The sequence below is a fragment of the Tachysurus vachellii genome, chromosome 12 (genome assembly GCF_030014155.1).
Source record: "Tachysurus vachellii isolate PV-2020 chromosome 12, HZAU_Pvac_v1, whole genome shotgun sequence".
NCBI lineage: Eukaryota > Metazoa > Chordata > Actinopteri > Siluriformes > Bagridae > Tachysurus > Tachysurus vachellii.
Window position 1 is genome coordinate 24,087,962 of NC_083471.1, and position 121,004 is coordinate 24,208,965.

Below are 121,004 nucleotides of genomic sequence, written 5' to 3' on the forward strand. Positions count from 1 at the left end.
TAGGCATAAATTATGTATTGGGTTTAGCAGGAATCTGTTTAAATCTCAAGCCCTTAATCAGAGGATGAAAAACATCAGACCATAGCAGAAAAAAAGTGGTCACGGTGAATTGTCAAGTCTAGCTTCTCAACACGTTCACTCTTATATACAAAGAGAGAGAGAGAGAGAGAGAGAGAGAGAGAGAGAGAGAGAGAGAGAGAGAAACAGACAGACAGGTGGACAGAAGGACAGGCAGGAAGACAAAGACAGAGACACCGAAAGTGACACAAACGGACAGAGAGAAAAAAGATGATGCAGAGAGAGCAAGAGAGACAGAAAGACACAGCTACTGAGAGACTAACAGAGAGAGAGAGAGAGACAGAGAGAGAGAGCAAGTGAGACAGACAGAGCAAGTGAGACAGGCAGAGAGTGAGACAAACAGACAGGTGGACTAAAGGACAGGCAGAGAGAGAAGAGAAAGACAGAGACAGAGAGAAAGTGATACAGATAGACAGCGAGACAGACAGACGGACAGAGAAAGTGAGACAGACAGACAGACAGAGAAAGTGATACAGACAGACAGCGAGACAGACAGACAGAGAAAGTGATACAGAGACAGACAGAGAAAGTGATACAGACAGAGAGACAGAGAAATTGATACAGATAGAGTGAAAGAGAGATACAGAAAGATAATAGAAAAGGATGAAAGAAGTCTCTTTCCAAGCTGTTCAGCTCTCTAGCTTCTGCTGAATGTCCAGTACTGAGACAAAAGGTCTCATGATCACGTTCCACTTTCTTCCCACCTCACAGTGATGAATCCCCGGGGCACGATCAACATCTTCCTCTCCAGGGGAAGAGACCCCTCTTCCTAACAGTGGGGTCTGCTTTAGGCTGCTAACACATACTCTGACTACTGCACATGTACGTTTTACGTGAGGAAAATCTAGAAGTATCTGATATTTACAGTACATCTTTAGTTCTGGACTGGAGCTACAAATTTAATGTAGGTCAGAAGCATAATAACAGACACACTAATGTTATAGAGATTGGATTATAAAGCATGCATACTGTATTTGATTTTGATTTCAGTATATTTGACAAATATTACATTTCAACACAAATATCTATTTTCTTCCCCTTTACACACACACACACACACACACACACACACACACACACACACACACACACACACACACACACTGAAGTTACTTTAATTCCCAGACCAACCTTTATAGTCAGCGGTGGGTTGTTTTTTTTCTTTTTCTTTTTCTCTCCAACATCTTGAAGTAGCCATAATAGCTTTTTCAGACCTTATTATTGCACTATAATGCCTGTTATCTATAGCAAGCCACGAGGGGGCTAAATGGTCAGGGCTACCCAGGTAATTAGCCTTTCCCTTTTATAATCCATCTCAACATGAAGTGCGACCTCTTCACGTTTCTCGGCTTTCTATGAGACCCTTGTGTTGTTATGAAAATGCTGGGATTTCAGCTCAGCTTTGTTACAAGAACACAGTGTAGATGAGAGTGAAGCAGCTTGTTGAGTTCTCAGTAGGTGAAAAACAGCCCTAAAAGCATTCTCCCAAAGCTAACGGGCTCTTCAACCAGGCTAGCTTCAGAGACTTAGCATCAACCAAGGCTCACTGTTTACTCTGCCCTCTGTGGAAATGCCTGCCACGAGGAAAACGGCAATATCGCTGTGCTAAATATACATCAAATTAATTCACCACTTACTACCAGTATCTTTAGTGACGAATTATTTCATAGATGATCTTAACAGTGCAGTACAATTTAAGAAGGGTTTTGACACTGCAGAGCTTTTACTTTAGAAAACTCTGCCCTGTTTCCTTTGTACATTCCCAAATAGACTAGACTAGCTACCATTTTCATGGTTATCATGTTAAAAATTTTTCCCTAAAATGTTGGCATTTAGAAATCGACTCAGGGACATTTTCAGTCAGTATAAACGAATGAATTGTTTTCTGACTGTGAGTCTGACATAATATGAGCCTGTTGGCTTTCATTGTAAGACGTGTGTTTTTCCTTCTGTTGGGATAACCTTACACTGAATTTTACTGGTTGAAGTCAACATTTTCAATGGTTATGTACGGTGGCCGAGAAGTGCAAAACAAATTAACACATCCGAAAACAAATTAACAAATCCGAAAACAAATTAACACATCCGAAAACAAATTAACAAATCCGAAAACAAATTAACAAATCCAAAAACAAATTAACAAATCCGAAAACACTAACAAATCTGAAAACAAATTAACAAATCAGAAAACACATTAACAAATCCGAAAACACATTAACAAATCCGAAAACACATTAACAAATCAGAAAACACATTAACAAATCCGAAAACACATTAACAAATCAGAAAACACATTAACAAATCCGAAAACACATTAACAAATCTGAAAACACATTAACACTTAAGATTCCATACCTGTATATGTTGAGTGACAGATGTCTTGTCCAATGATCGGTAAGTTTCCATTCAAAAACGATACCTACCATTTCCGGGTTGTCTGACTTGCTAATGTGTTTTCGGATTTGTTAATGTGTTTTTGGATTTGTTAACTTGTTTTCGGATTTGTTAATTTGTTTTAAGATTTGTTAATGTGTTTTCGGATATGTTAATGTGTTTTCGGATTTGTTAATGTGTTTTCAAATTTGTTAATTTGTTTTCGGATTTGTTAATTTGTTTTGCACTTCTCGGCCACCGTACTTATGGCATCTCAGAGAGCAGAAATAGCATAATTTATAATTATGACATTTGGCAGTTGCACTAATCCAGAGCAGCTGAAATATTATCTAATTCTATACAACAGACCATTTGCAGGTTAAGGGCCTTGTTTAAGGGTCTAGCAGTGGCAGCTCGGTGGACTTGGGATTCGAACACACAACCTTCTGATTGATAGAAAAAGCCTTGATTGGTAGACTGACACCATAGCCACTAGACTACCACATCCTTTATTTTGAAGAGTGAAACATTTGTGTGGAAAAAAAAATAACTTGTTTGTAACTTTTCTATGAATATTTTAGCCTTAGTAGGGTAGGTAAAACAGATATATTTATAACACACTGATTTGCAAAGCTGAAGCACCACAACACCGTGGTTAAGGTGTTGGACTACTGCTTCTGACCTCAAATACTGCTGGGCCCTTGAGCAAGGCCCTTTATCCTCATTTGCTGAATGTATAAATCGTCGCTGTCGGGCGGAATCCTCATATCTCCAAAACCGTTATTTTTCAGGAAATGAAAAAAACGCCGTACCTTATCTGCAGTGCACAGGGTTTAGTCCGCGTTGCAGTGGATTGTCTTGCGCTAAACTCCTGTCCTCGGACGAGCACCAGAACTAGCGGGGGTCAAGATTTTTTTTTCTTTGAGCCCAGTGTTTTGAAGACATTTACCTCAGAAGACGTGATTCGTTGCGACTCTTATTAAGGAGAAAAATGCCGTGAAGCTCTCCCGCGGAGTGAGGAAGAGGTGGACAGTTGAAGTGTCCAATGGAGTTATGAGATTTGCGCTCAAGCTATTTTCAAGACTTTAGATTGGTTAATAACTTGTAAAAATAACAGACCCATGTGGTGACTGACCAATAGCATCGATATGTGAAAAAATATGAAATTGACCAAATTTGGACATACGAGGTTTCCGCCCGACAGCGACGAAATGTAAGTCACTCTAGAAAAGGGCCATAAATGTAAAACAGCGTAAGTTGGTTTTTAGCTACTAGGCTGCTAGCTGGTGAATAACTTTCAATAGATGTGCAAATCTTATTATGTTCACGCTTTACATTCATTCAAGCTATTTTTTGGTTGGCTCATTCAGACGACTATTATTTCTTGTGCGTAATCCCACCTCTTAAGTGGCAAGATGTTTCTTCTTTGGAGCTCTTGAGAAAGTTTTCCTGTTTGGATGCCAAGCTCTTGAATTTAATCCCAAACAACAAGGAAAAGAAAATTAGAAAAGTGCTAAAGCAGATCAGTGTTTCCCCATTGACTCCTATACAAACTAACATAAACACAAGAACAGGAAGTAGCCTATTCATATGTTCCAACAGCAGCAGCACTGAAATGACTATTTGAAATGATTTATATATTTTTTTGTGTGTGTACTGCTCAAGTAAATGGGCCATGAAATCAAACGTGTCCCGTTTAATGGATGGCTAGCTGACTAAGCACTTATTTTGATCAGACAAACTGATGGGGTTCATTTCATGATGTTAATTCACTATATATGTCAGAAATAGGGATTCAAATTCAAGGTCAAAATCATGCATCGCTAAGACACATCTGGTTCGGTTAAACTCTGCTTTTGGACACGTCTGCCACAAAACCATCAAAGTAGCACTGAGGTGTGTAATATTATCTGATAAATACTCTTATCTCACTGAATATACACATTTCTATAGTCATATCTCACTGTATATACACATATCTATAGTCATATCTCACTGTATATACACATATCTATAGTCATATCTCACTGTATATACACATATCTATAGTCATATCTCACTGTATATAGTCATATCTCACTGTATATACACATATCTATAGTCATATCTCACTGTATATACACATTTCTATACTCATATCTCACTGTATATACACATATCTATAGTCATATCTCACTGTATATACACATTTCTATACTCATATCTCACTGTATATACACATTTCTATAGTCATATCTCACTGTATATACACATATCTATAGTCATATCTCACTGTATATACACATATCTATAGTCATATCTCACTGTATATACATATATCTATAGTCATATCTCACTGTATATACACATATCTACACCTTCTTATCGCACTGTATTCACTTTTCTACTCAGTCTTAACTTACTGTATACACACATTGGTTGTGTATACATATGTTCTGCACTCAATGCTAGGACCTTGTAAGAAATTCACCAAATTGTCCAAACTAAAGTGTTATTTTTACTGTATGGGGTATTAACAGCCACAGCTGCCGCTAAATTACAATTAATCTAAGGCAGAAAAAGACAAAATACAAAATAATATTACTTTGCTGTAGTTTGTCATGTACAGGAAACATTTTGTTATACAGCACATTGAAATTCATAACCTGTGATTTCTACAGAAACCTATGACCAACCTCTAACCTCTAACCTCTGACCTCTGATCATTAAAACAAGACCTAAAAAAAATTGTGGAGGAGGGAGAAGGAGGGAGAAGGTGGGAGATTTTGGGCTACCGATTGGAAGGTTGCAAGCTTGAATCCCAAGTTCACCAATCTGCTGCTGCTGGGCTCCCAAGCAAAGCCCTCAACCTGCAATTGCTCAGCTGTATAAAATGAGATAAAAGGAAAGTCGCTCTGGATAAGAAGATAAGGCTTTCAGTTTTCAGTAGATGTGTAGATACCACAGCCTACACCAGAATGTAGCACAAACAAGTCATTATTCATTCATTCATTCATTTTCTACCGCTTATCCGAACTATCTCGGGTCACAGGGAGCCTGTGCCTATCTCGGGCGTCATCAGGCATCAAGGCAGGATACACCCTGGACGGAGTGCCAACCCATCGCAGGGCACACACACACTCATTCACTCACGCAATCACACACTACGGACAATTTTCCAGAGATGCCAATCAACCTACCATGCATGTCTTTGGACCGGGGGAGGAAACCCGGAGTCTCCCGGAGCGGGTACCCGGAGTACCCGGAGAACATGCAAACTCCACACACACAAGGTGGAGGCGGGAATCAAACCCCCAACCCTGGAGGTGTGAGGCAAACATGCTAACCACTAAGCCACGCACGGTCATTAAATAAAAGTAATTGATTTGTTTTAAGCTCAGGTTCTATTTTACAGACAACAGGATGCTCGTGATCATCCATGGTGTACGCTTTATGCGTTATTCTTTTCTGATCAATTTCTGACCATGAAATTAGTATTATTAAGCAAACATGTAACGGATATCAAGATCAAGGTCAAAGCTTTCTCTCCACTCACTCATAACTTTGTTTATCTATGAAGAGTTTGGGAAAAAAAATTGCACAGAAAATGGAAAGCAAAATTTCTCATCATCGTCATCGTATTTCCTGCATTATATTGCTGATATTCCTCCAGAGAGATTCAGCGGTGTTATATTTACCAATCAGCTGACTGCCTGAAGGGATTTGTGGGATGGAAATGGAGGTGTAATTTTGCTTCGATTCATTAAGTACACGCAGGAATATATTTACACGTGCTTATGAAGAAAAGCGTTGATAGATTTTAACATAAACTAGGATAAGGAAGACTAAGATTATAACCAGAACAAGAAAATACTTTGTAGATCACTTTTTTTTACCTCTTTATTTTATCCATGAGATAATTTTACTCTTCTCTGTGAAAGGTTGCTCCGCATCTACAATCCCTTTGAATTATTTTGAAGTTCAATGAATTAATTTCCAATTAATTATATTATTATATTAGATGTTCAGCAACAGTTGATAGTCAACCATATATATATACACATACACTCACCGGCCACTTTATTAGGTACACCTGTCCAACTGCTCGTTAATGCAAATTTCTAACCAGCCAATCACATGGCAGCAACTCAATGCATTTAGGCATGTAGACATGGTCAAGACGATCTGCTTCAGTTCAAACCGAGCGTCAGAATGGGGAAGAAAGGTGATTTAAGTGACTTTGAACGTGGCATGGTTTTGGTGCCAGACGGGCTGGTCTGAGTATTTTAGAAACTGCTGATCTACTGGGATTTTCACGCACAACCATCTCTAGGGTTTACAGAGAAAAAAGAGAAAATATCCAGTGAGCGGCAGTTCTGTGGGCGCAAATGCCTTGTTGATGCCAGAGGTCAGAGGAGAATGGCCAGACTGGTTCGAGCTGATAGAAAGGCAACAGTAACTCAAATAACCACTCGTTACAACCGAGGTATGCAGAAGAGCATCTCTGAACGCACAACACGTCGAACCTTGAGGCGGATGGGCTACAGCAGCAGAAGACCACACCGGTACTAGTAAGGTAACCTAATAAAGTGGCCGGTGAGTGTATATATATATATCAGGTCAGAGTTTTAAATATTAATTTTGATCTTAAAATGTAAAAATGTACATTAAAATGAAGTAATATTGCACAACAGTTCTATACAGAGGAACTTTTGTAAACATCATGTATTGAATCTAGACAGCAACTGAAAAAAGGTATGTGTGTGCATGAAAGGGTTAAGGTCACTAAACAGAAATAATATTACTTTCTCCTACTTATCCCCTCGCAATCTTAATATGATGGATGGTGATCATTAAACACGTACATTGTCTCATGACCCAAAGGCCCTTTTCTGTTTCTAAAGCTCAGTAATATTATCCAGTTTCTGTGGAAAAAAGCATTCAGTCTTCTCTATGCAATTTATCCAGAAATATATAACATGCTAAAGACACAAACACACACACACACACACACACACACACACACACACACACACACACACACCTCCCAATCTGACCATGCTTATTGTTTTAAAACTGTTTAACCATGACTGACATGGACAGTAAGGCTTATTGTACTGTACACATCACTGATCATTTCACCTTGGAGAAAAAAAAACAGTCTTGAATTTCAACTCTTTTTCCAAAAACTCCAAATATAAGAGAAGGTTAATGAATGTGACATAACCTTTTGGTCCATCCATCAATACACGTTCTCCTAAGGAACATGTTGAACTTTACAGGCCTTAGAAACGATAATGTGCTCCAGGCGCCGTAATGTGTAATGCCCTATTAAGCTCCATCTAATATGTTTTCATTAATCAGCGATCAAGACGCGAGGAGCACGCTTCGACACACGAGGTTGCAAATGCGATCATGGCTTTTTAATCTGGGCTGCAATCTGTTGACGGAGGCCACCTAAAGACGAGCGATACCTAGCAGAAATCAAATCCACATAATACATAATACTTTAATTCTCTCTCACACAGATGGTAAGGCCAAGGATTTTATGTAAACACACACATACACATACACACACACACACACACACTTGTGCTTGATTAATCTAGGGGTCACCCTATACACAGTGCTGTATCATCTGCTTTGCATACACTGAGGTTCATTAATTAAATCTTCAACAAGTTGAAAAAATATTCACTGAATTGTCTAAAGACTGAGCTTCTATTCTTAGCTCAACCAAAGGCCATGCATAAGCAATTAATTTTACACAGAATAAAGGCAAACGTTCTCTCAGTCGCCCAGTAAATTTAAACTTTAATGACTGTTCTGTAAAATTAATTTTTCATGTCGGTGTGACGTGAATGTAAGAATTAGAATTAGACGGAAGTACAAAAGTGTACATCCACATAACTACGTAAAATACTGCTTACATAATGAATGAAAAACGCTCACTGGAATGCTATTATAGGAAATAATGAAGTAATTGTTATCACCTAAAAATATAAAGCATGTTCCAAAGTGTGTATTACTATTATATTAGAATTTCTTAAGACAGGCTAAATGGTTTCACCGATTGACTTCAACTCTAATCACTAAGGGGCTTTTTACACCTGGTCACTTCATGCTTTTTCTGTGATCAGATAGCTATCCGATGGTAAAAAGACCAGGTCTAAATGCCCTCCGAAACGTTTTCGAGACGGATATAAATCCGATCGCTCAAACCACTTCAGGAGGTGGTCTGGGACGCGTTCCAGATGAAACTGGACAGGTGTAAATGAATGTGGTTGTTCAAGCCACATACGTCAGCGCTATACTCCTCCCAAACGGAAGTACGTCACTCGCAAGTAACTCACGAGTCGTGCATCGCGCCAGAAACAAATATGTTTTCCCACCAGTGCTGGCTCCGATTTTCACCCAGGTGTCACCCACTGCTGCCGCCAGCGAAATTGCAGCAAACAGTAAATGCTGTTTTTTGTAGCAACCGCATACACCAAAGCGTGTTCCATTTCAATTACCCCAGAAATGAGGTAAAATATATTTGCATTTTGGGCGGGAGTAGAAAGATCGGATCGATATCCGATTCGCCGAGACACATTTATGTGGCCTAATGTAAATGGAACAGTTTTAACAAATCAGATAGCTATCGGATCAGAGAAAACACATGAAGAGACCAGGTGTAAAAAGGCCCTAAAACTTAAAATAAACTGGTTCGTAGGTCAGTGAGTCCGGGTCAGCTATTCCGGGTTTGTCTTGACCAAACAGACATTTAATGTATTGTTTATTGATTATTCATGACATATATATCAATGATCCTATTAGAAATGTCAATAGTCATAGTGTGTAACATTTGCATTCCGAATACGTTAATAGCTGAAGAATGAAGGTAAACCGACATTTTTCCAATCTTCAGCTGTCATGTATCCAGTGTGGTCTCAGATTCCTGGCTGTCAGTTAGAGGAGCTTGATTTGCTGTTGTAGCTGAGGTCCTTCTCCTCAAGTTTTGGTGTGTTCTCTGTTCTGAGATGCTTTTCTGCTCACCACGGTTGTAAAGAATGATTATTCAAGTCACATTAAGATTCCTGTTTGCTCAAACAAGTCCATTCTTCTCTGAGCTTTCTCTTTAAGGTGTTTCCTCTTGGTTAGGACTGTTTTTGCAGAGTAATCTCTGTAAATTTTATAGACTGCTTTGTCAAAGGAAACCTACAGTTTCTGAAATACACTAAGATTAGAATCATGGTAGCTTGGATCTTCATGTTGATTTTTCCAAAAAAATACACCTCACCATTTTTCACTTGGCCTCATCTTCTCATTGGTAGTGGGGCAGTGATGGCTCAAGCAGTTAAGGCTCTGGGTTGTCGATCGAAGGATTGGGGTTCTGACCACAACCTCCAAAGTTGGGATGTTGTAGCCTAGTGGTTAAGGTGCTGGATTACCAATCGGAAGGTTGTGAGTTCGATTCCTACATCCACCAAACTGCCAATGCTGGGCCCCTGAGCAAGGCCCTTAACCCTCAATTGCTAAGTTGTATCAAAATGAGATAAAATGTAAGTCGCTCTGGATAAGGGCGTCTGCTAAATGCTGTAAATGTAAATGATATGTGAAGAAAGAATTTCACTGTGCTGTGATGTATATGTGACAAAAATAAAGGCTTTTACTCTATTCTTCTCTTTACAGTTCATTAAAATGGTCATGTACTCTTTTGCATATAGTCGCTGTGTGTTCAGTTGTATGGCAAATGGAAATTAGTCAAAGGAAACATTTGTAGTGGAAACAAAAAAGCTATAAGCACAAAAGCATATTGTGTTATTATATCCAGTTATGTGTTTTTTGTTTATTGTTTGCTATTAACATAATTTTCCCAATAGTTTTTCCAGATTGGTCTTTATTTCTGATTTGATTCTTGAAGAACAGAACCATCACCTTACAGAGAGAACCGATAATCATTCTGTCTGAATTACGATTTAAACACGGAGTTTACAGACTATCTTCGTAGGAGCTGCATCAATAACGTTGTAATGAAATGGATTTGAGCAAAGGCACAAAGAAAAGTAGAAACTCAGATTCTGGTTGGCTTTGACAAAGCTGATTATGGAGCACTGTGGTGTGGAGAAAAATTTCATTACTTTTAAAGACTCGATGGGTCTCGAATCAAACTTTAATGCCTCACTGTTATTATTGCTAATGCATGTTTGATGGCTTGTTTATGGTCTTTTCCAACAAGAAAATGAACTTTTGCCTGAATTATTACTTGCTAAGACAAGGCAATTACTTGCTACATCAAATCCATCCGTGTTGACACGGCTTAAAAAACGAATCTCGGATGCCAGTGATCTCTCCAGAAACTGGTAGCTCATTTGTTTGTTTGCGTATGCATTACGGTTTTATAAGCAAATACTATAACAGTGGTCTAATTGTTGCATAGTCTAACAGTTGTACTGGCATTTAATGGTGTCTAAGCCCCCTGTAGTGTGCAGAGGGATTACGCCCCGGCAAAAGAAGCCTTGCCGAGAGAGCGGTGATTAAGTTCCAGCACTCCATTGATCTTCTTCCCCTCTCCTCCTGCTCCTCACTAAATAAATAATGCTGATCCAGCAGGCTTCTCTTAATTGGACTATTCTTGTGAACATGCAGGGTATAGGCTGACCTTTTGGGGAGTGTGTATTCCTCGGCAGAGCTTCACTCCACGGAAAACTAATCAGGGAGGAAGTCTGACTCTGAGTCTATGAGGAGCAGAGCTGTTTCTAGCCATAAATGGAATTCTACTTGCTTAAGGACCCCCAAGCCTTCAGGGAGCCCCACAGGAATGCAGGAGTTATGTACATATTTATACCGTATACAGTATTTTATAACAATATCTGGCAAGCAGTAGGTAGTGTTGCTGCCCCACAGCTCCAGGTACCCTGGTTCAAATCCTGAGCTTGGCTTAGTGTCTGTATGACGTTTAACATATTCAGTTCCTGTGTCAGAGGACCTAGAGGAAACCCACAATGGTTTTCATCCCACCTGTTAGTAAGTTGAATGGCCACGCTTAATTAAATTGCCTGTAGGTGTGAATGAATGTGATTGATCAAATTATGGTCCCTGCAATGAACTGGTATCCTATCCAGAGTTTGTTCCCAGGATAGGTTCTGGATCTAGGATAAAATCATCATTAAAATAAACAAATCCGCCGCTGTGCCCATAGTTCGTGATTGATTATGGGTTTCACATAGACACTGGACAGTTTGGGCGCCATTAGGGATTCAGATCACAAGACATTCACGGGAGGTTTATTCAACCACCAGTGCATCGTTAGAGAGAACTGTCCTTGTGTCTTGAAGGAAGGTTAGTGAATTTGAGCTGCTCTTGTGGCACCAATCGTTTGAGTTACAGTATACGATTTGACCCTTGCCTTCAAGCTGGTCAATGTTTGGCTCTGTAGGCATGCATCAAGGCTTTATTTCTAATACAGGTGGCTCTGTGGAGGAACACAGCACTGCACTGAAGTGATTAAACCTTGGAAGGTTGAAAGAACTGAGATTGATGCAATCTGGATATCTCCTAATGATCTGCCCAGAAAGGTCAGCCAGGAAATTCATAGTAGTCAAGTCGGAAGAAGACAAGGGACTGGACAAGCAGCTGAGGGGATTCCTTCTAATGTGACTAAGGTTGATCGGTCATCCAAAATTGTCTTAGGTCTTCTACTTGCATTGACATTTTCATGTAAAGACAAAAAATTTTATTGTAATTTTAATCGAATTCATTGACTGCTAAAACATCCATGACCTCCATCCATGATATACCTTTGAGCAAGACCGGAACTTTACTCTGACCTCCATCCATGATATACCTTTGAGCAAGACCGGAACTTTACTCTGACCTCCATCCATGATATACCTTTGAGCACGACCGGAACTTTACTCTGACCTCCATCCATGATGTACCTTTGAGCAAGACCGGAACTTTACTCTGACCTCCATCCATGATGTACCTTTGAGCAAGACCGGAACTTTACTCTGACCTCCATCCATGATGTATCTTTGAGCAAGACCGGAACTTTACTCTGACCTCCATCCATGATGTACCTTTGAGCAAGACCGGAACTTTACTCTGACCTCCATCCCTGATATACCTTTGAGAAAAACCTTGAACCCTACTCTGACCTTAATCCAGGATGTCACTTAGAGCAAAACCATGAACTGCTGTGCTATATATTTGGATTGGATCCCGCTTCTGGAAATTTATGATAGAACCTGAAATGAAGGACAGGGCTGTCATGAGCTCTCTGTTACCATTGCTCACTGCCTGCTTAGAGACAAATGGAGGCGTATTAACGGACAGTTTTACGGCACAATCATCTGCAAGTCCTGTTCAAATCTTAGCTGAAAAAGCCATAATGGTGATTCTTAACCTTGCACCATGAGGATTTTTCTTATGCTGTGATCAAAAGGATTGTCCTGGCAAGTGCTTAAAGATTCCACGATTCGGGTGTCTTTTAATCCTTGTAAATTTTTTTAAATGATGCTGATATTAATCTAACCTCCATTTAACCATTCAAAAATATGTGTTAATCCATCTCAGGCGCCAATCTCTCACATTGAACAAGGTTTCTTTACTCACAGGTTGCATTTTGCTCTTAAATAAGTAACCTGTTTAATAAAGTTTCTAGCTTATAAAGAATTAACAAATGCACAAATGAAGATTAACTAGCATGGCTCTGGCATGTGGTCGTTAAGGACATTCGTATTGTTTACACATAACTTTTACGATGTATTGTATGAATTTAATCAATTATTTTCACTCTGTAATTACAGTAGCTGGGTTTTATTTTAAAGATGACCTCATCCTCTAATATTATTGAAAACATATTAGAAATGATGATGATGTTCTGAACATGTGAGTATTGAGTATAGAATTTTTAGAACCAAGACAAGTGTATTGTGTATTTGAATTTGATATCTATACAGTAAATATGGCATCATTAGGACACAATTTTATCACCCTATATGATGAATATATTAGAATATAAAGTCAGACACTAGAGATTTAGGTATTGAAATATTTATCAGAAATTTAATTGTCTAACTAAAGTATGTCATGATGCTTTCTATTTTCAAGTCGCATTTAAATTCACCGATTAAAAACATACTTTAACAGACAGAAACTGTATAGAATTTTCTTCCAATCATATTTTTAGTTCTTTTTTTGTAGGCTTTTTTTTTTTTTTTTTTTAATCAAAATCACATTTCTACCATGTGTACACTCGACCAGTATCAGGTTTTCCCAATTGCAAGCATAAAATGCTTAATCTTTGATATGTGACCTTGCAGCACATCATTATGCAAAGCTGAAAGAGAGAGAGAGAGAGAGAGAGAGAGAGAGAGAGAGGTTGAGATTTAGACCTGCACGTATTCAACACGCGAATCCTCTCACTCATTGATGATCACTGCCTGATTTTCATTAAATAAAATTTCTTTTGGAACACATTTTCTTAAACCTGTAAATGGTTATTTGTAAATACAAAGCTATAACGTTGTATGTAACTATAGCAAAGCAGCTCATGACCCCCAGAGTCATCTATCCGTTTTTCCTTTGCCTCACACTAAGAGGCTTTAGGCGGTGCAAAGCACTAGAGAGAGCGTATGAAAGGAGTTATGTAACTATTACTGATTACCATGCGCGTCTATGATCGGCCAAAAAAAAGAGAAAATGTCTGAAAGAGATCGGCGCTGCATCCAAATGTAAGAATTATCTCCCTAATAACCATCTCATAGTTTTATCGTAATTGTAATTCACAAATTCTGTTGAACTGAAATATATTTCTCCTATTTTCAGTGTTATTGAGAACTCAGCCCTGATTGGCCAAAAGGTGAAACAGTCCTGCTGATATAAAGTCTTATGTAATGACTAATATTTATGGAAGGAGTCTCCAGTGTCAGCTTTGCTGGTACAGATAACCAAATAGTTTCTACATGGATTTTAACTGCTATAGCACGGAACTCTTCCTTCAGGCAGGAAGTGACGAATCCTGGACAAGAACTAATGTTTAGGTTTTTTTTATTCTTTGTCTGTCTTAGAAAATCTTATGATATGTTTTAATTAGTAATGTTTTAATAATGTTTTGACTCTGCAACACTTTTAGTGATTTTTTTTTTCTTGATTTCTTTTTACTTTTCACAGTTTAAATAATTCCCCTTGTGATTGTAAACTCCATGTAAACACAATACTGGGTTATGTTGTTTGAGGTTTCACACTGTATAGACTTTACCCGGGGTTAACAGTAAATTCTGGCTCTAAATAATCTGACGTTTCACACTGTACATACATTCCGAAACTCTGCTTTAACCTCACTCTCACTCTCACTCTCAGGCGTCATCAGGCATCAAGGCAGGATACACCCTGGACGGAGTGCCAACACATCGCAGGGCATACACACACACACACTCTCATTCATTCACACACTCACACACTACGGGCAATTTTCCAGATATGCCAATCAACCTACCATGCATGTCTTTGGACCGGGGGAGGAAACCAGAGTACCCAGAGGAAACCCCCGAGGCACGGGGAGAACATGCAAACTCCTGTTTAACCTTATTAACTTTATTTGCATATTTTCGCTGCCAACAATCTTGACTGGATAAATCCTCCACGCGCCCGCTTAAATATTGGATTTGTCTCGTGATTTGCCATCAGTGAGGAAAAAACGGACAGATCTGCTTGCTTCTTTGCTCTCAAGCAGGTATTGTTATCTTTTACAGCTTTCTAATCTTTTTAGGTCTTTTTAAATTGATCAGGTGTTCGTAGCTATCCAACATCCGCTAATTATTCAGTGTAACCTACTGTATTTATCCTTCGTTACGGCGCTCACTTCCCCGGTGTTCAGTGTTTTAGCACCTGATGCTGACTTCCCGAGCCATTTTTGTTAAGTGTTGCTACGTCCCGGTTTTCACGTGATATGTGGTTTTCACGTGCTGATTGTGTGCTAGCATCTAGTCGTAACCCCACACTGTTTATACAGTAGATGTTTACGACGATGTGGAGTAACAATGCAAAAAAAATGCAGTGATTTTTGCAGTGCCGTGCTTCAGACCACAGTTTTATAACCCAGGTAAAAAAAAAAAAAAACACGATAACGCTGCTTCTAAATTACACGCAAGAAACGTTCCTCTAGCTGGAGTTATGAAAAGCATGAGAAAAATGAGAGAAACAGCAAAATAGAAAAGATTTATTTATGTAGTGGGTCAGAAAAAGCTTTTTTTTTCAGTTCTTGTGTGTCCATTGTAAACTTAGCTGCACTTGAGTCATAGCTAATATTTTTTTTTTACAATATTTAGAATAATCCCCCTCTCTAAAGGAGAAAATGAGTGGCTTTCACCTTACGCCTTGAACGTTACAGTGATACAGTGGACACAAATGGGAGTTAAATATATACGTGCTACGCAATCGCACACTCCTCTTATTTCATCTGACATTTTTTTCAATGGTTATGTAATTCAGCCTTTTATCTTGAAGAGCACTTTTCTTTCATTTCCTTTGAGTTTTTTCTCCTAAGCCCCCATCTTTAAATAAAAAAAAAAACAAAACAACAGCTCTCTTTTGTGCACGATGGACTTGTGTTTGCTTCGTGAGTCGTGTATGTAAGTGTGCTCTCATCTGCAGATGACGGATAATACCCATCATTTACATGTTTCGTGATAGTGTCTCGTTCGCGTGGCTGTAATTTCCCATCTGCCCCCGAATACACTCGCTGTCAAAATGGAGAAAGTTATGAAACACTCCGAGGGAAATGTGGTTTGTGATGAGCTGAGCAGAGCTTTAGTACCTTCTGAAAGATCAAGTGCTTTGAAAGCTGCTGTCAGAGATTAACTGTAACCGTAATCTGCTGTGACTGGAATATTAGGAATCTAGTAATCTTTTGAGACAGAGAGAGAGAGAGAGAGAGAGAGAGAGAGATTTGTGAAAAATAAACTAAGGATTCATGCACAGGTGGTGCTTCTTGCCTCTTGGAAACTTGTCCTCACTTAAATCCCTGTCACTGCATACAGCACGAGTGAAATATGGGCTTTGTGATGAAGAGGAGGAGGGGATGAAGAAATAGGCAAAGAAATGGGGAAAGAAAAAAAAGTGAAATGAATGTCTCATAGAATGAAAAAAGAATGAAAGAACTCATAAAAGAAAGTGAGAGAAAGATAAATGAAGAAATAAAAAAATAAAAATAAAATGAAAATAAAAAACAATGAATGAAGAAACCAAGAAAGAAAGTTGAAGTACTGTGAAGAAAGCGAAAAAGAAAGAAATAAAACTTGATAGAAAAGACAGAAAAATTAAGAGGCTGAGAAAAATATATAAAAATAAGAAAGAAAGCGAGAAATAATTTAAATGAGTAATAAAAAGTAACAGAAATAAAGTAGCAAAAGGAAGGTTAAAGAAAGAAAGAAAGAAAATAAATAAAAACAAAACTGGGAAATATTAAATTACGGACGAACAAGAAAGAAAGAAAGTAAGAAAGAAAGAAAGAAAGAAAGAAAGAAAGAAAGAAAGAAAGAAAGAAAGCCCTGTATTATACTTGTAATAAGAAGTGCAGTGAGGATGTTTTCAATGTTCTGTCCTTGTTGTTCAGTTTCAGATCTCAGTTCTGCATAACACACATTCAGCTCACAGGTTCGTGATGTTCATCAGCTGAAACCTAAACCAAAGTCCTGTTTATGATTCAGTGATTCTGCCGTCTGGAAGCTTCTGGCTAAATAATGATTTATGAATTCAACTTACACACACAAAGTGATTCACAGGAGAACTCTGAGTCAGTCAGTCAGTCTCAATGGTTTAAAGGCTCAGGCTACAGAAGTGTTTCTGAGTCACAAAGCGTCCACCATTTCTGCTCTAAAGAGAAGACACTGAGACTGAGATGCTGCTTTGGTTCGGATTTGGAAAACAGATAGAATCACATCAAACCAATCAGATCAATCAGATCAGGGGCGATTGGTTAAGGCTCTGGGTTGTTGATTGGAGGATCAGGGTTCAAGCCCCAGCACCTCCAGGCTGCCCTTGTTGGGCCCTTGTCTAAGGCACTTAACTCTCTTTGCTTCATTGGTGCCATATCATAGCTGCCTCTGTGCTCTGACCCCAACCTCCTCAATTGAGATATGCAAAGAAAAGAATTTTACTGTGCTGAAATGTGTATGTGGCGATAATAAAAGGCTTCCATACCCCAATTTTATATAAATTACTCAAATCTGTTTGAGATCAGATTGCATTTTCTGGATCAGGGGATCAGATATGTTCTGTAGGGGCTGTGGTAGCTTATTGGTTAAGGTGTTGGACAACTGATCAGAAATCTTGTGAGTTTGAAATCCAGGTCCACCAAGCTGCCAACACTGGGCCCCTAAGCAAGGCTCTTAATGCTCAGTTGCATAAAAATCAGATTAAATGTAAGGCCCTCTCGATAAGGGCGACTGCCGAATGCCATGAACGTAAATGTGTACAGGACACAGCAAAGTATTTCAGCTAGTTTTCAAAATGAAACCATTGTACCTTCTCGGGGCACATTGGCTTAGTGGTTAGCACGTTCGCCTCACACCTCCAGGGTTGGGGGTTCGATTCCCGCTTCCGCCTTGTGTGTGGTGTACATGTTCTCCCCGTGCCTCGGGGGTTTCCTCCGGGTACTCCGGTTTCCTCCCCCGGTCCAAAGACATGCATGGTAGGTTGATTGGCATCTCTGGAAAAATGTCCGCAGTGCGTGAGTGAAAGAGAGTGTGTTTGTGCCCTGTGATGGGTTGGCACTCCATCCAGGGTGTATCCTGCCTTGATGCCCGATGACGCCTGAGATCCCCGTGACCCGAGAATAGTTCGGATAAGCGGTAGAAAATGAATGAATGAATGTACCTTCTGGAACAGATCATGTGCCATGGTTTATCCAATCAGAGACATTTCTAGGAAATCTTTTTAAAGCAACAGGCAACTAATCAAAAATTTTCATAGGTTTAAAAAAAAAACTAAACAAATAAACTAAATAAATAAATGTTGTTTAGACAGAAGTGTGCAATTTGTCACAGATAGTCAGTTTATTAGGAACAACAGCTGATCCAAACCGCTAGGTAATGAACCGTGCAAATACTTTGAACAAAAGACACACAAGGGTTCAAATAGACAAAATTATCCCAAAATACAAGGGATGGACTCATTATTGAAACAACCAATGATAAGACAAGGGTGGAGACAAGACAAGAATCAAAACAATACACAGAGCAACGAGGAGGCGAGTGCCATGGTGATGCGGCCTGAACGGCGGATTCCTGACACATTTATTTTAGCAGAAACAGATGACTAATGTGTTCAGAGCCTGTGCCAGTAGTCAAAAGTGTGGTAGCATGAAATGTGGTTACAAAACAAAACATAAGCGCTTCAAAATGTCTAGATTTCTAAATAAAAAAGATTAATGATTCAATTCCCATGAAATGGCTTCAAAGATGTATTTTGATATTTTGGAGTGAACTGGAACGCCTACTTCACAGGCCTCCTCGCCTTACAGCAACTCTCTAACGTCTAGTGGAAAGCCTTTCCAGAAGAGTGCTGCTAACATGGCCACCATGGACTTCACTCCCCAGAACACTTCAATGTTCACAGCTATTAAGCTACTTATTAAACACACGTGTTCTCACACACTCTTTTACAGACTTTTAAAGACTCTCACATTCACAGTTCATGCTGAAGTACACACTCGGATTTATAGTTTTCTGCCTTTTACTCTGTTTCTCTGATTACGTGCTTTGACCTATTAAGTTTCACAAGTTCTTGACCTGCGTCTGCCTCTTGACCCTGACCTTGACTGTGTTGAGTGTTAAGGAGCTACTGGGACAGTTCCTTGCCAGACCACCAGAAGCAGGTGTTTCATCGTGTACTTATTTCCAGGGATTTCAGAACAGCGTAACAGATATTGCGTCATCGGGTAGGCGTGGCCTATTTGATAATCTAACCCTAAACCGTGAATAGCTTAACTGTAAGATAATAAAGCATAATAGATATAAAATATAAAATCTACCTGTATGACTGTTTTGTCCTTCATTATCCATCGTAGGTATGCTCTTTTTTTTTTTGAAAGAGAGCGTTTTTCCAAGGCCTCCAGAAACACGCCCACTTTACGTCGTGGTAAAGAAACCCCTGGAATTTAGTGAATGCCTTTCTTGTTTAGTTTGATGTATTGCCCTATTTATGCCTGTCTTGATGTCTCTGTCATTGTCACCATTTTTAGTTGCTTATCCATACCATTATAGTCCATATCTATGTATTTGAACCTTCTGAATACCACTGATATATTCATATTCAACCACACAACTACACATACACAACTTCATAAATCTTCATATTAATTTATCTTCGATTCCCGCCTCCTCCTTGTGTGTGTAGAGTTTGTATGTTCTCCCCGTGCCTCGGGGGTTTCCTCCGGGTACTCCGGTTTCCTCCCCCGGTCCAAAGACATGCATGGTAGGTTGATTGGCATCTCTGGAAAAATTGTCTGTAGTGTGTGATTGCGTGAGTGAATGAGAGTGTGTGTGTGTGTGCCCTGCGATGGGTTGGCACTCCGTCCAGGGTGTATCCTGCCTTGATGCCTGATGACGCCTGAGATAGGCACAGGCTCCCCGTGACCTGAGGTAGTTCGGATAAGCGGTAGAAAATAAATGAATGAATGAATTTATCTTAACCTCAATGATGTGACCAACGGTTTCCACTCCTCATTAACACTTACTGGTGCAATGCAAAGCAAGGAGAGGTGACTGAAATAGTCAAAGGGATTGTACTAGGCGAGATGTTAATTGCAGAGACATTAGAAAAAACTGCTAATTCCCTCTTTTAGACAGAAAGTGTTTGTTCAAATGAATTTCTGGTAATTACACACCATCCAGAAATAAAACCCTCCGCTGCTGATAGCTTTAGAAAGAGAAATTTATTTATTTGTTTGTTTGTTAAACAGAGGACAATACCTGTTAATCAGCATCAGTCGGGTACAACACACATTAATCAGCATCATTTTTTATGACATAAATCTGATGAATCTTGGATCATTTTTAATCCTTAGGCAGGCTGATTTTTGAGAAACAAAAATAACACATGCTAATAACTCCAAGACATGCTGATTATGATAGATACAGGGCTGTAAAGTGTCACGAATTGAGAGTGACAGTCACGCATTTGGGTCTTTTCTCACACTCTCCCGCCACACATCGTATTTCTCACACTGAAAAACTTTTTGACTATTTATCATATATTTAATATGCCGCAGTGTCCAAAATGTATCTGTCCGCACCGCTGTCTCTATGGAACCGGGCAGGAATCAAGCGCGTCTCCTCTGGAGTTCTTAGTCGAGCCTGACACTTATCAGCCAATCAAAAAAAAAAGAGGCTACACAAGAGCCAATCAGAAAATAGCACTATTGTATCTGGGTAAGATTTAACGCAACGACCAATGAAAAAAAAAATGTCACGCTTGCCTGTCTTCAAAACTTGAGAGCCCTGTCTTAGATAACATGGCCAAGTAAGACACGCAGACAAAAGTGCTATCTACCCCCTTCTGCATGCCAAATCCCATAATAGTGTCTTTGTGATTGACTTAAGAGAGAGAGAGATAGAGAGAGAGAGAGAGAGAGAGAGAGAGAGAGAGAGAGAGCAAACAAGCACTCTGCTCTCACCCAAAGCTGCAGGCCAATTTAGCTAAAGCCATCCAGCTGCGGCTGGCTAATTTACATGGAAATCATAAACTTAATTCAATTTATAAGTAAACTTTATTTCAGCTCTTTTGATTTTCCAGTGACCATCTTTTTTAAAAAAAAATGTAATCATAAAACTTAAACATATAAAAACTCTAAAATCAGCAGGAAGTTTATTCCAATCATGAGTTTTTCAATATATTTATTATAGAAACGTTATTTGCATTTTATGCTAAGCAGTAATGTGAAGCAGTGGAAGAAGTCTAGCCTTTTTTTCTTCAAGGCAGGTTAACTCATACTGCCATGTTCCAGACTCTAATTAACAAGACAAAATGGAAGTAGAGAAGGGGCGAACGAGGAGGCAAAAGCGAGACGATGAAAACGAGAGAGCGAGGCAGCGAGAGGGAATCAGATCTGTGTAATTACAACTTAATGTGAACGAGTCGACATTGTCTTTATTCCAATGAGTTAATGAGTTTTGGACAGAGCGCAAAAACAGCTCCATCATTGAAATTGCCTTCTCTGGCCTCGACGCTGAACGCGCCGCCACGACAGCAGTGTCACGACGCCGAGGGGAGCGTATCTGCCAGAATGAATGGAAATGTGCCAGTGTGTGAGTGCAGAACCAGTGGAGAAGTGGCAGAACGCTGTTTGTCACACCACAGAAACTTATCCCTGGATAATAGGCCTCCAGTGGATGTTGACACGACATGTAAATGAAAGTGGTCTCTCCTGATTATATGGCTGTTAAAGGATGTCAGATGAATACGATCCATTCCGGTGGCTCGTCACACGATTCCGAGTGTCACTTTTTAGTCATTTTAAAAGCTGCTTTTCTGCCGTACTTAAAATGTACGTGACATTTTAGACGTATGGAAGTGCTGCGCTAAATAAACAACAATAGCATGGCTATTACATGATAATAATAACATAATAATAATAATAACATGAACCACCAGGACAGGATATAACACAACCACTTTGTCACTGTGTCCCAGATAGAGCACCGTGACCTCAGAAGTTGTTGCAATATATACAGCCAGGGTTTATGACTTATGACTGCCATTCCAAGCACTGGGGTGAATTTCCCTAAAGTGCCATAATCTTATCTGAAAGGTTCCTTGATGTTTGTCCGTTGTCTGTATGGAGCTGTGTGGCCTGAAAACATCTGCCATTTCCAAGAAGGTCATTTATCGTTGACTTTTTAAAAAAAAAAAATATACACAACCATAAGCATCCTTCAGAGCTGGGAGAGGCTGGCATAATGGTGCCTCCCTTGTCTTGTCTTTTGAAGGAAAAATAATAAGAAGGGAGGCTAGATCTAAATTCTTTCTAGCACAGACTGTTGATTGATTCATGCAGCTAATCATCGACAGCTGTGTCAGGTGATTATACAAAGAGAAACACAACCTAAATTTGATCTCCAATTTTCTCCAAAATGCCTTTGGAGGAAAAGTAAATAGTCTGAAAACACATTGCTTAATGAAAGTATACAAAAGACAGACAACAGAACCATCCATCCATCCATTTACCTTGTGTACCAAAGGAGAACCTTAGATCTATCCAAGGAGACTCAGGGCACAAGGCAGGGGACACCATGGACACCCTGAACGTGGTGCCAAGTCATCACAAGGCACAATCACACACCATGGACAATTTAGAGCTTCACCAGTCAGCCTACCATATTTGTCTTTGGACTACAGGAGGAAACTGGTGAACCGAAGCCCTGGGAAAAGTCCACACATGGGTTGGAACCAGGAATCAAACACCCAACACCAGAGGCCTAGGTCACACTTGCTAACCACTACACCACTTTGTCAGTATTTATTCGAGTTTTCGGGTTCGAGTTACTACTTTTCTGTTTACCATATTTGATATCTTGAAAAAGATGCTGCATGAATCCAGTGGAGAATCAAAGACTTGAAACTTAAAGTTTTAAAGCATGAATTCTGCTTCCCAGCACAGCAGGGTAGAGTTCCCAGTGTTCCATGTGCTTTCCTTTATATTTGAAAGTGTTTTTGTTTTGGTCCTGTTTCTGCAGCGTCTCATCGTTGATGACCCGATTGTTTTCACCTGTTCTGTGTTCTTTTGCCTGTTTATTCCCAGTTGTTCCTACTCCTTCTTGTCGAGTGTTTTCATGCATCGCTGTCACTTATTTTCTATCATTGTTCCTTACCGTACTTGTCATTGTTTTGATTATGGATCATCACTATTTTCTGTTGGCTTTCTCTTTATTGATGCACACTTTAGACTCTGAGTTTGGGCTGAATAATACGCATGCTGAATTTATAACAATCGTGTCTTGTCTCTTTATTATTCTTATTACACCACTGATGAAACATTGAAGACTTGGGATATGATAAATTGCTCAACCCTAATAGTCACTGTCCCACTATCGATACTGTAAATATTAGATTTTAGACCTCCTACCTAATCCTCGTCACTTCCAAGAATTTATGCTTAAACACTGCAGGAAATACCAAGATTGATCTGAGATCAGGGTATAATGACAGCTCAGACTGCTGTTCCCTGTGGTTTCACAAAGAATGGATTATTTCGTGTGAGTTAGCAGCTTTGAAATCCAACAGCTTGTGCATTTCATTACACCAATTAAACAGAGATTTGTATCTGCCAAAATGGCTTCTGCCTTGGATGTTCCCCAGTAACTGCAGAGGGGTGAGAGATGAGCTGAATATTTAATTAACTTGGGAATTATGCCTGGTTCTATTCTCTAGACAAAACACATCACAAAACAGTTTTGTTTCAGAAAGAGGAAGTTTTGGAGGGGACACAGTGGTTTGGTGGTTAGCATGTTTGCATCGCACCTCTGGGGTTGAGATCAATTCCTGTGCTTTGGGGGTTTCCTTCAGGCATTCTGGATTCTTTCCCAGTACAAAAACATTGGCTGTAGGCTGACTGGCATTTTCAGTGTGTGTGCCGTTGTTCCCAGTGCCCACTTGTGCCCTGAGTCTCCTGGGATAGACCCCAGACTTCCTGTTACCCTATGTAGGATAAGCGGTACAGACAATGGATGACTGGCTGGCAGGCTGGAAGGATGGGTGGATGGATAGATGGATGGACAGAAGGATCCCCTCCACCCCATACCACCCCCACAGACACACACCTATCTTCGATTATATAAAAATGTCTTCATTTCATACCACAGCAATTAGCTATATTGCATGTATTGTCTTCTTTTTCTTACCAATGTTTCCCAGTGTAATAACATGTTGTGAAACAATGAACCTTTCTAAGATATGAGCATGATAAATAGGATTCTAGGAATTGTCCTTATATTTCACTGTCAAATGTTCATAGCAGAAATTGTGCAATTGGCAAACCACATTCCAGCAAACAAACGAAAAACAAAACAAAACTTTGTTGTTCTTCCCATGTGAATACTTTTTAGAATTGTGCCTGATCTACAGCAAGACAAAGAACATTAAAGTTGTAAAGCTTTTAAGTGGTTGAGATTCAGACCATTTAATGTTCCTTAGAGTGTTTCAACATTTGTCAACTTGTCATATAACGGTTCCAACTGAATCGTCTTCGGTTTCGACTGAGTTCTGACTCAATTTATGACTCTTTGAGGCTGCACGGCTGGCTTTTATGATTAGAGTTCCACTCGTGCACTTCAGAATAACAAAATGGCAGCTCAGGCACTGAATTTTTTGTCCAGAGAGAAAATGTTGAGGCTGTGTCCCTAAAAATTCTAGACAGACTGTAAACCAATGATAGGCGTAATGCAATGAAAAGGACGTGATGGATTTAAAGCGTGGTATCAAAACACTCAATGTGAGCATTAATTTAAAAAAAAAAAATTAATGATAATCCAGGCATAGTGTACAGATTAAAGTTGCACTGGATTCTAAGACTGCTTTATCAACCATTCAAGCATTCATACAGGGTGTAGGTTTGAAACATGAAAATGAGCAATGTTATACTTCAGGTTTCACTTATGCAACCAAATTCAGCACCAAATTCACTTATTTCTGCAGATTACTTATGGTGCCATTAAATGACAAACGAGAATTCTTTATTCTGTCTGGAATATTTCCTGTAGACTTAAAGGTGAGGTGTACGATGTTTGAAAGCCAATGTTGACATTTGAAATCACCAAAACAAACCTAACCCAAATGGGTGTTTTGATAGCTCCGCTCCACACATACATACGCAACCCTGGCAACTATTATGGCGAAACCTGTTGGGGCGGCTGGCTGAGGGGATATTTTTATCAATAAATGAACACAATGAGTAATACTATGGTAATACAAATGTGTATTTGTAGTACTGTGTGTTGTACAGTGAAAGGTTTAGCTCCATTTTACACGGAAGATGTTCAGTTCTCGCCATCTTATATTAACATGTGTCCTGCTTCTTGCCTTATCGTAAGCCTTTTTCCACTTTTTGTTTTTATTTGCCATCAATCGCTTTCTGTTAATGTCACACATGCGCACTAAACACTCTCTCCGCGGCATATTGACAAGACACGCCCCTTTCTGCTCATTGGCTACACGTTTGTTTTGTTTGTCGGCCCGACTCAGCTTTCTGAAGCGTTTCTCAAACATCGTGCACACCACCTTTAAATATGATGTTATCACAATGTCCCACTGTCACAACTTTTTGATTCTAAGTCTAGTTCTGATTCAAAAGAAGATAATTTCATGTAGTGGGATACGTGTTTTTCTTTTACCTTTAGAAATATGGCAGCAGTAATACAGCATATCGGCAACAGTTCCCAAAATTGCTTTACGTCTCTCAGCTGTGAATATTTTTTTGGGGAAAATTTTTTTTTAAATAAAATGCTCTGAATGCTAAGAGTCTCTTAGAAATAATTCCTGTTTGGTAGAAAAAGTAGGTCAGAACTAAGGGGCTTTTTACACCTGGTCACGTCATGCATTTTCTGTGATCAGATAGCTATCTGATGGTAAAAAGACCAGGTCTAAATGCCCTCGTAAACGTTTTGGAGACGGATATAAATCCGATGGTACAAACCACTTCAGGAGGTGGTCTGGGACGTGTTTCAGATGAAACTGGACAGGTGTAAATGAATGTGGTTGTTCAAGCCACATACGTCAGCGCTATACTCCTCCCAAACGGAAGTACGTGACTCGCAGGTGATCTTTCACTCAGGTGTCTCGTCGGGTCTTAAAATGTGCTGCTGCCGCCAGCGAAAACGCAGCAAACAGTAAATGCTGTTTTTTGTAGCATAACCGTCGTAACCAGTTTTTTCGTTTTCTTTTTGATCGCGTTCTGAAAACCACATACACCAAATCGTGTTCCGTTTCAATTACCCTGGAAATGAGGTCAAATATATTTGCATTTTGGGCTGGAGTAGAAAGATCGGATTGATATCTGATTCGCCAAGACGCATTTACTGTATGTGGCCTAACGTAAATGGAACAGTTTTAACAAATCAGATAGCTATCGGATCAGAGAAAACACATGAAGTGACCAGGTGTAAAAAGGTCCTAATAGTAATGGTGTAAGAATACAAAGTCCTCAGATAGGCTGCAGGAGTCTGGTGTTTGGCTCAAGTTCAAACTCGATATGTTATCTGCATTGATGTGGACTTGTCTTGGACATACAGACATTTGTAAATGGACTTGTACAGTCCTGGGTTTTGAGGTATCTTCATTAATGGATATGAATATGGATATTCACCTGAATATGGTCTTCATCAAGAGTATGGTCTTGATTGAAAGCTAATAACAATACTTGTGTTGTCTTTTCCAGAAAACAGCATAATCACTAGAATAATGTATAAATATAGATAATAGAAGTAAAGGCTTGGCCTTGCTTGGTTTTAATCTTGGCTCTGTCTCTTTCATTAGGACTTTGTCTTCACTTGGCCACAACTCGCTTAAGACTCAATGCTGACAACTCTTGGTCTTGGACTTAGTAACTATGGTCTTGAATACAGCTCTAGCAGTTAATTTCAGGACACCATGCACACACAGGGGCAATTGGTTTTTGGAAGCTGGGAGAAAACCAGAGATTCCAGAGAAATCCCTTGTGGACACAGGATCAAATAATGGACTGTAGAGTTATAATGAAGCAACACCACCCACTCTGTCACATACCACATCATTCTTTATTCATTAATCTTCACCCTGATTAGGTCGCATGCACCTGAAGCCTATGATTAGAATGAAGGTATACTTCCTGGACAGGACACCAGCTCTTCACACACAGACACAGAGAACACCCAATATCATATTGTTTACTGTCAGTGTTTTATACGTGATAACATTTCAAATGTTTTTAAAACAGATTATAAATATGAACCTATAAACTACCAACAGCCTGCTGTAAGCTGCCTATTAAGGGGTGTTGTAAAAGTTATTTAGCCTTATCACTGCCCTCAAAGGACAGAAGCATTCACATTCATCGCTTTCTTATTTAGTCTCAAACAAGCTTCCAGTAAGCAGTGTATTTGGCTTTGTGAGCAGCCTGACAGGCTGGAGTTTCCTCTACAAATTTACCTTTGCATCATACTCAGAAGAATCATGCACATCAATTTACAGTTCTCTTTATTTATTTAATTTTAAATAACTATTCGGTGCTGGTAAATAACCAAACTGGAACTAATTCTGGATTCAACGTTGTATATTAACATGTTTTACCCAATACTTATGGAAGAGAGTGAGGGAATGACTCCTTACAGCTCCTATTATGTAAATAACAACAGGAAGGAACTTATTTCTCAGGCATTTGACAACATTTTATGCACCTATAAATGGATAATACGTCGTGTTTTATTTCCTACTTTTTACATTTTCTAGTGGGGGGCACGGTGGCTTAGTGGTTAGCATGTTCGCCTCACACCTCCAGGGTTGGGGGTTCGATTCCCGCCTCCGCCTTGTGTGTGTGGAGTTTGCCTGTTCTCCCCATGCCTCGGGGGTTTCCTCCGGGTACTCCGGTTTCCTCGCCCGGTCCAAAGACATGCATGGTAGGTTGATTGGCATCTCTGGAAAATTGTCCGTAGTGTGTAATTGTGTGAGTGAATGAGAGCGTGTGTGTGTGCCCTGCGATGGATTGGCACTCCGTCCAGGGTGTATCCTGCCTTGATGCCCGATGACGCCTGAGATAGGCACAGGCTCCCCGTGACCCGAGGTAGTTCTGATAAGCGGTAGAAAATCAGTGAGTGAGAACATTTTCTAGTAGTTGATGAAGACTATTAACAATTTCACATACTAGCATTTAAGTTTTAAGATAATTCATGTACCCTGTTCTGCTTAAATAACATAACCTACAAGAACAGCTCATAGCCCTCACAGAAATACGGATGTTACAGAAGTACGGATCTGAATTCTTTAAAATTCTTAGCTCTGGCTTGAGTCTGCTCTTTTTACATAAAATAATCAAATCAGAAATCAATAAAAAAAAGCAAATCTATGAAAATTATTAGAAGCAATAATAAGAAGACTTCAAAAGACTACAAACGAGCGAGACTTTTCATTTATTTATTTAGAGCTTAATAATTGACTATTAATGTAGCTTAGATTGCTGAGTCAGTTACTTTAATATATCTCTCCAATCCAAGGGTTCGTGTCGGTAGATCCGTGGGGGAATCAAAAGCTATCTAAGCAGCTTTCCTGATGGTAGTGACATGAACAGATTAGTGTAATAGATAGGCGTAATATCTAAACACTAAAATAAGAAATCGTAACCAGCATATCGTCGCTGTCAGGCGGAATCCTCGTATCTCCAAAACCGTTATTTTCCAGGAAATGAAAAAACGCCGTACCTTATCTGTAGTGCACAGGGTTTAGTCCGCGTTGCAGTGGATTGTCTTGCGCTAAATTCCTGTCCTCAGACGAGCACCAGAACTAGCGGGGGTCAAGATTTGTTTTTTCTTTGAGCCCAGTGTTTTGAAGACATTTACCTCAGAAGACGTGTTGATTCGTTGCGACTCTTCTTGAGGAGAATTATGAGAATTATGAGAATTATGAGGAGAATATTGAGGAGAAGCTCTCCCGCGGAGTGAGGAAGAGGTGGACAGTTGAAGTGTCCAATGGAGTTATGAGATTTGCGCTCAAGCTATTTTCAAGACTTTAGATTGGTTAATAACTTAAATAACAGACCCACGTGGGGACTGACTAATAGCATCGATATGTGAAAAAATATGAAATTGACAAAATTTGGACATACGAGGTTTCCGCCCGACAGCGACGATATGGTTCACTTTTATAAAATGTATGGAGATGTGTTTTTTTTATATATATAGTTCGAATCACTTATCCATTTACTCAAATGAACAGCATATGTGCTTCCTCGATCGTTGTAATTTAGTCCGGTGAGTCACTCATCATGAGTATGTGTTAAAAAGCATCAGTAATAAGACTCTTTAAAAGCACTGGAATAGGAGATATTGACATCGTCTGTCATCCCAGACTTATTTTAAACAGATGTGCTGTTTACTGTAACTCTAAGACTTCACAGCATGGTTTGAACAATCTTCTGTTATCTAACTTATGGGTAGATTACCATGTAATTGCATGATTCATAGCAGTGACAAATTGTAGGAGTTCAGCAAATCATGATGATGTGGCAACATTGAAACCTCACAACGCAGTGATCCCAGATTCGATCATGAGCCTGGGCTCCTATTCGTCCACTTGCACAAGCCACAATGAACATTTATTTAAAAAGGCTTGGATTCTAGTACATCCACAATGAAAATAAATAATTGCACCTTAGCATGTACCATTGAAGACCTTAGAAAATGGCCCAAGTGGAAATGAATTAAACATCAAAATCTTTTTCTTCCTAGGAATCTATAGCTATAGCTCTGTAGTCTATAGATCCTGACCTCAGGCTACTGTCTGGGGTTTCATTTGTTCCCCCATTGTCTCCGTGGGTTTCCTCGCTTTTCTTTGCACATCCTCAAACCCCTGGGAAATTGGTGTGAATTTATGGTGCTGTGTGATAGACTGGTATCCCATCCAGGGTGAATTCGTCACACACAATGTTCTTGGGATAGGTTCTGGATCCACCATCACTCAGACCAGGATAAAGTGCTTACTAAAAGTGAATAAATAAAACAAATGTGTTGGCATTTCAACAGAATTACAGTAGTCTTATGGACATTAGCTATGTGTAGTGAGCGCTGGATTACTTTTCAGGACTGGAAGAATGCGGATCTTTTAAAGAGTCTATGGAGAAGTGGTGGCTCAAGCGGTTAAGACTCTGGATTGTTGATCGGGGGTTCAAGCCCCAGCACTGCCAAGCTGCCTCGGTTTGGCCCTTGAGCTTTGGGGCGCTGTATCATGACTGACCCTGTGCTCTGACCCCAACGTCCAAAATTGGGATATGTGAGGAAAGAATTTCACTGTGCTGTGATGTATATGTGACATAATAAAGTATTCCATTCTATTCTACTCTGTTTTAGACTTTATTATTTAAGGTTTTCCTATCAGACAGCATTCTCAATACAGAACCCCTTTAGGATGTGAAGAAACTTGGTGTTGCCTGTTATAACTGTTCTCTCCACACTTTGGTCTTCTTAAAGACCAAATGTCTACACCTACATTTTCTGGATGGTTCTTTAGTTTATTCATGTAAAAGAATCTACATAGAATCGTAGAAGAGAAGGTTTCTCTTACGTTAAAGGGTTTCCCAAGTGGTGTGGATGTTTAGGACTTTTTTAGGACTTTTAGCTTATGCAGTGAAGAATAAAACACAGAATGTGACATAAATACAGAATCTTTCATTCATTTTACATCTGATTTTAGTTACATTTAATGTTGTGCCATTTGCACAAAACCAGATAATTCCTGTGTAGGTTGTTACTATAAACGTTAACATATTAGACCAAGCACATTGTAAACCTGTGATATATATGACAGCCGAAACGACTGTCAGAGCTCCTAGACAATTAGTCAACACCTTCAAGCCAACTAGATCCCAGAATATTGATGCCGGATATCCAATATTCCAGTGATGGTTGATGGTTTTCCTTTATTCTCTGAGGGGGTTAATCATTTCCTGATCAATAGCCTCATCGTGGCATCTTGTTGGACATATAGTGCACTCCACAGGATGTAGGAGCCATTATTCTATAGTATATACAGTAAAAGGAAGCCATTTGGATATTTAGCCCATGTGTTAAATATTTCAATATCAGGCTCTTTTATTGTAAGTGCTGCAGCTGCCTTTCTCTTTCTCTCACTCACCTCACATCTCTCACTCCCCCTCTTCTCTCTCTCTCTCTCTCTCTCTCTCTCTCTCTCTCTCTCTCTCTCTTTCTGTCTTGTCGCTGGGGGGCGTATTGTGCTCAAGAATGAGTTCCAGATTTCCCAGGGATCCCTTCTATTTCCCTGGCTAATTTATTTCTTCCTCATCTCAGTTTGTGCTTTGGACATATTGCTGAAGATGCCAGCTATATTTTTTTTTCACTCAAAACAGAAAATTAAGCAATTAACCTGTGAGTCGCATGATTAAGTTAGAGGACTGTAAATGGACAATTTTCATTTCACCTGCTAGCACAGAAAATCCTGAAGCTAAGAACGGTTTTAAAATGCACGTAGCATCGTGATTGTGCAAATGCATACTGTACAAGAACTCATGAAGCTGATGCCAAATTAATTTATGCAACTTAAGTAGAAATGCAATCACTTAAGAGGCTTATTGAAGAGTAAATACGGTTCAGATTTAAAAAACAAACAAAAGTAAAACACATCCACAACGGCACTAAAACAAATCCTGCTTCAGGTTGTACAAGTTGTTTTAGAAGAAACCAAAAACCAGTAAAAATTCTGTCTAGCACCTTAGATGAAGTTATTTGAGGTTCTAAGTAGAGCCCTAAAACTGAGGGTTTCTTATTTTTAAAAAATGGCTCCAAGTGCAAAATAACCATTAAAAGAACCCATTAAATCTTTTTATAGTCTATAGTCTATAGTTAGTCCCAGTCAAAATAGCCAATGCAAGCAATACTACAATATTTATGTCCATTTGATCTATGGGGCTTTTTACACCTGGTCACTTCATGCATTTTCTGTGATCAGATACTGTAGCTATCCGATGGTAAAAAGTCCAGGTCTAAATGCCCTCCGAAACGTTTTCGAGACGGATATAAATCCGATGGTGCAAACCACTTCAGGAGGTGGTCTGGGACGCATTTCAGATGAAACTGGACAGGTGTAAATGAATGTGGTTGTTCATGCCACATACGTCAGCTCTATACTCCTCCCAAACGGAAGTACGTCACTCGCAGGTGATCTTTCACCCAGGTGTCTCGTCGGGTCTTAAAATGCGCTGCTGCCGCCAGCGAAAACGCAGCAAACAGTAAATGCCGTTTTTTTGTAGCATAACCGTCGTAACGAGTTTTTTCTTATTACTTTTGATTGCATTCTGAAAACCGCAAACACCAAAGCGTGTTCCATTTCAATGACCCCGGAAATTAGGTCAAATATATTTGTATTTTGGGTGGGAGTAGAAAGATCGGATCGATATCCGATTCGCCGAAACTTTATGTGGCCTAATGTACAGTAAATGGAACAGTTTTAACAAATCAGATAGCTATCGGATCAGAGAAAACACATGAAGTGACCAGGTGTAAAAAGGCCCTATGACATTCTGGAAATAAAAATGTCCTTGAGTATAAAAAACCCCAAAAACAGATTAGAAGTCAGGAGAACGACTCAATCCCAAACTTATAATGTGTTTTGCTTTACAATTTGCCAATGCTTGCATTATTTATGTATTTATTTTTACATAAAAACAGGGACATTGTCTTTTTTGTCTATTTATTGTTGTGGAACATCTGCAAAACAATTTGGCTAATTAATATTATTCCAAAGGCTTGGATTAGACTGAGCGATTAAAGGAGTCACAAAGGAATTAACACAATCTGATCTAGGGTGCAATGCATTAATCTACCAGATGGCCCAACATTACAGTCAACACCTTGTTGTTACACCTTGTGATTGGCTATTCAGTTCTTCATCAAATGTTATTCAGGCCCACATTGACCTGCAATATTGGAAACTCTTACCAAATCACTCTGGCTAAATTTAATTGAAGGAGACCACCAAGACCAGAGGGACCTCATGGCAATTGAGTGAGTGAAGGTGAATCGTTGCGGTTTCCAGCAATCAATATTTTGTGTGTTTTGTTTTTTTTCAGTCAATGATCTACCATCATAGTCTATTTTAGTCCATCATGAATCATCTATTAAATTATGAACAATTACCTGAAGCTCCTACAAAGAATGTTGGGCAGGTAGATTTTTTAAGCCAGTTATTTGCTGACCTTGTGTAGAGTATCAAAGATGGAAGAAATACACGAAGACACGGAGGGGTATGTTATGGAGGACTCTGAAGATATGTAGCATCACCAGTCTACCAGGATAACCGTCAAAATTGCTAGCGATCCATCGCAGATGTTATCGAGGGAGGGAAAATATTCTCTCTCTCTTTCTCCACTGTCTATTGAAACAACAATAGCCAATCATGGACATTTGTGAACTCAGCTACGCAGAAGAAGGTTGTAGGCGTGTAATGCTGCCCTTTGACAAAGGCACGAGTCGGATCTGTGGTTTGTCTTGGAGGAAGAAAGTGTCGGCCTTCAACTTTATTGAAAAAGAAAGCGAGAAACACCATTTTCTACAATGAATCATTAGCGCTTCAAAAGAACTGTAGGACTCGGTTAAATGAGTTCTCGCTCTCACTCACTCATTTTCTACCGCTTATCTGAACTACCTCGGGTCACGGGGAGCCTGTGCCTATCTCAGGCATCATCGGGCATCAAGGCAGGATACACCCTGGACAGAGTGCCAACCCATCGCAGGGCACACACACACACATACTCATGCAATCACACACTACGGACAATTTTCCAGAGATGCCAATCAACCTACCATGCATGACCGGGGGGAGGAAACCAGAGTACCCGAGGAAACCCCCGAGGCACGGGGAGAACATGCAAATTCCACACACACAAGGCAGAGGCGGGAATCGAACCCCCAACCCTGGAGGTGTGAGGCGAACGTGCTAACCACTAAGCCACCGTGCCCCCCCAAGCGAGTTCTCTATTTTTTTAAATATATAATCAAAACTCTTGTCTTTGCCATCTGTAATCTATGTGCAATTACCACAGGAATTTTAGCAGAAAAAAAAACTATTAAAATTCTCTCCTAATAAAAGCCTGGGGGCTGTTGTGGCCTGGTCAATAAACATATATCTGTGAACCTTTTTTTTTTTTACTATGAAAACGCTTTCAGAGTGGAATTGTTTAGTCAAAGGTGGTCGTATACGAACTTGGAACAATTCATCTTTCAGTTCCAGACATGGGACTACTTTTTATCACTGTAGTCAATTTGTGCCCGATTGCTCATGGATGCCACAAAACATTCACAACGCAAAATGAACCTCGATTGTATTGCGTCGAAATTGTAAGAACAACTCCAGTCAAGGATTTGGTGATAATTGGAATAGTGTAGGTGTTGTGTTGTAGCGTGTAGACGCTAATATCTCAGCGCTGTTGGATTCTCAGTTCCAATCTTTACAATATATATATATATATATATATATATATATATATATATATATATATATATATATATATATATATAATAGTCTATAGTAGTTTCTATAGTAACAGCTCATTTACAGGGACTTGAATGGTAGATAGTCTACAGGATGTTATTGGAGTTGTGCTGTTATTGGAAAATAATCAACTTTGTGGTGATAACACTAACTCCGCTTCACGTCAGGCTGCATGCACCACGCCACCCAGTCATTGATTATTTTTCTAATAATTTTCATTTTATTCTAGCAATAAACCGCTGCAGTATTCTTTTACCGCTTCGTTTTGACGATCCTGCTTATAAGCCTTATAAATTCCCGGTGCTGGTCCCTGGACTTTGACCCTGACAGCAGTGTCCATTACACACCTCTCTAAATCACAGCTTGGACATTTATAATAGTCTTTGTATACGAAGGTGAAGACGTTTTTGCTGCGCCGTTATTCAAATGGCCATCCAACTCAAAGCACATGAAATTCATGAAAGATTCATTAGCACTCAGTGGCTGGTGTAAAACATTCATCTTTTTATCTCTTCTCACCTTCTATTTCTCTCTATCCATTCCTCGCTTAACCACTATTTCAGTTCATCTCTCTCTTTCTCTCTCTCTTTCTCTCTCTCCTTCGATATATTCCTCTCTCAATCATCATCACCATCTCTCCTTTCTAACAGTTTTATTTGTGTCTCTTTCACTCTTTCACTAGGTATATACCTCTTATAACTACCCCACCTCTATTTGTATTCCTGTCCTAACCATCTCTCTTTCTCTCCCTATGTTTTTCTCTCTTTCCATCTCTCTCTATTTCTTTCTCTCTCTCTCTCTCTCCTTTCTCTCTCTCCCTCTCTCTCTCCCTCTGTCTCTCTCCCTCTCTCTCTCTCGCCCCCCTCACTCTCTCTCTCTCTCTCTCTCCCTCTCTCTCTCTCCCCTCCCTCTCCCTCCCTCCCTCCCCCCTCTCTCCCTTCCCCTGCCACACTTTAATCCCTTCCTCTCTCCCAGCAGCGCTGCTTGTCTCTTGTCCTCTATCACTCTTTACATGGACATTATTTTCTGGAATACTACATAAATCATTCACTTCTCACCAGTGGACCTTTGACCCGTTCAGGATTCCGTTCTCCACTACAAGACCGGACATTTATTATAATTATTATAATTATAATAATAATAATAATTATTATTATTATTATTATTATTATCCACCACCGCACCCGCTGCTCTTCCTCACTCACACACACACACAACAGCATATCGGGCTCGTAAGTGTTTGAACCTCCGCGTTTGTGTGTGCACGCGCGTGCGCGCGCGTGTGTGTGTGTGTGTGTGTGTGTGCGCGCGTCTCTGCATCTGGTCTTCGGTCCGGGATCCTAACCGCGCTCGCGTGCCCGATGCCCGATGAGTGAGCGCGGACCCGTCGGCGCGAGACTCCGCTCTCCGTCTCGCGCCTCCGTTGGCTGAATCCGCGAGCCGCGCGCTCCTTCCTTCCCCAAGCACGCGTGGGATCCAGGATTCACCGTCTTGTTGTTTTTGTTTGTTGTTTATCTCGAACAGGGTTTTCGGGACCGTTTAGCTGGAATAACTGGAATAAAAAGGGATTTATTCTCATCATCATGAAGTCTCTCCTGCGCGAGGGTAAGTGTCCGATTACACACGACCATTATTTTTAACTTTAATTGTCTTTCATTATTTTTGTAGTAGTCATAGGAATAAAAAAAGTACTGATACTGAATCAGTGATGCATAATAAAGCTGTCTCGTTTACATGCATGCAGTAGAAATGCGTGTATAAATAAATATGCGATAAAAAAAAAGAAGAAAAATAAGCATAAAGCTCTTTTTAATGAGTAATGCACGGAGAGCTCGCGCTCGGGCGCTTCGGAGCGCGTGCATTCGTGTTCCTGCAGATTTAGCGCCCATCTCGGCTCTAATTTACACTTGTCTGAACACGACATGAGTGCAAAAACGCCCCAGCGCACTGTTAATACAGTGCTCGTGCTCACATTGTTTAAATAACTCATGCAACATTGAATAACCGGTTAGAGACCTACATAAGTTCTAAACACAAATTGGGTGTTAATGCGACACTGTACGAATGAATCCGGTAACGCACGAGCTCAACGTTGCGTGTGAACGTTAAGACGTTAAGAGTTTACCGACACCTCAGGTGATCGTACAGCAATGCACGAGTTAATTCAACACTCTAAGAGTTAAAACGTTGCAGTGTCTCGCGTTGGGAAGAAATTGCACATATTTAGGTCTTGATTCTGATTATTCCTCAAATACAAACAAATCCTTATGTGTAGAAGAGTTACTGGGATGCATTTGCTTTCATATGCATATGTTTTAGCATAGAAGCATAGACGAAAGCTTGGGGTTGGAAAGGGGGGGGGGGGTGTTCTGTATGTGGACAGACATTCATCATTTATGATATCCAGTTCCAGCAAGAAGAGTGAGACATCAAACTGGGCATCCTGCCTGTTTTCATCTCCTGTCCTATTAAAGTGCTGCCCAAGAATCACGGCTCGTTTTTCATTTTCCCAGCTCGGCACAACACAAGGATGCAACATCTAATCCGTAACGTCTTATCACATGCTTTATGAGCACTGGCTTTTCTCACATGTACTCGAGGAAACGGGTCAGACAAGAGGACAACGTTAGCCTGATTTGCAGCGTTTACTGATACAGCATCCTCAATCAAGGCTGAAAGCAGCCATAGCTAGGATCTGTTGTATATCTGATGATTAGCTTATAAAAAAAAAAAATAAATAAAAAAAAGTTGCATAAAAATAGGAAGGAACCAGTGAGGGGAAAGCAGCAGAGCTCCACCCTGCTGTTATGTAACACAATGAAGAGGCGCTCCATCCCGAGTCTGTTTTTTTTCGATGGAGAAAAGAGTACAATAGAGTACAGTACTTGATTCCCCAACTCCTTTAACTAAATCCTTTTATATGATTAAGAGAACCAGTTGGTCTGGCTGTGTACTGTAGGTGAGTGAATATATTTGTGCACAGCACCTGAAGCAACTGATCTGCTTCTCAGGTGGAGGCTAGATGATGGATTATCCTAAAGACGGTTTCCAGTAGTCATGCAAATTTTTTAAGGTGCAGCATGAAATTTATAATTAGAATACTTTCGGTGAACTTCGTCTTTTACTCTGGTGGGTGTCCATAAAATTTTATACCGAGATGAATCGTCTGGTCTCATCCTCCCTCTGAGCCATACTTCTCTCTGGAAATGGTAGATTCTAGAAATGAGGACCATCACATCCTACCGTTCAGAACAAAGAGCTCTACTTCCTTATTATTTCTTGCTGCAGGGGTTAGGTATTCTAGCGTAGTCTCCAGTTTGCAAATAATCATGACTCAATTTGCAAAAAAAAAAAAAGTGTTATGCATTTTGAATGTCTTCTCGAGAATGAAACTGGATTAAATCTAACTGTCGTCATTTTTTTAGATTATGTTTACAGATTCTAGTGAGATTTAAAATGAATGGTGGTAATAGCACTGCCACAGTCTGTGTGGAATTAAGCATGTTTGCATATAGATTTCTTTCAGGGTCTCTTATTTGCTTCCAACTTCTTAAACCATGCCAGTAGGTGGATTGGCAAAACTAATGGCCGTATTTTATTTAAATACAGCCTGGAGGGGGTGGTCAGGTGTGAAGCTTGCAGGATAAATAACACACTGTTTGTTCATTCATCGTCGGTTGCCATTTTATCCTTCCGCGATTTCAAAGACTTTTTTTTTTTTTTTTTATAAATTGGGAAACAGAACCAAGCAAGTTTATTGAACAAGACTGGTTAAGAATTCTGTAAATGTTTATGGGATTGGTTGGGATTCCTTCAGAAAGTATGGGATTAGTCAAGAGTTTCTGCAGGAGTGGATGGAATTGGTCAAATTTCCATCAGGAACAAATAAAAATGTTTTTTTTTTACTTAATTCAAACAACACATCCGTTCCACACGATTAGTTTTCATACAGTACATACAACATGACTTGGGTGTGTATTTCCAAAACCCTGAATGTAATTAAACACCAAGCTCACACCTGAGCTGAGAATCAAACCCATGATGCCTGTGTATTCCAACAGACCCATTATCACTGCACTATTCTACCATGTATAGTTTAACTGGCTACATTCAATCCTAGAGTTAATCCAATAGATCTGATCAGTGGCAGGATTCTTATGAGATTTCACAACGGAACTTGTTTACGTTAATACTACATGAATTGATCAAGCTCACGTCGTTCGGAAATGAAGTTTTTAAGCTTATTAATGAAATCATGTTTCGTCGAGAAACTTTATATTTTTATGCAAAGAAGATGTGATGTAATATTTTTTCTGTAATCTGACTGAACACATATTTCTTTTTCCCCCACTGTGGGATTAGACAGTATTTTCAAAACATCCACCAAAATTGTTGACTTTAAGCAAAATGTTATGTCTGGGATGTTACACATGTAGTGATAGAAAGTTGAGAGGAAATAAAATGAGTGAAAGTAAGAGAGAAAAAAAGAAGAAAAAGAGGTTGACGACGTGCATTGTGCTGATCTCTGCTGGTGTGTTTTGGCCGTGAGAGCTGTAGAGAAAGGCAGCACCCGGTCTGTGAAAGCGCTGATTGGCGACAAGCCAGTGGACTTACTGTATGTGTGTCAGAATAATGTATGTGTGTGTGTCTCTCTGACTTCCTATCTCCTATTGTCTCCTAACAAGTCTGCTGTAAGCCCAACCTATTAAATCCATACAAACACAAATTCACGTGCAGTTTTCCTAAACTGTATTTTAATTGAGATTTGAGCTCACGGCTTGATGACTTTATATTAGTTTTCGTGTAAACAGGCCATTTTGGAGGTAAGCAAGAAAAACAGTATCCATCCTTCCTTTTATCTAATTATATTAATGGCTTCTAAATGCCATCTTCATTCTCTCATTTCCTCCTTTACAGCATGTTGTAATGAGCCTCTTTCAGCCCAGCCTGCTAACACACACTGACACTGGAATCTATGGAGTCACTACGATGGCTCATTTAGAGAAGCGTAGAAATGCATTCCTCATTATTTACCCGTCAAATTACGGGAGTGATACGAACGCATGTCGAAGACAGAGAGAGAGAAAGTAAGAGAGAGCAAGCTTGCTCAGACACCAGTAAGCTCCGTTCTGCACGTCTACGTGTGCGTGAATGAGTCACAAGGGAGTTAGAGTCATTTATCACAGCAGGTGTAAATCGGTTCATGTCACCTCTTATTTTGCTTGTGGAATATCAATGATTTAAATATGTTTTAAAACAACAAAGTATTTTCTCTTACATAGATAAACGTCATGTTTAGGGTTTCTTAGCTGCTCTCATACAGTAGAAACGTGAATTCATTTTAGGTTTAGATTTTGTACGTCAAGAAACGTTATACATCACAGGCTTTATTATTCAAGCACTACGTACACACGGCCCAAATTATAAACCAAAATCCTGTGGTACTTGGAGCTTCCTGTGAAATTGACTTGAACTTTAATTCAACCATTTGCTGAATCAAACCTAAAACTGTGACTGTAACCTTGAATTTTTTTTTCAAGTATCGTAATTGTTGTATTACTTTGTATTACTTTGCTTGAACTGTTTTAGCCCTACTAACAAATCCTCAGAATGAGCAAACAAGCACTGAATAGTCATTGTCAATGAGAGAAATATATATATTTCGTGGAACAACAAGAAAGGAATATGAAGAAAAGGAAACCTCAAGAAAAAAACAAATAGGGAACTTGATGAGAACTAGAAAACAGAATGGAGGATAAAATGCTAGCAAAGAAACAAAGTGGTAGAAATACTTGTAAATACTGACTTGTAACATGAAACGTAACATACAGGAAACTTTGTCCAAATAAGTAAAATGGGCACAAAGTGGTTCATGAATATGGAGCACGATATGGGTCAGAATTTGGGCAGATTTGACTGCATACACTTTAAATGGCACTTTAAAAGTTTCAGGTTTGTGCATTTGTGTAAGTTTGTTATTAATGTCCAACCTATATTTATTCTGAATGTGCTATATTAATCATTTACCTTCATGCTATATAAGACAGAACCTTTTTTGTGGTAATTTGTTCTTTCAAACAATGTGCCATTCAGTTTAATCTGCTAATCTTCTAAACAAATTACGTTTGTAGTAAAGTTTACAAGATTCGGTGGTCCCACTTGGTATTAATCATATACCCAATGTTGTGAACATTCTGTCCAATCGCATACAATAAACTTGTGTAACATTTCATGTTTAGTCACGTTTCTACTGTTGAGTACATGATCAAGTTGAATTGGATTCCATACTTGTACATATTCTTTAGTTATACAGGAAGTCAGGGGAGGATTCGGGGATGAGTTCGATGACGACTTTGACTGATTTCTACATCCAGTAGCCTTTGAAATCTAAACAAAAAGAAGATTTTGAACAGTGTTTCCATCAAATGCAGTATCCAAGAGCAGAGATTTTCCAACCACTGTATTGGATTGGTGGGTTATTTCTTACTTTCCCACAGCAAAGGATGTCATTCAACTCAATAGACTGAAAAAAAAACAATATTGAGAAATCAGGCTTCTGAACAAGTTGCACACACTAACACGGTTCGATATCTTGCTTGCTCTCAGTGTCTACACACATTAGGTGTAACTTAACTGTGCTTTGTACCTCATAGACCATTACAGTCAGTGCAGCCAACTTTTCAACACTCAAGGGATAGTTTGGAAGGGAAATTAACTACACAAATGACCCGTGTTTTCTGCTAATTAGCTGCTACTGAGAGCGATAGCCACAGTTTGTTTACGGGAGTGGGGTATACGGGCTCTAGAGAGTATTTGATTGGACATAGATTTGTGAGTACAGTCATGGAAACTTTTCCCCTCCAACAATTTTTTTGGATATACATTACTTACTAAAATACTTATACTTGTATTGTTTATGCAAAGCTCACATGTAGTGGTCCAAGACATGTTTATTTGTAGATTTTTTGCCGATTGTTAGTTATAACCCTTTCACTATAATTGGCCAGCTATTGCATTGTAGCGCTGAGGAAGAGAATGTGGATACTACAGTACATCATCGCTGATTTCCTCATCAATTCCAGACAACTTTAACTTCTCTGGCTGCTTTTAACAGAAACTATAAGTATATAAATGTTAAAGACATGCAGTTTGGATAATTCAGATAAATTTACTTCTGACCCTTATAAAGAATATACTCAACGAATGAATGAATGAAAGAGTGCAGACGTAGGCATGCAGACACACTGACAGGCATCAATTTGCAGTTTTCACTAAGATCAGACTCCTGTGGTGTTCCAGTAACAAGCCCATAGGGGTTTAACAAGTTCTCAGTAAGATTCCACTTACACTCTGCAATTGTCAGAGAGGAGACTGTCTGTTAAAACACTGCTGATAGACTGCGGTGAAACACCAGGTTTCTGTGGAGAATAAAAAAAATGTTGATTCAGAGACCGTGAAGGCTGTGGGGAGACAAAATGGCTGCTCTCAAAAATAAACCACAGGAAATAATGTGCCAAGCGCAGCAGACTGGGTACTCTTCTCTTCTGTATCGCAGAGCACTCTATCAAACACTGCTGACTGACAGACTATAAGCACAAAGATGCAGATACGTCTGTGGAGGCCTAGAGACGGCAAAACGGTGTCATGTATCAAGATGATGTTCAAGATATGTCCACATATATCCATGTGTACATATTCTCCAAAAGAGCGAATAAATATCGGAGCTGTCAGATAAACAAGGCACAAAATAAACCCCAACAGAATCTGCTAATCTTTTTACAAAAAAAGAAAAAGAAAAAAAAAAAAAAAACAAGCTTTACCCTAAAGGCAAAGGATTTTTGTTGTGGTGTTTAAAACCCGGCTCAGCTCAGACTGGATGGTAATCCATTAAAGGACAGCAGAGGCCATGTCGGACAGCAGCGAGCGTGAAATGCATGTTTAGAGAGGCTCATGGGCAAGCAAAGGGCAAAACACTCTAAACAGGATCTATTCTGCTCAACAATTTACACTACATGATCCAAAATCGAACCCGAAACTTTCAATGTTCCTTGATCCTTTTTATTAGTACACTGGGGTTTGAATGGAAATCAACCAATGGGACGTTTTCAATCAGTAGAAACAAATGAATGATTTTCTGGCTGTGAGTCTGATTTAGCTTAAAAATTTCTAACTATGAATTTTATCTTAAGAGTGATTCTGGACAAATCTCAGAGCAACTCTGAGCAAGGAAAATCCAACAACTTTTATCTTAGAGAGGAGGCGGGGCTTAACCCGTTACTAGGTACGATGCATTTTTGGAAGATTGTGATTGGTTGTAATAAAATGGTAATAAAATAAAATGTGATTTTGCATGTTTTAATGTGATTTTGACATACCACAGTATAAATTAATTTAGTTATTATTATTACTTAAAATAATGCTTTAAAAACTAAAAAAAAAAACACAATAATATTAACTGTCTTAGAAATGTATATAAATAAATATTAAATTCTCATAAAATGCTCATGCTAAGACATGCTTAAGCCAAGGGTGTTAAGATACCGATAAAATCAATGTAAATAAGACTCTTTTTTAAACTTGAATAGAAAACAACATTTAAAGTACCACAAAAAAGCTAGTGAGTGAAAATTCCAATCAAGCTAAGCTGCTAATGTATGCTAGCTGCAGCGCTGCATCGTTCTGGGAAGGTTTTAGCTTTAAAAATTTACTCCACATAAATCTTTAAGCTAATGACTGGATCCTTCTGCTCTTTTCAGGCTCCGGTGGCCTTGCTTTGTCCCTACAGAAGTTAATTGATGTTTGTTCAATGAGGCCAGTCTCGCTGTCACGGCACGTAGACAGGAATGCTACAGCTAACCAAGCTAACGACTGTTTGGAGCCAAACAGAGGCTATGAAACTTTTATCATTTAATCCGAGGCAGAAAAAAGGGGGAGTTGAAGAAAGTGTGGCTCATCAAAGAGGATCATCAGGGCCCACTAGCGCACATGACGGATGGTGTGGTAAATAGTTAATCAGACACAGCAGAGGAGGACCTAAAATTAGTCGCACAACTGGAATCTTTGTCAGGACAATAATTCAGTCTCTCCTAGTGGTTTTTTTTAGTGTCTATATTTCATCTTTGCCGCTGTATTCATCTGTCTCTTAATACCTTTGTCCATCTATATTCCCATCTCTCATTCACTCACTCACTCCCTCACTCACTCACTCACACACACACACACACACACACACACACACACGTTCTGATAGTAAAACCCACAAATCCATTAGTGCCTCCATGCCATCACTTAGAAAAATGAAGCCTATTAATCTTTAAAAGGAAGTAGGTACTGTATGAAAGATAATGGTCTGAGTCGTGCGATTCAGATGCTTTTTTGTTGTCGGTTTCTCTTTGTTTGAAGCTTTACCAGGTCAAACACATAAAAGATCATATTATACACCATGTTAACACCTATTCGAATCCGTTTTATTCGTAAGTCATTACAAAATATGTAATTGATCCCTAATAAGCCAGATGTGGTGGTGGGATGTGAAGATAATGGCACGAGGAAGAAATATTAAGAGGAATCAGGTTCACATCCTCATCTGGACCTGATAAGCTATTATCTATAGGTCTAAGTTTATATACCTAATAGATTATGATGACAAATACACACACACACACACACAAATGTAGTTTGTTCCTACGTGAAATATTTTCAAACTATCTTAGTTGGTTCTATTATCCAGAAGAAAATACTAGCCTAATTAAAGACACTGTAATCCTAATCAGACAGGTAATAAAGAGCCACTACTAGATAAATGCTTTAAACGGCACTGGTCTTTGTTCTACAAGCTTGAAAAAAACCTTATAATCACGTGATCATTTTCTTATGAATCCCGGTCCCAGATCCCTTTGACCTTTCATGCAATCTTTCTAAGAAAATGAAAACAATATCTGTTTAATCTGAATGATATATTTAGTTACACCCACAGTGTGTCGGACAGATGTTCAGTATGAGCACAATACGAGTCATGCGATGAACAAAGGACAGTTTTGATGATTACCGCAGCAGTCAGGGTTTTTTTGACATACAATATTTAGGGTGTTCATATGGGACCATTGAGATACATGTGCAAAAGTGGAGCATCAGGATGAATCAGACAGGTCTGAAAAGTGAGAGGAGCCAAAGTATAGTAGTGTAGAAGTGTAGAAGTGTATTAGGCAGCTGTAGTGCACACACTCGTACATCACAGACATAGATTTATTGGAAATCGGTGGCTTTTGGTGTAGCCTGTTTTGAAGGTGACTTTTTGACTTTTTATTAATCCCAGGGACCTCGATGACATTTACTCAATTACAACAATTGATTTGGATGACACCAGACATCAAATCCAGTATATTTTTTTTAATCTTAATTACTGCTCAAGTTATTAGAGAGGTTTTATCTTCTCACTACATACAGTAGCAAGCCAAAGGCAGATTTGTAAGACACATTACAACATAAGAGAGCCTATAAAAGCAGAGAACATTGATTTTCATTCATTTGTGATGCATGTTGTTTTATCAAGACCAATGCTTTTATAAAGTGCAGCTATCAGTTAAACCTCATATATTTTTTCTCCTGCTTCAGTCTTTAGCAATGTTTTTTTTTTTTTTTTTTTTTTTTTGTAAATTCCATTCCAATTCTTTAAGACCACTTTTTCCAATCTTGACAGCGTTCCTCTACCAGTGTTACCAGTTAAAAAAAAAAAAATTTTTTTTTTTATTATTATTCTGGATTTGTTTGCAATGCTATGCAATGATTTTTTATTCATTCATTCACTTATCCCTTTATCCTAGTCGTGGGTCAGGGATCCGGAGCCTATAAAACGTTTTAAACTTACAGTCTGTTCTCACAGTGCAACTTTATATAATACCCTGTTCATACCATGGAAGAGCTAGATGGTGATTAAAGCACAGTATGTGACTAAATGTACCGTCACACCGATACGAGTTTCTTACACAAAGCTGGAACAACACAAGTCTGTGTATCCTGTTGTATACAATTTCCCTTTAATGGAACTTGAACCTGTTCCAGGATGACAATGCATCTGTGCACAAAGCAAAGCGAGCTCCATGAAGACATAGTTTGTGCAGGTTGGAATGGAAGATCTCGAGTGTCCTGCACAGAGCCCCGACTCGGACTCAACCCCATCGAAATCCAACTGCACCCCAGACCTCCTTACCTGACATCAGTGCCTGACCTCACTAATGCTCTCGTGGCTCTTGAGCCTTCCTAGAATAGCAAAAGAGGACTGAAACTATTATGGTATGCTCAACAAGCACATGTGAATGTGGCAGTCAGATGTCCACATACATTATATCTGGCCATATAGTGTAATTAGAAATGGGATAAATTCTCCATGCTTGTTGTTTTAAGCTAATCTTTATGAACTTGGAGCTCGGAACCAACATTGGACAGTTTAATGGTTTAATTAAAGGTATTGAGCCAAGTTGATTTATTATAATTAGATCTGCATCCTTGCTCAATAAAGGTACCACTATTCTAAATCAAAAAGATGAACAAAGTTCCTCAACTTTGGCTTGTTCCAGAAGAAGAACAAAAAAAAAGCGGTTCATTCTATTTATTGTAAAACTTTAATGAAAGATATAATAAATAAATAAATATAATAAATGGACTTCTGTGTTATATTTAGAAAACGAAAGAGTTCTTTCCAGCAAGCTGAGGCCGTATAGTACTGAGTCCATTTAGACCGTCACCTCGCTTTGTGGGTGATACAGAGGTCGTTCTATGACTTGTAAACACATTAGACGTTATCTGGGAAGTGTATAAGCAACTGCATTTGCCCGTGCACCTTCAAATGATTGAATGATTTCAGCAATAACGTTTATTAAAGATACCTATGAGAGCATCTCAGCGCATGAGATTTCATATACGGAGTATCAACTGAGCAGGATGTAGCAGATAAAGCCAAACTCCCATTCTTGTGAGGAGCTATAAACTGGTTTAAGATTCTTACAATAAAAAAATATATTACAGTGTTGTTTGTTTTAAATGACTTTTTTTTGGTCAGTCATTTTTTTTTGTACAGCATTTGAACTGAAAACCTAATGGAACCTCAGATAGAGAGAATCTCATTTCAAATCCATTATCAGAACAGGATTATGGGATTGGATTTAAGGAGAAAGGCTCAAGTGATGCCGTGCACAAATTTGTCCAAGATAAGAAAGCTTAGAAAATAGATATATGAGGTGTTATAGGAATTTACCTTGGGTTTGCCAAAATTTCAACTACCTAGACAGATTATTCCTGAATGGAAGGCCTGCCATTTCTCATCGTAGTGTGAGACCGGCAATCAGATCGGGCCAGTGGTATATAGTGTTGTAGCTTCTGAACTGGTATGTGTTGGAGAAACAGGAGCTCGGTTTGCAGACAAATCTCTATGTTTACCGCCATCACTGTCCTTAGCTGTGGTCAGAAGCTGAACTGGAAAAAAAAATAAAAAAGTCATGAGTACAGGAGGGGCAAATAGTACTTCAGGAGCATCTCGGAGGGACGGATGGAAAACTGTCCAGAGAGAAAAACCAGTAGGAACGAGAGCCGCTTTGGCAAAGCCGGTCCTCAGCGTTAAGATTTCATCACCCCAGTCAGCTAAATCATTGATGCCCCTGACACAGAGAGGAAGAGAGAAGTGGAAGGATGGGCCAGAGTGTGATTAGATGAAAAGGAACCAAATTACAGTGTGTGAAAACACTGAATGACATGTTTTACCTCCTCATCTGCCCCCTGAACATACGCACAACACAACACACTGAAATTGCTCCAGCATTTCATGTAGTGCCTGTGACGGTCAAAAAAACGAATAGAAACATGAAGAACATGAAGATCCAAACGCTGTGGGACAGGAAAGGAGAAGACAGCATAACATCATGCTAGAACATTTGAGTTAGCTGAGGGATGAAGACTATAGACAGTCCATTTACTGGCATGTTTTTGGATGGTGAAGAAAACTGGAGAACCCAATAAAAACCCACATGGACATGAAGCTCAGAATCCAACCGGGAGAGCTGTAAGGCGGTCTACACAAAACCAACACCAAAATTGGCTCAGTCCAAATCAAGACAACAAGAACCCATGTACTTTATCGTTTAGTACAGCTAAGTACACAGGATACGCATAGGACATGCTAAGCGTTGCTCATTCTTGTAACTAGATTGTAACACAGGAAGCATTATAAAATTTCTGTACAAATTTCCAATAAAGAGCACATTCCCATTGATTTACTCACACAGCAGGTCAATTTGAAACACTTTACACACCAGAATTTGTTTTTAGAAAATAAACATAAAAGAAACAAACTCGATACCGTAACAGAATTTGTTCCTGGAATTTCAATTCAGTTCAATTTTATTTTTTTAGAACTTTTAACAACAGACAACAGTCTCAAAGCACTTGTGCTGGAATATACAGTACTGTGCAAATGTTTTAGGCAGGTGTGAAAAAATGCTGTAAACAAAGAATGCTTTCAAAAATGGAAGTGTTAAACATTTCTTTTCATTTTCATTTCATTTCTTTTCATTTTCTACCACTTATCCGAACTACCTCGAGTCACGGGGAGCCTGTGCCTATCTCAGGCGTCATCGGGCATCAAGGCAGGATACACCCTGGACGGAGTGCCAACCCATCGCAGGGCACACACACACTCATTCACTCACGCAATCACACACTACGGACAATTTTCCAGAGATGCAAATCAACCTACCATGCATGTCTTTGGACCGGGGGAGGAAACCGGAGTACCCGGAGGAAACCCCCGAGGCACGGGGAGAACATGCACACTCCACACACACAAGGCGGAGGCGGGAATTGAACCCCAACCCTGGAGGTGTGAGGTGAACGTGCTAACCACTAAGCCACCGTGCCCCCCCCCCCCCCCCATTTATTTTCATAAATGAACAAAATGCAGTGAATGAACAAAAGAGAAATCTAAATCTAATCAATATTTGGTGTGACCACCTTTTGCCTTTCTCACATTCTTCTGTCTCTTCATGTAATCCCAGACACACTGGATGATGTTGAGATCAGGGCTCTGTGGGGGTCGTGCCATCACTTCATGCTGGTTTGAAGGCAAAAGGTAGTAACACCAAATATTGATTGGATTTAGATTTTTCTTTTGTTTGCTCACCTTGCATTTTGTAAATTGACAGAAAAAAACACTCATTATTTATATTTATGAAAGCATTCTTTGTTCACAGCATTTTTTCACACCTGCCTAAAACTTTTGCACAGTACTGTACGTTCAGAAAAGTCTGCAAATAAACTCATTTTCGAGCCAGAAAAAAAATTCCCTGACACGATGTTACTGTAACTTATCAGATGGAGCTGAGAAAATATTTTGAGTCTTTGTAGGTCTTACTCTCGAGTAGCACAACACTACGGTTTAGTCCCTTTTCTGTTTCAGGATATAAAGCAAAATGGTCATGGAAGGGCAAAGAGAAGAGAGAGGACGTTCGAACAGGAGGCTGTCGAGCGTGAAGAGCATTATTGTTATTCAGCAATCATGAGTACACTCCAGCTGTGTTTTACCAATACCTCACCGTGTGTGCTTGTGGGCATGTGTGTGTCTGCAATTGATAATCCTAGACAGCATAGTCAACCATTGTTTAGTATAGATGTTATAAATGAAATGCCAAATTAAATGTGACCCTTATGCTAGAATGTCCATTATTATGCGATCAGGTCTTTTGCTGGAGAGGAGAGTGCATGAGAGGAAATGTGTGTTTATATGTGGTGGGAAGATAGAGACGGTTAGTCCGGGGCGAATATAGATCAGAGCTTGAAAAGTTGGCACCGGCCGAGCGTTATGAATCTTCCAAAGAAATATAGAAGATGCATAGGGCATAGAAGCCTTTATTATTGCCACATATACACTACAGCACAGTGGAATCCTTTTCTAAACATACCCCAACTGAGGAGGTTGGGGTCAGAGTGCAGCGGCAGCTATGATACAGCACCCCTGGAGCAGGGAGGGTTGAGGGTCTTGCTCAAGGGCCCAGCAGTGGCAGCTTGGCTGTGCTGGGCCTTGAACCCCAATCCTCCGATCAATAACCCAGAGCCTTATCCAGTTGAGCCACCACTGCCCCATATGTGAAATATGGGACTATTCGCTAAAGAGGAAATACTCTGTTAGCATTGAGCAGGTTCTGAATATACAATATGTCATCTACTGAGTGATTATAACAAAGCTTGGTTAGCGTTAGTCTTGATATATGGATCTTGATTATGTTGGAAAGCACAACTTTTTGACCACTTAGTCCAGAGTTTCACTTGGTGTGAACCCTAAGCTATGGTACTTTCAGGTGTTTGGACTAAATCTCAAACATTCTCTTAAAATGAATACACTATTACACTTATTTACCGTACAAAGAGGCAAACGGCCAAGTGAGTATAACACTGCACTGATCTTCTGCACAGTCTTAATGAATAAAGGTACAAACTTGTCAAGTTCCCCCAGAGCGATGTATCAGTTTGAACAACCGATTTTCAGCAATTTTATTGAAACTCAATAAGCCACACCTCCTAAACACACATGCAGTACACAAACGCATGGTCTCGTTTGCATGACTCGATTGGTATCAAAGGCTACGAATGTTAAGATGTTAGAGTTAGTGTGTAGTGAGTAGGGGTGGGCGATATGGCTGAAAACTGTATCACGATATCAGTGTTTCATATCGGTCGATATCGATAATTATTTATATTTTTTATGACCTATTTAAAATAAGGACCAGGAGTGAATAAAGTGTTTTAAAACATGTGCAGTGTTTTGTAAACATAAATAAAACTGAGGTAGACTGAAATACATCTGTAATATAAAAAACAAACCTGATACAGTACAGTAAGATTGTTTGAAATATAAAACCTGCAGAAATATGAAAAGGTAGCTGCATTTTCCTCTTTTATTTACAATTTCCTCGCTCGCTGCGGCTCATTTTCTGCTTATCAGTCGCCGGGTACTGAAGAGGAATCCAGCAGACCGGCACGAGACAACGATATGGCGCAACCAAACATGATACTGTTACATGATTGGCTGTTAGCGTGTCACTCCCTATGTTGCTAGGTTACCAGAGAGTGAGTGCCTTTGGTAATGCAACCAAACTTGCTTCGCAACCTCTGTTTTCTTCCGACGAAGAATAAAAAATATCGAATGTTTTATCGAACACATTTTTTATTGATATCAATCACTATCGTGATACATATTGTTATCGTTTTATCGCCCAGCCCTTGTAGTGAGTCTTTCTTACCTGATGTGATGTGGAATGGCACCAAATGCTGAGCGAGAGGTTTGTGTAGCAAGGCTCAAACTTTAAGTTAAAAACTTTTAATAGGCTATATACTAGATGCATATTGAATATCACTTGGTAATGTGTCAGAAATTACAACAAAATTTAGGTTGTGAAGTAGAGGTCTTCACGGGTCCACTTAGATCTGAAAACCCGAGGTCCAACCCGAGACCCGAGCGGGTTCGGGTCTAATAATAGCGGCATTGACCCGAGAAGACCCGAACTACTGTATCTCGCGTGTGTGCATTGACTCGAGTCCTTTTCCAACCTCTCCTCTGTTTGCCAAGACCGCTTGTGACATGTGGCTGGCGACGTGTGGCTGGCGGTAAGCTAATTTTCGTTGAAACAGACCTGTCAATCAATTTTGAATCCACGCTGTAGCGGTTACTTTAGTGTAGAGTTATGCAACATTCGGGTCCAGTCGGGTTAAAAAAAAATTGCCAACGGGTCGGGTCGGACTCGGGTCTAATTTCTTCGGGTTTGTCTCTGGTCGGGTCTTTCTTAAAAAAAAAAAATTATGCACGTCGGGTTCGGGTAAAAAGTGATTCGCGTCACTTCGGGTCAGGTAAATTTCTTTAGACCCGAGAAGACCTCTATTGTGAAGCATTATAACGTGTAAGTGTTTGTAACTTGTTAGGAGAGGGATTAATGCGATCAGCTTTTTGGAAGTTGCTAGTGTGCATCTGTGTTTTTTTTTTTCTGTGGGTTTTCTTCTAGCAAACCAGCACAAAATCGACCAGTAAATCGCTGCAGAAAACCATTATGATGAGTCAAGGTCATAGAAGGAAACGAGATTTCATTTTGCATTAGCATCCATTTTGTACGAGTTCCTATAAAAACCAGACCAGCCATCGACAGGCGAGGCAGTAGAACGAAAACGATTTGCAAAAGGGAAATCATTTCTCATGGTTTGATCATAATAGTCAAATCAAAGTCCATTCTTTGTAGCGAAGTGCCGCTTCCACGCATAAAAGAAGCTTTAAAAAAAAGCGTGTGATTGCGGGTAAAGCGAGAAGCCCATTAGTGTCGGACACAGTAGGTGTCTTTGTGGGCGAGGACACGTGATAGAGTGCTCGGCTTTGAATATAACAGATTCGATGTAAATAATACGAAGACTTTCGTGACTCCGATGGAAAATCGGTGTTGTCTCAGATTCAGGAGTTTCCGGTCAGATGGAAATTAAATTAATTCAGAAACCAGACGTACCAAAGAGGCAAAGAGTCGTGACTACAGCATCTCGATTTCTACTGACGGTAAGTAAAGTAGCAGAAAGATAGAGGAAGGAAATGAAAGGAGAAAAAAAATCAACTCTCATTCAGACAAAAATGTTGTGAAGATGAATCGATACATCATTAACCATCGAGTCGCATGTCATTCAGGATCGATTCCGACGTCTTTAACGAGATGAAATAAATACTGTACAAGATACCAGCCTTAAATAAAGTGACCGAAGTGGGGTTTAGTGTAAATTAAGTGTAAGCTAAAAATGGTGAAGGATTTTGTTGTCATCACGACATATTTCCAAGACAAAAGACATATATAAGCATTTCATAGATTTTTATTTGTTTCTTAACATACTGACTGCTTTCTTTACCTCTGAATCTTAACATAATTTATTTTGCATAATACTAGTGTCACAGTAGCGTATCATTTCATTCCTGTGCATTAATTTTATTCTCTGTGCATTTTTTATGAAAGTAATGTATAAATGAAATAGCAGGAATTAGTAAAAAGGAAATAAAAGGGAAAAAAAAACACCCAGTGACCAGTTCAGTCTACGATCGGATCCGAAATTAGCTGTGTTTATAAGTAAACAGCTCCGTGCTGGAGGTTTGAGGCTGGCGATATTGGCACAGCTCCTTTTCATGTGTCACTGATAACAGCATTAAAATTTGCCCTTGTTGTTTATTACTGCCTTGTAAAAAAAAAAGTGCTGAAAAACCGATGCCATGGCAGCTAATCAACAGTGTCCCTGTCCTCCTTCCTTCCAATGCGGTCTCAAATGGCTGAGATTTTTCAGAGAATTAAAAATTAGTGATCCACCATGCCTGGTCTCTTTTACTGTTTTTCTGTTTGCTGTGAGAAGAGTTTCAGTAAATTGGATTTAGTGCCTTAGAGCGGAGCTATTTCCACATTTGGAAAAATGCAGCGCTTGAATGAGCAGCATAGATACAGGAGCCAAGAGAGCACCAGGACTGTGAAATTCCTTCAATATTGCAATTTAATTAAAAATAAATAAATAAATAAAATATTTAACTGGAATGCATTCATACATTAATTGTCCTGTACTTTTATACTGAGAATTGTCTTAGACAGAGGAAGCAGATTTATTCAATTATTACATATCTTTCACATCTTTTAGATTTGATCTTTTTTTTTTAATTTGCCACAAAAAAAAAAACATGTTAATTTTTTTAAAAAGGGGGTATTTTTCTAGTCTTCTTGCGGGACCCAGTTAAAGTTTTTTTTAAAGCCTTCTAACATGAAGTGAAGCAGAATCCCAAATATTCACTATACACGATATGTACAGTATATTCACTACATTTCAACTCAATTCAATTCAACTTAATTTATGAGTACAGCACTTTTAACGATTGACATTGTCTTAAAGCAGCTTTAAGGAGAAAGTTAATCTGTCAATTTTAAAAATGAATGTATCCCTAACATCTATAACTAATGAGGAAGCCTGAGGTGACGTACATATTGTATAATGTTACGTAGACAAAACATCATCTGAAGGTCAGCTACAGAAAATAAGACGCCAGTAAGTCATTACTTTCCTCCGGGTACTCCAGTTTCCTCCCCCGGTCCAAAGACATGCATGGTAGGTTGATTGGCGTCTCTGGAAAATTGTCCGTAGTGTGTGATTGCGTGAGTGAATAAGAGTGTGTGTGTGTGTGTGTGCACTGCGATGGGTTGCCACTCCGTCCAGGGTGTACCTGCCTTGATGCCTGATGACGCCCGAGGTAGTTCGGATAAGCGGTAGAAAATGAGTGAGTGAGTAAACTACTGATCACTTTTAGAAAATATACTTTCAAAGATCTAGAATTTATGCTTTCATATGCATTTATGGTGTTTTTGTCCTCTTTGGTAAGGAAGATTAGATTAAAGAAGATTTCTCTACAACGTTAGAAGAATTCGTCCATTTCTGTCCACACAGGCTGCTCACGTACTTGTTAAGTCTCTTGTCATTTCAAGACTGGGTTACTGCAACGCACTGCTGGCAGGTCTACCTATGAACGCAATCCGTCCTCTGCAAATGATCCAATGTTTTCAACCTGCTTAAGATACAAATCAAAGTGAATTGAATTTTTTTTCTCCCAGCCTGCTATGATTTTTTATGATTCTAAGCAATGTTAGAACCTTTTGTTTATTTTTTTAATCTGTAATTTAAGAAACAATGCATAATACATTAAAAGACATGGCAGTACAATGTACCGCAAATTGCACAACTTTCTTCATCTATTTATTCTTCTATATTAACTGTTGAAAATAATCATAAGTCTGACATAGCTCGAAACATTGGAATATATACTGTAATATTAGAATATATCTATTTATGTAAACATTATTCTTAGCGCACTTGACTTACCTCTTGCATCACATTCGAGCATTTGTTCCAATTTACCGTAAACGTTAGCAAACAGCTCAAATTTGTCTGAATATGTAAGAGCATGCTCGTCTCCAGTATCGTCCCATACATTCGGATAGATTCTTTTCAATTTTAAAAAATAAAATAATAATAATAATCACATACCTGCAAACTGGAGCCCCTGCTGTTTTACATATGACAGACTCTATTAGTCATCATTGAGTTTTCCTTCTCAGTTTCCACGTCCTCCATGTCCTCCCTTCTCACTTTATTCTCTCTATCGCTACACTGGCCGATATCCCTCCCACAGAAACTCTATCACACTTTTAATATAAAGGATATTCCCTCTGGAACGCAGAGTATCTTCTGTTTCTTCCTTCGAAGCTGTTGCACACAATTACAGTACGGTTTATCTTTAACCACAACAACAAAAATCACAATGAACCCCTTTTTAACACAAAGGACCTCATAACCTTTTAACTGTTAACTAACTGTACTCTAAAAACCTTCGGGCAAAATGAAAACTTTTATTTCTACAGTGTAGAAATATAGTTATAGGGATTGTATATTAAACTCTAGACACTTAGGCCGCTTTCATTCAGACCTATTAGTCTGCTTGCTGAGTCAGAAGCAATTGATACGTTTGGTTTGTTTTCTGTTTGGTTTAGTTTCACACTGTTGGCTGAGGGTCGTGTACTCATTAAACATGTAATACAAAAAAACAAACCTTTGCAAAGTGCACAGAAATCATCACAGCTTGGAGAACACTGAGTCACTGCTAAATCATCAGACAGTTATAAAACTAATTAGCTTAAAACATTTTGTGTGGCGTAACCAGCATTTATTTTCTGCTTTTGTTTGTTTTGTTAGTCCGAAAGTCCAGAAACCTACAGCTTTGTCTGTTGGCTCACTTTAATATCAGGCATCTGTTATGAACACAGGGATCGATATATATGGAATTTTCTATTTTAAATTAATATTTTTAAATTAATTTTAAACTTTAATTGTACATATTAATTCATTTATTTTTATTCTTATTTTTTTTTCTTCTTGTTATTATTATATATATTTATTCAATTATTTTTTCTCTTTCTGTTTCTATACTTCTGCAAAGCTGCTTTGAGATAATGGTAATTGTTAAAAACGCTATACAAATAAATTGAATTTGAATCTGGAACCTGTAATGAACCTAACACTGAGCTACCACCACCCAAAGCTACCACCATCCTACGCTGAGCTACCACCACTCAGAGCTAACACCACCCTACACTAATGAGTTACCACCACCTAGAGCTACCACCACCCAGAGCAAACACCACCCTACACTAACGAGTGACCACCACCCAAAGCTACCACCACACTACACTACTGAGCTACCACCACCAAGAGCTACCACCACCCTACATAACTGAGCGGTGTCCAATCTTATCCACAAAGGGTCGGTGTGGATGCAGGTTTTCATTCCAACCAAGCAGAAGCCACACCAGAATCTACTAAAAGCAAAGAACAACTGATTAAATAGGTGGAATAAGGTGTGGTTTCTGCTTGGTTGGAATGAAAACCTGCATCCACACCGACCCTTTGTGGATAAGATTGGACACCGCTGACCTAGAGCTACCACCATTCAGAGCTAACACCACCCTACATTAACGAGTTACCACCGCCCAGAGCTAACACCACCCTACACTAATGAGCTACCACCGCCCAGAGCTAACACGTTTATTTAAAAAGCATAAATGTTCCTATTTTTCACTAAGTTACACTAATAACGTTGTGAAATCACTTATTCCAGAAGATCTAAAGAGCCCTCGACGAACCTGTTTTTTTTTCTTTTAGTGTCTACATATAGGTCACTTTGTAGGTCTACAGATACCTACAGGAGCCCATCTGTTTGATCTGTACACGAGATCATAGGGCATTTGAAGACATTTTAAAGTACAGATTAAGTTTACGAACCTAATCCTATTGTGTAAATATTAGTTTGATTATTTAAATGTAATACATTCTATCCTGGGGGGCACGGTGGCTTAGCGGTTAGCACGTTCGCCTCACACCTCCAGGGTTGGGGGTTCGATTCCCGCCTCCACCTTGTGTGTGTGGAGTTTGCATGTTCTCCCCGTGCCTCGGGGGTTTCCTCCGGGTACTCCAGTTTCCTCCCCCGGTCCAAAGACATGCATGGTAGGTTGATTGGCATCTCTGGAAAATTGTCCATAGTGTGTGATTGCGTGAGTGAATGAGAGTGTGTGTGTGTGCCCTGCGATGGGTTGGCACTCCGTCCAGGGTGTACCCTGCCTTGATGCCTGATGACGCCTACGATAGGCACAGGCTCCCCGTGACCCGAGGTAGTTCGGATAAACGGTAGAAAATGAATGAATGAAATTCTATCCTGGCTTCTTATTGGTTGTAAAGCTGTATAGACATTTTACACATTTGATTAAAATTGTCTTTTGATTCGAGTTGACTTTATTTACTCAATGACTGATGTTTCTGAGCCGTTGTTACTAAATTAAAAAATCGCTGATGCATTTGGACTGATAGTTTACAACTGAGTGAACAAAATAGGAAAAAAAATCCTCCTTTTGATTCATGTATTATCTGCATATCAGCCATTCTGTTTAGACTGCTCAAAATTTTCATTTTGACTAATTAAGGCAATCACGGAAAGCGTGAACTAATGCGTTTTACACAGATAGCGTCTCCGACTCATGCGGCGTGCACCGCGGGTCGAAAGTCATTAACCGGTGATTAAACCTTCACAATGCCATTTTTATTGCTTAAGAGGCCTTAGAAGAAACAAGGGCACAGGGAGAGAGCTGATAGGTGAAAAATCTCTGTGTTGTGCTCTGATATGGTGTTCAATTATAGGGTTTTTTCCTGTTGCGTTGCAATTTAAAGTGGCCCTGAAATTAAACCTGAGCTTTTTTAACCTTTCCATAAATGCTAATCAAAATCAAATTCAAATATTATTTGTCACATACACAACCACGCTGTGAAATGCTTTATTGACTGTCCTTGTCATAAAAATAGAATTAAAAAATGGACTAAGAATGGAATAAAAATAGAATTTCAACTATGCAACAAGGAAATATGGAAAAAATATACAAATATAATATAAAAATATTGATGTGTGGCAAAATCGTGACTACTATAAATTAGGGATGTGGTAGCCTAGTGGTTGAGAGTTTGAATCCAAGAACCACCAAGGTGCCACTGCTGGACCCTTGAGCAGGTCTTCAAAAGCCATTTTCAAAGTAAATGATGATATCAAGTCCGTTTCTGCTCTCTGAGATGATCCAAGTGCTTGTTCATCTAAAAAGCAGCTATAATTTAAAGGTGTTTATCTTCAATCACTAAAATTCAGGTCAAGGTTATCAAAAGCCATCTAAAAGCCATCACTCATCACGTCCTGACTCATTTTAGATCAGAATCACAGCCAGGAAATCATTCATTTGTTTATACTGATTAAAAACATCCCATAAATCAATTTCCATTTGAAAACAGATTCCTGATAAAAAGGGTTAAAGTAGGACTTTTGTCAAGACCAGGAGTAACCAAGATCGAGTCAAGAATGAGTCTTAAACGGGTCGAGGCCTTTTGAAGTCAACTAGTTGGTGTCATTTGTCAGTTGTGCCAGTGAACTTCTTGTTAATTGTTGTGTTTGCAGAAGATCCCAGAATAGACAACACAAACTCCCACAATGTCTTAATCAAGATAGTAAGTTTTTTTTAGCAAGACCAATACGCAAGTCCAAATGCATCTCCAGACCTATACACCAAATCCAAATGCATCTCCAGACCTATATACCAAATCCAAATCATCTCCAGACCTATACACCAAATCCAAATCATCTCCAGACCTATATACCTACAGTATGTGAAGACTAGAACATGTCTCCTCTTAAACACATAAAGCCAGCCATGGCGTCTTTTCACACGGTTGCTCGTGTGACATCACAGGGCAGCTTAACACACGAACTGACAACGATGAATGATTGACCTTTGTCACACTGATTGATTGACAGGAAAGAGATTAACACCATTCCTCCATCCCAAGATATTTGCGAGTTTATTTTAAATTCATCAAGCACTTCCTTCCACTTGCTTCTCTTTTTCTGTCCATACCGAGGCATCTAGAAATTGTGTCAAGATTTCAGACATTCAAAGTAAAGTTGCCGACCCCATGAGGACTTTGAGAACAACCTCTTAATCATTTTACAAAATAACATTCTACATGGGGGCACGGTGGCTTAGTGGTTAGCACGTTCGCCTCACACCTCCAGGGTTGGGGGTTCGAATCCCGCCTCTGCCTTGTGTGTGTGGAGTTTGCATGTTCTCCCCGTGCCTTGGGGGTTTCCTCCAGGTACTCCGGTTTCCTCCCCCGGTCCAAAGACATGCATGGTAGGTTGATTGGCATCTCTGGAAAATTGTCCGTAGTGTGTGATTGTGTGAGTTTATGAGAGTGTGTGTGTGTGTGTGCCCTGCGATGGGTTGGCACTCCGTCCAGGGTGTATCCTGCCTTGATGCCCGATGACGCCTGAGATAGGCACAGACTCCCCGTGACCCGAGATAGTTCGGAAAAGCGGTAGAAGATGAATGAATGAACATTCTACATATGCTCTATCTCCTTCGTTGAGTATTTGAAGGCTCCGGGATGGAGGAGTTGGTATTAAACCTACTAACTCAGATGAAGAGATAATTTATGTGTTGCTCAGGAGCTCCTGGTTACACAACTCCAAATTGACTGTGCATATAACTGTGGAAAGGACATTATTTATAATCTCATTCTCCAGTGTCTCACCTCAGGTTTGATCATTATGGATAAATACAAATACATTTAAATAAGTTTAGATAGACATTTTATGTTCTGTAAAGCTTCTTTGAGACAGTGTCCATTGTTAAAAGTGCTAGACGGATAAAATTGAATTGAATTCTTTTGTGTTCATCCAATTAAATGCTTACAAGTAGGTCTCAGTTCCGTGGGTGTCGTGGACGTCAAAAACATATGGCATCTCGTCGTCTTGGGGATCGCCATTGTTAGGTGAAGGCGGAGGATAGAAATCTTCACACGTTGCTGTTTTCCATTGTCTCTGTGGGGGTGTGGCCTGGTCTATCTTCAGTACTACTGGTTGTTCAAGCACTTCATCGCCGGCCAGTCACCAGTCAGTCCATAAGCATGTTCGGCTAGTCTTTTCCTTTTAGCACCAGAGAACCTCAAAAGTTTGCAGACAAGAACGGAAACGTACTTAGGTTTTGTTACGTTTTCCTTTTACTTTCTGGTTTTGTGAGTATATACAGTATATTATATTCAGATGAGGTGAAGATCAGTGTGATATCAAGAGCCCGATAACTGTTAGTGGTGCAATCAGCAACGATATCAGTTAGAAAATCTGGTAAGGAAGACTGGTAATAAAACTGATAGGGAAAGAAAGAGAGGGAAAGCGAGCGAAAGTGTCAGTGTTTGATCAAAGCCCTTGCTGTCTGAATATTCATGAGGCAGACATCACGTCTCGTTAATGTGCACAGGGCGTCCGTGATAGCGGCCTGTTTGCTACGCAGATCTGGAGGCCTTGCTCCTATTTTTGCTTTCTTGTCTGTCTTCAGTGTTGAATTGAGATGCTTATCACATCCGCGGAGAATAAACAGACTCTCAGCGTCGGCTTAAACACACTACATGGGAAAGAAAATGAAAGACAGACGGAGGAAGAGGCAGACAGACGTGCCTGTTGTACAGAGAGGAAATATATGAGGAAGGAGATTTCTCGAGCATGATTGATGGAGGATAAAGACGAGAGGAAACCGTGCCTGATCTGTCGTTCTTTCCGGAGCTGACGAAGCAAGATCGTCTCATCGCATATTCCTCAGGAGGAGGAGGAGGAGGAGGAGGAGGAGGAGGAGAAAAGCCGGGGATTCTTCGGCCAGCTCGACTACATCTTCAAAGAGGAATTAACACAGCTGTGGATCCCTTTTATCTCCACATTAGTTTCAAGGATAGCAGGTGAAATTTCCAATTCAGCACAAGAAAAAGACTAAAAATACACAACAGGGAGAGAAAGAAGGAAGCAGCCTTACTGTCAAGATCTCATAGTGTGAAGCAAACCAAAGAGATACCCAACGTATGCAGAATTAATAAGGCAGATTTTAGCTCATGTTTGACTCAGAAATATTCGAACATTAACTTCTTATCTTTCTTAAGAGGAATCAAGAGCATGAAGCACTTCCATGAAAATTAGCACTGAAATTACCAGCAGTAGATTGGATCAATTTCTAACAGATGTTAATGTTGCAGATGTTTTTTTCATAAAAAAAAAAAAAAAAAAAAAAAAAAAAAAAAAGGATGCAGTTAATATTTTGATTGATAAAACCGTGTAAGGGGGCACGGTGGCTTAGTGGTTAGCACGTTCGCCTCACACCTCCAGGGTTGGGGGTTCGATTCCCGCCTCCGTCTTGTGTGTGTGGAGTTTGCATGTTCTCCTCATGTCTCTGGGGTTTCCTCCGGGTACTCCGGTTTCCTCCCCCGGTCCAAAGACATGCATGATAGGTTGATTGGCATCTCTGGAAAATTGTCCGTAGTGTGTGAGTGAATGAGTGTGTGTGTGTGCCCTGTGATGGGTTGGCACTCCGTCCAGGGTGTATCCTGCCTTGATGCCCGATGACACCTGAGATAGTTCGGATAAGCGGTAGAAAATGAGTGAATGAATAAGCAAACAAACTAATGACTAAAGAATAAATCAATAAATAAATATGAACCGTAATATAACATATGTGAATGAATAAACAAATGAATGATTTGCATCTTTCTTACTTAAAGAATTGAGCTGAGAAGCTGGGGATCGTGTCCTGTGAGTGAGCTGCTGCTCTAATGGTGATTGGTGCTTCATTGATTCACTCACGAATCAAATCAATCGCAATAAAAGAAACTCCTCTTATCTCCGAGGGGTGAGAAATGAGACAGGGCTGCAGCTTGAACTCAATACAGCTCCATAATTACATTAACAAATAGGCAAAGACCTTCAAGCTCTTTATTTATTGCACTTGTTCGCTTAAAGAATAAACTGATTGATGAATAAATCTGGAAATTTTTCAAAATTTCATTATTTTTCCAACATCATCACCATGTTAGGGGATTGAACTGTTCGGCTAAACAGTACACAGTTATAGAAAGGAAATTATTTATAAGGATGAGGATGAGGTTCCATTTGAAGTCTGGTTCCTCTCAAGGTTTCCTAACCACCGACGCCTCTGGCTCGCTCAACAGAGATAGATTTCAAATATCTCATTTTTCTTTAATTTGTAGATTTCTGCAAAGCCGCTATGTGGCAATGTCCATTCAAAGAAATAATAAAAGTGCTGTAGAAATAAAATTTCATTAAATCCTAAAATGTTATAAATCATTCAGTTGCCCTAATTAAATTCTTCAGCTTAAAGGTGGGGTCTCCGATATTTGAGAAATGCTTCAGAAATCTGAGTCGGGCCACCAAACAAAACAAAAATCAAAACAAACGTGTAGCCAATGAGCAGTAAGGGGTGGGGCTTGTCAATATGTGTGGAGAGAGTGTTCAGTGCGCATGTGTGACATTAGCAGAAAGCGGTTTTAACATTGACATGGAGGATAAAAACAAAGAAATTAATTAATTAATTAATCTGCCTGGGATGTTTACAAGACTTTCGTTTGCCATGCAAATGTCTGAAAACTGCAAGTTACAGCTTTGACGATTACAAAACACTGACACTGGAGACTCCATCCTTAATGTGAATGAGCCGTTACAATAGAAACCTTAACAGGTAATAGGATGGATAATAAAGGACACAATCAAAGAGACAAACAAACCAACACATTTGTCTGAGGTTCCAGTTAGTATCTGAACCAAACATCCGGGTCTGTAATTGACCTAGTTGGAATTTATTTATTTATTTATTTATTTATTTATATTTTGTGTGTACAAATTTGGAAGAATTTGGAAAAATGGGACGCCTGACACATGCACGTGACCTTTGTGCACTTTCAAGAGCATTGTAGGTTCATTAGAGCACAAAAACAAGGCATGGAAAAGCAAACACATGCATTAGTGCCCAAAAAAAATACAAACAGAAAACACCAACATGGTCTTGCATGCAAATTCATATCGATTGCTCTACAGGTTTATTTTAGGATCAAGACCAGGGATATCGAAAGTTTTGTACCAAATTTACCCTAAATTCACTTCAGATCAGGTTGGGGAGCGCTGAATATAGAGCGATGCTCCTTGATATTGTTGCACTACTGGACCTCTAGCACACAATAAAGCCTCACAGGACCAAGACCAGAATAAAACTGCAAGCCTAATCAGAAACGAATTACAAACACACCTGGAGCGAATCCACACAACAAAAGCAAAGCGTGTCTTCTTAAAGGGACACGACCCTGTGGTTCACTAGCTGAGAAACTCAGCGCCGGTACAGACCATGTCTCAGGATAAATAGAGCTAGAACACTAGCTAGGTTTATGAGGGTTTTTAACACGGTGATAAAGCTTTGAAGGATTTGTTTGACATAATAAAGTCATATACATTACGTTCAATTTCAGTTCAGTTAACATCAGTTCAGAATTTCAGGAATGGAGAAAAAAATCACTCCAACAATCACTACATAAAATCCTGAAAGGACTGAGTTGAAGAATCAACTGGACACCTAGAGCTGTGCAAAGGACGATTAAGCGCCTATATTCTTTAAAATAAAGGTCCTGAAATGTTTTTTTGTCAGGATGTATGGTTCTGCGAGGAACCTTTTAGATCCATAGAACTTTTCCATTGAATAAAAGGTTCTTGGAAGTGGAATAAAGGTTCTTTATAGCACTTAGAGAGGTTTTTCGTTTAAAGAACCATTGACTGAATTGTTCTTTTGAGAACCCAAAATGGTTCTATGGCATCACTACCAAAACCAATTTTTGGTGTACTAGCAGGGGATGCAGACAGAGACGAGGAACAGAGTGTACGACATTCTACTAAATTCATTTTACAAATTCAATGAGAAATGAATGAATTGCAAGAGTTTTAATGCCAATTGCAATAACAGAAATAGAGAAAAAGTAATATTAGTAATAATAATAATAACAACAACACTGATGATAATAATAATAATAATAATAATAATAATAACATCGGATAAGCGGGAGAAGATGAATGAATAAATAATAATAACAACAACAACAATAACAGAAATAGAGAAAAAGTAATATTAGTAATAATAATAATAATAACACTGATGATGATGATGATAATAATAATAATAATAATAATAATAATAATAATAATACTGATAATAATAATAATAATAATAATAATAAAAAGAAGAAGAAGAAGAAGAAGAAGAAGAAGAAGAAGAAGAATAGGATTCAAATTCAGCTTCTTTTTTGTATCCAGTGACTCAAAAACATGTATTTCTTGTGATGAATTGCAAATGCTGAAGGGTTTGACTTTGAAAGTTAAAATATGATAGGGCAAGGGGAGAGAGAGGTAAGGAATGGAGAGAAAAAGGTAGAGAGCGAGGGGGAGAGAGAGATGGGAGAGGGGGGAAAGAGGGAGAGGGAAGGGGAGAGAAAGAGGGAGTGGGAGAGGAAGAGGGTGGGAGGGAGGGACGGAGGGAGGGAGGGAGGGGAAGAAAGAGAGGAAGGGAAGTGAGATGGTGGGAGTGAGAGAAGAAAAAGGGAGGGAAAGAGAGAGGGAAAGGGAAGTGAGAGGGAAGGGAAAGAGAGAGTGGGAGAGGAAGAGGGAGGGAGGAAGGGAAGTTGAGAGAAAGAGGTAGAGAGGTAGGGGAAGTGAGAGAAGGAAAAGGGAGGGAAAGAGAGAGAGAGAGAGAGAGAGAGAGAGAGAGAGAGAGCGAGAGAGGGAGGGGGAAGGGAGGGAGGGGAAGATAGAGAGAGGGAGGGAGTGAGAGAAGAAAAAGGGAGGGAAAGAGAGAGCGAGATGGAAAGGGAGAGAGAGAGAGAGAGAGAGAGAGAGAGAGAGAGAGAGAAAGGGAGGGAGGGAGTGGAAGAGAGAGAGGAAGGGAAGTGAGAGGGAAGGGAAAGAGAGAGTGGGAGAAGAAGAGGGAGGGAGGAAGGGAAGTTGAGAGAAAGAGGTAGAGAGGTAGGGGAAGTGAGAGAAGGAAAAGGGAGGGAAATAGAGAGAAAGGAGAAGGGAAAGAGAGGGAAAGGGAGGGAGGGAGAGAGAAGGGAAGACGTAGAGGTAGAGTGGAAGGGGTTGGGAGGGGAAGAGAGAGGTTCAAGGTTCAAGGTTGTTTATTGTCAATGCCACCATATGTGCAGACATACAGAGGAATAGAAATACTGTATATCTCTTTCTCAGATCAAGTGTTTATTCACACTGTTATGATAAGTTATAGAAACAGCATAGAAACAGATTTGTATGGATGTAACAGCAGCGTACTTGTAATAAATAGACATAAATAAACCCAGTGAATATATCTCGAAAAACTAAATGAGTAAATGTAAAGAGTTCATTGTAAGGTGCAAATATTCACCCAAATATATGTAAACCTATAGAGAGAGAAGGGAAGGTTGAGCGACAGAGCGAGAGAGAGAGAGAGAGAGCATAAAAAAATGTTAAAACTTATTCTCTTTGTGATCAAAGATTTTATTTTGGATAACAGTCAAGGTCACAGAGTCATTTCAGTTTATTCATTCATTCATTCATTCATTCATTCATTCATTCATTCATTCATCTTCTACCGCTTATCCGAACTATCTCAGGCGTCATCGGGCATCAAGGCAGGATACACCCTGGACGGAGTGCCAACCCATCGCAGGGCACACACACACACACTCTCATTCACTCACGCAATCACACACTAGGGACAATTTTTCCAGAGATGCCAATCAACCTACCATGCATGTCTTTGGACCGGGGGAGGAAACCGGAGTACCCGGAGGAAACCCCCGAGGCACGGGGAGAACATGCAAACTCCACACACACAAGGCGGAGGTGGGAATCGCACCCCGACCCTGGAGGTGTGAGGTGAACGTGCTAACCACTAAGCCACCATGCCCCCCATTTCAGTTTAGAGTTATTTAAATATCATCAAACATTTATTTACGAGATTTACGTAGATAAGGAAGGACACACATGGGATCATGCCGAACAACTCGATGTGCTTCTGTAGCAAACAAATCGACAAATAACGATGCGATGCCGCCTTGATAAACATCCCAAAAATAATCCGAACCTGTCATGACAAATTTTCACTACACGGATCTTTAACTACACAGACACGGTGGAAAACACAGTAGCCGTTACAAAGTGCTGACACTGGAGACCGATCGCACGAATGTTAAATAAATAAAGATTTCCTTACAGAAACGTTCACCATATTGACAACGAGACCCATTTTAATCCACCGCCTTTAGAACTGCTGTTACAGAATATGAATTGTCTTCAAAACACCTTCTGACCAATCAGATTTGAGAAACTCTACCATGAGCTGTAAATAAAGAATGGAGAGAGAGAGAGGGGGGAGAGAGAGAGGGAGAGGGGGATGAAAATAGAACAGGTGCTGTTGAGAGAGGAATGGAAGCTCTAGTTCTTGTTAATGAATCTCGCACTGAGAAACCTCCACGAGGTATTCACCTTTAGCCGTGTCGTGGTTTAGGGCAGACATTCACTCAGAGACTAGCATACAATCACTGCGTTAATGAGAGCACGAGTTAAACATGCTCCAGCTTCCTCTCTGTACGTGAGCTGAGACTCGTCCGGCTGTAACCTGGAGCGTAACTGCTCTCAGATCAGCAGGTTTAGTTTTTCTTGTTCTTGAGTTATTGCCCCTATAGTTCAAGTTCAAAATAAATACTCCTGACACACAAAAGGATATTAACATCGATTAGATACAAAATGCACAATCGGTTCTTTTTCAGATATAGGATATTGCATGTTCACACACACACACACACACACACACACACACACACAGAGGCAAGAACTGTACAGTATATAGTACTGTACAGTATATATACTGTATCTGACTGTAGAAAGGACATTATTTATAATAACACTCTCCAGTGTTTATAACAGCTTATAATCACACCCTCCAGTGTCACCCAAATGAGGATGAGGTTCACTTTTGTATCTGGTTCCTCTCAATGATTCTTCCTCTTCCATCTAAGGGAGTTTTTCCTCACCACAGTCACCTCAGGCTTGTTCATTAGGGATAAACACAAACACATTTAAATATAAGTCTAATATTAAACTTTTTGTATGATATTTTTAATGTTTTGTAAAGCTGCTTTGAAACAATTAAAAGAAAAATCACGTCCAATCAACAATATTAACTCCATAGTTGTAGAAAATGTTATTTTATTTGGTGTTTAAACTTAAAAAAAAAACACAAATTATTTTAATAGATAATTACTAAAAAAATATTATTATTATAGATATCTAGTAATGTAGATATCTAGTATCTATGTTAATAAAGAGGGAACTAAGTATGCGTTGATAAAAAAAATTAAGGCTATGATACAGTGTAATAAAATACTATTATACAGTAATACTATACTAAAACTGCAAACACATTACACACGTATGCACGTCATTCATAAACATACTATAGTCATATCACCATATATGTTTATTATTACCTTTTTTTATAGAATTTATAATTTTTTTTTTGTTCTGTACAGCAATTTAGTGGGGCACGGTGGCTTAGTGGTTAGCACGTTCGCCTCACACCTCCAGGGTCGGGGTTCGATTCCCGCCTCCGCCTTGTGTGTGTGGAGTTTGCATGTTCTCCCCGTGCCTCGGGGGTTTCCTTCGGGTACTCCGGTTTCCTCCCCCGGTCCAAAGACATGCATGGTAGGTTGATTGGCATCTCTGGAAAATTGTCTGTAGTGTGTGATTATGTCAGTGAATGAGATGGTGTGTGTGCCCTGTGATGGGTTGGCACTCCGTCCAGGGTGTAACCTGCCTTGATGCCCGATGATGCCTGAGATAGTCACAGGCTCCCCCGTGACCAGAGAATAGTTCGGATAAGCGAGGAAAATAAGTGAGTGAGTGTACAGCAATTTATTTTATTTTATTTTAGAATTTTTAAATTCCTTTTTTATTTTTATAATCCAGTCAGTCGTTAAAAAAGTATTTCACTGCATGTCGTTCGGTGTACGATTGTGTATGTGGATTTGAAATTTACTACTAAAGAGCCGCTGCTAGTTTGGATGAATATTATTATCTAATAACAACATCAAGTGTAAAATAAATAAAACTACTTAATATAAAGATTTGTTCAAGATTTGATTGGATTTGTTGAGCGTTTCAGTCAGTTTCGTCCCGAGTCGCTTCTTCATTTGTTGATCCTTTACATGATTGTTATATGAATAAACTGCATGGTGCCAGAATTTTATTACAGCTTACAATATTATTACATTGCATTATTAAAAACTGATATCACGTCAGTTACCGTGCAGTTTTGACTGAACAGCGTTTTATGGAAAAAAATTAATCTTGGAATTGTCACAGGATCGAGAACTCATTTGCATATTGCTGACTTATTTATTTTTGAAAAGCCTAATATTGAAGAAAGCTATTAAACAGATTATGCACAGGCAGTGTGCCCAGTTTAATGGAACATCTGGGAGATGTTCAGGATGGAATGGAGGGCTCTGTGGTTTCTCAATAACATGACAAGGGGTATTTCTTTCTTTCTTGTCGTCGCATTGCCTTCAAGAAAAGAAGAGTGAGAAAAGAAATATTGGTGAAGCTGCTATGACGAGAGTGGTCAGGTTCAAGACGAGTTCAGGCCATTTAATAGCAAATGTCACAAAATTAGGAACAGTTGAGAAAATAAGGAACAAGGATCAAAGGGAAGAGCATCATCAGCATCAGCATCAGGTATGAACAGGCACAGGTCTATAGGGATTAAAAAAAGTCCAAATTAAACACAGGTGAATACAATCAGAAGGCTGGTGACTGAGTGCTGGTGGTTGCTGGACGTTGTAGTTTGTGGCAGCCATGATTTTTTGCTGATGTTAAACAGAGTCTGTAACATCAGGTGACATGACCTCACTCTCACTCTCTCACTCATTTTCTACCGCTTATCCGAACTACCTCGGGTCACGGGGAGCCTGTGCCTATCTCAGGCGTCATCGGGCATCAAGGCAGGATACACCCTGGACGGAGTGCCAACCATCGCAGGGCACACACACACTCTCATTCACTCACACACTCACACACTACGGACAATTTTTCCAGAGATCCCAATCAACCTACCATGCATGTCTTTGGACCGGGGAGGAAACCGGAGTACCCGGAGGAAACCCCCGAGGCACGGCGGGAATCGAACCCCTAACCCTGGAGGTGTGAGTCAAACGTGCTAACCACTAAACCACCGTGCCCCCCTGACATCACCTTAATATTTAAAATATAAAATCGTAAACCAGGGCAGGTTGCTGTGGTATAAGTAGTAATATACTTTGGGATTTGCTGCTGTATTTAAATAATCAGCAGGTCAGTATTTTCTCTGTTTTATTCCTGGCTTATTTTTCTTGGCATAGCCGTACCCATATGACGTCTTCGAGTCGAGCAATTATAAATAAACCGGTGATAAAATGCAACGGTACACTGGACACGCTCAAGCCCGCTAAATTGGTCTGCTTAAATCTAAGGGTGATGGAGAGATTGAGAAAAGCCTGTATGTGTCACAGTGAATGGCGGCTTTATCGTGGGAGGGCGTTTCGTTCTCAATCACAAACAGCTTTACTAAGTCAAGGCCTATTCCCTGATCCATCACAGGAATCATCTATTTTTGCGAAGTCCACACCCCCGTTCTACATCCCTGGAACACACACTGCTCAAAAAACACCGCCTCCTCAGCTTGGACATCCATATTTCATAACCTGCATTCTCTGTTTGAAAGTTTGCCCAGCTTGGACTTTTATAGGCTTGCGTTGATGCTTTTTTCCATCCAGTTTTATCTCTGATAGCATTTCACACAAGTGACGATTTAAGCCAAGAAAAAATGTTTTCCTTTCCGATTGACCATGCAATGTATATCTCTCCTTCACTAAAAAAAAAAAAAAAAAAAATATATATATATATATATATATATATATATATATATGTATATATATATATATATATATATATATATATATATATATATATATATATATATATATACACACACCTGAAATGATGGATGGTGCTTGTTGATGTACTGTATATTTGCATGCTGCTGATATGCAAAAAGCAAGCTTTCAGAAGAGTTTTATCCAAAGCAGTGAGCACATTGAATATTGATGCTTTCCTTGTATATTCAGGGATCGCCTTTTATCTCTCCTTGTCCCCCTCTCAGGCTCTCTCTATAAGACACTGCCTTAAAATTTCCACAGCGTCCATCCATCCATCCATCCATCCATCCATCCATCCATCGTCTGCCATCTTAAATGCCCCAAGAGGCTCAGTCATAGAGCTCTACTTCCCATATAGATTAGAAAACAAGCGCAGGAGTATGCCAGGTTTTGTTACATTTAACAAGGAAGAACAGTATCCGTAGAGCCTATAGCTGAGCTCAGACATGAAACTGTCAACAGAAATAAGATGAAAGGACATCTGTATAATGTATACTAGACCATTTATAGCAATGGGAGACTATGTGTTTGTATAGTGCATTGTTACATGAAATATTGTATTTTTACAACATTGGGGCATTTGTGACTCAATGCTTAAGGCTCTAGGCTACAGATCAGAAGGAGCCACATTTATGCCCTTGAGCAAGACCCTTAGCCCTCTCTGCTCTAGGGGGCTGTATCATGGCTGACCCCTGCGCTCTGACCTCAGCTTCCTAACAAGCTGGGATATGTGAGAAAATAAAAGAAGAATTTCACTTTACTGAAATTTATATGTGACAAATAACAGAAGCTTCTTCTTCCAATTAGTCCCAGATGTAAAGGTCAGACTCATTCCTGCACAGCTTCAAGTCATTCGAAAGGGATCAAATCCGCAAAAAAAACAAACCTCACAGCTTATCACATGACGAACCATTGACTAGATGAGGCAGAGACGGTACAAGAGCCAAAACAAACACATGTTTAGACAAAAACAACAACGCTTTGCAAAAGAATGACAAATGCAAGTAGCGTTAGCTGTCTGAGGAACCGAGTCTGACACAGAGAGGAGTAATTTGTGACAGTTGGACCTTTGAACAAAGCACTTAACCCTCACTGTGGTAAAAAATATCACCCACAGAATTGTTTTGATTACTGTACTTTATCCTTGTGAGATGGCCTGGTAGATCTCTGTGCATTTAGTGGAAAACTGTTTCTTGTCAGGTGTTCAAAACAACATAAAAAAAAAAAAGATTTGTAGACAGTCAGGCAAGATGCACACGATGCGACTGTCACACAAACCCCATTCTGGTGGCTGATTATTAGTCAGAATCTTTATGGTGTTGTAATATCAGTGAGGAGAAACAGTGTTTTGTTTGAGCACATCCAAAAACTGTACCCAGAGGTCAAAAGAATCCAAGGTCAAAATAATAGAAAGAAGAAGTTAAACCAGGATTATCCAACCAATCAGAAACAAGGCAAACTATTGAAGGGGCTAAAACATATAATGTACCAGAATTTGGAACAGTACTCGGATTTGAAGTGTTATTAAGTGTTGTTAAAAGCGTTGGACTGCAGATCGGATGGTAAAGAGTTCAAGTCCCAGGTCCACTAAGCTGCCACTGCTGGGCCCCTAAGCAAGGCCCTTAACCAGTGTTGTAATGTAACGGAGTATAAATACTTCGTTACTGTACTTAAGTAGAAATTTCACGTACCTGTACTCTCACTCTCACTCATTTTCTACCGCTTATCCGAACTACCTCGGGTCACGGGGAGCCTGTGCGTCTCAGGCGTCATCGGGCATCAAGGCAGGATACACCCTGGACGGAGGAAACCCCCGAGGCACGGGGAGAACATGCAAACTCCACACACACAAGGCGGAGGCGGGAATCGAACCCCCAACCCTGGAGGTGCGAGGCGAACGTGCTAACCACTAAGCCACCGTGCCCCCCGTATCTGTACTTTACTTCGCTATTTAAATTTATGTCAACTTTCACTTTTATTCCACTACATTTCCTAGATAAAATGTATACTTTTACTCCGCTATTTTCCACTAAGCGTCTTCGTTACTCGTTACTACAAAATAAAATCAGAAGAAATGTGTGCGACTGCAATAAGGGAGGTCTGGCGAATCACTGCTCCTAGATTGCATTACACACGTCCGCACGCTCTATTTCAGCATAATGTTGCCAAAGGAGGAGGAAGCACAACTGAAACCGTCATGGAAGCACTTACTGGAGGACCTCCCGTTATCGTAGACGACCAAACCGACGATATTGGTGAACTCGGTGAACAGGATGAAGAAGATAACGTTATACACCCGAGGCCGTATTTGCAAGAAATGTTTCTGTACATTGGAATGAAAGATTCTTCCTACCGGATGAAGCGCCTCTTATGCCTACCGAAAATCAATTCAATTTTACTTTTTACTTTTACTTCAAATACTTAAGTACATTAAATATCAGAAAATGACTTTTGATACTTAAGTACAGTAAATATCAGATACTTTAAGACTTTTACTTGAGTAATATTCCAAAAGGTAACTTTCACTTCTACCAAAGTCTTTTTCTAGTACGATACTTGTACTTTTACTCAAGTATTGCTTTCAAGTACTTTATACAACACTGATCTTAACCCTCAGTTACTCAGTTAAAAATGATATAGATAAAAATGCATGTCACTCTGGATAAGGGTTTCTGCCAAATGCCGTGAATGTAATGATAAAATAATCATTAAACAGTGAGACACGGAATATAAAAATGATAAATACGATCTAATCCTGACACAAAACAGGTGACTGCAACAGGTTAGCAATGCAGTGGCACGTGAAGGGAAAAGACTGGACAAGAATGGGATCATAAACAAATAAAAGCACATGTTTGTGTGGATTGTCACAGATGGGTACTGGGTACTATTTCAATTTAAGCTTTTTATTGCAACTTGATCTCCCAGTTTTGTTTTTTCTACTTTTTTATTTATCATTACATTTTATACGTCCAGACTGTCCCTAAAGACATGAGGCGAGAGAGGCACAGTCATGGTTCTGCTATGATAGGCACTATTTCGCCAGAGCTTGCTTAAGTTGGAATCCTAGGGATCTCCAGCCATTTGTGTCTTGTAGTCCATGAGCGCATAACTGGCCTGCTCTCTGGGCAAGAAGCATGATCTTACTCTCTCCTGTCAGTCAGAGCAATGCTAGCCAATCACAGATGATGTATGAGCAACACTTTGACGGGATTTATTGGCTTTGTGTATTTTGTACGATGCAAATTTTAGCCTTCTACCACTCAGGTGGTAGCAAAATAGATCTAGCTACTAGTGACTGAATACTGAAATATATTAAGAGAGAAAATTGGCCATGAGTCTAGACACACAATAATTATATTGTACCACCAATTGTAGCACCAATCACCAGAAACAACTTTTAATATCTATTGCTGAGGACGGCTGGAATATAACACTATATTAATTACGAAAATAAAAACCTTAGTAATAAAACCTGACGGTACAATGAACACATAAACTCATTAACGACCTACTCAAATCACTGTAATCATGCTGAGCAGAAGCAAGACCAAGAGAGAGAGGCAAAAAAAAACCCACACTACTTGCCCTTGAGGGGAAACAATTCAGCCATCAGATTTCCACTTACTGAAGAGGGCAGAGTTGCAATGTGAGCTGTGTAGAATAAAATTTCATGGTACATTAGACTGTGTGAGGACTCGCAGCTGCCAGCAGGTCTTCTCACCTTTAGCTGACGTAGTGAATCTCTCGGCCTTTCTGTCGCTCACACACACTCATCCAGGACACACAGGCAACAGACGGAAAAAAATGTAACCATTAAATATCACAAGTCCTCAGCATGTGTACTGGATATGTTATCGCTTGTCATTCGTTCCTTATATTCCAGTAAGCCTTGGTTAATACATCTAGATGGCAGTAAGCAGTTGCTTGGGGCCCTTGAGCCTTTAAATAAAATACCCAACTAGGGTTAGGGTTATTTCAGTGTTATATATCAGTTTTAAGAGTTAAGAAAGTCCATGCTGTGTTTTAGGACAGAAGTCATGGGTAAAACAGTCCTTCCAACCAGAAGGTTCTTCACCCATGTTCAAGGCAAAGGCATATGCCAGCTTGCAATAAAGTTAGCTAGTATAGCTAGATAGGCTTGCAGAAAGTTACCAGTCTTGCACCATCTGCACTATTATTATCACTATACAATATCACTCTGGGTACTTTGGATAATTAAGTGTTATTAGCTTGTTGTCCAGCTTGGAACCTTTCTGATTAGGACACAATGTGTTATAAGGTTCCACACAGTACAGAGATTAAGAACACTTAGTGTTCAGTATAGCCTAATGTAGATTGACTTGACTCACTACTCCTCATTTGGGTTAACTGACAAGAAGATGTTTCATGAAAGACAACTGGCAAAGCATATCCTCTAGCCATGGCTCTCAAAGTAGGACCTTTATACCAAGGGTTCTCAAAGTAGATCCACTATATGTATCATTGTTAAAATAAAATATGTCAGTCATACCCATCGTTCTTAGAGTAGCCGAGTAGATCCTCTATCCACCGAGTAGATCCTCTATATCCATAATTAATGAAGTAGATCCTCCGAACTCACTGAAAATCTCAAAATACTGTCATATTTAAATCTCTACAGCCATGCTTCTTAAATGATATCCTCTAAACCCTTGGTTCATCAGATGAGCTATAACCATGGTACTCATAGTAGATTCACTATACCTGTGCTTTTCAGTAGATCCTCTACACCCATGGCTCTTGAAATAGCTCCTCTACATCCATGGTCCTCTAAGCAGAGGTGGGAGTAAGTCACACGTGCAAGTCACAAGTTCGTCTCAAGTCACGAATGTCAAGTCAAAGTCAAGTCGAGTCTTTTTTTAATATTTGTCAAGCAAGTCTCATGTCTCAAATTTGAGACTTAAGTCTGACTCGAGTCAAGTCGAGTCCCCCAACTCTGAGTCATTTAACTCAAGTCGCAAGTAAGTCTCAAGTCACGAATGTCAAGTCAAAGTCAAGTCGAGTCTTTTTTTAATATTTGTCAAGCAAGTCTCATGGCTCAAATTTGTGACAAGTCTGACTCGAGTCGTCATATGACTCGAGTCCCCCATTTCTGCCTCTAAGTAGATCTTCTACAGCTAAGGTTGTTATAGTAGCTTCTTCATACCCAATGATATCAAACTTCCTAGATCCTTCCTAGATCATCAAAGTAAACCCTTTATAGTCATGGTCCTCAATGTAGACCATCCAATTCAGGGTCTGCAGAATTTATATGGTCGACTTGATCCTCTATAGCTATGTGTCTTTACATTAAACTCTTTTTAAAATATTTTACTATATAATATATGTAAAATATACTATCAAATTGGGGGCACGTGGCTTAGTGGTTAGCACGTTCGCCTCACACCTCCAGGGTTGGGGGTTCGATTCCCGTCTCCGCCTTGTGTATGTGGAGTTTGTATGTTCTCCCCGTGCCTCAGGGGTTTTCTCCGGGTACTCCGGTTTCCTCCCCCAGTCCAAAGACATGCATGGTAGGTTGATTGGCATCTCTGGAAAATTGTCCGTAGTGTGTGATTGCATGAGAGTGTGTGTGTGCCCTGCGATAGGTTGGCACTCCGTCCAGGGTGTATCCTGCCTTGATGCCCGATGACGCCTGAGATAGGCACAGGCTCCCCGTGACCTGAGGTAGTTCGGATAAGCGGTAGAAGATGAGTGAGAGTGAGAGTAATTTCAAATTTATTTGGACTGAATAGACTTCTTTTACACCCGAAGATGTCATTGACTAGAAGACATTTCCCTACATTTGATACTAGCCGCTAGTCATTTGTACTAACTGTAGATTAACAAATCAAAAGGAGACGAGCGTTTCAAAGTCAGACATCGCATATCACGACGCAATTATGGCCCCTACTGCCTGCAATGATTTAGTTTATGTGTTGGAGATTATTTTGGATACTTGGGATTGTCATTCTCTATCTAGTACTTATTACCTAGCTACTATAATGCAGACAATAAGAAGATGACGAACGGATATGGAGAGACACGAATGAGGTAATGTAGGAAAATTTATCTACTGGATTTATTTTAAAAGAGACAGGCTCACAGTGGTGTAATGGCAAAGGATTTACAACAGATTTCCACGAGATATCACTTTCGTTCCCAGACACAGATGGTATATTTCTCTCACTTCAGATATGTGATGCCTCTTACGGTTATAAATTAAGAAGGAATTGCTCTTAACCCGGATGAGTGATGGATTAGCGAGTGTGAAGATCTGACAAATGAGCCGATGAACCGATCAAAGAGAGTTATCAGGAAACTCCATTTTGTTCTGTCAGCTGCTCTTTCCCACCACCGGGTGTCTTGCTTGTCAGTCAGCAGTTGACGGCAAATCTCCAAGCAACCTCGTTTCATGTGTTATCAGGCTTTCTGAGCTTAGACAAGGCTGCCGTCTGTCTTCTCTCTCTCTCTCTCTCTCTCTCTCTCTCTCTCTCTCTCTCTCTCTCTCTCTCTCTCTCTCTCTCTCTCTCTCTCTCTCTCTCTCTCTCTATCTCTCTCTCTCTCTCTCTCTCTCTCTCTCTCTCTCTCTCTCTCTCTCTCTCTCTCTCTCTCTCTCTCTCTCTCTCTCTCTGATGCCTTAGAATGTCCTGCTCCCAAAGGAAGGAATGTGTGTTTATGTATGCCAGACAGAGTGTGGGAGATGGCAGGTGACTGTTTATTCTAGAGTGAAAGCCATTGTTTATGTGGATGCAGATGTTATCAGTCCTCTGGAGCTGGAACTGCCACTGTGGTCTCCTCCAGGTGGCTTAGCCCAGAAACGAACAAGCAGCTCTTCTTTTTTAATCTCCTAAAGGCCAGTCTGGGCACTTAACACAAGAAGATAAGCAAGCTTTCACTCCTGATAACGTATTTCTCTCTCTCTCTCTCTCTCTCTCTCTCTCTCTCTCTCTCTCTCTCATCTTCCAAACATTATCAAATTGTCAGAATAAAAAAAAAAACATCACTTTGCTTGGCTTGAGCGAAAAGTATTAAGATTATGCTTTTGCACATAAGCTGCCGAAGCACCCTGTCTTTCCCCTCCATCTTTCCACCGGATGTCTTTATGGGAAAGATCTGTTGTAAAACCTCCAAATCCCTTGTCATAATGCACATGCAACAGCAGCAGTGCAAAACAAATAAAGCCTCTTTTATCTGTAGCCTGCACTTTAATGAAATGTGCTATGTGCCAGGATTACTTGGGATTCATTCTCTATTGCTGATGTCCATGTTTGCTCAGCAGCAGATCAGCCACAGTTGGATGTGAACTACAACTTGCCCTGGTTGCCTATTTACAATGCTTAAAATCTAGGAAATGGCAAGCACCCACACTATTTGGTTCTTTAGCTGATTTGATCCCTGTACAAACAGGCAGCTGGAGCTGCACGCAAATGACTTTGACCTTCGCATATGGGACTAATTAAAGGCTCCTGTCAGCCTCGACACGGCGAGGGCTTTTTGTTGATCAATGACAGCACTGAGCACAGCAGCATCCAAGGTCCATTTTGGACAAGTTTTAAAAGCAAAAGTTTCATTATAGGGTTCGATAATGGCACAATGTTAATAAAGCAAGCTCCAAATTCCGTGACTTAGTTATTCATGTGCTACAGGCTGCTGTTTACAGATCATTGCTCGGGCATACATCAACCATGCCAACATGTCCATTGTTAAGCTCCTTTCTATGGTCTAATATTCAGGGTTTTTTTTTTTTTTTGCAAAGCAGTACCGCACTGCTTAACTACACATTGTCCATCTGGATCATATTACTTTCTGCATTCTGGCTAGTGTTTCCATTCCACTTTAAGCCCACACCAATTTGTCACAGCATAAGAGCCAAAACTGCTGAGATAATAGGTTTAGGTATCACTGCAGGATCTCAGGCTTTGTTTGCTATGCCTTATTGAATCATAATGAGGAGACAGAGCAAAGCATGGCATGCTCAGTAGAAGAGGGAAACGGTGGCTGAGCTTCCATTAATTGCCATCGATCAAGGTGCACTCGCTCAGAGCCACGCCAGGGACTCTAAACACACTTTTCTGAAGTGTGCACTAAAACTCTCGTGAAGTCTTGGAATGCTAAATGTGAGAATGTTTAGCGATGTTCCCTTTAAACCGTTCATTCATTCTTTCAGAGCAGTGGTGGCTTAAGAGTTAAGGGTCTGGGATACTGATCAGAAAAAGAAGCCTTTATTCGTCACATACGCGGTGCACTGCGGCACAGGGAAATACTTTTCTTTGCATATCCCAGCTTAGGAAGTTTGGGTCAGAGCATAGGGTCAGCCATGATGTAGCAACCCTGAAGCATTAAGGGCCTTGATCAAAATGATGACTTGCCAATCATCAACCCAGAGTCTTATCCATTTAAAGTACCACTGATTGGAGGTTCAAGTCCCTGCATCACCTTTAACCATCTCTGTCCTTGGGAAGTCATGGCCTAATGGTCAGAGAGTTTGACTCCTAACCCTAAGGTTGTGGGTTCGAGTATCAGGCCGGCAATACCACGACTGAGGGGTGAGAATAATTCCACGACTGAGGGGTGAGAATATAATTCTTCTTCTTTTAATTCATATTCAGTAATATGTTTATCCTCAGGGTCATATTTGAGCCTATATTTTAAGAACACAAAGTGCAAGGCAGGAATACATCCTGGATGCTATGCCAGTCCATTGAGGTGCTAAAACTTTCTGAATCAAATATCAAAATTCCATGACAGGCCAAGCGATTATTAGCCATCAAAAAAGGAATTCAAAGCACTGCAGATTTCTCCATATTGCAGACATAAATACATGTTCAGTTATTGTCCGGAATACAGGGTAACTAACCAGCAAGCATTGATGTTTGTTACAGAAGATCGTTGGCTTGAATCACTTTTTTGGGTTCTTCATAGACTCCATAAAGAAAGTTCAAGATATTTAAGATAAACTTGTTTCTCAGAGCGTAGAGACAGAAGATCTAGCTTATTTATTGTTTGGAAGACTCTTCTACTAAGCTACTAAGAAGCAGATATAAAACTTGAGAAATCTCAGCAGGGATGCAAGACTAAAGAACCTTTAGTAATTAGAACATGTCAGAGTTATTGATGGGTTTGATTACTGCTCTATTATCTAATCTAGTTCACTCGCATGTTCTTATCATGTAAGGGAGATCGTGCCTAATGCAGATAAATGCCATTTAGCAATTAGGTATTGACAGCTGGAATTAAGGCTTCCAGACATAAATGACTCCCTGCTAGCCTCCTCTCTTCCCTCGCTGCCTCAGTCCAAGGGGAATCAATGACCTATAAGCTTAGTTAAAGATGTGGCTTCACTTCAATAAATAAACCTAAAGTACATGGACTCTATCAATGCCAATCTTAGCCAATGATCACTTGAGGCAAAGTGAGGGGGAGGAAAGAGGAAGGATCTGCTTCAGCCCTACTGAGGATGATGATGAATGGGATGAGGAAGGGGGCAAGAGTGGCGGATGCAGCTGGTGCTGTCCTCTTGGGCACAATGACACTGATCATCAGTCAAAGCCTATCAGAGAGAGCAGTGTGGGTTTATGAAGGATCACTCTCACTAAGGTTGTGTAGTCGATCAATATTCCACCACAGAACAACCACTGTAGAGATTAAACCACAGAAACTCTTTCCTAACAAGCTAACAAAACAACCAGAAGCCATGAAGTTGTTTATGTGGGTTCACAGGCTGGAAAGTCTTCATCTGGCCTTGATGTAGTATTCTGCAGTGTGCTTCATCTGTGCACAAACTCTTAGAGTAAGTGAATGTGACGTGACATACGGCTAAGTACGGTGACCCATACTCAGAATTCGTTCTCTGCGTTTAACCCATCCAAAGTGCACACACACAGCAGTGAACACACACACACTGTGAACACACACCCGGAGCAGTGGGCAGCCATTTATGCTGCGGCGCCCGGGGAGCAGTTGGGGGGTTCGGTGCCTTGCTCAATGGCACTTCAGTCTTGGCCCGAGACTCGAACCCACAACCATAGGGTTAGGAGTCAGACTCTCTAACCATTAGGCCACGACTTCCCTAAAGTATGAGTAGAGTAAGGTATCATGGACAACATGGGTATCTGATGCTTTTAAGGTGCACATGATCTTTTATCATAACCACCTCCAAGTCATTTCCTTATATGGAAAACATAGGTACTTTTTTGTGTGTGTGTGTGTGTTTTTTTAGTGTTTTGTGAACACTCTACGTTACCTGTAACAATAAATGGATAAAAAGTACAATTTTCTATTTTTTTATGGACAGAAAAAGAGGAACAAACTGTTTGAATATAATAAACTTTCACATTGAATCGGGTCACACCACATCACCCCGTTGTTGAGTAATTTCTTATCACAGCATGCCCTCAACATGTTTTACTCTTTACTTAAAGAGCCAATCTTCATTAGTCGTGGGAAATCTTTTTTTTTCGGACAAACCAGCTCTTAAGTGAACAATTCAATAATCCTTGTTGGTGGCCTCCTCTGGGGATGAGGGTAGATGTGGCCTATAAATGCAACCAAAGGCCTGCAGGCAGGGCTCTGATATTAAAACTGTAAGAGCCGTGATTCTCAGTCCTTTATCTAATCCAGGCAGGATGTAAGCATACGTGCCCAAAACAGGAGTGAGGCAGGATTTCACAAAGGAAAACGCTGGAGTAGTTAGAGCCATGTTGGTGGATGTAATCGGCTATATATATATATATATATATATATATATATATATATATATATATATATATATATATATATACACTCACCGGCCACTTTATTAGGTACACCTGTCCAACTGCTCGTTAACGCAAATTTCTAATCAGCCAATCACATGGCAGCAACTCAATGCATTTAAGCATGTAGACATGGTCAAGACGATCTGCTGCAGTTCAAACCGAGCGTCAGAATGGGGCAGAAAGGTGATTTAAGTGACTTTGAACGTGACATGGTTGTTGGTGCCAGACGGGCTGGTCTGAGTATTTCAGAAACTGCTGATCTACTGGGATTTTCACGCACAACCATCTCTAGGGTTTACAGAGAATGGTCCGAAAAAGAGAAAATATCCAGTGAGGGCTGTTCTGTGGGCGCAAATGCCTTGTTGATGACAGAGGTCAGAGGAGAATGGCCAGACTGGTTCGAGCTGATAGAAAGGCAACAGTAACTCAAATAACCACTCGTTACAACCGAGGTATGCAGAAGAGCATCTCTGAACGCACAACACGTCGAACCTTGAGGCGGATGGGCTACAGAAGTAGAAGACCACATCGGTACTAGTAAGGTGTACCTAATAAAGTGGCCGGTGAGTGTAAATATATATATTTTCTTTTACAGAAGAGAGCAAGAGAGAGACAGAACAGGAGAGGTGTGTGAGAGAAAAAGTGAGGAAGGCAACCTGCTGTTTCTCTCTCTGCCTTTCTAATGAGCTGTGGTCCATCCTGCTCCTGCTGCTCTCCTTTAGCCTGCTCCACCGAGATTAAAACACACAGATGGCTCACTCCTTAAAACGTCTGCATCAGCCCTTATCGTGCTTCTGAAATCCGTGGCAGCGTTTGTGAAGCTCTGTCTGGATTTTTGTAATAGAAACAAATTCTAGCCATACATTCTATCAAGAGATGCCCAGATTAACAGCAAATCATGGCTCTTTTTTTCATTTTTATTTATTTATTTATTTTTTTCCCCCCAGACATGACCGAGTACTTTTTTTAAAGTAGTTTCCTATGTATTCAGAAAGACTCCTGGCATTTATGTATTTCTGCTAAAACATAAAGGACGATCCTGACCGAGGAATGCTGCACCAAGAGCAGGAGTTGTAACAAAGATGTAAAATGATGAAAGATGTAAAATTTTAATCTTGAGCTTTGTCTATGTGTCCCTCAAAGGCTGATATGTGCTGCATCATTTACATCAGCGTGCAGCATTTGTATCATACATCGAGCTGCATAAGCTCACGTTGCTGGTAAAGGAGGTCATCTATTATTTGATTTGAAGTCCTTAGGGAATCTCAGAAACACTAGGGGGCAAGCTTGAGCTTTTCTTATCGACAGTATTGAGGCGAGAGGGAGAGGATCGGAGAAGCCTATTAATATACTCAACGTCTCTAGATCTTCTTTCAGAAGCCCTTCTTTCTCTTATTTCAGCCGATGCTTTAGCTACCTCGGTCTTGACACTCATCCATAGTGCTCTTCCATATGTCCAGTCTACATAACCAATCTCACCTGTCTCTCTAACTTTGTTTTAGAGACTTGGTTTTCTTTCTACAAAACTAAAAGAAATGCAGCTCGATGCAAAGCCGTGCATTCGCTGCCTACTTGCGTTACTATTTGAGTCGGCCTGATTCGATCAACCGGGCTAAGAGATAGCATCCCATCCTGAGGGATTCCTGACTTATTTTTTAGCCCGTGCCACCAAGCTCTCCAACACTCCCTTGCAGTGGAGCAAGGCTGGCGTTGAGGGACTTCCTGTCGAGTCCACAGAAACTGGCAAAGCAGATGGCAGGATGAAGAAGGAAAGAAAAAAACAGATCATCTCTTACATGGTTCTATTAGGAATCCATTTTGAATCTTCCAGCTCTACTGGGCTGAGGAATCATTTTCTTTGTATAGTCAGGCTTCTGATGATAGATAAGTCTATATTTTGTTTAAGATGGCTAATTTATAAAACCAGAGGGTGTTTCTGGGACCCATATTTTCAGCAGAAGCGTCATGTCAGATCCATTAGATTCATGCTATTATTGTTATGCAGAAAGGCATATTTTAGAGTAGCTACATGTACATATTAGAAATTGAAATCTACATGCTAACAAATTCCTATTTGATGCATTGTAGAATTATCATTTCTGTGACATCAGGAATCATTGGCTTTGAACTGGAGGCTCTAAGAAAACCACACCCCGAAGGCTCGGAAGGCACGATCATGTTTGGTTAAGATCAACACCAAAGATTACTGTGAAGAAGATGATTTATTGTGCTTTCACATTTAGTGTTTAGTCAGATTGAATCAAACCCTCGTGTGATTCCTCCACCGATGGAGTTCTTTTGTGAACCCCATAGTCTGAAGCCATACAACACCAAATAGGGATGCACTTATTTCCAGGGATTTCAGAACAGCATAACAGATATTGCGTCATCAAGAAGGCGTGGCCTATTTGATAATCTAACCCTAACCCTAACTGTAGTTTTTGGTTGTTTATTTGTTTTCGAAAATAGCTGAATTGTAAGATAATAAAGCATAATAGATATAAAATATAAAATCTACCTGTATGACTGTTTTGTCCTTCATTATCCATCGTAGGTACGCTCTTTTTTTTTTTGAAAGAGGGCGTTTTTCCAAGACCTCCAGAAACACGCCCACTTTACGTCATGGTAACGAAACCCCTGGAATTTAGTGAATGCCACACCAAATACCATAGAGCCAAAATTATCCCATTTTGCTCAGATCCAGACTCCAAACACAAGGATAGCGAAACATATCCTTTTTCAGGGGGCACAGTGGCTTAGTGGTTAGCACGTTCGCCTCACACCTCCAGGGTCGGGGTTTGATTCCCGCCTCCGCCTTGTGTGTGTGGAGTTTGCATGTTCTCCCCGTGCCTCGGGGGTTTCCTCCGGGTACTCCGGTTTCCTCCCCCGGTCCAAAGACATGCATGATAGGTTGATTGGCATCTCTGGAAAAATGTCCGTAGTGTATGAGTGCGTGAGTGAATGAGAGTGCGTGTGTGCCCTGCGATGGGTTGGCACTCCGTCCAGGGTGTATCCTGCCTTGATGCCCTATGACGCCTGAGATCCCCGTGACCCGAGGTAGTTCGGATAAGCGGTAGAAGATGAATGAATATCCTTTTTCATAAATTTTATCTTATTCATTTGTGTTAATGTAAATGTAAAGGAATTTTACCAAACCAAACTAGGACACATGGGAGTTTCTGTATTTCAAACACTATATGAAACTCAGACTTGAGAAGAGATGCTTAAGGAAGCTTATTTTAAGCAGCAGTGCAAGCAGTTTAGTCAACTCTCTTAAAAATGGCCACCCATGTGAGAGCATGACTTCGTACTGAACAGAGAACTTTAAAAGCACCCAAGCCTAATTAAGAAACACAGGAGAATGATCACAGGGCCATTAAACAAGCAGTGTTGGGAAGAGCTGATAGCAGGGGCAGAGCAATGACACAGGGCGTTTTTAATGACTCATATGCTGGCTGTTTTCAGACAGCTTCAGCATTACTCTAGCTTCGAGCGTCTCATATGCTGGAGGGCCCATTGGAAATGTGGGAAAATAAAATACGTTCATACATGCGTACATATATCACTGGAAGTGGTTGATGCACAAAGCTTTAAAGGTGCCCTGCCACATGTATTTCATTACTTTTGTGGTAATGTCTGAAGTTTACCATGGACTCTGAAACATTTTTTTGTGGAAAAAATGCCTTGGTTACCTTGTTTCAAGCCATTCTAGTGTGGTATAGAAAGCCTTCAGGAAGACTCAGCTCGATTTGCGCCAGTTCTCATGAATATTCAAATGAGCTATGCTGCTTGGCTCCGATTGGCTAACCGCTAGGATACGAGAGCATGACTATTCATTCACCCAGCGCAATAAGTAGCCTAGGCTAGAGGAAATTTGTTTACAATCACCTTGAATTGCGTCAGATCGGCTTCTTCACAAGCCCGTTGACGTTCAGCCATCCTTGCTGTATAGGAAACTCACTGAGCTACACGAATTCTGGGGGCGCGGTCTCAAGTGGGAGAGCTCATGAATAGTAATGAGCTCAGTCACTCTGACGTCAGAGTGACCAGCTTTTCCAACTGACCTGATTTCTCCCCTTATTTCTTTTAAGTGGCTAGAACTGACCGGGGAGGTAGCAGTTCGTTTTCACATTCACGACACAACACAAACACATATGGACCTAACACATATCAAAAAATACAAGTAAAAACAGTTTTGTGTGGAAGGGCACCTTTAATTTTCATGGTTTCCCAAACATCCAAGTTACAAATCATTACTGTATTAAAGAAATGCTAATGGACAAATAAATTCAAACCTCAAGAACGATTTGAGTTTTATTAGCTTCCAGACAGGCTGTACTGACACACTGAACACTGCACCGTCTCAAATTAGCCAGCCTGTCCCTGACGGTGCTAAGCAGTGTTCACGATTCAGCACTTTCTGGAAATGTCTTGTGTCAGGTGCGGCAGGCGGAGGTGATCACAGCTAATGGCTTCGTAAGCAAAAACCTGCCATGTCTTGTCTTTGCTTATGAATAGGTCTGCAAAGTGCTATTGTCGCTTTCGATGTGTCCTTTCTGAAGTTGCGAGGAAAAACAAAGAAAAAAGTAAACAGGAAATAAAATAGGCCTTTCCAACAGCATCGGGTGCAACAAAAGGTGTGTGAGAAAGAAAATAATATTGATTTAGGAACGAGTAGAAGATATGCCGAGAGATAGAGGAAAATCAATATTGTGAAGATAACTAGATGAAAAAAAAAGTACCCAAAGCAATATGAAGTGAATGAATCACCTTATCCACCTCAGCACTGTCCTGGTGTGTGTTCTCTGTGTTCTCTGTCCTAATGGTCTCTCCAGCACGCTAGTCATGCTTAGCGACACCTGAAGCCATGCTACACATAAAGCCACTTAGCTGAAGCGTGAAGGCTAATTAACGAAACTAGAGGTAATCCACGCTTCTCCTTCTTCTTTTTCATCTTCTACTTTACCTCTCTGCTTAATTCAATCATGCAGTATCTGTTGGTGCTGAAAATGGCTTTCCATAACCCACACTCATACGACACCTTTCTCCAAAGTCGATAATGGCTGTTTGGAACATGGAGGTCTGTTGCTGTGTGTCGAAAGCTCTCATTAGCACCACAATAAAGCAAAAACCCGAGTGAGCCAAGTCATTACATGTGTGTATATTGCAGATGTGCACAGCCAAGTGATTTCAAGAGAAAAAAACACTGATTCTTTTTGAGAAAAATCTTTGTACTTGCTAGGTAATTAGCGCTCACAGTCTAGCAACATGGATCAGTAAGTGCTACATAGATGAAAATGCTATTTTGCAGCATACTTAGTAGAAGAAATGTAGCATTAAGTAGGAAATGTTTTGCACTACTTCCCTTACTGCATGAATTTGAAACCTGATACTGAAAGAAATATGGATACTGAGTGAACGTGACAGTTTTTAGCATTAAAATAGCATTAGATTAAGTATACCATCTTATGGCTACCATCAGATTTAGCGTTAGCAGAACAGCACCCTGTTTGTATGTTAGAGCACAATGTATAACAGGATTAGGGTTAGACATGGTATACATTTGACTTGCTCTATCAGTTGTGGTTAAATTGTGTAACTTCTTCTTCTTATTATTATTCATTCGGCTTTTCCCTTCAGGGGTCGCTACAGAGAATCATCTCTCTCCACCTATCCCTATCTTCTGCATCCTCAACACTTGCACCCACTAGCTTCATATCCTCATTAATTACATCCATAAACCTCTTCTTTGGCCTTCCTCTTTGCCTCCTGCCTGGCAGCTCCATGTCCAACATTCTCCTACCAATATACTCACTCTCCATCCTCTGAACATGTCCAAACCATCTTAATCTGGCCTCCCTAACTTTGTCCCACAAAATGTCCAACATGAGCTGTCCCTCTGATGTACTCGTTCCTAATCCTGTCCTATCTTGTCACTCCCAAAGAGAACCTCAACATCTTCAGCGCAGCTACCTCTAGCTCTAGCTCCTGGTTAAATTGTGTAACTAGCAGCTTTTAAAGAAAATGAGATGTGGAAAAATCTAATTAGCTAAATAGCTTGAATTGTAAATGATACTAGAATATATGAAAGTAATCTGGTTGTTATTTTGTAGTTAATTTTGCTAGGTGGAAATACAAAAAAAGGTTTTTTTGCTAGTTGCTCACTGTAGCAAAGAACTATAAATTTGAGTTGACTATTGAATCATTGTGTTCCCTCCGATCTCTTATCACACCGCAAGGACTATGAGATTTTGTGTTATCTTTTTGGAAATAAATAGCAGTATGACTGCTACTTTACACCACTTTTACACCGCTTGACTTTGCTACGGATTTATACATTTGCCCATAATACCGCTGAGAATACAATACATTACATTGCAGATAAGCAATCAAACCCCAAATCATGCTTCTCACTGACATGGTTGTGTTCAGCCAGCAAATATTTCCTCTTATCTGAAGCCTAGGTCGCAGCACCCTCCACACTAAACCCTTCATCCTTTTAGCGCGGTGTGTGTACGGGAGTGTGGATCGACCTCCCTCTCTGTTTTACTGTCAGACAGGAGATAAAAGCTTGGCTGATAAGCTCTCTCTGCATCAGGAAGAGCGAAGAGCAGTGTTGTGACCTTTAAGAGAAAAGGGGAGTGATCCGTGGTGAGGGTACATATAGGACGAGCACTTATCAGGCATGGCAACAGAGACAGGGCGAGGCGATGAAAAACGAAGCGTGCAAAAAAAGCAAGAAGGTGAGATAGAGAAATTTGGTGTGGAAACACAGGGAGGACAGATGAGATACAGAGGAAAAGTAGCAAAGCGAGAGAGATAAGAATGGATGGAGAAAGATTTCACAAATTTCAAAGAGGATGGCCAAGGGGAATAGTATGAAAAGGTGGGGTGGAGGAGCTCAGAGTCTGTCTCCGTCCTCTGGTCGTCCATTCCTCCTTTCCCATTCATGCACTAAATCTGTCTCACTGCAGAGGAGAGAGCTTTATCTAAATGGCCCAGCATGGAGGAACACAGGCAGGTGCTAAATAATGCAGATGCTGTTATTAATTTTAGAAAGGACTGATTGGCTCTCCGTACTGGGAACGCAAGGAGCAGAGGTTTGACCTTTAAAAGAAAATGCCGCTCTGTATATCATATGCTTTAAGACCATTTACAGAGACCATAGAGATCTCTATTTTTGCCAGAACCCATAAGGCAATTGCTTTCATACTTAATACATAATTGCTGTTAACCTTACGTACGTATTTGAATTGCCAAGAACTGTCTTATGTGAGTAAGGCATGATGTCCCATGAACTAGAGGTCTTCACGGGTCCAGTTAGATTCGAAAACCCGAGGTCCGGCCCGAGACCCGAGCGGGTTCGGGTCTAAAAGTTTCACGTGTGCCTCGGACACGGGTCGGGGATAATAATAGCGGCACCGGGTCTCGGGTAATTTAAAATGAATGTGTTTTTACAGAACGGACCCGAGAAGACCCGAACTACCATATCCCGTGTGTGTGCATTGACTCGAGTCCTTTTCCAACCTCTAGTCTGTTTGCCAAGACCGCTTGTGACATCGTGTTGCTGGCGGTAAGTACCTGTCAATCAATTTTGAATCCACGCTGTAGCGGTTACTTTTCTGTCTGACTGGTGCATGCAGGGCTGCATCGGTGTGTGCAACATTCAGGTCCGGTCGGGTTAAAAAAAAAAAATTTGCCAATGGGTCAGGTCGGGTCGGACTCGGGTCTAATTTTTCGGGTTTGTCTTTCTTGGTCTTTCTATTGGTCTTTCTTAAAAAAAAAAAAAATTATGCACGTCGGGTTCGGGTAAAAAGTGATTCGGGTCACTTCGGGTCGGGTACATTTCTTTAGACCCGAGAAGACCTCTACCATGAGCTGCCCAAATGGCCCCTTAGATGGGCTAATTCCTACACCAAAATACACACGACGCCAAAACATAATTTGTACAGTAGATAAACCGTAAGCTACTGTCTACTCCCAATAGTTTGTATGATGAAATTAGCAAATCTGCTTAATAAGGATGTGGCCATATGAAATAAGCCTTACCAGACCTACAGTATTACCATTTTACTCATCAAAACTCTGACCCCAGAATCTTTGAAAGCAAGGGCTATATCTAGCTACATGCAGTCCGTTAGAACCCCTGAGCCACCAGGAGACTTGTAATAATGCCAGCTAAAGTAATAGCTCCTGACTAGGCCACTCCGAAGTGCAATTATTAGACACAGTCTTGCTTTAGGGGACCTTCACACCAATTAGACCAAATCAAGCAAGATTGATGCTTTTGGTTTGTTTACTATTTGGTTTGTTTTCATACACCATACAGGTGTGTAGAGGTGACAATACACTTGTAAAACACTTTTATTCATTGGGTAATAACATGTTGACCGGAAAAGGTCACAAACCTTTGTCAAGTGTGCATGCAAATCATGAGAATGCAGAATTTTTGGTTTACTTCGTGCAATTGAGTTAAATCAGATGCTAATCATGATCTTGTTGCAATTATCTTGCACTAGTTCATCCTCAGTTGCCTATGAAGCTACAGTATACCTGTGTCTCTGCTGGGTTTGGTGTGACGTTATGACTCTACAATGTTTCATTAAACAGTAAGAGGACATGGGGCTGGGGGATGAGTAGGGACGTCGGGATATCGTTCAGCCTGATTTGCCTTGTAATTGTCGGCTTACAGTGCGGACAGCAGTGAACTTCAAACAGACGGTCCCGCCTCTCATGTCCTTCTCTGGAAGGGATTGGAAACACTTGATTGAATTCAAGTTCAAGTGCTTTAAAGCCTCCTGCTGTCTCGCTGTCACTTCTTTAGTTTTTTTTTTTTTTTCAATCCTTTTGGCTCTTTCTATCTGTCGGTCTCTTTCTGTCTATATTTTGTCCCCTATTCTAGCTGCCATGCTTACATTTTCTTCTTCTGTCCTCTTTCTTATCTACAGTATCCTTTGCTCTCCTGCTGTGCTCTACAATCTCTCCTCTGCAGTCCTTAATTCTCTCTCATCTCTCCTCGGTGTGGTAATAGTGCAGAAAGGGCATCATTTTGATTTGTTCAACTCATTTTCTCTTCTCTATTTTCTCTGGAACTTTCTAGAACAGTGTTGGAAGCCAATTTAACCAGGGACTTTACTACTAAATCCCCAGATACTTTTTTGTCAAAAGGATGATTGTGGGAAAATGCAAATTCGTTAAAAAAAAATTAAATAAAAAGGGATTGTAAAGTTCCGAGTGTGATGCAATTGCATGATAGACCTTCTGCTCCCAGACGTGCTAACATGGCTATTTAGAAAACCCTAGCAGGCAGAGAGAGAAAAAAAACAGTGTCAGTATAATTTTTTTTTTAATGTGCGACAAGAAGCAGTAAGTTTGGTGTGAGCACTAATTAAGCAGTTAATAAGCAGCTCCTCTATTTTGTACCAATCAAAAAGTCTTGCAAAAAGTCTTGCAAAAAGACTTGATTTCTATTTGTGTGTGGACATACAGTAGACTTGTTAATCCACAGGTCAAACTTCATAGTAAAGCAAAAGTAATCAGGTCCTTTCTACTTCAGTGAATGAACATTTCTATTAGATCAGTTTTACTTGTGTTTGGTCAAGCTACTAATCTGAAAAGGCATATGTTTTACATTTAAACTTACATTTACAGCATTTGGCAGGTGCCCTTATCCATTATCTTACATTATCTAATTTTTTTATACAAATGAGCGCTAAGGGCCTTGCTCAGGGGCCCAACAGTGGCAGCTTGGTGGACCGGGGATTGAACTCACAAGCTTCCGAATGGTAACCCAACACCTTAACCACTAGGCAATCACATGCTCATTTTTTAAGGGTCTCCCATATTATATTATAGTAGCAATGGGTCAAAAAAAGTCATAAATCTTATGGACTGCAGATTAACTTGCATCAGTGCTTGTCTTATAAAACGATGCACTCTGTATCTTCTCTGCTAGTAAGAAATCTAAGCTCTCCAAGTGTTAACCACAGATGTGGAAAATAGTCTATCTTTCACTCTGGCCTTAATGTGTAGCCTGTTGAGAGAGCTGAAAAGAGATAAAAGGATTTTTTTTTTTTTCAGGTCAATTTATCTCTAGGGTATTTACACATGCTAAAGAGAAAAAGAGAAAAGAGAGAGATCAGTGAAAAGCTGGTGTGGAAGAACTGAGGTTGATGCACTGTGTGGGTTATATGTGCGTTTACTAAATCCTATGCAGATCCTCATCTGGGGAACCACTCAGGTACTGAGAAACACCATATTTCCAGTTAATTTTAATCCCTCCACTCATTTGGGAGATTAGTATTTGTGTAAGATCTGCTGATCCTATGTAGAGTCTAATTTGTGCTATAAGAAGGACACAGAACTAAGCATCGGTACATTCCTACGTCTCTCTTTTTCACTAGTACAAAGCAGAAGCTGCCTGGAACTTTTTTTTTAGAAGGTTTGATGTTTATAGGAAAACACACAATGGCATACAAACAGTGACTGTGACTGAATCCAGAAGCGGTAAGAATAACACTAGTGTTCTGGTGATAGTGACCTCTGGTGGTCTGGTGTGGAATTGTCAGTAAGCACATTCTTCTTCTACAATTGTATAGTCAACAATGTTCAGTATTACCAGTCCTGAGGGAGAGTGTGAGCATATGATATGACAAGTATATGAATATATCAGCAGTTCTTTGGAACAAATCATCTACATTATCTAAGTGAGGCCATACACTGAAGCATGAATGAGACTTAGAGGTGACCAGACACAATAAATAAACCTGCTCATTTCAGGTTTATTTTCTCTTTCTCTTCTAAACTTTAGAAATTCCGTAGTTTCTAATTTCAGTAATTGATTGTATGTCATGTACCATAATAACCAAATATTGATTAATGTAAATGTGGCATAAGGATAAACCATAGATACAAAAAACTTCACTAGAGATACTACAAATCATTACAGCTAGCATATCACATGGTGGTTTTGTTTCCCTTTAAGCCTTGACATTCAGATCTGAAATCAAATTCAATGCTGCAAGTGTAGTAGTGATGATAAGAACCTCAAAGCTAAGCTGATAATCTCTCAGTCCTAACACGAGAACTGACACCAACCTGATCCTTGCAGCAGCTCCAAATGTGTTTACTAGAGTTTCTCTGTAAGGCCGCGTTCACACTGCAAGTCTTAATGCTCAATTCGGATATTTTGCTCAGATCTGATTTTTTTGTTTGGCTGTTCACATTACCTTTTAAAATGTGGCCTATATCAGATACCAGTGTGAACTGTTTGCTGTTTCGAACTGACCTGCATGCGCAAACGAACAATAACAATGACGTCACACGCAGCACGCCGTTGCGCTAAAGTTGGCGAGGTTATGTAGGAAGTAAGCATTTTCGCTTTTCTATCTAAATGTTTGTGTAACGGCAGCACAGAGACGCAGTGTTTTGAAAATTTTCGGATGTCGAGGGCAACTTTTGATTATTTGATCCATTCTGTAGGCGTAGTCGTGTTTGTGTGCGTACTCGCTGGCGCATAATTGTGACGAATGTCGATGTAGATTGACGTAAAAGTCGCATCAAATCCGCCTCGGTTGTTCACACTGTGGCCACATTGGAAAAAATCAGATTTGGGTCTGATTCAGGACCACATATGGAAGTGGTCTGAATCCGATTTGAAAAAATCAGATCTGGGCTAGATTTGAGTGTTCACACTACTCCTGAAGAAGTCTGACCTGGTCACTTGACCCCAAAAAAATCAGATTTGGGCCACTTTTACCTGCAGTGTGAACGTGGCCTAAGAACCTTGAACTTGGAGCAGCATATGCGATATACCATATACAGTATCTGTTTATTTACATCTGTCCTTGAGTTAAGGTAACGAATACATCTATGAGGTAAAAGTTGGAATCTCAAAGGAACTGTGGGTGCTAATGTACACAGCAATCCAGCCAAGAAATTCTTCAATTCTTCAGGAGACTTATGTAAACATAAGGTTATCTATATTCAAAATGATAGTCTGGAACAGGGTAAGATTTTCAAGGAAAAATAAAACACACACTCACACACACACTCAAACAGAACTTTCATGGTATATAATTTGATGTCCATCATCTTCCCAATTTCACTTCAGTGTGAAGAAACTGTTAATGACAGACACAATTAGCAACATGCTATCCACTTATCTACCTTGTCAGCGTGTTTGAGAGAGCAGAACTGTTGAAGAAAAGGATTTTCCACGATCACCAACTAAAAGTGCTTGTCAATTCTGATTTTGTTTTCAAACCGTAGGATATTGGAAATTGAGCTGGTTTATAGCTGAGTTTAGGAGTGATTTGTCATTTCTTATTGAGGTAAACCAAAACCCCAAGTAACTTAGCCTACATACAAGGTGAAATGATCTAACAGTTAAAGGAGCGGTGTGAAATATTTAATGCCTTCTGCTGCCAGTGAAAAGAACTGCAGTTGATTCATATATACACAATCCCTTCCCATTACCACAGCAGGGGTCGATGTGGTAGCCTAGCGGTTAAAGTTTCTAATTACCAATCGGAATGTCGTGAGCTTGAATCCCAGGTCCACCAAGCTGCCACTGCTGGGCTCCTGAGCAAGACCCTTAATGCACAGTTGTATAAAAATAAGATAAAAAGTCACTGGATAAGGGTGTCTGTGACTGATGTAAATGTGGGTGGAGCTTCATGGATCATAATCATGGATCGGGTCAACGTTAGAGTTCATCAGTAGTATTTGTCTGTGTTTTTTTTTTTGGTTGATTTCCAGAATCAGATCCAGTGAAGGAAATTGCCGTCACACACATTATTCAGTTTACTAGATGAAAAATAATTACAGTGCAGAGTCTAAATGTGTCCGGTTAAATTAAAGTCAAAGGTTTCTGTTGGAAAATTGATTCTGATATTCTTCTTTTAATATAAAAACTGCCTCTGGGATGTATGTTCGTTCGCTCCAATTAAAAAATGGACAATTTTCACACACACACACACACACACACACACACACACACACACATATATATATATATATATATATGTGAGAGAGAGGGATCTCAGATATCGTTGCAGATGGCAGCTCTTGTAATATTATCGGCCACACGCTGACATTTACCTCTGATGATGTGCACCAGCAAGAGCAGGTCAGGTAGAAAATGATCCAGTAGCTTTTTTTTCCATTTTAGATTTTAGGAGCACATCATTTCAGGTCTGTAAAACTTCGCTCAAGCCAATCTGCGATACAATTCAATAAGCCGTAGTGTAATTCAGCTCCTGCAAGAAGAGACGTTTTCACTACGGTTCAGGGACAATACCGGTGTATGGAAAGACATATGAGAACTGTTTTAAAGACTTGCGAACAAAGCTGTCTACCCTACAATCCAACACACACACACACATAAACACAGCAGCATCAGACCAGTAATTCAGCAGGAATGATGGAGAGGCTCTCAGATCATACAGCACGGAGTCATTTCTAGCCATTTCCCTTTTATTCTGGGGTAATGCATTTTTCTACCCTCAAGGCTGGCAAACCCACCAACTGCAAATTGAATTTTATTGCTAATAAAAGCTCTGGGAAAATGGTGAGCGAAGCAGTTAGTCAGTCTAGCAGAATGAAAGGAACATCTTTTTAATCGTTTGGAAAACCGCATGATGGCTGCTGTGCAATTCAGGAGAACGACAAAACAAGCGCAAGCTCTTGTTAGCCTTTGACATGTGCACGGCTAAATTTACTAAGGTTTTACAATGAAGTGACACAGGGCTAAACAGAATGGGGCTAATTCGGTATCTGACTAGATCTTGTATCAGGTCCTGACTCTTACAAGATTTCCTGTCTTAGAAGTCATGATGGAATTGTCAGCAAGTGGCACTAATTCAACATGGCTGCTCAGAGTATTAGCAGTAACCAAAACAACACTTCTTACCTTTATATACGTTTTACTGTATATACAAGTATTAGCTTTAGCTCTGTCAGCATACTCACTTGTTTATAATTGTTTATAAATTTATTGTTTAATTGTTATTCTGACGCCACACTTCATACATCACTGCCGGATGGTTAGCTTGTTGCTAACAAAAGATGAACAGAGAGGTGTCCATGCTTTTTTGGCCACTATGTATCTTAAATACATGACAAGAAAAGCTATACATTGTCTTTCCATCTTGTCATGTTAGAGACAAACCAGAAAGCATAAACCCCTCCAGTTAAGACTTCCCCATGTCTGAGAAGCTACAGTTACCTAAGCGGTAATGCTTCAGACTCCTTAAATAAATGGCATTCACTAAATTCCAGGGATTTCCTTACCACAACGTAAAGTGGGCGTGGTTCTGGAGGTCTTGGAAAATGCCCTCTTTTTTAAAAAAAAAGAGCATACCTACGATGGATAATTAAGGACAAAACAGTCATACAGGTAGATTTTATATTTTATATCTATTATGCTTTATTATCTTACAGTTATGCTAGTTTCGAAAAACAAATAAACAACCAAAAACTACGGTTATGGTTAGGGTTAGGGTTAAGGGTTAGATTATCAATTAGGCCACACCTACCCGATGATGCAATATCTGTTACAGTGTTCTGAAATCCCTGGAAATAAGTGCATCCCTTAAATAAACATCTCCTTAGAGAAAACTTTCAAAAAAAAAAAAACTCACTCACTCACTTTCTACCGCTTATCCGAACTACCTCGGGTCACAGGGAGCCTGTGCCTATCTCAGGCGTCATCGGGCATCAAGGCAGGATACACCCTAGACGGAGTGCCAACCCATCGCAGGGCACACACACACTCTCATTCACTCATGCAATCACACACTACGGACAATTTTTCCAGAGATGCCAATCAACCTGCCATGCATGTCTTTGGACCGGGGGAGGAAACCGGAGTACCCGGAGGAAACCCCCGAGGCACGGGGAGAACATGCAAACTCCACACACACAAGGTGGAGGCGGGAATCGAACCCCCAACCCTGGAGGTGTTAGGCGAACGTGCTAACCACTAAGCCACCGTGGCCCCCCCCCGAATGATAACAAATAACTCTAATTCACTTCCATTCCTCTTAATCACAGCCTTTTCCTGTAACAGCACGCGTTTTCTTCCGTATTTATTCGATGATTCATGTGATTTTTTATTTTAAACTATGATCCACAACAAAAGCTGAAATTTTAGAATTTATAATTAGCAACCACAGTGCAAAATCTGTTAAAATGTGAATCATTTTACTGGCTATAAATGAAACGTTTAGGAGTACGGTTCCAGTTCATGGCTTTTAGGTGATCCAATATTTCTTTCCTCTCATGAGACATAGAAAGAAAACATCCAGCACTTTTGATGGCTCCTGCCATGTTCACCTCGCCTTCTGTTTATGCTGTCGGCAGTGTGTTACTGCACTCAGCATCATCCTCTAAGCATACGGAGGTGGTAGAGCAACAACTAAACCCACGCATGGTGAAACACAACCTGCATTGTATTTACGAACATATTTTAGATTAGTCTGAAGATCTCAACTTGGGGATTTTCTCGAAGGAAAACGATCCGTCTCATGATGTTCTCCTGTTCCAGATTCTTACTGTTATTTTGATAGCGTTTGAGTGCAGCATGCACAGGTTAGCATCACCCCTGAAATATTTATGAGGAAGGCAAAAAGTGCCTACGGTAGTCATGAAAACTTGATTCCCCAGTGGATGAACTATGCAGAGGGAGAGACAAAGCTATAAACAGACACCGAATGTCAGGTATAAATCATAGCTTTGTAAAGACAGGCATATTTACAGGATGCTGCTATTTGGCAGGTGATTCGTTTGTATAATAAAGAGCAAAATAAAAATTAGTTCTCACACGGTGCTCAGGAAAAGTTGCGTAACTGAAAAAAACAACAACTCTCAACCACCTAATGAATATAATCAGAGTAGGACAACTGAATGGAATGCAGAACAGCTGGAAATTAGCAACAGCTGTCTACTTAATCACTTATCAAAACTAATTCAAGGATTTTATTCCTTTTACTCAGCTGATATTTATTCAAGAACGCATTTTTTTTTTAATAAATTGGACAAATTTAATTCTAATTTAAATATATTGTTCACACGCCATTTGAATTGATTCATTTGCATTGATTCATTTGGTGTCAGAAGCTTTTAGCTGAAGTGAATTACAAGTGAGGGGGAAAAAAAAACTGCAATTGAAAAACAGATGAGCCGTTAAGATGAGAGTTAAGGGACCTGTTTTAAAGCACAACACAGGAATGGACAAATCATGAATTCATTAGCTAGCCATCAGATCAAAAAAAAGTTTATGTGTCCTTCACGATGCAACAGAAACACAACTGACCAGGCTAAGACTGACCAGGTTCACAACTGACCAGGATCACAACTGACCAGGCTCAGTGTTTCTCACATGGGATTTCCAGGGATTTCAGAACAGTGTAACAGATATTGCATCATCGCCTCACACCTCCAGGGTTGGGGTTTTGATTCCCGCCTCCGCCTTGTGTGTGTGGAGTTTGCATGTTCTCCCCATGCCTCGGTGGTTTCCTCCGGGTACTCCGGTTTCCTCCCCCGGTCCAAAGACATGCATGGTAGGTTGATTGGCATCTCTGTAAAAATTGTCCGTAGTGTGTGATTGCGTGAGTGAATGAGAGTGTGTGTGTGTGTGTGTGTGTGTGTGTGCCCTGCGATGGGTTGGCACTCCGTCCAGGGTGTATCCTGCCTTGATGCCCGATGACGCCTGAGATGACCCGAGACCCGAGGTAGTTCGGATATAGCGGTAGAAAATGAGTGAGTGTTCAGAGGTACGGCTTTTGGATGGGCGGCGGTCCTAATTTTCTAAAGTGACTCCATTTTGAACTTTTGAGTTCTATGAGATGGATAAACTGAAGAACCTTACAGGGTGCTAGATTTCCTTTTTGTGTTTTCTTCCTATTGTACTTGACTGTACTTCCTTGAAGTCTTCTTTCTACTGTCTGATCCCTATCAGCTAACGAGCCTTGTAACCACAGCTCTTCCTCACCCCCTTCATCACAGGAGTTAAATATTGGCAGCAGACAGCTCCATTCTCTAGTGCTCACCTACTTTGCGCTGCAGTTCATTGCAATGTGATACTCAGTTGTTTTAGCCCCTGGTGCTGAGTACAAGAAGACAGACGCCAGCGTGAAGAGTTTTGTGGTCTATGGCCAGCATTGCAAACGATTCCGAGGAGATAACGCATTAAAATGTGATGCTCTCATTGTTTCTGAGTAAAAGACAGACACGATGTCATGGGTATCGCCCGCATTATAACTGGGATGTCTTCTTAAAATGATGTGGGTGGATTTCATACAGTAGCAAGCTGTACAACAGTAGGAGTTAGGACATTTTATATTACTCTGAGACATTTCTCTTTGGATAAAGATTCCAAGAGCCACCCCAAAGGTTGACTTTCTCTCTCTCACTTTCTTTACAGTACATGTTTACAGCAGAACTTGTTTTAACTTATGATATTATTAAGCACCCGAATAGCTAATTGCATTGATTGTGATGTGATTCCCAATCATACATATGTTCCGTGCTGGTCCTAAAATCACTTGATCACACTAAACTGAATTAGTGGTCCTATTTGCTAATCCAATATCTCATTATGTTTGGCACCTACAGGAAGTCAATCTGCAGAATTTGGGAGGCTTCCAACATCTACCTTGACTTGCTGGGAAATGAATTCTTTATACAGTGATGAAAGTACCGCATTTGGCACTCAGTTGAAGTGTCATTAAGAAAATGGGAAGCTCTGTGAGTTCTTACTGGTTTGATGGATATGGTGTGGATTATACTGTTTGTATATTTTGGCAGGACTCCACAGTTCACAGCTTCAGGTTCCAAATGTCAATCCTGAGCTTGGGATACAGTCAGAGTGGAGATTTGTATGTGCTCCCCATAATTGTGTGGGTTTCCTCCAAGGTGTCTAGTTTCATTTTTGTCCCATTAACATATCAGTTGCTTACTAGGAAGCTGGGGTCAGAGTACAAAGTAAGACATGATATATCACCACTAGAGCAGAGGTAGTAAAAAACCTTGCACAAGGGCACAACAGTGGTAGCTTGGCAACACTTTGGCTTGAACCTCCAACCTTCCAACCAGCAACCCAGAACCTTATCTACCAAGTATTTAGATTCTGAGCTGGACTGGTGAAGTGAAGTGACGTACAGCTGGGGAAGTCGTGGCCTAATGGCTAGAGAGTTTGACTCCTAACCCTAAGGTTGTGGGTTCGAGACTCGGGCCAGCAATGCCACGACTGAGGTGCCCTTGAGCAAGGCACCGAACCCCCAACTGCTCCCCAGGCGCCGCAGCATAAATGGCTGCCCACTGCTCCAGGTGTGTGTTCACGGTGTGTATGTGTTCACTGCTGTGTGTGCAAAATCAAACTTCAGTGTGATCTTGAGTGTTCCGATCGTACTTTGTCATCTCAGATCCACTGCTCCTGGGACACACTCCAGATCCATAATAAGAATAAAGACTTTTAAAGATAAATAATAGGTTGAAAGACAAAGCCTAACATTGTCCAGGCCGTTGGGGTCTATACACTGAAAAGGGTAGCAAATTCCACCTAATACCCCTTTTACAGGGGTACGCCTGTATACCCCTTAGAAACCTTTGACAAATTGGTAGATGAACAACGGTTAAAGGCCAATGGTAACACAGACGTTACGATTCTGTGAGAAGGTTGAAGATTCAAATTCCTAATCCCACACCAGCCAGAATCCAGACCTGCTGATCTATCACTTACCTTGCCTTGTCATCATATTCAGTTTTTGGAAGGTTTTAGTACCTTTCTCATCTATCCATGAGCTTTAGTTAGAATTCTAGGCCTGCTTACAGAGGAGCGATCCCCTGCTCGGGAACAGCTATATATTTTCACTGGCCTGCTGGGGCACCATTTATAGGGCTTGTGCATTCCGGCTTGGATCTCTGACCTGCTAAATGACGAAAAAAAAAGCCCCAGATTCAGGCGTTCACCACAGACATTCAGCATTATTTTCTTTCAGGATTTTAACAGCTTTTTATACCACATGGTTTCCTGTACAATCCTAACAAAAAGACCAATTTCCTCTGAGACCTTTTAGGACTCTTTGAAATAAAAAAAAAACAAAACAAGAAAATAATGTAGAGAGATCAAGTCCAATAGAAGCACAAGTGGTAGTGTCTAGACTAGATTATTAGGAAACAGCATTTTTTGCACACGCATTACATTTTCTACTCATTACAATATCATTCATTCATTCATTCATCTTCTACCACTTATCCGAACTACCTCGGGTCACGGGGAGCCTGTGCCTATCTCAGGCGTCATCGGGCATCAAGGCAGGATACACCCTGGACGGAGTGCCAACCCATCGCAGGGCACACACACTCTCATTCACTCACGCACTCACACACTACGGACAATTTTCCAGAGATGCCAATCAACCTACCATGCATGTCTTTGGACCGGGGGAGGAAACCGGAGTACCCGGAGGAAACCCCCGAGGCACGGGGAGAACATGCAAACTCCACACACACAAGGTGGAGGTGGGAATCGAACCCCCATCCCTGGAGGTGTGAGGCGAACGTGCTAACCACTAAGCCACCATGCCCCCCATTACAAAATCAGGTTTGGAAAATACATGGCAGTTCAATTTATTTCTATAAACTGTTATATCAGACCAAGCCTTCGCTTCGCCTTAGCATTTTGTTAGCATGTATTAGAAATGCACAAGAAATCAGCAGCTAAATAAAAATGAAGAGTTATACACCATTTGCATTTGTATCAAAGGATTCAAAGCTGGAAAATCAATGATTATTGTGGTTTAATGTCTCATTGTGGCTTTTATGGTTCAAATGGAGTAATGTGTTATGGAACAAAGCAAGAATTTCGCACTGTTCCTCATCTGGATCATTAGTGCTTGAGATGTTCCTATTTTTCACTACGGCATTGCTCTTTATCATCAATTTGTTTGTATTCATTCAGCATGTTCTCAGCTTTTTGCTGTTTTTTGAAGTAGGGTGACTTTATGGGTTAGGATTAGGAACAGGGTTAGGAACATGCACTGTCACCACAAAAAACATGGAACATGTTGTGGACGTTCCGAGGTTAGAGAGATTTAAATAATAAAGTATAACACTCGTAGACACGAGCAAGAGTAAAAAAGGTTACACAATTTATTGTGCTCAGCTGCGCATCATGACCCAACACTCCACATGTAGCATGAGGGATGAAGGGCCAAGATCATTGATTACAGTACATCAAGGTTTTATAGACAGAACTCAAGAAAACCGAAGATATGTAAAAGCAAAACATCATCAATCATTGGCTCAAAATTACCTCATGCATCTCCTGACCAAGCTAATCTGACCAGGCCAAGGTCTTCTAGAGGACCTATTGGACATTGTTTATGGACAACTCGTCCCCAGTCCCTACTGCCCTTGTCATAATCTTAACAAAACCTACTGATGACAATCTCAGTCTCTGTTCATGACGCACACAGGGTACAAGCATAGAAGGACAAAGCCTTATGAACATCTTAAGATTAGAAATTTCCACCACAAACACAATCTAGAAACAAACATGACTATGGTCCAAAAAAAAAGAAGAATAAACTGTCATATACTGTATTAGATGGCAGCATGACTCATATTATAAATGGAGGGGAATCAATCATGCCTTTAGGCAGGAACCGTTGGCAAGGGCATATATGCCAAAATGTAAGTGTAGCCTGCATTCGCATAGTTATGATTTGTATCCTCTATTTGCGAAACACATATTTGTGATTTGTTTTAATATGAGCACCCATGGCAGGAGTCTCTAGAGCGATGCTCTGTCTTTGCAATGCAGTTTCGTATGTCACTAAATCAGTTGCTTGACTTGGCAACAGCTCTTAGAACAGTTACTGCCTACGATAGACTCTGGCAGCAACAAATAGGTTCAAGACCAACCCTGAGGCAGTGAATGTCATTCGAGTTTGACTGATGACCAACCCCCCGTGAGCCAGATGGCAAATCCAGCTTGAAGTTACACAAATAATGCTACTATCCATGTCAGGTTTATAACCAATGCCATCTTTATTCCTTATTGTACTGTATGTACTCTGTCGCCTGTAATATCTGCTAATTTTTGCTTACATCCAGAAAAGAACATGGAGGATGGAGTCTGGAATGACGTCAGACCCTATACACCCTATAGAACGTAGCTCTTTGTGGCCGTATCACCGATTTACTTTCAGGTGCCATTTCCAGTTCCAGGAGGTTTGCGTTAGCTTATAATATAATAAGCCGTGCACAGTATTTATCTTTACTTATCTCTCACACTGTGCCCACGTGAGTGACATTTCCAATCCTTTAGGTTGGTCAGATTCAGGGCATCCCTTGTGTACACTGTGGCATTTATTTTACAAGTATTTAGAGCACACGTGCACGTGTTTTATTTTTTCCCCCCCGGTTATTTTGATTCTCTATGAACCGTGAGTCTCTGTTATTCATGAGCCATCTGCTTGGCTGGTACAATGAGGGACAGCAGGCAGAAATAAACGCTCGCAGAGTCACTTGTTTTGCTTCTTGGTGCTAGTAGGATTAACGTCTGTATACCAAAGAACATGCTCCTAAAATCATTTTAGTTACACAATCTCTCTCTCTCTCTCTCTCTCTCTCTCTCTCTCTCACTCTCTTCGTCTCTGAATTAATAACCCATTTTTTCCATCGAGTCCACAAAGACAATTCATCAACATGAAAATCAGGTACATGTTCACAAATAAGATGCTTAAGGTGATGCTTTTATTATTCTGTAGCAGAGAAATCCATATCTGGGTTTCATTAAATCAGCAGGATGAAGTATTTTTACACCTTCAAAATTCAAAAATCTTTTATTTTTTTTTATTTTATTTTTATAATGGAAACATTGATCACAATTGTTCATGTTGCTGCTTTGTGTATTTGTGACTCACTTTCTGACCCCAAAATTAAGCCCCAGTTCAGTGCAGCAGTTCAGAGGTGTCTGTAGATTTGTAACTAAAAAAAATTACTACTACTACTACTAATAATAATAATAGATAGATAGATTACATGGGGGATATGGTGGCTTAGTGGTTAGCACGTTTGCCTCACACCTCCAGGGTTGGGGGTTCGATTCCCGCCTCCACCTTGTGTGTGTGGAGTTTGCATGTTCTCCCCGTGCCTCGGGGGGTTTCCTCCGGGTACTCCGGTTTCCTCCCCCGGTCCAAAGACATGCATGGTAGGTTGATTGGCATCTCTGGAAAATTGTCCGTAGTGTGTGATTGTGTGAGTGAATGAGTGTGTGTGTGTGCCCTGCGATGGTTTGGCACTCCAGGGTGTATCCTGCCTTGATGCCCGATGACGCCTGAGATAGGCACAGGCTCCCCGTGACCCGAGGTAGTTCGGATAAGCGGTAGAAGATGAGAGAGATAGATTATATAAAGTTTCCAAAAAATAACTAATAATGAATGAATAATTGAAATAAACACAAACAGACCGAGGGACATATGGATTGAAGATATAATGCAGACAAATAAATAATAAATAGGTAAAATAAACATAAGTAAACAGACAGAGTGACAGACAGATAAAAAATACAGATTAAATAAGTAAATAAAACATTAACAGATAAATTAACAAACAAATAAACCAATAGATAGATAGAAAGAAAGAAAGAAAGAAAGAAAGAAAGAAAGAAAGAAAGAAAGAAAGAAAATAATAAGTCACACAGACAGACAGATAGAGTGATGTGAGACTGTAGAGGTTTGTTTATCACCACAGAGGTGAAGTCAGTTCATTTTCTAACACCATCCTGTCTTGTGTTAATTTAGCGTTCATCTTTTCCGATTTTGGAGGTGCAACTCGTCTGCGGTGAAGCTACTGACGGCTTTAACACTCAAAGTGTCAGATCAACAGTGCTGGTGTGCAGACGTGCTAATTTTAAACTCTCAGCCCTTGTCCTGTAAGCTCACAAGTGTGAACGAAATGTACAGTGAGATCTGGTTATGCAGCGATTTTTGTGCGTGTGTGTGTGTGTGTGTGTGTGTGTGTGTGTGTGTGCGTGTGTATAATGTATTCGGTGCTATTGTCACATTAACCACAGAAACATCAAACACTGGAAAAGAACCAGAGTGTTTGAGTGAACAAGACAAAATAAAGTTTCATGATCTTCTTATGGTTCTAATAAACAGTTCCTGTCATATGGCTTTAAGGTCAGGTAGCTTTAGGATATTAACTGGTTGTTTAGTGGTATTATGCCTTTAACCAAGTGTTGTAGTCTCATGGGTTTAAATATATCATCATAGCCATGTAGTTGAATATGACACTTTAGTTGTATGGGTTCAGGGCCAAGCTTTATGATGTACATTATCTTCATCTGGTCTGATGGTCATCATAGTTTTATGTTACAACATGATAATTGGACTTCATATGTTCAAGTCCTGTTGAATAAATATAACACTGAGCCATGTAGTTTTAACATGACATTAGAGTTTATACGGTGAAACTGCTTTAATATAATGTTTAACATTAAGCTTGGGTCATAAGGCTTTATGGTCATGTAGCTTTAGCATAATGTTAGAACATTTGAATCACATGACTTCATAGATATATAGATATATATATATAGGTGGTTCCAACATGCTTCCAACCTTTGAATAATTCCCACCCACAATAATTCACGAAGCTCCGCCTCTCAGGATCTACAGTATAGTGGCCAATGGAGTAGTGTGGCTTTAAAACGATCGACACGAAGCACGTCCAAACACAAACAAGCATTCCGGACCTCAACAATACAGATCTCCAAACAGGTTCTCTCACCCACTTAATATACATATTCCTACACCCTGGCTTACAACTTTAGATTTGAGCATCTTAATCTTTCAGGTTATCAACTCTTGCACTTTAATATGACATTTTAATCATTTCTGCTTTAACGTTTAGTTTGATTCGCATGACTTCATAGTTAGACTTTTTCACATGGCATATGGCTTGGGTCGTATCCAGTGTTGTGCTAGTTACTAAGAAATAGTAACTAGTTACCGTTACTAGTTACTTCATTCAAAAAGTAACTCAATTACTTTGTTGATTACTTTCTGTTAAAATTGCGTTACTGTTAAAAGTAACTTTTTCGTTACTTTTTTAAAGAACGTTCTTTAATGTTCCCATTAATGCCCTTTTATGCGTTATGGTCTATACAAACACAAAACTATTTGTTGGTCTGTCCCTGGCTAACAGTCCAGTTAAAATCTAGTCGCTGTTGTTTGGCTGGAGGGGCTTGACTCACTTCGAGTGTGTCCACCGACACAGGGTTAGCTTCTAGCTTCATCGAGGCATGTAGTTTCTGGAGGTGCTTCAACAGATTGGAGTTGCTGTTTATCGCAGTAGATCGGACCTGCGAACTAGAAAGACACAGCTTACATTTGACTAAAAGTTTTTTGTCTTTATGCTCAACTAAAGTGAAATAATGAGCATATTTCCACTTTGAGAAACTCGTCTTGCTCTCGCCTCGACTCGCTGTTACTGCAGCACATACTTGAATAAACGGAAATACGCCCACAGTGCGGCATCTTCGTGTTTACAGGTTGGCATCCACCAATCCTCCAATGCGTCACTGCTGTAAACAGGTTAGTGTCAGGCTACACTTCAACCAAAATGAATTAATTTACAAAGTAAAGGACAAACGCACCATATGGTAACGATAATGGAGTTACTTTATTTAAGAAGTTGTGTTAGAGTATTATTTACTGTCAAAAGTAACTGCGTTACTGCTCAACACTGGTCATATCCCATGATGTGTCCGGTATGATTATAATTCTACACTGTTGACTGAGCGATGTTAATCTGACTAGTTGTAACTCGGATAACCCGCTAAATGTTCAAGCAAACGTTCCATTAGAAGCAATTAACCTCAGCGGTTTCTCAGTTCTCAGCATTTTAGCCCATTAAGGCTCGTCTGCAAGCCCTTTATTCGTACCGAACATGATCAATAACTCCCTGAGTCCCACAGGACATGTATTGTCCCCCTCTCGACATGCCCCTGGTGATACCAGGACAATAGCGGTTAGGAAATGGGCAGGCCATGTTGCTGTGCTCGTGAGCAGGAGATAAACTTGGAATCGTCTCTGTATTCACCCCGCGCTCTGCAGGGACACATGCAAATGAACACGGCAGCAAGGATTGCCACACTTCACTGCTCAAAGTCAACAAGATCCCTCCCTCCCTCTTATTCCATCCCTCTTCCCTACTGCACTCACAGTTATCTCAAGTGCCTGCTCTGTAGTGCTCTTCTTATTTTTTTTATTTTTTATTATCTTATTTAATTAGATGCAAGAGAAGAGTTTTTGATTTTTTTTCCTGTCCTGGTTCAATCTGTGGTGTGTTGCTCATATCTTTGAATTTTTTTTTTATCAGGATAAGTGTTTTTTTTTTTAGAGAGAGACTTAAAAAGCGAGAAAGAGAGAGAGAGAGAGAGAGAGAGAGAGAGAGAGAGAGAACGTCGATCAATGCGTTTCATGCAAAGCCGAGTGCCGAGCGCAGCTTCCCCGGTAACGATTCAGAGAGGTCCTCGTCATGCTAAGAGGCATGCAAAGATTCTTGTCACTCGAGAATACTGCCTCGCTCTTCCGCAGTGTGAAATCCGTGAGCTGCGGTATTAGAAATAAAAAAGAAAGCGTGTCATTATGCATCGTGCTTTCTGTAATTAGAGAAATACTTGAAAGGCAATTCAAAGCAGCCTTTTCAGAACCAGACAACTCTCAAGGATGTTATTCTATACAGCGATTACATAATTACATGCATTAATGTTTAAAGGCTCTAGAACGGTTCTGAGTTAGAGATGAGAGTCAATCGGTAAACTAGTTGCCTTTTCCATAAAGGTAAAGCAAAATATGTTTCGAGGGAATTTTTAGGGTGGTTCATCTTTGCGGCAAAGAACAGAATCCACCGGTTAGTCATATTACACCAATTCCTTCTTGACTGTAGATGAGAAATACTTAAAAAGCTGTCATTATCGATTCTGATGCTGAGACCATGGCTGGATGTTTTTTTTTAGACCCCGTTCAACTCTGGCATCAGCAACATCCGAATATTTGTCTGGATCGGCCGCGTCGAGCCGCCGTGTGCCCCTGATCTAACTCTAAACTAGCTGAATGAGACTGGATAGTGGTGTGCAACCCACAGCCCTGGCAGCGCAAGGGAAAGGTCATTTGCATTAATTCTTATTGAGTGGAGGAAGACGCATTAATAATAAACACCAATCACTTCATTTCAACCTCTTTTCCAACGTTCTCCATCAATTTATCTTCAAATCACGCACTAGTATGTGCTCTGGGTGACTCAGGTCTCGGGCTTTACTCCTTTACCCATAAGGGTGAAATAAATACTGTAACATTTATTCATTTAGCAGATCTATTAACTATTATCTATTTAATAGGTCTATAATCTATTAAACATCCATTGGGGCAGTGGTGTCTCAAGTGGTTATGGCTCTGGGTCATTGATCAGAAGGTCAGGGCTCAAGCCCCAGCACTGCCAAGCTGCCATTGTTGGCAAGGCTGCCACCCTTAACGGTCCCTGCTCCGGGGGAACTGTATCATAGCCGTCCCTGTGCTCTAACCCAACCTCCTTAGTTGGGATACGCAAACAATAGAATTCTGATGTAATATATATGCGATGAAAATACGATACGGCTACTATACGATTTTTATTTCATGTTTTCGTCTTGTGCGTCACTGTGATTATTATGTTGTTTTTATTACGATCAGAAAGCTATCCAGCTTTAACTTAGTTTCCATGTATAATTAATACATTCATTATAATTAACATGCTAAATTACTTGAGGTGGTTGACTTGACAGTAGTTTAGGATAAATACCGTCTTAACTGATAATTAGTTCATCTTTAAGTAAATATTAATTCAGGTATTCATTTTAAAAGTGGTTCTACTCCAAAATATTTTCAAATGCGCTCAGTTTGCTTTGTTTACCGTCCGAATCACTGTTTTTTAGTCGTCAGCTTCTTACAGCGCTAACTTGTGAACCTATTAGCTGGCTTGTCTATACACCCTCTATTCTGAGTATGAAAGATGAGGATGAAAGGAGAAAGGACGTGACGGTGATCACAGAAGAGAGAAGTGGATAGGAAGTATACCGGATCGAATATAAAAAGAACATGTGGCTGATGTCAATCAAATGGCATTTATGATCAAGGGCGGCTTACCATAAAGGGTATAGATATATGACCAACAAGCAGACCAGACGGTGCTCTAAAATAATTGGAGGACAGTGGATGACATTTCAAGAAACGCCATTAAAACTAACCAGATGAAAGGCAAAAGAGGCTACATGCAGGTTAGCACAAGAAGCTAAGGCAAAGAGAAAAAGGAGTTGAAAGCAAATCTTGGCTATGCTTTGTGTAAGGTTGTGCATAGTCTGCTAATGACTAGCAGATAAAAAAGCAGGCCTGATGGATTTATGAAGCCTAACGCAGAACAGCCTGGCAATAGAATATTTTTATCCTCTGCGAAGCAGAAAGAGTGAAAGTCTTGACAGCTTTTCGGCAGTAGAGGCTGATGGGAGAGGGGATGAGGGAGAGAAAGAGGGAAAGAGAGAAGACAGGTTTTTTGAGGGAAAGTGTAGCACAGGACTGCTGTCAAGCCTCAAGCAAGCTCCATTTAACAAGCCGCAGGATGGAGGGACAGACACATAGATGAGCTGAGGGCTGGCAATATGCTAGAAACATAGCCATGCCTCTATCTCTATTCAACACATTGTACATTTCTGCCCATTAGCTGATATTAAGGAAAGTAGGGATGTAATAGAATAGCAAAATGTATTTTTATTGTATTTAAAACAAATGTTCATGTTACGGGGGGCACGGTGGCTTAGTGGTTAGCACGTTCGCCTCACACCTCCAGGGTTGTTTGCCTCACACCTTGTGTGTGTGGAGTTTGCATGTTCTCCCCGTGCCTCGGGGGTTTCCTCCGGGTACTCCGGTTTCCTCCCCCGGTCCAAAGACATGCATGGTAGGTTGATTGGCATCTCTGGAAAATTGTCCGTAGTGTGTGATTGAGTGAATGAGAGTGTGTGTGCCCTGCGATGGGTTGGCACTCCGTCCAAGGTGTATCCTGCCTTGATGCCCAATGACGCCTGAGATAGGCACAGGCTCCCCGTGACCCGAGGTAGTTCGGATAAGCGGTAGAAAATGAATGAATGAATGAATGAATGAATGTTCATGTTACTTAGTACTCTGTATTACTGTGTTGCTTGATGGAACCTATGAAAATGTTTTGGTCACCTAGCACGTACCTTCTAGCTCATATTGCATAAATTACACTGATTATTAGGTCTCAGGCCATCTTATCTAAATACAACCCTCCAAAACTTCAACAAGATCAAGGGATTTATATCTAACCTTCCCCTGACCAATCAATCCAGCCACAAAGTTATGGAGACCCATCAGAGCACTTGACATTCTTTAGACAGCTAAAAGGTCAAACCTTTATGCCATGCAGGAATCTGATTAGTTCCTCCACTCCTGTTAATGCCAGCTAATTTTTTTCCAGGCCTACTACTGTGTTTAATTTATCAGCGTTCCCAATTGCCCGTGTCCTCATGGTTCACTGGCTGATATAAGGGAATGAGTCCCATGACGAAGATTTCTGCTGGTAGTGCTTTTCTAACTGGAAAGCTACAGCTGGCAATTTTAAAGGTGTTGTGCAGTGAAGAAAATATTGGTAATGAATTTGAAGGCTGTTATAACAAATCCAAATCCAAATTGTTGCTTGCATGGGTTTGGATAAACATGCAAATGTAAAGGGGAAGTTGATTTGAAAAATTTGAAACACTGGTAATCCCATTGCCTGGAATTCAAGATAAAAAATAGATAGAAGCTCTTTAACAGATTGCTTGACACTCTAATGGAAAGGGTATAAAGTAGTATCCCATCAGTATGATACTAAACCTTGACATACCTTAAGATGACACACAAACCCAAAATGAAAACTGATATACACAGACTGACCCATACTTCTCTGTCCTCTTTCTGCAGGAGGTCGACTCTTCTGCCTGGTGCTATGGCTGAATGTTGTTCCAGTGTTGAATGGCTGCCCAGCAAAGTGCGTGTGCTACAATGAGCCGAAACCGACCATGGCCTGTCAGCAGCAAGGCCTGTTCACTATTCCTACCGAAATCCCTGTCCGTAGCCAGCGGATATTCCTCCAGAGCAACAAACTCACAGTGGTCCGTTCCACCAGCTTTAGCTCTGTGCATAACCTCACCGTCCTCTGGATGTACTCCAACAACATCAGCCACATTGAGTCTGGGGCCTTCTATGGCCTGGAGAGACTTGAAGAGCTGGATATTGGTGATAACAGTAACCTTCGGATCATCAGTCCCTCTGCCTTTCGAGGCCTGACGAAGCTGCATACTTTGCATCTGCACAGATGTGGACTGTCTGAACTTCCTATTGGGGTGTTTCATGGACTCTATTCACTTCAGTACCTGTTTTTGCAGGACAACAACCTGTTAGCCCTACATGATGACACTTTTGTGGAACTGGCCAACCTAACCTACCTGTTCCTTCACAACAACAAGATCAAGGTGGTGACAGACCACATGCTAAGAGGGTTGATCCACCTTGACCGCTTGCTCCTGCATCAAAACCGCATCGTTCATGTACAGCAGCAGGCTTTCAACGATCTCGGGAAGCTCACTACACTGTTTTTGTTTTTCAACAATCTCACTATGTTGAGTGGCGAAACGATGGAACCCTTGGCATCACTCCAGTATTTACGTCTCAACGGTAACCAGTGGATTTGTGACTGCCGAGCTAGGCCTCTGTGGGATTGGTTCAAACGCTTCAAAGGTTCTAGCTCTGATCTCGAATGCCACCTTCCAGTCACTCTAGTGGGTAAGGACCTGAAACGACTTAAAAGTAATGACCTGGAAGGATGTATCGAGACCAACTCTCACTCTGGAAAGTTCCTGTCCTTTGACGACCCCTTGGGAGAGAGTATTCCGAGATGCTGCCTTTCAGATAATGACAAATCCTCCATCATTTCCAGCAAGACCCTTCCTGACCCCTCATCCTATAACAGCCGTCAAATCACAAACAACCCCCAGAAGGAGAAGGAGAATATCTCGAAGACAAAGGTCTTAGAAACGGAACGGTTAAAGAACGACACTCGCAGCAAGCAAGGAGTAAGTCTCAACGATGGGCCGTTGGCAACCCTTTCCAACAACCTAGATCAGTCCCTGGACAAACTCAACCCAGACCTGTTGGATATGGAACCTTCAACAGCACCTAAAAGGAAAAAAAAATGTTCAAAAAAGCCCAAATCAGATCAGTCATGTCTGAAGGGTCACGGATCCCCTCTTAGAGCATTGGGCCTTCTCTTTTTTCCCATGTTCTTGTTGTCCTTAACCATGTCTTAGTTTAAAGTGGACCAAATTCTCGGATCAGTTTTGCTCATGACAATGGCACAAAAAAAAACCTTCGATACCCTAGAGTCACAGACAGAGACTGTAGAATGGGTTGCGAGGTTAACCTGCACGGTTGAGAATGAACAAATTATAAAGCTAAAGACACATTTAAAGAAATGGATGCCTTTACAAAACCCATATGATTTAATGTATATAAAAACTCAGTGCCCAAATGTTTGTTCTATGTAAACTTTAAATGTGCCGTGTTTAAGCAACACCGCAGAGAGAGTCCTCTTCCCCTTTACCCGCAAAAGCTTACACTGACCAGAAAGTGACTACCGAAAACACACTTAAAAAAAAAATATCCTAAAAAAAGAATGATTTAAAACAAAACCAGAGAGCCGAAAGCACACAAGAATGTTGAAGGTGTGAGACGAAGATTTCCGTTGCCAGTGTTATTCTTCAAAGAGTGATACATTTGTTCAATACTGTTATGTTTTTTTATGTTTATAAGTATTTCTGTAAAGATAAAAACGTTTATTTCTCCCTAAAACATGCAGCATTCTGTCTGCGTCACAACATGATTTTTACAGGTGGCAACCGTCAACGGAATGCTGTCTATCTGTTCACTGAGATTGCGATGGAATTATAGATATGCATTTTATTTTACTGGTGTACAAGCATAAATATATTACAAATAAAATATCTCATTTTGTATAGCCGCTTTTTTATTACGCACCCTGTCATTGCACGTTTCACCTGTCCAGCAGAAGTAAAAAAAAAATAACATTTCCATATAAATACAGAAATGTGTCATTAGAAGCCTGTGTAATCAAATCAGCAAACCTTGACAGGAAAAAAAAAACAGATCCATCTTCAAGTAAGTGAGAAGGAGAAGAACAAACGTTCAATTTTATGTGATTCATTATGTTTAGAATTAGGTTCATTAAAGAGCCCAAACAGAACTGGTAATGAAGTCATATAAAAGTAATGTGACGGTATAGGAAAATAATCAGTGATGAGGTGTCATAATGTAGTCCAATGAGAAGTGGAGTTCTTTGAACATTTTCTTTGTTTCATTTCTTTAAGACAAATTAAGAACGGCATTCACAAAATTCCGGGGTTTCCTTACCACGACGTAAAGTGGGCGTGTGCCCGGAGGTCTTGGAAAAACGCCCTCTTTCAAAAAAGAGAGCATCCCACGAAGGACAAAACAGTCATACAGGTAGATTTATTTTAGAAAACAAATAAACAAGCAAAAACTACGGTTAGAGAGTGTGTGTGTGTGCCCTGCGATGGGTTGGCACGCCGTCCAGGGTGTATCCTGCCTTGATGCCCGATGACGCCTGAGATAGGCACAGGCTCCCCCTGACCCGAGGTAGTTCGGATAAGCGGTAGAAAATGAATGAATGAATGAATGAATGAATTAATGAATGAAAAAACTACGGTTAGGGTTAGGGTTAGATGATCAAATAGGCCACGCCTACCCGATGATGCAATATCTGTAAAGCTGTTCTGAAATCCCTGGAAATAAGTGCATCCCAATTAAGTTCCTGTTTTCACTAAAAACTTTGTTCAAAGACCTTTGCAAAATCTCGATTCTGAAACTGGAGGCTACATCCATAACACTTTTACCCTTTTTTACCAGTACATGAACAAATCAAGTTAGGACCCTGTTGGCTTTTAGTGTAAGAGGTGTGTTTTACCTGCTTTTGGATAACCATACACACAATTTTAGGTTTGGAAAGGTTTGGGGTTTTCGTGGAGCTTTTCTATGAATATATTGCCCCTAGTAGGTTGGGTAAAAACAGAAATACATATGAAGCACTTCAAAGTCTCAAAGCCTTGAAAAAGTCTCTACTTTCATATGAACTTCATATTAACCACCACTGTAGAGTGTGGCGTTGGACATGACAAAGACATTCAATGTTGAACATGGACACAACAAAATAGTACACATTTATATGTCCACTATCCAAGCTAAGTAAGCTGTTTCTATGGAAACAATAACATGGAGGGAATTCATATAAACCTAACATTCGATTCCTTTCAGAGCTCGACTGTTTAATGAACGTAGTCCAGACTTTCTATTTAGAGAACCAAGCGGTGGAATAATTAAAATGTCGATAATGACAAGCAACATGCCTTTAATTTAACCAACTCTCTGAGGTCCGTATGTTGAATTACGATGCTAGTTAATCATCACATGCAAAGCATACATGCAAAAGTGCTCCATTCTGTTTATTAGGAGCTGCCTTGTCTATACTGTAGGTCCTCATTTCTAACTATCCACTGGCCAGAATCTAATTGAACTAATTAGCTTCTCTTCTCTACTAATTAATTGAGCTCTTTGGTTATAAAAAGGTTGAAACACACTCGAGACCTCCGGCGAGTACCTAGACGTGAGGATGTCGGCTCTTTAACGCTGATGTAAATGAAGAACCTCCATTTTCTCCAAACAAAATTGCTTGCACCTGGCACTCGATGTCTAAAATAACCTTAATTACGACATTTATGTGAATTTATTTAGCATTATTTAGCACACATCATTTCCTAGCATGCATAATGTCCAGCGTTATACATTTTTGAGTCATTTTCGATGTCAAGTGGACATCGGAGTTCATTTAATCAACAAAATTGCTACATGATCGATTAAAGCAGTGACGCACTGGTCAGAATTCCTACACATTACCACTTCCTTCCACCTACCACGAACCCTCGGTCTCCTGAAGGTTAAATAATGAACGTGTTATATTTCGACACATGGCATCTCAATATAAACTCACTTTAATATTTAGCAATATGGTGTTTTCAAACTTATTGGCACTCCACAGTTATTGGGCCTCATTTGTCAAGGTTTTGGTTTTTTTATCTATTTCCCCATTACACAGAGTTGACTTTTAGTAATTTGTTTCTGCTATAAGTCAGATCACTGCTTACAGTAAGTGTTAATTAAGCACACTTTGTTCTAGCCCTGTGGTGTGAATTTAACAATTCAAGCATTTCAAAACAGCATGTTTCTCATGTTAGAATTTAATTAAACATTGCTGTGTTCCTGCTACTTGCAAGGAAAATCTTAGTATTGTCACACATTTCTAATTTTGTTTGGTATTTAGGCATTTTTTCCCCCCATCGGTCAAACCCTATTAAACATCACCCAATACTTAATAATGCTCTTGTGTTTTTGCAATTTTGCCACACTTGTTATTTCTCCCAGTTTGGATTGAGATTCGTCTCCAACATGAACGTCTTCATAAGCCGATGTACACACAGAAAACACACTGCGACGGCCCAGGCTCTTCTCCACTCCACTCCCTGAAACAGATGGCGTGTCTTGCTGCGATAGGCTCATTGTTTGCGGATGATGACCCACTGCTTTGTCAAATCTGGCCATGGCTCAAGTCCCTGTCCTCCACATTTTTCTACTTATGCTTGTCCTGCTTTGTAGGACTTTGCCTTGAGACGAAGCAGCAGTTATTATAGTGGCTTGATGAGGTTTAGCCAGAAATCTTGTTGCTTAATTAGCTCTCATCACTGACATTTCTAAGACGGCACAAGATAAGAAATATGGTAAGTAAAATTGTCAAGCTTTGGATCAGATCAATGATTCAGACGTGAAGGACCTTAAAAACAACTTTATGACATTTTACAATCTATAAGTTGTTCAAGTTGTTCAAAATTCAAACTGTTTTTAACCATGAGCAAAATTAGATTATTGAGTCCGATACCCAAGACTGAGACCAAACGTTGTTATGTCCAAGACAAATCCAAGTCAATACAGAAAATGTTAAAAGCCCAAACTAATGACTGGTCTAAAAGCCTTAATGTCACATGACTTCCTGAATTTTAAATGAATCAACGAACACTTTTATGACGGCTAATGGGCTAAAAAATGATCATTCAGGATATGCAGTAGACTGAAAAGGCTCATAAGCCGCGTTCACACTATTTTCACGATATTTTGCTCAGATCTGATTTTTTTGTTTGGCTGTTCACATTACCTTTTAAAATGTGGCCTACAGTGTATCAGATACCAGTGTGAACTGTTTGCTGTTTCGAACTGACCCTGAAACAATGAAGTCACACGCAGCACGCCGTTGCGCTAAAGTTGGTGAGGTTATGGAGGAAGTAAGCATTTTCGCTTTTCTTTCTAAATGTTTGTGTAACGGCAGCACAGACGCAGTGTTTTGAAAATTTTCGGATGTCGAGGGCAACTTTTGATTATTTGATCCATTTTGTAGGCGTAGTCACGTTTGTGTGCGAACTCGCCGGTGCATAATTGTGACGAATGTCGATGTAGATTGACGTAAAAGTCACATCAAATCCGCCTCGGTTGTTCACACTGCGGCCACGTTGGAAAAAATCCGATTTGGGTCTGATTCAGGACCACATATGGAAGTGGTCTGAATCTGATTTGAAAAAATCAGATCTGGGCTAGATTTGAGTGTTCACACTACAAATCTAGAGATTTATAAATCTACAGAAGTCTGACCTGGTCACTTGACCCCAAAAAAATCAGATTTGGGCCACTTTTACCAGCAGTATGAACGTGGCCATAGACCATATAGGTAACACAATCAATAAAATGGATAACAAAATAATATACAAACAGAATTATAATTGTAAATAATTACAGAATTCTCTCTGAGTTGAGCTGGAGGACTGATTGGTCATCAGTTTCTTTCCCATCGATGTGATTTTACAAGTATTTAAAGAAAAAACACGTGCATTTCAAACACGTGCATACTTTACTTTACATCATCCTTTCTGCATGTATCAGGTAAATAACATTAAATTTTAATAAATCCTCTGCAGCTCTTTCCATTTTGTCTATTCCTGCCAACAATAACTACATTTTAGCTTGAGATTTAATCATTAAAATATAAATATTTAAAGGCAATTCATGCATTATGGGTTATAAAAAAGTACATTTTAGTTCCTTTGTTACCGAAATAAGGCATAAATCACATCTTCAACAGGAAGTTGCATCACCTGAATTCCCTGAAGATCCTGTGAAAAAGAAAAGTAAGATCCTCATTATTATTTATTCAGTGATCCTTTTCAGTGACAAAGTAGTATTGAATGTTTTAGAGATGTGTATGAATTGTTAATAATAAAAAATAGGTCATTAGAATGGTGTTAATGTCCTGAAAGCCACATTTTGTCCATTTGCTAATTCTATGCCAACGGAAACAACACAAAGGCCCTAAAACTCAATCTTATAACTAACTGAATGCAGAATGCAGCAAAGAAACCTCCTATATAATGATTTGTAAGTATTATAGAGGTTATATGTCATGTTCAGACTCATGGGATCTCTGTTCAGACTGTGATCCAGGTTCAGATTCATCCGTAGTTGTGTTGTATTTTAGTTTATTTTGGATTATTTACTCTATAAGCCTTTAAAAGAGTAACTTTGAAGGAAAACGCTGTTAAAAGAATGACACACAATGTCTAAGGTTAAGGTTACAAAAAAAAAAAGAAAAAATGACAGATGACAAAACTGTAAGTTTAATGTTTGTTAGGTTTGTATAAAAAGGTTCAACTTTTATGATACCGTAGATTCAGTCTAGCATTACTGACCGGAAATAGTTTATTAAATCATGAATGTAGATTTCTATCTGCCTTTAAGCATGCGTGGAATAATTAGACTCACATTATTATTATTATTATTATTATTATTATTATTATTATTATGGGGACATGGTGGCTTAGTGGTTAGCACATTCGCCTCACACCTCCATAGTTGGGGGTTCGATTCCCGCCTCCACCTTGGGTGTGTGGAGTTTGCATGTTCTCCCCGTGCCTCGGGGGTTTCCTCCAGGTACTCCGGTTTCCTCCCCCGGTCCAAAGACATGCATGGTAGGTTGATTGGCATCTCTGGAAAGTTGTCCGTAGTGTGTGATTGCGTGAGTGAATGAGAGTGTGTGTGTGTGCCCTGCGATGGGTTGGCACTCCGTCCAGGGTGTATCCTGCCTTGATGCCTGATGACGCCTGAGATGACCCGAGGCCCGTGACCCGAGGTAGTTCGGATAAACGGTAGAAAATGAGTGAGAGTGAGTTATTATTATTATTATTATTATTATTATTATTATTATTATTATTATTAATAAAAGTCTGAGACATATGAAGTTCAGGTAAAGTAACTTTATTTAAGTGTTACAGTCAGTCAGTCAGTTCGGCGTGTGGAGATGTAACTAGGAACAGAAACTAGTGTCCATGTTCAGCACTGGATGTCTTTGTGATGTCCCACTCCACAGTGGCATGTCAGAGACCGGGACATTTCCCTGCCAGAGTACTAGGGACTGCTGTTCACTGTTCTTCGATAAAGTCTCATATGTCTTCACCTGTGCTTGATTACTTCTGATGTGGTTTGCTATTTATACCCTTCCTCTTGTTTCGACTCTTTATCCAGTCACGATGCGTGCCGTTGTGTGCTGTCGCATTCGGGTTTTGTTTCTATGTAATGTGTAACTATGATTGTGCCTTTGTTCTTGTTATGCTATCAAGTGCTCACGTTCTGTTTTGTTATATGTTTTGCGTTGTATTCTGTCATGTCTTCATTTAATAAACCAAGGCTAGCTTTCATCCTGCATATGGGTCTGGTTCAATACATTCTCCAAAATTGTGACATGGTGGTTAATATAAAGACCATCTGAAATCAGACACTATCTAACCTACTGGGGGAAATTTAGTCATAGAAAAGTTCCAAAAAGACAAAAACTTTTTTTTTTTTTTTTTTTACACGTGTTTGCATTTTCAAAGTAAATATCAAAGGAGATATCAAACCCATTTCCACTTTCTGAGATGCAGCACATTCTTATGCATAAGCAGCTTCAATGAAACTAATTTTATATCAGAAAATAATTAGAATTTGATCTGATTGGATGTCTGGTGCAATGCATGTTGGGAGTTGGAGTTTGTGATTTTATTTCACAATGTCGTCTTCTTCTTCTTCTTCTTCTTCTTCTTCTTATTATTATTATTATTATTATTATTATTATTATTATTATTATTTTACCTTTGTTATTCCTTGTAACATAACACATTGCATCCCCCTTTCCACATAGCTTTATTATCAACTATTAATTGATATTAGATTCTAGAAACGGTTTACTACAGTATGTCAACCAGGCATCAGCGTAAATACTGACCGTAAAGGTAAAGCTGAACAGTTCCATTTCCTGCTCTTCGAATATATACTTGTGTGTGCCAAATGAAAATAACTCTGGTATAACCATTAAATGGAAACTCTATAAAGTGGAAGATGCTTTTAAACATATTGACTCATGTAGTCAGAGAGCCATCAGGGAGGCTGTGTGGTCTTGTTTCCTGTTTTTTTTCCCCCATTTCTCTTTTTAAGAGTAAAGGTCATCGGCTGCAGCAGCATCGGTTCAGTTAAAAAAAACCAAACTGACATTCAAGAGTTTTCTTTTTTTACATTCTTCCTAGTTTTCATTGGTGCTTCTTCATCTAGTAAGAATCTATATTAGCTGTTAAAGGTGGGGTGCACGATGTTTGAAAAATGCTTCAAAAAACCGAGTCGGACCGACAAACGAACAGTGAGTGATCAGTGTGCATGTCTGACATTAGCAGAAAGCGATTTAAACGTTGACATGGCGGATACCTGCCGTTACCTCTGCCTCGGGTTCTAGGTGTTGAACGTCATCTTCCGCGTGAAACGGAGCTAAACCTTTCACGGTACAACACACAGTACTACAAAAACACATTTGTATTACCATAGTATTACTCATTGTGTTCATTTATTGATAAAAATATCCCCTCGGCCAGCCGCCCCAGCAGGTTCCGCCATAATAGTGCATAATGGGTTGCGTATGTACGTATGTGTGGGGCGGAGCTATTAAAACAGGGGTGACGCCCATTTGGGTTAGGGGTGTGTTTTGTTTTGGTGATTTCAAATGTCAACATTGGCTTTCAAACATCGTACACCCCGCCTTTAAGCTATAAAGGAGCTGAAAGTTTGTGTTACAGAATCCTTTATACGTTTTAAACAGTGGAAGACGTTAAAATAAATGAAGAATGAAGAATCACATGAGACTGCTTTACGTATATGGCGTCCTATGGATTAGATCTGTTGATGATGACAATCAGAGGAACGGCAGTGGCGTAGAGTGCAGTGGTACAGTGGTAATTATCAGAGTTTCACTGCCTGAAGCACACACACATACACACACACACACACACACACACGTATATATGGCAGTGTTTGCATCACGCGCTCCAGGCGTCTGCCGCTGCCATGAAGAAAAATTAAAATAAGGTGGTTTACACCACCCACTCCGCATATGTGACAGTATCTCAGTATTATCATGCTTTCAGCAGACACAAACACAATAAAATGAGAGCAGTAAGCTTATTTCCTTTGAGAAGCTCTGTTTATTTCATCTATCATAATACTTAGTTTAATCCCAGAATCTTTTTTATTTCCTTTTAGGCCTTGTTCACACTAATATGTAAGTCATGTAAAAAGACTGCCTCCTTATTCAGCTCCTGTCAAAAGGAGGAAAAGAAAGAAACTTTCTGAAAATGTTCTCCAAAAAAAAAAAAAAAACTCTTCAGAAACCTGTTTAAATATGAACTGCTGTCAAACCCTAAAATTTGAAGTCGTACTTCTTTCCATTCAGTATCTGCTGCAGTCCATTCAGTATTTACTGCATTCTGTTTAGTACCAAAAACATTCCATTCAGTATTTACTGCGTTCAATTCAGTACCTAATGTCAAGTCAAGTCAAGTCACTTTTATTGTCACATCATCACAGCATATGTGCCTTGGTGAGTGAAATTCTTAGGAGCGAACTCCAGAAATTGCAGAACAATTATACAGATAATGAGTTGACATGTGAAAATGTGCAATTGGCTCATACATATAGTCAGTACAATGTGTGTGTACAATATGTACAATTAACAAACAGATAATGAAATCAACATGTGAACATGTGCAATATACTCATACATATAGTCAGTACACGTTGTGTACTATTGGGCATCCTTACAGTAGCACTACACATTATATGCAATATGTACTTATATACTTATATGTGCAAATATATGTAAATATATTATATATAAATATTATAAGGTGCAACAGATGGTACAGGTACAGGTACAGCATTCCGTTCAATAATCTACTGCACTCCATTCAGTACCTACTTTATTACATTCAGTACCAAAAACATTCCATTCAGTACTTACTGTATCCATTCAGTACCTACTGTATTCCATTCAGTACCAAAAGCATTCCACTCAGTACTTACTGTATCCATTCAGTACCTACTGTATTCCATTCAGTACCTACTGTATTCCATTCAGTACCAAAAGCATTCCATTCAGTACTTACTGTATCCATTCAGTACCAAAAGCATTCCATTCAATATTTACTGTATCCATTCAGTACCAAAAGCATTCCATTGAGTACTTACTGTATCCATTCAGTACCTACTGTATTCCATTCAGTACCAAAAGCATTCCATTCAGAAAGTACTGTATCCATTCAGTACCTACTGTATTCCATTCAGTACCAAAAGCATTCCATTCAATATTTACTGTATCTATTCAGTACCTACTGTATTCCATTCAGTACTTACAGTACTGTATCCATTCAGTACCTACTGTATTCCATTCAGTACCAAAAGCATTCCATTCAGTACTTACTGTATCCATTCAGTACCTACTGTATTCCATTCAGTACCAAAAGCATTCCATTCAGAAAGTACTGTATCCATTCAGTACCTACTGTATTCCATTCAGTACCAAAAGCATTCCATTCAATATTTACTGTATCTATTCAGTACCTACTGTATTCCATTCAGTACTTACTGTATCCATTCAGTACCTACTGTATTCCATTCAGTACCTGCTGCTCGGACGTTCATACAGTACGTTCCTTGAAGTACACATGTGCAGCATAAATACAATCTGGACATACTGTACTACATCCACCATGTTGCCAGTGTCTTGTGATCTAGAAAGTCATAATAACCGCAAAATTTATAAAAAAAACTTCTTAATTTAACAATTTACTCAAGCATTATACAAGAAGTACAGGTTAATTCCTAAAGCACTTAAACTCAGCTTTTCCATACCAGTCCCCCTGCATTAGAAGATAGCACAGTGTCCATTTGTTCCATACGGCAGAATCACGGCAGAAGGAAGCAGCAGGAT

The 121,004-nt window shown here is 40.0% G+C and overlaps 1 protein-coding gene across 1 annotated transcript; it reads left to right on the forward strand.

Annotated features, from left to right (window-relative positions):
* Window positions 1–35,734: 35,734 nt before the first annotated feature.
* Window positions 35,735–111,542, forward strand: rtn4r (reticulon 4 receptor). The gene is made up of 2 exons (XM_060884254.1): window positions 35,735–36,267; window positions 109,451–111,542. Exons 1-2 carry the CDS (start codon window positions 36,246–36,248, stop codon window positions 110,833–110,835), a joined length of 1,407 nt encoding a protein of 468 aa, XP_060740237.1. The 5' UTR covers window positions 35,735–36,245; the 3' UTR covers window positions 110,836–111,542.
* The last annotated feature ends 9,462 nt before the right edge of the window (window positions 111,543–121,004 follow it).

Bases quoted from the DNA above. Each gene is read 5' to 3' on its own strand.
- rtn4r (XM_060884254.1), top strand. From the start codon at position 36,246: ATGAAGTCTCTCCTGCGCGAGG. The intron at 36,268-109,450 runs GTAAGTGTCCGA...CTCTTTCTGCAG, and splicing joins GAAGTCTCTCCTGCGCGAGG to GAGGTCGACTCTTCTGCCTG.